Source organism: Sinohyriopsis cumingii, chromosome 12 (assembly GCF_028554795.1).
Source record: "Sinohyriopsis cumingii isolate HCF-2022 chromosome 12, ASM2855479v2, whole genome shotgun sequence".
Lineage (NCBI taxonomy): Eukaryota > Metazoa > Mollusca > Bivalvia > Unionida > Unionidae > Sinohyriopsis > Sinohyriopsis cumingii.
Genome location: NC_142972.1, coordinates 32,650,297 through 32,794,475, shown reverse-complemented (window position 1 = coordinate 32,794,475; position 144,179 = coordinate 32,650,297). Strand labels below are relative to the sequence as shown.

The 144,179-nt window shown below is 37.7% G+C and overlaps 2 protein-coding genes across 8 annotated transcripts; both read left to right on the top strand.

Annotated features, from left to right (window-relative positions):
• Nucleotides 1-26,390: 26,390 nt before the first annotated feature.
• On the top strand, nt 26,391-95,213 carry LOC149786212 (polyunsaturated fatty acid 5-lipoxygenase-like). 6 transcript variants are annotated; one of them, XM_089976587.1, is made up of 11 exons: nt 26,391-26,477; nt 34,117-34,315; nt 80,260-80,366; nt 84,618-85,012; nt 85,586-85,771; nt 86,127-86,614; nt 87,252-87,512; nt 88,730-88,846; nt 90,308-90,678; nt 91,091-92,089; nt 92,513-95,213. In XM_089976587.1, exons 3-11 carry the CDS (start codon nt 80,280-80,282, stop codon nt 92,690-92,692), a joined length of 3,084 nt encoding a protein of 1,027 aa, XP_089832713.1. In that variant the 5' UTR covers nt 26,391-26,477; nt 34,117-34,315; nt 80,260-80,279; the 3' UTR covers nt 92,693-95,213. The 6 variants fall into 6 exon arrangements, with proteins under 6 accessions (XP_089832713.1, XP_089832711.1, XP_089832710.1 ...); XM_089976588.1 differs by lacking the exons at nt 26,391-26,477; nt 34,117-34,315 and adding exons at nt 40,215-40,295; nt 72,696-72,719; XM_089976585.1 differs by lacking the exon at nt 34,117-34,315 and having other exon boundaries at nt 26,394-26,477.
• A 23,629-nt stretch (nt 95,214-118,842) lies between these two features.
• On the top strand, nt 118,843-136,655 carry LOC149786211 (polyunsaturated fatty acid 5-lipoxygenase-like). Of its 2 annotated transcripts, XM_089976582.1 has the most exons (9): nt 118,864-119,248; nt 124,669-125,063; nt 125,592-125,777; nt 127,483-127,970; nt 128,453-128,713; nt 129,150-129,266; nt 130,466-130,836; nt 131,311-132,309; nt 133,025-136,655. In XM_089976582.1, the coding sequence occupies exons 1-9, from the start codon at nt 119,147-119,149 to the stop codon at nt 133,202-133,204; spliced, it is 3,099 nt and encodes a 1,032-aa protein (XP_089832708.1). In that variant the 5' UTR covers nt 118,864-119,146; the 3' UTR covers nt 133,205-136,655. The 2 variants fall into 2 exon arrangements, with proteins under 2 accessions (XP_089832709.1, XP_089832708.1); XM_089976583.1 differs by lacking the exon at nt 131,311-132,309 and having other exon boundaries at nt 118,843-119,248.
• The last annotated feature ends 7,524 nt before the right edge of the window (nt 136,656-144,179 follow it).

The window sequence follows — 144,179 nt, the reverse complement described above, 5'->3', positions numbered from 1 at the left end:
GTCATCATCGATAGGAGCTAGTCAAGAAGTAGGCCTTGGGCGTGGCAAAAGCGTAAGGCAGTTAAAGATGATTACGTCTCGTTCCTGAGTTTGTTTTTTAAACAGCAAATACCTAACGGTCCTATTCAGAAAAGAGATAGTATTTCAGTTGCCAAAATCAATTAAAACTCGAAAGCCCTTTTTACCCATGATGTACGTGTGTACGTGAATGGGTGTGTGAGTGTTGGTCCTTATTCTAAAAAATCAAAACCAAGCGACACTTACGTTTTCTGTCTGGTCTATTCTGGAACAAATTTATACAATCCAATTCACAACACAACACAAGACTTTAAAAAGTTCATAGACTTCTTTTGTGTCTTTGTTCACTCTCTCTGTTTTTTGAATTTCTTCACTTTCACGGGTTTTTCGTCCTCTTCATCCTCACTTTCTTCCTCGTCTTCTTTTCTTCTCTTTTTTTCTCTTTCTGCACGTGTTTGGGTTCTTTCTTTGGGGAGGGTACCTCTTCTTTTTCCTGTCCTGAATCCCCCTCTTCTTCTTCTTGCTCTTGTTGTTTCTTAGGGCATTCTAAAGACCAATGTCCTTTATCTTGGCAATGATTACAGGTATCTTGACTTTTGTCTCTTTTAGCACCTGTTTTGCTTTATTGACGGTCTGGACACTCTGAAGACCAATGCCCTTTCTTCTTACAGATATAGCAAATAATTTGACTTTTATCTCGAAAGGAGGATGAATATTACGTCGGCTTGTCTGAAGAAAATTTTCTTATGATACCTCGCAAAGCTTTGATCAAAAGTTCGATCTGTGTGAGCTCTTCCATCGTTGTGCTCGGTTTGAGAGTGAAATGAATATTGGAAAGGAAGACACACGCCCTTTATATATACACTGGTTTGACATGGATATAAAGCGAGCCATGGCGTTTACAATTTAGTCATTTGGCTTTTCGCAGTTAAGATGAAACGATCGCATCATATCGTGGAGAAAGGAGAAGAAAGTAAGAGGCAGAAATATGATTTATCGCCTCGTACAGTAGTTGAAGTCTTGGCACAAATTCATGCCAGTGATTTTGAAGATGACATGAGTGAACCAGAATCCAGACCCAAAGACTGTACACCCAGCCAAAGTTCACCATTAGTAAACTCTGAAAAGTAATATCACATCTGAGAGACGGAAAAGCGCACCTCTAGAAAATTTAGAACTACGGCTTACACATACACGGTGAGGTTTAAAGATTTCAAGTCCAACGTACCACTGGAGAAAGCAGAGGGCTTCATCACCGAGGTGTGGGATTCTTTGTTAACCACTTTGAAACGACAATGTCAAGCCAAAGAAGACGATCGCTTGAGACTTTCCATTCATCACGACAGTTTAAAGTTCCCCGTTTGGATCGAGTTTAGCAGCCCAGCAGAATTCATACCTTCCAAAGTCATTGACAAGATTCAACAAATGCAACAATCCAACGACAAGTTTAAATTCACCGATGGGAAAGCGACACTCTTCATGACCCACGATTCTCTTACCCAAGGGAAAGGACGCAAAAAAGGTGTTATTGGTGGACAACCTTCGCAGCACCAAAAAGAGTCTCGTTGAAATTAACAACCCTCAAGACCAGATGTGGTGTTTAGCCCGTGCCATCGTAGTGAGAGGAACGTATGCCGACAAGAACCACACGGTAGAATGGAAAAGAGCTTGGCAAACTATTCAAAAATCGAATCGTGCCAAACAACGAAGAGAAGCAGAAGTCTTGTTACGGCAAGCGGGGCTATCCAAAGACACATTCTGTGTCATTCCTGAAATGCAAAAATTGCAAGACATCTTGGCTCCACGCTACACCTTGAAAGTACACCCTCAAGAAGTGCGCGGACCTTTGTTGTTTCGAAGCAAAGACTTCAAAGACGGAAAATACATTCACCTCTACGATACAGTTATTATTGCGAGAAATGTGACAATGGTTATAACAACCGAGAGCAACACAAGCAATGTGGATCGAAATGCTCAGGATGTTTGGCCTCTCAACCCTGTCTGGACGAAGGACAACAACGAGTGCATTGCCCTGCTTGTAAATGCACGTTTGTCAGCCCTGCCTGTTACGAACAGCATCTGAAGACGCAAGGTTCACAGCAGAAAAGTGCTTGTCAACTGCTGAGATAGTGCCCTACTTGTGGACAAGGAATACTTGCCAATAATGTCATGGCACACGTATGTTCAGGAAAGAAACGATGTCACATTTGTCACCAAATCGTGGACTTGGAACACCAAAGCTACATTCAAAAATATCAACCCAAACAAGAGGAGAAAGATGACCAGAAGAAAGGCAATTTCATCTTTTTCGATTTCGAATGCATGCAAGAGACTGGCATTCATATTCCTAATTTCTGCGTGGCTCATCGAGCGTGCGAGAAGTGCATCCAAGAGCCTATCTTTAGTCATTGCCCTCATTGCAGCAAGATTCCTGGAGGACGTGAAAAAATCTTTCGGGGACCGAACACGCTGGCCGATTTCTCCCAATGGATCTTAGATCCCTTCGACGAGACGCGGATCCAAGAGGACATCGAACGTTACGGTGATTACCATCGCCATGCCACGGTAATGGCTCACAATTTCTTGGGATACGATGGTTAATTTCTATTGAGATACTATACGGAACAAAGTACAGAACGTCCTAAAGTGACTTTGAACGGAGCCAAAATCATTTCCATGCAAGTGGGACAAGTAGAGTTTAAAGATTCAGTGACCTACTTGGCCATGCCTTTGAGTCGAATGCCTAAAACGTTTGGAATGATCAAATGGCCAAAGGTTTTTTCCTCACTTTTTCAGTACCGAAGCCAATCAACATGCCGCTCTACCCCATCTGCATGAGGCTCACGACTACGGCCCCGTAAACATGCGTACCGAACAACGAGAAGCTTTCTACGCTTGGTACCAGGCTCACGCATCGGCCCCCTTCGACTTTCAGGAAGAAATGTTAAAGTATTTTCGTTCTGACGTAGACATTTTACGACGTTACTGTGGTACATTTTGAAACTGTTCATGGAACACGGAGGGATCGATCCTTTGAAAGAAGCATGCACCATTGTCAAAGAGTGTCACCATTGCCAAGGAAAACTGATGTTTTCTTTGTGCCGTACTTGTGCCGAAACGTGCAATCAAGATCGACATTGTGAGGACACCCAGGAAGAATGCGCCTTGACGGGAACGTGGGTCAGTGTGGAATTGTTCAAAGCTCTGGACATGGGATACCAACTGTTAGAAGTGTAAGAAATTTGCCACTTTCCAAAGACAGAACAGTACCACAAGGGCGACGAGACTCGGAAAGGCATTTTCGCAGACTACGTGGATGCCTTTTTGAAACTGAAACAAGAAGCCAGCAGCTATCGTCGCTGGTGCCACACTTCCGAAGACCAAAGAAATTCAAAGATAAATACTGGGAGCAGGAAGGCATCACTTTAGACCACACCGAGAAAAACGAAGGAAGGCGATCGTTTGCCAAAGTGATGTTAAATTGTGGGGCAAAATGGCACAACGACCGTGTTTCCTCAAGACAGAGTACTTGACAGAACCTTCCCGGTACTTCCAGATGATTCACGAAAAAACCAAATACATGAAACACGTGAACGTCGTTCGTGAGGATTTGATCTTAGTCAATTTCGAAGAAGAACTGGACTATGTACAAGCCGACGAATTTGGAACTGTCATCATTGTGGCTTACGTGACAGCCCATGGTCACTTAAAATTGTTAGGTGATCGTGTGCTGTAGTTTAACATGGACAGTTGCATCTACATCGATCGCCCGGGTCAACATCACCCTGACATCGAAGGAGACCGTTTAGGAGCCTGGACTGACTAACACCCCGACGAGAAGATCTTAAGTGTTGCTAGTGGCGGTCCTAAACATTACGGCTAAGAATACCTGGACAAACAAGGAAAAGTGCACAGGGAGTATAAGTGAAAGGACTGACTCTCAATTTTCGCACCAGTCAAGTGGTGAACTTTGGCGTATTGAAAGAAGCTTTGGAGTCTGGACAGGATGGAAACTGTAAACTGACCACCTATGAACCGCACAAGATTGCACGCTGACCCACTCACCAAATCCTTTACGTCACCGGTGTTTAAACCACTGGAACATGAATGGTATAAGATGATTGATTCATTTCAAAGTGTTCAGTTCGTCAGACATTGATGATTCCAATGAGATTAATACAGTTTTGGACGCCACTCATTCTACCTAAAAGGTGATTCTAATACACCGAATTCCACCGGACGAGATAGAGGGTTACCAAAATCATTTAAACCAAGAAATCTTGGTTGAAGAGGAAATTTCTGTACGACGTGTGGTATGTGAGTTAGTGACTAAATCATTTTCGTACGGAACTAAAATAAAACAGATGCTGTTAAAAAAGTACACTTATTACCTCCAACAAAAGAGGTTTTAGTATGACATGATCATGGATAATTTAAAAGAGAACATTCGTGGTTTGCCTGTGGAGTTGAGAGAACACATTTAACGAGAGCTGGTCAAAATACAAGTGAAACGCAAAGAACAATTTCATCCGTTACGTCACCGATCTTTAAACCACTGGTAGCTGAATGCTATAAGAGGACTGATTCATTTGAAAATGTTCCAATGGTCAGACATTGTTCAAATAGACGAGGACCAGAAGACTTTGGTGTCTACTCATCCTACTTGTTACATGTAGGTCTTACTAGTTCCAGAGGAAGAGTTAGAGGATTACCAAAATCTTTTACGTTATCGAATTTTGTCTTCAGAGGAAACTTCTGTGCGATGTGTAGGGTGTGAACTAGTGACTAAACAATTTATATTCGTCACTGGATCATCTCTGAGCATACGATTATCTCTATGCAGAAAGTACACTTATTACCTCTGACAAAAGAGGGTATAAAACGGGCTACCATGCCACAACCTTTATCAGAAGCGATAAAACATGTTCCGTGGAAGGAAATCAATGAGAGTATTCAAATCGTGGAAGATTACCAACATTCATTACAAGAACTGTATCCATGGAATTTGGGTCGTCGTGTGGTGTGTGTCTTAGTGACTTGCTTTCTGGGATTTTCGTTTACCAGCCGATTCCTTGTGGATTCTTTACGAACAGTACTTACCACCAAACGAAACATGAAAGTGATCCCTTTCAATGAGCACGAGAAACTCGTTTTGTTAAAAGCCTTGCGTTTTCATCTGAATACTTCTTGAGCTCTACGGGAAAAAAGATTAGTCAAATTTTAGGTACCAAAGATGTGTATGCAGATGTGTGTGTAGCTTGTGACTTACACCCTCACTGGACAGATGTACGTGATTGGAAAAATTGGGGCTTTGAGGCTTGGACCAAAGAAGTGACCCATTGTGCTCAAGATTTGTGACTCTCCATTCAAATGTCCAAGGAAAAAAGTCACTTTTAAACCTGTGTTAGTGACAGTACCAGAAGAACCCGTCACCGAGGACAACCACTCCCTTCAGGACAGGACTGTCATGGACATTCCCGAAAGACCATTCCGCGAGGACACCTGTGTCACTGTACCCCATGTAGAGACTGTAAGAACATTACACACTGTCCCTAGGACACCTTGGTTACCAAAAACATGTTGTACACCGACTTGTTTATATTCCACTTTGATCGTTTTGATGTGTATTTTATCGTTGTACTTAACCATTTGGCTTTTATCTGTTTTTGTCTTTCATGTTGTTCCATTTTAACTTGCAATAAACGTGTCCTGAAAAGGTATAAAAAGCCTTGTTTTTTTTCTGTCAGAAGTGACATTCCTTACACTATAGCTACCTCTGATGTCTCTGCTCCTTCTTCCTCCACTTTCGAAGTCATCGACGAATACATAAATCGTGCTAGTTAGGACGCTTTGTATCTTCTCCATCCCTTTAACATGTTAATTGCCGGACCTTGCGGTTCAGAAAACCGAATTGTCAAACGTTTGATCGAACATAAACATCATTTGATCGATAGTTCACCTCAACGAATCGTGTGGTGTTACAAAGAGTGGCAATCAGCATATAGCCTCTTGCGAGAAAGTCAAGGCGATTCCACCGTGTTCGTGGAAGGCATTCATAGCGAAGACGACGGAATCGTGTCTGACCCCAGTCAAACCAATCTTGTCATTTTCGATGACATGTTAAGAGAAGACGAAGAAGAAATTAAACTATGGTTTACGCTCAAAAGGCATCATCGTAATGTCAGTGTCATTTACATTACTCAAAATTTGTTTCAACAAAGTAAAGCCCTCAGAAAACAGCTTCTATCCGCAAGAGAGACACTTCGCCAGGACGCAACCTTGCATTCGCAAACCACGACCTTCAGCGACGTTGACCACGTCTTCAGTAGGCTCAGGTTCTTCCACTTCTCAGTTGTTGGTGATGTCTGCCAAACCCAATTTGACACCAGTTCTTCCTCAGTTTATGAAACAATGGAAACCCGCGTCTCTAAAAACTTCTCCTACAGCGGCGACACCCTCCTCCTCGTTAGCTGCAGTGGCAGCTGCTCACAAAGTACCTGCTCCCAAAATCAAACTCCAAGAGAAGAGATCGAGTATGTTACAGAGTTTACTGGATTTGTCCAAGCAAGAACTGTCCCGATTCAGTCAATTGCGAACCCCTCCACGACGCGTGATGCCTGTCATCAAGTTGATACGACGTAAGGACAATCAGTTGCGAAGCATTCCAGTATAAAAAGGCCAGTGTTTTTGTGCTCCTGAACATCCAAAGATGTCACCCCACAGAAACCATTCCTCTTCTATAGCTAAAGGAAAGAAAAGGAAAGGATTGCCTCCTCGTTTAGTCAAACATGGAGACATGTTGTCCGTCCTGTCCAATGCTTCTCCACCCATGCGAAAAAAAACTCATTCAAACCACCTCCAAAGATATCATCGATACCGTGTGCGAAGGGTGTTTGAACGTCTTGAAAGGTACGCTGCCTGTGTCTAAACACCAGAAACAATGCTTAGCCAAATATCATCACGTTCTTCGCCAAATGGTTCAAAAGAAAATACCCATTTGTCGAAAGAAGAAGATGTTGGTACAATGCGTAGGAATTTGTCCTCTGTTATTAGGACCCTTCCTGAAAGGAGTATTGTGAAACATGCTGGGAGGACTCGTGGAAGAAAGATAAAACGGGATCAAGAAGATAAAAGGGACCTCTAAAATCCAAAAATCTCAGACGTGACCATTGAAATCGAATTGAAGGACGAAAACTGGCTTTAATGCCTTACAAACGATGGATGGAATACCATCGTTGGCAAGAACATCGGACCCCGCATTTGCCTCCCAATCCAAATTTGACCCAGATGTCTCAGTTACAACACGAATTGCAATCGTTGATGGATCGACACGATTTGTCCGAAACAGTAAAACGCAAAAGTATGGTCAATTCTTGCAACAACTTCTACTCTTTCACCAGAAAGCTTTAGACGAAACAGCTCTACCAACTCTGAAAGATGTTAAGGCCTTGATGAAAAGTCCATCACAACCACCACCACCACCAACACTACCACCAATGGTCAGGACAGACGCAACCCCACGAAAGCCTGAAGAAGAAGAGGTACGAGAAGTCTTTCAAACACCGCAGCAGCTCCCATTCCTAGCAAGAACGCAGCGTCCTTGTTAACCCCTTCCCCCACACCCCAACGTAAAGCAATTTCCAAACCACCCTCTCGCCCCGTCCAAAGTAGCATCAGCGAAGAGCGGGTGACTTATTAAAAAACGGAGAAGGCGTTAGCCAGCCTTTGCTATGATCCATCACATCCTGTAGGTTACGGAGGAGTTTAGAAATTGTATCATGCTGCCGCAACCCGTCTGAAAAGTCTCCGTTTACCTCAAGTGCAACGATGGTTGCAAGAACAAGCTACGTACACTTTACACAAAACCATTCGACGAAAATTTTCCAGAAGTCGCACCCGAGTGGAGGGCATCAATCATCAGTGGCAAGCTGATTTAGCCGATGTCTCTCATTTAGCCGCCTACAATCGTGACTACAAATATTTGTTTTGTGTCATCGACGTCTTTTCCAAATTTGCCTGGGTCCTGCCATTGACTTCCAAATCGAGCAGTGAATTAGTGCGAGCCCTCCAACTGGTATTGAAACAAAGTGGTCGGCAAACCGATAAAGCCATCGAATGTCTGAACCAAGCTTTCCAAAAAGAATTAAAGAAACGTGACATTAATTTATCAACACCAAGAATCCCAAAACCAAAGCCAGCATCGTGGAACGTTTTCAACGCACCTTGAAAGAACGCATGTGGAAATATGTTACGCATCTCTACACTCTCAAGTACATTGACTTCTTACTGCAGCTGGTTCAAGCGTACAACCAATCTTACCATCGAAGCATCGGACTTGCCCCACAAGAAGAGGCTCCCGGCAACGAAGTGAACGTTTTCGAGCGCCTGTTTGGTACGTCCCCGACAGTGGCTGTCCACAAGAAAAGTGGAGTGTTGGCAGTAGAGATTGGGTGCGCACTAGCAAAACGAAATGCACTTTCGGCAAAGATAACTTACCCAACTGGACCACCGAATTGTTTCGTGTCACTGAACGAGTGCGTGACCGTCATCCTACGTTCTATAAATTGGAAGACATGAACGGGGTAGTGTTAAAAGGAACGTTTTACTTGCTCGAGTTACAACGCGTCACCAAACAAGAAGACGACGTGTACGACATCGAAATCATTCTTGAACGAAGAACCCGTAAAGTGGGAAAACCACGTGTCAAAGAAGTCAAAGTACGTTGGAAAGGATATCCACCAAGTTTTGATTCTTGGATCAACCATTTGCAAGTCATCGACTATAAAAAGAAGTGATCATCATGACCTACCACACAGCCTCAGCTACCGTTACCACTGCAGTGAGCACTCTTTCACCCATTTCTTCTCTGCAAGATTTACAAAGCAACTCTTGTGGGTGTGGTGTGGAGAACGTGTACCTAAAACGCAAATCGTCTTTTTCTGTCAAATCTTTATGGTGAATTGTATCGTCGGTGCTGCCATTGCCAATTTGAGTTTGCAACAAGGAGACAAGCAATTGTGGACCATTTTATTGAACAGTTTCATCGGTTACCTTCTTCCCAATCCTTCCCTGAAATACTCCTCGAACAGGAACAACGGAGGCCTTGCGTCCAACATCAGTCACCATTCCAACAAGAACAACATTTTGGACGGAGACACTCCTGTCATTTGCAGTGACCCCTCTGACAGCAGAACTCTGGAACTATGAACAACAAGAACCAATTTTACTTAACCTTAGCCAGTGACAGTTCCATGGAGGTGTTTCCCAATAACACTTTGTGTTGTTACACGGCCAAATTACCTCAGGCCATCCAATTAGATCACGAAGCCCATTGTGAAGTGGCTTTGGTGGAAATGATTCACCCGACACAAATAAAAAAAATTCACTGAAACTCAAAACACCTTCCAGGTCGAAGTTCATGACGAGCAAGTGCAAGTGCACTTGAATAAAATCCAAACTGTAGATGGCGCTAATAAACAACCAGTGCGCGGTAGTCATACTCTGTACATCTGTAATATGAACATTTTACCAGGCTATTATTTTAGTGGTCAATATCTGGTGAACACGATTGCTGACAGGTTCAATGCAGCATTTGACATAGCCCTGAACGGAGTAAACAAAAGTGTTAAGACTGAGTACCATAAAGTAGCTCGTCGCCTGATAATGAAATTTTCGGAGAGTAAAATGTTGAGCATTACATTTTGTCCTGAATTGTTTGACATTTTGGGTGGGAACATAAAGATACTCAGGGGCAACCCGATACCACCCATTTACGACAACTTGAGTTTTGCGAAGTATTTTAATTCCCGGGTAGAACTGAACCAAGGACTGAATTTGATCTTTGTGTACTCCAATGTAGTGGAGTGCAACGTGGTGGGACACACCTCCGTGACGTTACTGCGTGACATTCCTTTCATAGTGCATTCTGTTACGAACGCTGACGAGGAAGGTTGAAACACCTATCACGTTCACCACGAATTTGTACATTCTCACTATTTGCCAGTCAGTAAGTCGTATTTTGACACTATCAACTTTGCTATAAAAGGAGATCTAGGACAAAATATTCATTCACAAATGGGAAAGTCATGGTGAAATGCCATTTTTGAAAAACGATTCTCTAACGAATTGTAAGTCATGTATCCAGTATACCGAGGCGTCGCTCCACAGCGAGGACTTGGTTTAGGAGATATGCAGAAATCAGCCTTTCGTTCAGCGGTACCCGTGTTGAAGCCGATGGTGATACGCGGACTGCACGCCTTGAAAGACACCGCATTGATGCAAGGCAAAGAATTCCTCCAAAATGACATCATCGACAAACAAAACCTTAATGAAGCTTTCTTGAGCAGGCAAAAATGTCTTGTAAAGACATTTGGGCCGACAAGAAACGCTTATAAATGCACTGGGCTCTGTCGAGTCAGGCATTCCTGCTTCTCTGACGCCATAGCATGGACAAGGCAGAAAGAGACGACAAAGAAAACACCCCTTCAGAAGTCTCCATACTCATAAAGCTAGAAAGATTTAAAAAAGAAGTCTGAGACTTAGACGTTTTTGATTAAAAACGAAACAGAGAGAAAAAAGAAAGAAAATGATGCACCGAGGGTCTTGTGCCTGTTCCAAGACGGAACTAGATCCATTTGCCATGCCGCCCACCCTGATGACGATGCTAGAATCCAGATGGGTCGAATTTCTTCCCGTTTCCTCTGTCAAGGACTCAGAACCAGTCTCAATCGAGTTTGAAATCAAAGGACTGCCCGAAGATTACTTTGATCTGAATAGCAGTTACTTGTACCTGAAAGTCAAAGTTCTCAGTCCGAAGGTAGGTTTTATAGACAAAGAGGAAATAGATTTCACGCATTCCTTGTCCAGCTCAGTGGATTTGTACTTGAATAACAAACTGATCAGTAGTAGCATGGATACTTACCATTACCGAGCGTACATTGAAATCTCTTGACATACGAAAAAGAAGCCAAGAACAACAATCTAGATTCTTGTGTGGTATGGAAACCTGACACAGCAGGAAAATTCGATGGCACCAATTTGATTACAAAAGATCATCCAGACCAAAATATGGGATTCAACGAACGACAAAAGAAAATTCCGCAAGGACGTAGTTTAGAACTCATGGATCGTTTGCATTTGGACATGTGGTTGCAAGAGAAGTATTTGCTGAACGGCGTGGATGTCCGTCTGAGACTGAATCAAAGCAGTGCCGCTTTCCATTTTATGACTGAAATTGTCGCTTTCAAAACCAAAGTCGAAGAAGCCAGACTCTACGTACAACGCGTGGAAATGTTACCTAAAGTGTGAAACGACATCAGTCACGCGTTGAGCAGAACGACTGCCAAGTATCCGATACGACCCGTAGAAGTGAAAACCTTCACCATTCCAGCTAACCAGCGATCCATGATTGAAGATCATCTGTTCCAAGGACAGTTACCCAAGAGTTTAATCCTTGGTATCGTCGAGAACAAAGCCTTCAATGGAACCCAACTAAAAATCCTTTGTTCTTTGACTTCTCTCTATCTCTCACCCTCAAATCAAACTATCCTAGCGTTTCAACACTAAACAGTGTAGGGATCTTTTCTATCGCGTCCGCGCTTGAACCATATAAAGCGAGATAGTCTCCATTCTGACCATCCATTATTGACTCATCCTCCTATGAAGATGTTCTCAAGACTAGCCAAGCTGAACGAAGCTTACGTAAATTTACATCGTGTCAGGCAAAGCTTGATTCCCAAACCTGTAGAAATAGAGAATGTCAGAATCTTGAAAGTGACTGAAGACCTGATAAAAGATCTCTTCAGAGAGGAAATCAAGTAAGAAAAGGAAGAATGGATGGAGAAGCACAGACTTCAGAAACAGCAGAGAGAGAGAGAGAGAGAGAGAGAGAGAGAGAGCAGAGAGAGAGAGAGAGAGAGAGAGAGAGAGAGAGAGCAGCAGCAGCAACAGCAAAACCAGGAACCAGACAGAGGATTTGTCGACTGTCGTGTGGACACCAAAGAGTTCTCCTTCTCTTTCCGAAGAAGGAGACCCTATCCTGTCGGAAAACCTGCCGCCAGACGGGGACGCAATCTTAGACAATAAATGATTGTCATCACTAGTCGTCCACAAAAACCTCCCTTATCAGGGCTACCCAATACTTTAGAAAGAGATACTAATTTTGTTGCCAATGGTATGTTAGTAAGTTACAAAATAGAAGCGTTTTTATAAGCACTTCGTTTGTTTGACTTTGTTCGAATTGTGTCTATAAGCACTTTGTTTCCGTAGCTTGTCAAAATATAATCTCTATGTGTTTGTGTTTGTAGTTAGTGTTTATAAGTAAAAAGTGAGTGTTTCGTTTAGGTCTGAGCGATCCATGTTTATTGGGGGTAATGATATGATCAATGTAAGTTTTTGTAACATATGATGTTTTCCTTCACGTCCGTGCTTGACAAATATAAAGGGAATGCTTCTCAGTTTGGCTACCCATCGTTGACCAGTCAACTGCGAAGAAAACGAGTAGCAGGATTTCAAAACTCTTAGAGCTCCAAATGCACCTGGAGAATGATAGGCTTATTATAGACGAGCTAACCATGGAGTACGAAGAAGAAATGAAGTTGGAAGATGAGGAAAAGAAGAAAGAAGATAAGGAGAAGGAGAAAGACATACTCCTCCTGATGAGGCCAATTTGCCATGTCCAGCCGGTAACAATAAAATAAACTACCGCCAGTGTTCGCTGTGTCTCGTACAGAGGATTGGGATTTGGAGTTGGAGCTCCAAGCACGGTTGCCACAACATCCCCGGGTGCAAGATAGGAGACGAACGATGAAACAACTAAAGTTTTATTTTTAAAAAAAAACCTTGTCAGGGCTAACTAAATCTTTAGAAAAGAGACTATTCAATTTGCCAATTTGTGTGAATGTGGAGCATTGTAATTATGAACACTCACTCCTTTACTGATGTTATTGTGTGTGTGTGTGTGTGTGTGTGTGTGTGTGGTGTTTGTGTGTGTTTGTATGAGATCACGTACGTTTATGTGGATAGTAGTGTGTTTGTATAAGTGAGCATATGCTTGTGTGGATAGTAGATTTCTGGGGTTTGTAAACGTTCGCGTACGTTTGTGCAAATAGTAGAGTGTGTTTTTTCCCTTCCCTTGTGTGGATGATATATTTGGGTTATTTTCCTTACCGTGTGTGGATGGTATATTGTGGTTGTTGATAGTATATTATGAGTTTGATTTTTTTGCTCCTTCCCGTGTGTGGATAGTATATTTGTTGTTAGTTTTGTTCTTTTTCCGTGTGTGGATAGTATATGTGTGATGTATTTTTTTGCTCCTTCCCGTGTGTGGATAGTATATTAGTGGTTAGTTTTTCTCTCCTCGTGTGTGGATAGTATAGTTTGGTTATTGATAGTATAGTAAGGGCTTGTTTTTTCTCCTTCTCGTGTGTGGATAATATATTTGTGGTTAGTTTTTTTGCTCCTCACCTCTGTGTGGATAGTAAATAATATGTGAATTGAATGTAAGGGATGTTTTCCTTCACAGCCGTGCTTGAGAAATATAAAGTCACTTACCCAGAATTCTTGATGAATACAAATCCCAATACTGACCAAACATTCGAAAACATCATAAGTTTCATTCACGAATCAAATTTAATTAAAAAAATATAAACTTAAATCAATATCGGCCATAATACAATTAAAAATCCATCAGTAGTTTAGGAAATCAGGCTTATTAACTAGAGGACCCAGATCAAGTGTCTTTGAGCGTCCACAAGACCCGAAATCTCGGCAAAGACACCAATCTGGAACAAAAATATATCTAGCCTGAATTTTCAAATATCTCAGTTTCAACAATAAATAGCAAACAAAGTAATATCAGGTAAAACAAAAATTAAATTATAATCCAATTAAAAACATACTAAATTAAAATCAAACTTAAAAATATAGTAAAAACAGTCTAATTCACTAGGGATGAACCAGAACAGGTGTCTTTGAGCGTAAGACCCGAAAGTTCGGCAATGACACCCGTCTGGAACTTAAAAACATATCTAGCCTGAAATTATAATCCAAATAAAATCACACTAAATTAAAATAAAAACTGACTAATTAAAAATAGCATCTCAAACTTAAAAATATAGTAAAAACAGTCTAATTCACTAGGGATGAGCCAGAACAGGTGTCTTTGAGCGTAAACAAGACCCAAAAGCTCGGCAAAGACACCAATCTGGAACAAAAATATATCTAGCCTGAAATTCCAAATATCTCAATTTCAACAATAAATAGCAAACAAAGTATTATCAAGTAAAACAAAAATTAAATAATAATCCAATTAAAAACATACTAAATTAAAATCAAACTTAAAAATATAGTAAAAACAGTCTAATTCACTAGGGATGAACCAGAACAGGTGTCTTTGAGCGTAAGACCCGAAAGTTCGGCAATGACACCCGTCTGGAACTTAAAAACATATCTAGCCTGAAATTCTAAATATCTGATTAATTAAAAATGGGACCTCAAACTTAAAAAAAATTAAAAAAAGTATATATATATATATATATATATATATATATATATATATATATATATATATATATATATATATATATATATATATATATATATATATATATATATATATATATATATATATATATATATAAAATAAAATTAAAAAATATTATTTTATATTTTTTCTCTCTCTTCTTAAAGAACATCTTAACATCCTGCATTCGTACTAAATCGATTCACTCACTCAACCTAGATGACAGCCATACAAATACCTGGAATTATTCACAGGACACCAAAACTAGATCATATAAGGTGGTCTTGAAACCAGACCATCAGGACCGCCCACATTAAGTGGCTCAACTCAAACAGTTTTTAGGAACAAAAGACCCCAAATTATCACAAATAAAGTGGTATCAACTCCAAAGACCATCAGGTCCAGCAGCACAAGGCTGCAAAACAAAACTCAGACTTAGGAAATATAACCCCAAATTAACAAGCATAAGGTGGTCTGAACTCCAAAGACCATCAGATCCAGCAGCACAAGGCTGCAACACAAAGAGCACTGATAGACCGCTAAGATCCCAAAACACTCATACCAACTAAGGTGGTCTCAACACTTAAGACCATCAGGGCCCGCCACACAAGGTGGCAATATCAATAACCTATTGCTGTCAACCTAGGTATCTATCTCTAACCATCTCTAAACAGGACAGAGTTACCCTATGAATTATGCAGGACGACACTTTAGACAAGATACCCTGGAGTCTGGAAACGCCTAACCGTGCCACGAAACCGCCTCCCAACCCATAAACCACTCCTCCTTTGCCACGGCCGGACATCAAAACACCATGCGTGCAGTGCACGCCCAAAATAGCAGTATACACGAGTGCGTGTTGGGTCAAATCCCACTCGTCACATTCAGCAAACATTGCAACTTAAGTGAGTGCGTGCTGGGTCCAATCCCATTCTCTACGGCCATACATTCAGATCGCTAGGAACTAATCTGTACCTCAATCTTACGGCCTAATTATGAATAATAAGTGTTCTATGAACACATAAAAGCCTGGGGGATGTGGCTCTCCTTCCTTCAACCAGGAGTAATTAACAAGCACGCCGTGCTTACATAAAACAGTCGCACATGTCCGAGAGGACCAAAACAACTTTAATCCAACTAAGTAAGTTAGTAAGTCGTTCGCGCCATTCTACGGAATAACAAAAGAAGAAGATGACAATAGCTTTATTCAACAAATTGAAGGACAGTTGGTACTGGATGGTGGATGCCGCCTATATAGCGGAAAGGCTTGAGAAGGAATGGAGGTATCCAGTTACAAAAGACTTTGTAACAAGACAAGTGACAAGCCTAAAAGTAGCCATGGATCTTGTGAAAGACATAATAGAGGAAGAACTGAAGATATTAAGAGGTTTCATTCACCCTTAGTATGTAAGAGTGGGAACACTGAAGAAGGTCATTGATAACGTGATGAAAGTTAGGTTTTTTGATATATTGAATTTCACAGATTGGTCTTTTTTAAGGTGGTGGCTGGGCCAGATAAAGAAAGCAGAAGAACTAATGAGAAAAGTGCTGGAAGAAGAAGTGAAGAAGATAAAAGAAAGGCGGTCTAAGGAAATAAAGAAAAGAGAAAACAGAAAGAAAAAGGAGGAGTTTGAGAGACTAAATGAAAAAGCTCGCGGACATAGCTGTTAGGTAGACTGACACGTTTTACGTTTAATTACAAGAGGACACGTTGCACTTATGATGATTACACTTAAAAGGAACTAAAATATAGAACTAGAACACAAATTTCAGTTAATAAAAAAATATTTCATTGGTATTTATTTATTAAAGTACTGCCTCCACTCGGCGTAAGTTATATTTTCATTGATCGAAATTTCCTTTAATATCGTTAATTACTGTGTGTTAAGAATGTTGTTTGAAAAGAAAATGTAACAAATTTTATAACTTTATGACTTTTTAAAAGTTGATATTTCATAATGTTGATTAAAATTTTCGGGTCCTATCTACCGTTTTCAACGATAAAACGAGCGATATATCATTGTTTCCGTTACCAATTTTGATCGCGATTTTCTTCAAGTTCAATGAATAGGGCAGTTTTTGGCTATTTTCTGATTTAAAAATCAGATCCACGCCTGACCCCGCGTTATAAGCGGGTTCGCGATTTATCAGGGCGCGAGTTATCGAAGGAGTGGTGTATTTTGAGACTTTTGTCACTTGTTGGGACTTCATCTTGTTGTACCACCGTCCCATCACACAGTCGTCGACCTTTCACAAGGTCATTACGGGTTAGCATACATTTGACTTTATTCACTTCCTCCATCCGCTACGGAGCTCTTAATAGTTAGATGATTAATATTATTAGCTAGTTATTAACTAATTTGCTGATCTATGCTTTGTTTTCTCTCATCTTGTGTCGTTTCAGGAGGAATGTTTACTACACGCAAGACATGCACGTGCACAAAGATCACCCTGTTCGGCATTGAAGGGAAGGAGCTAAATACGCAGTGTTTGGTCGGACAACACACGCTCTGCTGTACGTCAGAAAGCAGAAAGGGGAATGTTGTTGTTGTTGTAGGGTTTAACGCCATTTTTCAGTACACGATAGGCTATACATGGCGGCCAGTATTAATGGTGGAGGAAGAACCCTGGAAAACCCCGGAAAGAACCACCGACCCACGAGAAGCTACTGGCAAGCTTTCTCACATACCCACATTAGCCGAATCTGAGACTCGAACCCACGCAGACAGAGGTGAGATGGCAGTGATCCGTAACGAAGAGCGCTTTAGACCACTCGGCCACTCGGGGCCCCGAAAGGGGAAAGAGAGACGATCCAGATCACGACAGGATACCTCTGACATCCTTAGTCTCGACCCCAAATCAGTCTCAGTGGCAAGCCTTGTGAGGGTATTGCTGGAGACCCCCCGGCTAAATTTCTTCGCATGAATCATAGCGTTTCGTCAGGGGATGGATAGGATAAAGAATGGGAACAATCCATTGCCGGATAAGATGCATCAATCGGTACAGCAGTCGAATAATCAAGTTGGCACTCTACCTGACAATGTACTTCATGCGAACAGATTTGATTATTTTCATCTTATTTCCAAGCTAAAAGACCCAGTAATTGATGTGATGTGATGTGATTTTGATTTTTAACGTAGCTTTAACAATTTTTCAGTCATATCGCTACGATGTCTGCAATGTGGCAGTTTATAGTGATGTCTAGCACTGGGGCATCATGCCGCAGACATGTAGCATGATGTCCCACCCAGTCACATTATCCTGACACCAGGCCGACCAGTCCTAACACTAACCTCCTAATGCTGAACGCCAAGCGAGGACCCAGTAATTGGAAGCTATAAATTTCCTCTTCTTTGTCAGGTTATGAAATGAATATTGGTTCTTTACCATTCTAATGCTGACTGTGAGAAATTGTTCAGTATTGCTAACAAAAATAAAACTGAATTCAGATCCAGGCTCTGTAACCCAGCACTTAGTGCTCTATTGGTGTGCAAAACGTTCGTAGTCTCAGCTGGTACAAAGTGTTTTGAAGTGCAATATGAAAGTCTGTTGCTTTTTAAAGCTCAAAGTACTATATATGAAAACTTAAAGCAACAATTGATGTTAAAAGTCCAGAGAGATCAATAAATCATTTTGTACATATGTTTATCATGTTATATGTGGATTACTCTTTTTCTGCTCAGATTACTCTTTTTGTCCACTTGGATTACGCTTTTTCCTGGCCAGGGCTTGGCATGTGTGAGCACTCTCTTCAGTATGAGCAAAACATTAGTAGAATATTTCCTATTTATAGGCAACCCAGATGGGGTAAGCCTCCACATATATCAGCATGGCCTTCGGGCCGGTAAGTCGGGGTGCATGAGATTTACGATTGATCAGCTGGACCCATATAGTAACAACAACAACAACAACAACGACAACAACAACAACAACAACAACAATAATAATAATAATAATAATAATAATAATAATAATAATAATAATAACATCAGCAGTCCAGCCGACACCAGCAGTCACTCCGACATTACCAGTATTCCAGCTATCCCAGCAAGGAGACCTCTTGGCCGGAATGGGTCAGCTACACAATGTTTACGGGAATCTTAGAAATAGATCTGTCCATCTAGCTGGGGAGTCGGCAACACATCATTATTTCACCGGCGATTTCAATGAGAAATCTGCCGGTTCAGCTACGGCTTTGGATCGGCTGGCACAGGTGGGTGCCGAACCGATATATGTGCAGCGACAGTTGTGGAAAGACCGGCAGTCCTGGATAGGCCGATAGTGCGTAGATGCCGACAGTACGGGAAAGGCCGAAGATATCGGCAGTAATAGAAAGGCAGACAGTGAGGTGATGCCGACAGTGCAGCAAAAAGACGACAAGGCCGGCAGGCGATGCCGGATATTAGAGTACTCTTATCTTATACTCAAGGAAGTTAGAGTACTCGCAGCTTATACTCAATGGGAGAGCTCGTGTCTTGCACATATACGACAGAGCGGAATCATCAAGACCACCCAATTGACTTATGCTGAGCTTGAAGCTGATCCAGATAAACCGGTGCACAGTAAGGGTGATGAGTCATTGATACTTGGATGTTCAGTCACATCGAACCTATCATGCAATGGTACAGTGGCTGGATGAAATCGATTTGAGCTCACTGGATCTCTATGTTCCCTCAGATTGGGGTGGGGGTTGATCCCGGTCATTCGAAGGGGCTTCGTGTGCTAAGTACACGTTCTCCAAGAGTTACTCAAGACTTGATTTTGGCATGCAAACAGCAGGTGGAGGCCCATCATCGACTGTAGTCTCCTCACCATATTCAAGACGGGGAAGGTGATGTCATTTCGCCTCCCCGTCAGACGGAGAGAGTATGCCGTTAGTCTCGGTCTGACTGATGTATACTTCCACGTCCCTATCCACCCCGTCTATTGATAGTTTCCACGTTTATCGCCACACCGATATGAACTCGCCGTTCTTCCCTTCTGTCCTCACCAACCCTTGGGGTTTCACTCACACTAGAGACTCCGCCTTCTCCCGTTCCGGGAGTCGTCATCTACATCGACAGCAGCGTACCTGGGCAGCATCTTAAAGAAACATATGGCAAGTTCTATCCTACTTCAATGCGGAACAGTCTTCCTTCTTTGCTAGATCATCCATGCTTTTTCATGAACTCGGAAGTTCAGACCTCTGTACATCCCAGAATTTCGTACATTTGGGCATGGGCTTCTTAACCAACTGGAATCTTTATGCGTCCCTTGTGTTCGCACTCTCAGAATCGGCTAACTCCTCGAGTTCATTTCCATCAAGACTTGGATGTTATCGGGAGAATTCTTGCAACTCTTTGGTTATTATACGCCAGCGGACTTGACCCCGCTCGGCAGTCTCGTTATGCTAGCCTTGCCAGCAAAATGACACCTCGTTTTGCGTCCATTTAATCAAGCAGTCATGATCACACCCGAAATTCGATCATGCCTGCGTCAGTGGGGCAATCCAGGCTGGCTGACCATTGGAATCACGCTGAAGAACCCCAGGTGGAAATATGGAAATAACGTAAAGTATCGCTTAAGGTCGGTGGCAGCAACACAGATGGCCACCAGACCCAACTAGCAATGAACATAGCCATTACCTTGGCTGAATTCACCAGTAAAAATTTTGGTATATATATATATATATATATATATATATATATATATATATATATATATATATATATATATATATATATATATATATAAATATATATAAATTTATATATATATATATATATATATATATATATATATATATATATATATATATATATATATATATATATATATATATATATATATATATATATATATATATATATATATATATATATATATAATACGTTCCACTATTCCTCCGTGGCGACTTAAATGCCAGAGTAGGTGCGGACCACGAGTTATGGCCTACCTGCCTCGGACATCATGGCACTAGAAAGACCAACGAAAACGGCCAGAGACTGCTAAAGTTGTGCACCTACCATGACCTGTGTGTCATAAACACCTTATTCAAGTGTAAGCCACAACACAAAGTGTCATGGAAACACGCCAGGTCTCATCGCTGGCACCAGCTCGACTTGTCATCACCAGGCGCTCTGCCCTTAACAGCGTCCTCTCCACCAGAACCTACCACAATGCAGACTGCGACTCTGACCACGCCCTCGTGAGCAGCAGGGTGTGTCTACAGCCACACACACTACACCGCTCAAAACCAGAAGGAAGCCCGCGCATAAACACTGAGAAGATGTCGGTCGCAGCCAAAGTGGAGGAGTATGCTTCCGACCTATTTTTACCTCTGAAACTGAAACAGGACGATATAACAGTACAGAAACTTTCGTCCTGGATTAAGTGGGTTATTCCATCAGCACAACGAGCAATAACTATACTCCTTGTGTTCGTTACATTTTGCCGCGAACTCATTATTTGGATTCAAAGAATGTGGTTGGAATTTTAAACTCAAAAATCATTCATTACTAAAATTAGAAAAATGATTTACAATAGATTGTTCAGCATGTACAGAAGGAGTTAGCAGTGAATAATGATTATTCCAGACTCTTGATTTGGGGGAACATCATAAAGTATGGGACTAAAATGTTGTTTTTAGTGTGTTGTTGTCCTCATCATAAAATGCTGCATATGACCAATACAAGCCTTCACACATTTTTAGGAAGAACTGTCCAGGTTGTTCAGGACTAAATAGATTCCATTTTATTTGTAAGCAGCATGCGCAGAAAAATAATTCATGCTCAATTTCTCAAAGTTTTGTTAAAACTCCACTTCTTGCCACTAAAAGGATTATTCATTACCGTTAGTGGCATTTCATTTTCTCTACATACAACACCATATTGCTGTACACTGCAACAAATTTTGTGGACAAAAAGATATGGAATTGTTTTTGTTCTAAATTATTCTTTCACACACTCACTGCTAAATGGCTCGTATCACTTAACTGAAACAAATTGGGCATCACTGTTATTATAATATTCAGCCATTTATTCACGATCATACCCACCCACTTGTAGTGAACTGTGCGTTGTCGAAAGCCCATATGATGTAGTCCTGAATTAACTGGTGCCGAAATTGCATCCAGTATGGCCGCTAGGACGGCCAACTTGAGAATCTTACCACTGCGCTTCCTGAATTGATGGTTATATCGACAGAGGGTTTTTGCCAAAAGACGATGTTCACTCGGTCTTAAATAAAAATGATGCCCAATATGCAGCCAATATGGTCGCACCGTTGGCCATCATGAAAAGTTGATATTGCCCTAGAATATCGGAGATGGTTTCAACATTCATCAGTTATTTTTTAGAAAGGAAAGAAACGATCTTGCGTTATTTGTTCATTTCGGTCATTACATTGTCAGTTCTTTCGAGGTGCTCTTGTTCTTCTTAAAACATTTCATGTCGCGAAAAGTATTCCAACATTTACTGACTATAGTTTTTAAACTTTATCGGAAACAAATGGGAGGTTAGTAATTTAAAATGTTATTGAAAAAAAGTGGACAAGGCCAGGGTAATCGGCTTGCTTTTTCAGAATCAAGTGGGTGGATAACAAGCTAAAATTTCATTCAAGGAAGTAGCTAGGGCCAAAGTTAACCGAATGATCTTATACAAATCAAGTGGAAGGTTAATAGCTTTAAACGTATGCAAGAAGGTGGATAAGGTCTGAATGCAACGAATGTTCACACAAACCGGAAACTAGGCTCAGGTGTGTATGGCAAAAATAATTGCATGAGTTCCAAGAGGCAACCCGCGTAACAAACGCGACAAGTTCCGCTGATCGAACCCAAAAATTAGAAGTACCACGAAAATTCAAATATATTAAAAAATACTTTTAAAATACAGGGATAAAACGGAATTATGGAAATTAAAAGTAAGCGAAAGTTATGCATTGATTAGAGAAGAAATAACGAAATATATAAAATATAGAGTAGAGCAGGAAAACTGGGGGATAAACTTAATCAAGACTTGGAAAAACTGGGAAAAAATAAGATCTTTAAAAACACAAAGCATCATTTTTAAGTATCTACACAACGCCTGGTTTACAGGCGAAGAAGCAATCAAACGTCGTAAGATCAGGACAATGCCAAAATGCCCGCTATGTAAAAAGATAATTTCACCAAACTACATACGATGGCCCAATGCGACAAAAGCAAATTTAATAGGATCATGGTAATAATGGAAATTTGCAAGAAATAGAAATCCATAGAAATAATATTTTATATATAGATGTGGATTATGATAACAAAACTGTTTTAAAAATAATAGATTACATAATAACAACTATGATATCCTGCGGACAAGATTTTTAAATAAGAAAACAGGATATTCGAAAACAAGCACCCATGGCTGTAAATACTATATCTACGATTTTGAGGAGGGAGGCCGGGGAGAGATTCGGTAATACCGATAGCGATAACACAGATGCGAGCCGAATCCTGCTCCACCGCGCGCCCAATAATTCTCTGCAGCTAAGCTAAACATACTTTCAACCCAAAATTAAAATACAATTCTTACCTAACTTAGAAAACTTATAGACAAAATATACAAAGATACAGGGAATATACAGGGAACCTACATAGGGAAAGTAAAAACGATGACATCATGGGGCTAAGTCACATGGCGCTACGCGAAGTGGACAGGCCCATGAAAGAGTTTTGAAAAATACCCCATGTGGAACACAAACAGACCAAACACAGACATAAAACACAAACAGGGGCTAATTCACAGTTAATATTTTACTAACTTCTTTTTCGATCTCTAAACCATACAGCTCTTTCAAAAATAAAATATTTAGATAAATCAGTAAAAGGAGGCCTAACTCGACTCAGGAGAAACACAATGAAAATAAAGAAGTGTGGACCTTGAGTCGAGCGTAACCTATCTATTGATATTCCTAGAACTACCACGAGGAACGACACATATTAGCACTCGATTAAAACCATAGGAATTTTTTTATAAGATGAGATAGTACACCGTTCCATCGTCAAAATTCAAAAACCATAACTTTTTAATCCGAATAAAACATAATAAAATACATCGGATTCTAAATCCAGATTAGTAGAAAGGAAAACAACTGGGAAAAAGAACATTGGATCTATAATTGCTGTCTCAAACATATATCTAATATAGCATACGCATAATATAGCACCAATACATATAGCATACACTGAGACCTAGGCGACCTGTAGCAAAGGTCACAAAATTTCAAGGGAAGGAACTTCGAGCAAGGTGGAAAAAAAAACCAGGCTCGGACGAACAACCCTTTAGATAACACTAAGGAAACATAAATACCCCATCAAAAATTCTAAGACTAAATTTTTGATATAAAATTCTACTTTAAACAAAACATACTACATATCTGAGGGGGAAACACAAAAACATAACATGCTTTTTTAGTTTTTTGGAAATGGGGCGGGGGGGGGGACATCTGTCTGGTGCTCCAAACAAAGAACAGACAGAACCAGCTCGGAGAACTGACATGAGCGTTTGTTATGTATTTGTCACTAACCCGAGAGTAAGCGTGTTCCACATGGGCAACTGTTGATGTAAGTACATATGTGTGTGAAGTCCGCGTGTATAAAGTATGCTTCGTTATTCAAATGCTCATTAAAGCTCAATCGAATGGGTCATACAAATGATTTTGGGGATATAATTAAACATATTCCTTTTGTTACGGATGCTGACATGACGACTAATTTCCTTTTGTTGTGTTCGTGCCATTCGATTTGATCACCAATATGCAACGTAATGCGCATGCTGATCAATAGTACTGTGCCAACATCATTGAATAAACTAGTGATGCACTTCACTGAAATATTTAACCAAACTCCATCCACCCCCAATCGTTCCAATGATTCTCCTATGTTGTTGTTGTAGGGTTTAACGCCATTTTCAGCACAAGATAGGCGATATATGGCAGCCAGTATAAATGGTAGAGTAAGAACCCGGAAAACACCCGGGAAAATCAACCGACCCACGAGAAGCTTCTGCCAAGCTTTCTCACATACCCACATTGGCCGAACCCGATACTCGAACCCACGCAGACAGAGGTGAGATGGCAGTGATCCTTAACGGTTAGCGCTGTAGACCACTCGGCCATGATTCTCCTATACCATGCTGGAAAGTATTGAAATTTAAAGAACATCACAATCAGCTAAAGGTGTTGAGCATTTTAGGAATGTATTGATGATAAAACAGTTTCGGTCGATTTATTGGAAAGTTTGACAACTAGGTTGATCTCTTGAATAGGTTTGATTTGTATCAATCACCTTCTACCGTGACTGTGAGTCTGTCTTTATTCAGCTAAATATTTTTTATCGTCTTACTACTAGGAAATCTTTAGAAAAGAAAATACAGAATTGGAGTTTTCATTTCTTTGATGAGCCCACTCCCTAATTACGCTAAACTGCTCATTTGAATGACAAATTGCTTGAATTTTAATTTTTCTTCATTTTCTTACTTTATTTTGTTTTCGATTCCGAAATTGTAGATTTGAACAAAAAATCTGTGTAAGGTTCAAACCTTGAGATATGTTCGGAGTTTGTACTAATTTAGATAGAAATATTGTTGTATTGTAAGCCTTATAATCGCCAGCGAATTTAGAAGTTATTACTTTTCAAGAGAAACATTAATGTATTGATAAGGAATTTAGATATTGGGAGGCCTGGTACACTTGGGCATTTTTGATAATTTATGTAAATAAGGAGTACACTTATCAGCCATAGTTTAACATTGATTTTTCGCAAAACAAAAACTATGCCAGAAATGTACAGTATTTAAATGACTGAATTATAACATAAAGACATTTTGGTGAGCGAAAGACTTCATGATAAACAGATTATTTGACGTATCCAATTAATTATTTACTCCCCGTCCTTAATTATCAAAGTTGTGTTAGATGATTAATTAGCCCTTTCAACCAGATCTAAATCAAATGATTTTATCCACCGTCTTCTGTAATGATTTAAAAGTTATTTAAAAATAAGATGTAAAATTGAGTAAAATCAAATTTTAGGATAGTGTACTAAACTAATTTTTTTATAATTATGCTAAGGAAATCATGAATGACACTAAAATAGATTTCACTGTGTGAAACATATAGTTGACACTAAATGTCATATTGACCGTGGTTTCAGAAGGTATTATAATAACTTGATTTATCCAAACTGTAAAAGAATAAATTCATAATTTAGAATATTGTAATACGAAATGCCACAACAACCGCTCCGGTGGCCTATAGGTTAGGGCGTCCGCCTCGGATGTGGGAGTTCGTGGGTTCGATCCCCGGCCGAGTCATACCAAAGGCTTACAAAAATGGTACTAACAGCTGCCTCGCTTGTCGCTCAGCATTAAGAGGTTAGTGCTAGGACTAGCCGGCCTGGTGTCAGGATAATGTGACTGGATGGGACATCATGCGACATGTCTGCGGAATGATGCCCCAGTGCTAGACATCACTGCAGACAGCGTAGCGATATGACTGAAAATTTGTTAAAGCAACGTTAAAAATCCAAAACACTCACACAAACGAAATGCAACAGAATGGATCCTTTGCAAGCCCTCAAACTGTGTACGTTAAGACAAAGTTTACAGCAGGTATCTGCAACCAGCAAGTAGCGGGCTGCATCCGGATCACGTATTTTATCCGCCTGTTTGTATTGGGGCATGGATTTAACAATTGCTTATCCGGCCTGAGTCCTGGAGGAAGTTGCACATGACTTCGACAGGAAGAAAACGATCACGAGGATACATGAATCAGAGGACTTTCCACCGGGTATTAAATCTTCTATGATAAAATAGGTAATAGTACTTTCAGAGCTACTGGAAAAAATTGTTCAACTATTCATATATTGAGTTTGGATTGTGGACCTGTTAAGTAAGGGAACATTTTTTTTTAATTATGCAGCATACAGGTAAGCTTGCTTCTACCGTTATTCGGGGAACCTGCTCATACTGTTTCTTCTTGACACTTTGCTGCCACTTGGGCAAAAATAGTTGCTATGATACTGCTTGTTTAAATACTCATTGTGTTGATATTGTTACGACTATGTGGTCTATGGAGAGAAGCCAATCAACAAGTTTTGTAAAACTTAACAAATAATCTGATTATCAAAGTTATTGATGAAAATGTTGGTGGAACTTAAAGTATTATGAAGTGAATCCAAAATAATCCTGACAAAATTCTATGTAAGTCCACAAAAATTAAAAGTTCCGTATAAATTTCAAGACCGGTAATGTACTGGTCAGCCGAGAATCACGACGTTGTCAAGATGGTGTTGTTCAGAACTCTTTTGAACAATTCACAATAGTCCCAGAATAATATTATAGTCCAAATAACGAGCACTCTTTATTTCCACCGAACAGTCCAAATATGCTTTTCCTTTCGAAAAAAATATATGTGTACATTATAAAACACGCCTGCAGACTTACAACAGGAACGCAAGAAATGAGAATGACTCCAACATAGGAGTGAGTCTGATTGCTCATTTCTTTCCTCATTTTACCCTTCTATTACGACTATTGTTCACAGCAGACCCACAAATGACAGATCTTACTACTCAATTTATCTCCAACTTGCCTATTCATGTGACCTAGCCCAACAAATGGGAAGTTACTTAATTCTTCTAGAGCCGTCCAAACCCCATCAGCCAATGAGAAATTAACCCAAAGTCGTCATTAAGTCTTCTTATTAAGATTATTATTAGTAATTGTCAATACATAACGTAGGCATCTATTTATAGATCCTATGTAATTTTACGCTTTTATTATTCCTAATACAGACCCTTGTCACGAAGTCAAAATCTAACTAAAGATAATTCTGTACAACTTACAACTATGAATAAAAATTACAAAAATTAAATAATATCATGTACAAGGAATTACAAAAAAATGTATATGTAAACAGCGGGTTAACTCTTTCTTTCATTCTTTCTTGCACGTTTAAGTATGTAGGTATGCATTTATATGTATGTGGAAGTGTATGTATGCATGTATGTGTATCTATTTGTTTTTGCAAGTTTATACATACGGTGATGTATAAGGACCTGATGTTTCTTGGTGCTGTTTGTATATCATGCAATAGAAACGAAGGTTGTATTTTATATTTTTTCCTTGAAATTGAAGGAGTTTATAATATAGATATGTTAATACCACACGATCATATTCTCCTCCTCCTCTTCTCTCCCTCCTGAAATCTTCTAACATATAAAATTGAATCAGATATACCTTGTAGATTACATACATATTTGTTATAGACAGGTGTTGAGCACTTCGTTTTTGTACAGGGTGAATGCAGGGCACCCTAAACATACCACCGTAATATGGCTGGAATGATATAAAAGAATTTATAAAATATTAACATGTGGACCCAGAAGTATGGGAATTTGCCCAAACTATGACCAATTTAATTTGATATTATTAGAGTTTATAAAACATATCACATACTGTAAAGAAAGTACATAAAAATGATTTTAAATGTGACGATGTTGATAGAACGTCACGCATCACTACAGGATATTTTATGAATATGAAATATACGTTAAAAAGTGTTAAGTTATGGTAGGTCAAAGAAAATATACAAAGCAAGTGTACAAGATGACTTTGAAATAATTAGTATATATTAATTACTAAGCATATAAGGAATTGCATGGTCGGACATTAATTATCTTTAGGATTTAATTACGATTTATGTGCTTTGGTCATTACAATTAAACTAGAAACAAAAGAGACCCGCACGTGGTCTGATGTACCTTCAGAAAAGAACTTCCAGGAAGTCAAGATAGGACTATTTATTCTTTATAACTACTGAATGTTTCAGCTATGGTATTGTTGAGAGGCAAGGTTTTCAAATTAGCCGTTTTGACAGCCATATTGGATGTAAGATCGGCACAGTTTTGATTTGGGACAAACTAGACACAATTAGAATACTTTTGGTGAACATACAAAGCTAGCATGACCATTGATGCAGGAGAATTAGTGACAAGATTTTCAAAAAAGTTCATTGTGGCGGCCATGTTGGATGTCTGCTGGGTACCACATTAATTTATCATCAGCAAGATATCTTATGCATATTTTCTTGAAAACCATATTACCATCAATCTGGAGGAGTAGCTATTGCAAGATGTTCAAGATGGCGCTATGACTGCCATATTAGATGCTTGATCGGCATAATTTTAATTCATGACCAATTACGCGCCATGAGAAGTCCTCCTTTGTCGATATTACCTTCTATTTATGAGGTATAACGAGAGGAAACTTATTTAGATGGTTGCCACGGCAGCCATATTTGAAGTCATATCAGTACTATTTTCATTCAGGAGCAACTGTATATTAGGAGACTTCTATTCGTAGTTAGGCTCCGCCAGTGATTCATATTCCTTGTCTGGCTGTTCACCGGTGTCTTCACTTTTAAGTTAAATAGGGTCTAGGTTCTATCTGCGAAAGCCAGAGATGGTCAGGTGGTTGAAAATACCGACGCTTGTATGTTAACTCTAATGCCCTTGCACCCAGTGTCTCCAGTGGCAAACATGCGCAAAGCTAGCTGTAAAGCTTTCGTGTGAGACTTTAGCGGAAACTGTAGACAAGGAGTGCACAACGTTTTTTGGCCAAATGCCAGATTGCATTTTCTAAGACCACTCGAGGGCCGCAAACACTAATTTCTTTAATATAATTACTGTTCACGGGCCAGATTTCTGTGTTGTTTTAATTTGCCCTGAGGGCCGGACAGAACACGTTCGCGGACCAGATCCGGCACGCGGGCCGGGGGTTGTGCAACCCTGCTTTAGACTGATTTCTGCTGTCATAAAATGTCCATACAACCCAGTTTTTACAAACTGAATGTGTTACTCAGGTTCCTTCCCAACGATTATAAGATATGCTCGCGTTGTCATGCTAGACATAGGAAACGGAAACTGAAAGAAAAACATGAGAGCATTTTTAGCATTTTTATTATTTACTGGATGATGAAAATTAGTTTACTTTGCGCTGAACGAAATCTTTCCAACACATACACAGGCACCATGACAACTGAGGATCGCGTGTTCTTGAGCCACCGGTCTAACCAGAGGATTGGTTAGTAAGACATTCGTTTGCAATATTGGAGCTTGCAAAAAAGAGTTTAGTAGTGGCATTGCTGCAAGAATTTCGAAAACATTGCGCCGGCATGTAACTACATTTATTAGGGGAGAGGGAACATTAATGAAGCGTTGCTTAACCTCAGCGTATTTCTGCGAGAGGGAGTTTTGTTTAAAATCAACAGTTATTGGCTACTTCCTTTTCATGCCACAGGAAGTTGTGGATATTGATGAAGCAACCCAGTCAAGTTTTGGCAAATTCATTTGAACTTTGCCTTCTGCTGCGTGACTACTGTATGCGGATATTGTGTTAGCGACCATTTTCATTCACGCCAAAAATCGAAACGGCGTCATCGTGTGAAACGTAGATGTGCAGCTTTTGCCTGTTCTGTATTTACTGCCAGACGTGAATGATCCTCGACCGGATGCTTTGGAAAACATTTAACAATGCTATCAACAAGAATGCTAATGATAGTTTCTGTATGGAACATTTTTTAAAATGTGTTATGTACTTTCGTATACTTATTAGACCAACACGGTCATAGTAAAACTTTGCTACACTTCGTGCATTTAGAAAAAAAGTAAAACAACTGGATTTTAAAAGAAACAAACTATGACTATCAATTTTATCAGTGTCTTAATCAAATTGCGCGGGGTGGGAGTGGCAGTGAAATTCCTTTTCCGCCAGCCTAATTCTAATCCGAATTTTCTGCCTGTATGAGTCTAATCTTTCCTTTTCTTCCTGTCTATTTTTGACTGCAATCTCTGTTGCCTGTTTCAAACTACTTTTAATAAAAACAATTTCTAATGCCATACCCAATTACATTTCATAACCATAACAATAAGCTATTGAATGCAGCGTAAATAAGAGGTGGGCGATATTACCGGTTTACGGCGGTATTATTTCCTGTGGTTTGCACCCCCACAGTACTTTTTCGTTTAGTTTTGTAAGCAATATTTCTATTTCCTCTCTCGTTTGCACGTTTGCTTTGCATCGGCATTTATATTACATTTCTATATAGCTATTTGGGTTTAAACTAGAGCTGGGTACCTGGAAAAATTGTGTACCGCGGTCCGCAGTACGTACCACCAGGGCCGGCGCCAGACCCAGCCAGACTATTTGGCGCCCTAGGCAAGGTTAGATTCTGGCGCCCCCCCCCCCCATGAAAATATCAATTTCAAAATTTATAAATAATAAAATAATTTAAAAAAATGCGCCCCCCCCCCCCCCGAAATCAGCGCCCTAGGCGGCTGCCTAGTTTGCCTATATGGTAGCGCCGGCCCTGCGTACCACGATATACCGCATATGTATTAAAATCCAACAATTTAATGTTCTTTCTGTCAGTAGCTGAAAAAATATCTTGCTGTGATTTAGAATAACTTAAGACCATATCATATTCATTATATTAATTGATTAATAAATAAAATGATTATCTTGAGATAAAAGAGAACAAAATCTGATTTTTAAAAAAAATCGTTAACCGCTTCCCCCCGAAAATTAAATGGTCAGTGCTGATAGTAGGTGAATTTGCTATGTTAGTTGTTGTATAAGTTGTAATCCAAAACTGTTAACTAAAATGGGATGCTTAAACCTGCATTATATTGTACGGACTGAGAAAGTCATTATGCTGACACGAGAGAGCCTGTTGATGGAAATGGAATTGTTGACACCAAATCTAACAATCCACTTGGTACGTTATTGATATAATAGGCACGGAAACTGAGTGGAACGCTAATATCAGGACAAGATACTCAACAAAACGAGGAAATATTGAGTGGTATTGAGACAGTATGTAAAATTCAAACAGAAAACAATTGCTGTCCTGAAAGTCTAAGGGTTATTTACAGTCTTACAATGGAATATATTAAGATGATTAAGATGACACATTATCATACGAAGAACATAACTAAAAAAAATTACATTTTTTTCAACAACAACAAAAAGGACCGAACAATTTCCAGAATATGGATTTGGCCCAAATATAGCTCACAACATCCCATTTGACCACCAAATTTGCATACGTGACACATGACAAAAATGATTAAATGATCATAAATATATTTGTAATATTGAAAATTAAACAAGTGTTGTTTTTTATATAATAAACTCAAATAATTGATTTTTATTATTATTTTGTCATGAAAAATGGAACCCCGCTTTTAATATTATTAAATTCGTAACAAGATTACTCGGGATTTTCCGTAGATTCCTTATTGATGGAAACTACCGAAATACCGGTATGGTGAAAAAGTACCGTAGTACGTACCAAGGGAAAAAATAACCAGGTAAACCGGTATACCGCGCACCTGTTGTATTGAATACATGTTTACATACTACCGTATCACCAGTACAATCCTCATTCCAATTATGAAAAACAATCTTGGTCTGCTTTACAGGGAGAAATTGTTCATGTCCGTTCCATTAGTCCCGACTCGAAAGAACCCCCACCCTCGATTAAAATGGTCGGCTCTTGATGACCCAGCATCTGTTAACACTGTGCAACATTGATTCATGTGGACAGAAAAAATTCGGAGGAAATTCTATCATAATGGCTCATGAACTGAAACAAAGATATATATCTCGTAAATTTTCTTTCACAAATTATCATTTCCCCACCCCACCCCCACCCCTTCAGTGGATCACTGTAAATGTCCTTTCTGAATTTACTGTTGGGGCAAATCAACTTTTCGTCACAATACATCCAGTCTCCTCCTGGCATGCAAATTGACTCAGCTGTATTGATCCTCCATGGCTCTATTTTTATAATCTCTGCATATTTACAAGAAAAACTTGTACCATAGAAATTAAAGTTAAATCAGCTTCCTCTCCATCTACATAAACGCATCGTTACGAGGGAGTACCAATAAATAAGCAGTTATCATACCATCGTGATTTTTACCAATTATTTTAGCGTTTGAGAAGAAGTCTTTTCTTAACATTAAAATTATGATAACAACAAATATTTTAGGGCTACTTAACTGAATTTTTTAAATGTAATTTTCCCTGTAAACTTCCGTTTCGCATGTGAGACTGATGTTGCCCTGCCATACATTTTTCTCGCGTATCGTGTGTATAACAGTGTAACGGTGTACATTGGAAGAGGGTGAAAACAATTAACATAATTCACGAAATTTGAATATGTAATTTGGTTGTAAGCATGCCAGAACGACTGAGGAAATGTGTCATTTACATGTTATATGCATGCTTAGCTTAAATAGCTAATGTTTAAACTGAAATCAGAGTATTAGTCTGAATGGAGTATATTTATGAAAAGGAAAATGTGCGGCAAAGCGTCAATACCACCGATGGCACCAAGATGTCAGTTGAACACATAAACGGATCGTTACGAGGCAGGAACAAGGCAACAGTAGCTATGCGAAAGGTGCAATATCTGTCGAAAGTACTTTGCAAATTAATACTAAATAAAATTTGTTTTTTTTCTTCTGGAATTTAAAATGCTTCTACACACGGTGTTTTTTTGGTGTTTTGCTTCGACGAAACTGTCTCAATGGATATAGTACTGTAGGGAGTAAGAGTATGTACCATTATCGTTGACTATCTCGCCAAGGTCATACAAAATTGTTCCATATTATTAACTCAAATCCTGTATGCGCACTGTTCAGTGCTCCATAATGTCTGTCTGGCGTTGAATCGGGTAATGAACTCGGGGGAAAAATCAACCTCGAATGTAAGAATGAATTTAGTTGAATTACTTTATTTCTTTTAAAAACAACTCGACTCGATGAGCTGCTGTTTGAATTTGTCTTTGTCGTGCTCATATTTGTAATTACAATGATGCAATTTAGGTCTTCCTGCCAGTATCAATGAATTACAAAACGCATTTTATGCCGTACTCGTTTGAAGTGTTACGGCCAAAATACATGGTCTAATGACCAAGAAAGGCACATAAACCTTAATTTTATACCATGAACGAAGCGGATTACAATGCCATGTCAATGCAGTTTTTAAACTTTTTAAAAATAATTTCCCTCAATTACTTTTTCACCAGGTTCTCTAATTCTAATCCTTTTTTTTCTACTCTTGCCTATCTAATTATAATTTTTCCGTTTCGAATCGGCTATTCTCTACCGTAACCTATTTTGTTTGTTTCTAGATGCTCTTATGGCCTTTTTGTATGTGATTCTCACCCAGAACTGTTTTCTCACCCCGTGTATAATCTATACAATACCGCGTGAAAATGTAGTTACATGCAAAGGTCAATAAATACCCATGCAAACCAGGCCCATATTTCATACAAAAATCTAGGTTGAAAAAAATATATTGGAAACGAGAGAGAAGATCGAAGTATTACTTTAAAGATTATCGTGGCTTAATCAAAAGTCATACAAAGTGCACGTACATAAGAGTTTAACGACTTAGCACACTTGCTTTGTAATGGACTTCGCCATGATTGGCTATATATACATAATTCAGTATTTAATATACATTCTCAGATTACCATTTACGCTTTTTCACCAGCCCAATCCATATGCCAGTTCGGACGCCATTGTCACAAGGATAAAACAAGCTGGAGTGGGAGTGGTGCGTGGGTTTGGACTATTGAAGCGTAAAAGGTCAGACATCAGATAAACTAATAAGAAAAGCAGAAGAAAAAAATGCTGCTGTCGTGGTGTGCAGTCTAGACACGTATTTAGCTCTTCAAGGACAGTAAAGAGGGGTAGGTCGGAGGGGGTGGAATTTCTGTCGGATCACTTTCTTTTTGTGTCTTTTTTCCTCGAGATGTATTTATTTAAATTTCAACTAGTGTTGTGTATATAGCATGTGTTTGCTCTAAACATCGATGCAATAATATTAGTACAAATTGTTTGAAGGTCAGAAATTTATTGACAAAATCGCAGGCCTCCCAAGAAAAATAAGGGCCATTATGCACCGACTCTATAACTATCACTCAATATAATATAACATTGATTGAAAGGTCCATCCAGGACATCAGGACATTTTTGTATGTAAAACTTGTTTGAACGAGTTTACGAATCGGTTGGACTAAGTTTAATGGTAGTTAAATTTAGCTACGGACTGTTTTTCAAATTTCCTACATGGTCTTTCTGAATCCTTAAGCTGAACGAGGTAAAGAAATCTATTTAAGTTTAGTACACATCGGTACATTTCCCAATACAAAGGTGCACACAAATAACATGTCGTGCAGTCCTCTGAAGATAACCCAATGGAGCCTCAATGATTCACAGACAGAACAAGCTATGCATAAATAAATAATCACGTATGCATAATTTTCCCCCGGGGGCGTACACACCATTTGATTAAATCTTTGGACATAAACATATACATGTTATACTTATACACAAGTAAAGAAAACACTTTAAAAGTTGTGACTTTTTTGCCACTTGTAATTCTTTATTCGTGATTTTTTTTCTCCACACGACTTTTATTCCTTTTCCCAACTCAACAAAATACAACTAAACTTTGACCAACATGAATTGTCATGCTAATTCAGACACTAACGTTATTGTCCTGGAATAAAATGTTTGTTTGGTCGTTGGTTAGAAAATGCCAATACAGCGAGGTTTTGTTTATCCTTCAGTCATATAAAAACAAAATAAACAAATCCATTGCAACTCGGATTAGCTTCATTCCAGTCTTTACCGCTTCGGTGGCCTAGTGGTTAGAGCGTCCACCTCGGATGCGGGAGATCGTGTGTTCGAACCCCGGCCGAGTCAAACCAAAGACTTTATGAAAATGGTATTAACAGCAGCCTCGCTAGGCGCTCAGTATTAAGAGGTTAATATAAGGACTGGTCAGCCTGGTGTCAGGATAATGTGACTGGGTGGGACATCATGTTACATGTCTGTGGCATGATGCCCCAGTGTTAGACATCACTATAAACTGCCACACTGCAGACATCGTAGCGATTTGATTGAATCATTGTTAAAGCTACGTTAAAAATCCAAATCACACACACACACACACACACACACACACACACACACGTCTTCTTAGCTGGAACGCATTACCGCTAAAACTATTGAATATGAAACAGTTGTAACCTCGTGACATTGTCTTCCAGTTCTACGAGCTACATGAATCATACGTGTAATAACATAAATTTAAAAAAAAAAACAAAGTGTCAAACAATGAATCGCTTATGATGTTTGTGTGTTTTGTATTTTTAACGCGATATGACTGAAACATTGTTAAAGCTACGTTAAAAATCCAAACCACACCAAACCACACCACAACCACCCCCCCCCCACACGATGCAAAGAACAATTCAAGGTCAAGGACTTTCATATCTTTTGATGCCTTGGCGTTGTTTGTATTGTCAGTAAGCTTAAAATGGTATGCACCAACCTTATCATTCAGTATTACAAACGGTGAAGCAATGGTACATCTGTCTGAAACTCGTTATAAGAAACTTTCAAACAGTTTTGTAACTGACAACAGAGATACCAAATAGACATTCATGCCAGTCGTCTCATTGCTTCCTCTTATCCTCTCGAATCTGGCATTCCTTAGCACTTAGCATAATCCTGACTCCCCTTCCAATGCTAAACTGCAGTGTAGTGTTGGTCCAGTGACCAGACATCAACTTTGTGCATGCATGATAACGAATTCCTCTGGAAAATAAAGATCTAGGTGTACTTGATGGTAATCGTATCTATCGTGTAGATATTGAGCATTCCATATTAGTGTGTAGTTAGTTCTTCTGTTTTCTGTCGTATTCGTGTATACACCTGCTAAAGACAAGCACACGTGTGTCTATTACACACATCTATGTCAACAAGATCTGTTCATTCAGATTTAGCATCTTTCAAAGCCCAGACAACTTCTCAGAGAATAGTTTTGTTCAAATTTAGTCAATATCTTCATTATACGATGACAGATTGAACATGTTGAGAACCATTCTGCAAGGAATCAACAATACTTTTGGTGACTTATTTCCCATCGGTACGGGTAAGGAACAATGCCTTTTAAAACCTGCAGCAGACTTAATGTATTGGGGACCAATTTCTGATGACATAATCCACGTCCATTTTCAAACGTGTTTGGGTCGTCCTTAAAGAGTACCCATATTTTTTAATTTCGGACACAAGACACAAACACAACAGAACAAGATGGGGTAGCCACGTGATATGAGGCAGGAAAGTTTGGTTCTACTCCTACAGACGTCCCATGCTCTCGGGCATTTAATGCAGAAGCCCCTTGCTCTCGGGCATTTAATGCAGACGCCCCTGCTCTCGGGCATTTAATGCAGAAGTCCCCTGCTCTAGGGCATTTAAACAATGCTTTGAAAGTCGCCGTAATACCGACTTTGGCCCTGAAATTAATGTGGATGATACACATTTTGCTGTCAAGATTGCTTCAAGATACGGGACATATTCTGCTGGTAATTTGTAGGCTAAAATGTATGGTCCTGCTTTTTGATTTGTTATCCTGCTCTTTCACTTGATGGTCCAGTCCTTTCAACCTCTGTGTGAGATGTGTGATTTGGATATTTAACGTAGCTTTAACACTTTTTCAGTCATATCGCTATGATGTCTGCAGTGTGGCAGTTTATAGTGATGTCTAGCACTGGGGCATCATGCTGAAGACATGTAGTATGATGTCCCACCCAGTCACATTATCCTGACACCAGGCCGACCAGTCCTAACACTAACCTCTTAATGCTGAGCGCCAAGCAAGGCGGCTGTTAGTACCGTTTTTGTAAGTCTTTGGTATGACTCGGCCGGGATCAAACCCACGACATCCCGCATCCGAGGCGGACGCTCTAACCACTAGGCCACCAGAGCGGTCTTTTTCACCCTCTGGATGTTACTTTTAGTGATTTTGGTTTAAATGTTACTTCGATCTGACTTAGGCGTGGAATTAATTATTTTCTCACGAAAATTTCTCTTCGAATTTTGCTGATATTGCATAATAAATAATATATGTCCCCACCCTCTGTACACCATGACTAAAGTTCATAACCATTTTCAACTGTTCAGACAAATAACCTTCATTATATTCAGGGTATCACATCTGCAATTAATACAACATGTAAAGAAAATTGTGCGCCAAGATAATGTATTTATTAGCTTTGAAAACTGATACAAAAGTAATAATATACTTGTGTTGTACTTTTAATTTCAGTTTAATAATTCTTGCATACACAGGCATTTTAAAATCTGGAAAATATACCATTGTTTGAAAAACTTCCTCGCGGTAATAGAATATCCTATGAAAACATCTGATCCGTGCAAAGCATGATAAGAAATGTTTAGCACATTACGAATAGATACAAATATACACGTCATGCCTATACACAAGTAACAACAGACCAACCATTGACAATCACTCTGAGATAGGAATACTTGCATAGCGATGTATAGTAAACAAGATCGTAAATGAAATATATCTCTGGTGTAAATATTTCATCCCGTTCCCCCAGTTTTTAAGCTATTTTGTTTTGGCGCAGAATCGTATGTTCCAGATAGTACGTATCTCTCAACAACGTCAGGGATGGGCCATTTCATTTTTGTGCGGGGACGGTTGGGATTTTTACAAACATACGTTCTCTCGTAGCTAAAGAATATTTTTGTTTTGATTTATAGCCAAACAAGATACAATTATAGTCGTTACATTAGTTAAAAATATATTATTGAGGTAAAAGAAAAACACCTTCACTGGAAAGAAATCCTAACATTTGCCCCTTCCATTAAATGGTTGGCCACTTAATGACCACAACATTTGTTGACACTTTAAATTTTTTTTTTTTTTTTTTTTGGGGGGGGGGCAAACACCCATCATTATCATTTGTGAATAGAAACAATGATACATTCTATAGCAAAAAGATCCATGTCGCCAATTCTTTTCTTATTTTTTTCCTTCTTTCTAGTAAGTACCAATACAAATCCCATCTAATCAGGGGAACGGGTGGCCGAGTGGTCTAAGGCGGTCGCTTTTACCGATCGCTGCCATCTCACCTCTGTCTACGTGGAGTCTAGTATTGGGCTCGGCAAATGTGGGTATGTGAGAAAGCTTGCCAGTAGCTTCCCGTGGATAGGTGATTCTTCTTGGGTTTTCCGTGGTTCTTCTTCCTCCAGGCACCGCGTATATAGCCGACCATTCTGAAAAATGGATTTGGCTCCACAAACCACAACCACCTTACTAATTATACTTTTGAGACAATTCAACTTCCATCATCATATAAGTCCAGTTTGCTGTTAAGTATATCATAGCAACATGACTCACAACGGATATCTAATTGCGATGTGTTCTGTCTGTTTATAAAGTTTCGTGTATAGTTGTTGTGATATTCAAAGATGGTTCTTATATTATAACTGTGCACATTTACAAACAACAAAACAACAAACGAACATACTTGTACCATATACATTCGCGCCCGTTCCCTCTATATAAACGCGTGGCTTTGAGGGAGTACCAAGAAATAAGCGGGTATAACACCTTCTTCTTCAAATAAGTGTTTGGTCCATGTGCAGGTATATTAGCACTGTGGTGAAATATGTACATGTGTGAAGGAATGCTCTTTGTACAAGTTGTTCTTGTTGTTGTTGTAGGTTTAACGCCATTTTTCAGCACACGATAGGCTATACATAGCGGCCAGTATTAATGGTGGGCGAAGAAAAAAACACGATTACTCAATGATAGAAAATAAATATAGAAACGGATCGTTCTGATGGAGTACCTTGTAATGAGCCGCGTTGTAATAGTTGCAATTTAAGAACTGTCAAAAATAAATATAATCTGTTCTGTTTATGAAGTGTGATGTGGTCCAGGTCCTATCGTGACGTTTAGATGTGGCTTTCGGGTTCTCAGATAGCCACCCGAGGCCTCTTTGTCCATTTTATGAAGAATGTAGAGAAAATATTCCTAAAATTGTATTGGTCATGGCCTCTAATAGAAACAGATTAAAGCCATCACTTCCACAAATTCGGGGCCCCGAGTGGCCGAGTGGTCTAAAGCGCTCTTCGTTACGGATCACTGCCATCTCACCTCTGTCTGCAGCGGTTCGAGTCTCGGATTCAACCAATGTGGGTATGTGAGAAAGCTTGCCAGTAGCTTCTGTCGGTGGTTCTTTCCGGGGTTTTCCCGGGTTCTTCCTCCACCATTAATACTGGCCGCCATGTATAGCCTATCATGTGCTGAAACATGGCGTTAAACCCCATAACAACAACATAACAATCCACAAATTCGAAAAGAATCTTGAATACATTGTCAAGATTTATGTACTTTGCGCAACAAAATAGATGAGAGAACAATTAATATTGTACAAGTACTTGCTGATTAATCTGCATTCTAAGACTTGTCGAATAAGTACAATTTGGCCTTTACAATCCATGTCAATTTAACGCTAATAGATTTTGTTTTCATTTAATTATGATGATGCATTTTATATTTAATAATCAAAAGAACTATGGTACTTATCATCGGCAGTTTGGCGTATTCCTCGTAGTTGTAGCTCGAAATTTTCTTTTACTCGCAATAATACGGTACATGAGTTTTTATAAACACCATTACAGTTGGCTGACTACAAATATGTATATATATCTCGCCAGGGTCGTACAGGACCTTGAGTCAGTCACATTTACTGGTATGTACAATATTCAACGTGCCATAACTTTCTCTCTTTCTTGCGTTAATTCGGGTAAGAGACTCGGACAAAATCCACCTTGAAGTATAAGGTAGGTATGGATTTTGTTTAATTAAGGTGATAATAAGTATGGAATTTTTATATTGACCGCCAATCCGCAAGTATAAAACAGCTGCTTTTTGTGAACGTTTTTTGATATAAATTTTTGAAAATATATTAGGTAGGTAACAATAAAACAAATTTAGTACTGAAAAGACTAAACTGCTGCTTGCCAGTAGCTTCTCGTGGGTCGGTGGTTCTTTCCGGGTTTTTTTTCGGGTTCTTCCTCCACCATTAATACTGGCCGCCATGTATAGCCTATCGTGTGCTGAAAAATGGCGTTAAACCCTGCAACAAGAACAAGAACAACAACAACTAAACTGCGTATTTTTCCTTGTCTGCAAAAGTTTTTTTTGTGTTTTCATTCTTGCTGAACCACTAAACGAACTGCTCTTTAAATTTGCTCTTTGTCGCGTCCATCCTGGGAACATTGTTGTCAATATGTATGCAGTTGGGGACATGGTTTGCATCTGCCAATACGGACAGTAATTTTGTGTTTATAGAGGCGTCCCAAGGACTAATCCTCTTTGTAACAACGACGCAAAATACTTACAGCCATGCTTGAGCGATTTTTAAAACAAATCTTACTTATGACATACAAAGACAATACAATCTTAATTCAGGAAAGCCCGGAGATTAATGGAACGTGCAAAACATGGTATGAAATACATACCACGTTACGAGCAGATACAAACATGCATGTCATGTGTAAACTAGATTGTACATGAAATCCACCTATCTCCCATCACCCCCCCCCCCCAGGTTTTAACGCTATTTTGTTTATTTTGTTTTGACGCGGAATCATAAGTTCCAGGTGGAAGCATCTCTCCACGACCAAAGGGATTGACGATGCGGGAGGGATACGACTTGGACTGGATTTAAAAATAAAAATATTCATGTCATATATCCACCCGAGGCCCATAATTAGATTGGATTTCCAATACAAATCCTATCAAAGTTTGGGTCTCGGGTGGCCGTGTGGTTTAAAGTGATCGCTTTTACCGATCCTTGTCATCTCACCACCTCTGTCAGAGTGGGTTCAATATACTGGCCGACACGTATATCCTATCATGACGGGGCCCCGAGTGGTCTAAAGCGCTTTCCGTTACGGATCACTGCCATCTCACCTCTGTCTGCGTGAGTTCGAGTCTTGGATTCAGCCAATGTGGGTATGTGCGAAAGCTTGCCAGTAGCTTCTCGTGGGTTGGTGGTTCTTTCCGGGGTTTTCCAGGGTTCTTCCTCCACCATTAATAGGCCCTACTGGCCGCCATGTATAGCCTATCGTGTGCTGCAAAATGGCGTTAAACCCTACAACAACATATCCTATCATGGGCTGAAAAATGGCTTTAAGTCGGACAAACAGCCACCACCTTATTAATTATACTAATGGGACAAATCAACCTCGCTTTAACATACGTCCAGTTTGCTATTAAAGCATATAATAACGCATATAATAACAGCATTAATTGGAATGGATAACTGCTTCGTGTTCTCTTCATAAAGTTTGTTGTAGACCTTTTGTGATATACATAGGTGGCTGTGTTATTATAACTTGTGCATATTTACAAAAACTACATACTTTTGCCATATATTTTAAAGTTACCTTTGCTTCCTGTGTCTCGGTATAAACGGGTAGTTACGAAAGGGTACCAAGACATAAGTGTTTATATACAATCATGATTTTTTTTTCTTCAAATGAAATTCATTTAGCATTTGAGAATAAATTCTCACCATAAAATCAACATTATGATAGCAATAAAAAAAATATGTTATGACTACTTAATTATTTATCTTCTTTATGTGGTTTTCCCTTAAGTGCGTAAAACCAAGTCACGTAATACACGAATTTTGTTAATTGTCTGACCATGCATGTCCCGAAGTTGTAAGCAGTCTTATTTTCTGCCTGTTTAATTCTTTTTTATTCTTTCATGCCGTCTATTCTCTGCTGTAATCTCTGTCTGTTTCGAGCTGCTCTTGCGGAATAAATTGTTTTGTACAACTCCCATCCAAAACTGTTTCCCCACCCCAATAAAAAACAGTCTCAGCTTTCATAAAAATAAATATAGGCTGAAGGAAAAAAAATCGTTGCTTTATTACGAACAAAGAACTTAATGACTCATCATCCCACTTGTTTCGCAATTGCCTTGGTGGGTGTTAAAAAAAATGGCTCAGTATTTAATGAAGAACACATTACCATATATGTTACATCATGAATCCAATCCATATCACAGTTTGGACGCCATTGTGACAAGAATGAAACAAGCTGAGGTAGAGTGGGGGTATAGATGTGGACTAGTAAGAAATGAAAGACCAGGCATAAAACGAACTAATATCTTAATATAATAATAATAATAATAATAATAATAATAATAAATAAATAAATAAATAAATAAATAAATAAACAATAATAGTAATAATAATAATAATAATAATAGCAACAACAACACTAATAATAATATTAAATGCATCTCTACATTGAACAGTTTCGATACCGACTTCTGTATATATCAGTTTACCAAGGTACATACAACCATACTTTTCAGTTTACCAAGGTAGACGTATAGGTGTATTTCATTTTATCAAGGTACAATATAGGGAATGCAGTCTTCTGATGACGTCATCACTGACACGTAGACCGAACAGCCTATAAATAATTTATCACAAACATCATATTCCCGATTGACACACCAAGGACAAATCTAGTGAAAATCACGAAGGCGTAACTCTTTGTTCGTGATATTTTTTAATGTGACTTTCTTTCCATTTCCCTACTCGACGGACTACTCACTGTTAAATTGAACCAACATGACTGATCATGTCAGTTTAGAGCAGTGGTGGGCAAACTACGGCCCGCGGGCCGCATGTGGCCCGCCAAGGGCTTTCATGCGGCCCGCCAAGGGCTTTCATGCGGCCTAGGAACAAGTCATCATTCGCACTGACTCTGTTTATGTTACTCTGTTTATCAAATAAATGTGCTTCTTTTGAAGTTGAAGTTTTCAAATATTAACAACATATTAACAACTGAAAATTAATTAGATGTTATTTAGAAATAAACCTTTTGTTTTGCTATTTCAAATATTAATTATTTTACTTAATGAACTATGCGGCCCTCGACAAGGTATAAATTTGTGTATGCGGCACTTGTACTGGAAAGTTTGCCCACCTCTGGTTTAGAGTATAAGTGCGATTACGTTCGAAACATAGTTGTTGGATAGAAAAAGTATTGCGCAAGTCTATCATAAAGAATTTTTTTTTAATAAAGCCAGAACTCGATCTATTTCAGCTCGGGTTAGCTTGTTTCCAGTCTTAGCCGGACGGCATTGCCGCTGAAAAATTTGAATATTAAACAGTTGTAACCTCACCACACCGTCATCCATTTAATGCCGTACATGAATTTTGTTTGTCACAACGATTCAAAACTCTGTCAATAAAACCATCAAACAATGAGTCTCGTATGATCTCAAAACAGACCGCTCCGGTGGCTTAGTGGTTAGAGCATCCGCCTCGGATACGGCAGGTCGTGGGTTAGATCCCCGGCCGAGTCATACAAAAGACTTATAAAAATGGTACTAGCAGCTGCCTCGCTTGGGCTCAGCATTACGATGTTAGTGTTAGGACTGGTCGGCCTGGTGTCAGGATAATGTGATTGGGTGCGACATTATGCTGCATGTCTGTGGCATGATGACCCAGTGCTAGACATCACTATAAAACTGCCTCACTGCAGACATCTTAGCGATATGACTAAAAAATTGTTAAAGCTTCGTTATAAATCCAAATCTCTCTCTCTCTCTCTCTCTCTCTCTCTCTCACACACACACAGATCTCAAAACAAATCGTAGTGTTATATTTCATTTATTTTGTGTGCTTGACCTTTGTCCGTGATTGAGGTTAGAGTTTTGTCATACCCGACTTTTGTAATATTTTTTTTAAAAGATATTTAAATTTGAGACCTAACTTTGTTTACGAGTTTGGTATATTCAGGAAGCAAACGTGTTAAAAATATTTTGGAATTTTCCCTTAGTTTTTCATAAAATTCCGACATTAGTCAAATGGGGATGTAAATAAAGAGCATTTTTTGTAAACAAAGTCTTCATTCCTCGTTTAATATCAGCCTTAGGGAATATATGATTAGAGTTTATGGTTGTGTTCTGTTGTAATTTGATAGGAATTATTTTTTTAAATGATTATTTGGAATTACAAAGTGCTCATTAACCTTTTGGATTAAAACACTACTTTGGGATTATAGATGACTCATTCAGAGACAGTCGGGATTATATCGTTGATGTATATCAAGACGTTCATGACTTTTGGAAATCATTCTGAACATTATATACTGTGGAATTGTGATAGAACATTCAGTATTATTTGGGGTTTAATTAACAATACTGTGTCTTTTGAATCTTCACTTTGTATGCCATTGAAAGAAAATCTTAATTGAATTTTACTCAAACTTGATTATTTGTCCATACATTCAAACTCGTTGTTGTGAACAGGTTTATATTTTGCACATAGTGTTGGACATAAAACCAAGGAATGCAGGTGTTAATGCCACATCTTGAGGAAAAAATTTAGATTCGTTGTTTTACATTGGATAATGTGATTCGCTTAGAATACCTTAATAGACTTTATGTTGTTTATTAGTGATGGAATCGTAGTTTATGGGGGACTGCGTGCCTTTATTGCACATTTCCTGATAACAATGCTTGAACCATATGTTTTAGGTATGTATTTTTTTATACCCGAGTCGAGATTAAGCTTTAGACCTGTGTTGCAGATAGTCTCTACGCCCCAGCGCGTAGCTAGTGGGCATTTCTCTGCTCTATGATCTACCTTCGGTGTAGTTCTTGTTGCTATGTAAACAGTGACGTCGCTAGGGGGGTGCGGACCGCACCGAGTGACACCATCTCAGAGGGGTGACACCAAAATGAAAAATTGCAAATTTTACAGAGCACACACTGCTCGGTCTAGTCGGATTTCATAAGCGGCTAACCGATCATAGTTAAATACATGACTAGCAGGCACAGCAGTGGCGTCGCTAGGGGGATGCGGGGGGTGCGGACTGCACCGGGTGACACCATCAGAGGGGGTGACACCAAAATGACATTACTAAGGATTCTGTATGGTCTGTTACGGAAGGAGGACCATGGGGGAGACACCATGAGCTACCGCACTGGGTGACACCAACCCGAGTGACGCCACAGTATGTAAACAATGAATAAACCTTATGGGTTTTCGTCTACAACCGCGTCCATCAGATCTGCATCATTGTCAGATAATTTATCACCATGAAGTTGCAATTATGACCTATAGCCTGGTTTGTTTTGAGAAAGGAGATCCATAACAGTACGATCTGCTAAAGGTTCTTCGTTTCGTTTCTGAACAGCTCAGTTAACTGCTGTTTCAATTTGTCATTATATGAGCACAGATTATGAACATTCTTTTAATTTTGTATACAATTTGGTACATGGTTTATATACGTTAGCAGTGTTTCCATTATTGCATACGTCCGAAGGACTTATCCTAAATATAAGCATGATGTAAAATGCTATCAGACATTACTTTAGACAACATGCGTGATGTTTACACCATATATTTTAAGGTCAAAACAGCGTATTATACCTCTATATAAACGGGTTGTTACAAGGGTACCAAGGAACGATATGTTTTAATAACATCATGAATTTTCCCAATTAAATTCGTTTAGCGTTTGAGAAGAAGTTTCTCCTTAAAATCCAAATTATGAAAAGAAAAAAATGTTTTTCACTACTTAATGGGGTTCCGTTGTGTGAATTTCCCTGCAAACTTAAATTTTCCATGTGATATTGATGTTGCGTGAAAACATGTGACATAATACACGAACTTCGTGACACTATATCATCTCGCCGTAAGCATGCTAGAAGATCTAGGAAATGGTCATTTACATTTTATATGCATGCTTTTCTCAGAAAGCAAATGTTTCTTCTGAAACTGAAGTAACGACCTGAATCGAGTTTACTTTTGAAAAGGCCAATGTGCCTAAAGGCGTCCAAACCGAAGACTCCGCGATAAAACTTGAATATAGAAACTGTTCGTTACGAGGAAATACCAAGCGGATATGCAGTACGTACAATAGCTGTCGAAATAGGAAAATAATGTTTTGTTTGTTTGTCCATATTGTAAACAACTGAGAAGAAAATATACAAGACAAGTATAAGGTATGTATGAATGTAGTTGAATCACTGTGTAAGTAAGTAATTGGGTAATTAATTAATTTGAATGGTGACAGCTTATCCGCATGGATACAAATCCTTTTTTTTAAATATAGGGTAGGTAGTTAAAGAACTGAAATTTAGAGCTGAAGAGACAAAATCGCGTCCTTTTTCTAGCACCATCAACTAATGGTTCTTTCTTTTCTGAACAATTCGAAAGACTGTTGTGTGAATTTGCCCGTTGTCGTGCCCAAATTACAAACTTAGTTGTCAATACGTAGACAATTTGTTAACATGTACGGACGCAGTTTTGTTTTTAAATTGCAGACGCCTAAAGGACTTCTCGTCAATCCAATCATGATGTAAAATAACCATCAAGCCTTATCACATATTCTTGTTTGATATTTACAATGCAATCATGATGTAAAATAACCATCAAGCCATATCACACGCAGAGTTGTTTGATATTTACGATGCAATCATGATGTAAAATAACTATCTGGCGTTAACACATACAGCACTGTTTGATATTTACGATGTAACCATGATGTAAAATAACCACCAAGCCTTAACACATACAGCCCTGTATGATATTTACGATGTAACCATGATGTAAAATAACCATCAAGCCTTATCACATACAGCCTTGTTTGATATTTAAGATGCAATCATGATTTAAAATAACCATCAATCCATATCACATGCAGCCTTGTTTGATATCTAAGATGCAACCATGATGTAAATTAACTATCTGGCGTTATCGTATACAGACTTGCTTAATATTTTAGATAACGACAACGGTTACCGGCGTTGTCAAATGCTATATATGGATATATTAACATTAGCCCGGATACAAATAAATTTATCTCTGTTCGAAAATCGAGTATTTTCCATGTTAATGCAACTGTACGCCCAAACTTCTGCCCCATGTGGGAAATTATTTGGAAAACTGTATTACATAATGTTATACAATGTTACTTGGCATATGAGCAGTTGCGTACATATTACCCTTAGTGTCTGCCTAGTATCTAACTTAGAGCATTGTTATTACACATAGGTAACAATATCTAATAAACTAATAAACTGCTACAAGCAAATGGATTTGTTTTCGTTTCTAAAACGTCACCAGTAAATGACAAGTCGAAAACATTGGAAACCAATTTTGACAAAACCCCTAGAAATGTACATGACAGCACACGTCGGTCCTTCATGCACACAGGTTCTGCATCAATTGCACAAGACAATTGTAGGTCCCTTGTGCACCGATTCTGCAACTATTGTTTGAGCAATATAACATTTCTTCAGAAGTCCATTTAGGACATTAGGGACAAAAAGCTTGTTTGAACTAGTTTACAAATCAGTTGAACCGATGAAACGACTTTTATTTTTACTATTTCCTAAAGAACGTACCAAAATGTTGCAATAAACTATCAAACAATGAATCGGTTATACATTTTACGATGTTTTTCAGTGGTAGAGCTTTAGTTTATGATGGACTGCACGTCTTTAACTAATTTGCATAAAATATGTTGCGGGCACATTTCCTGCTTACAATTTCGAACTAGATGTTTGTGGGAATTGAAGTTTCTTCATGTTTCTTTTTTGATTGTTTTTTTTTTATATATTTTTTTAAAGCTAGTTTCAACATCATCTTTTAAGATCATTGGTTTTACGGTTGCTGATAGCCTTTTATCCCCAGTTCGTTGTTTGGTGGGCATTTTCTGTTCTACACTGCAATAATCAGATTTGCCTACTAATCAATAATTTACATGTGGAAGATTAATTTATTTCGTCTAATATTTGTTAACATTATTTGTGCGGTTGCCTTCGCATTCCTTTTTCAGTTGCTTAATGATTAGTCTTTATAGCAGTTTTTCTCAGGGAAAATGCATAGTCACCAGGATTCATTTTGTTGTAGTTGAACTTTTGCCTTCATAGTTTTCTGTCCACCATATTGATGATTGCTGCTGGTAGGCTGGTAGACTCAAAACTCCTGACCATCTCCTTTCCTAAAATGACAGGATGAAATTTGACCAGAAAGTCTCGAGATCATTGTGGGATATCTCGAGTGTTGTCTTTTATTTTCAGACATTTCGATAGAAGTTTACGTTTCTCATTGTTTTTTGCCCAAGTGTTTGCTTATCCTGGATGTAAACGAATGGTCGGACATCATCACTTTCCATTATTCCAACTTTCTTCGAACTATCGGTCTCCAACTCGACAATTGCATTCGTTAGATTATCGTCATTGTAAGCTAAATCACCATGACGTTGCAAACATGTAGTGACCAACTGAGATTCGAGCTGAACACACCAACATTCATGACATTAGATTCATGCCTAATGGGAAAAGGGAATTTCACCTTATTTTAATCTCTTCAACAGTATGTCATGGTTTAGATTGAAATGGAGATGTAAACCATCTTCATCGGCCATTTCTCACAAATGACTACCTTCTTTATTCAGCTTTCCTTACTTTTCTTCCTGTTTTTCAACGATTGTGGAAAAAATGTATTTTATTTTTTCGTTGCTTAACATATTGCATTGCGTGTATTTGTGTTGGTTATCACTTTGGTTATATTGAATAATTAATTGTCTTAGATAATACACAAACTATTTTTTGTCTTGTTCAACTATATTAAATTGAGAACATATTTTAGAAGTATTACAGAATATAAACAGGTACTTTTGTCGAGTGACTTTGATTTTACCGTAATTATAACATGCAGCCGGGTATGCTTATTGAAAGACCCATTTGCTCACTGCTGAATGGAATGTGAGGTGAAAATACGTCGGAGGTAGCACTTAACTTTATCTGGGCACTCACCCACTAACCGTGACCAACGCTCTAGATTACTGAAAGCCAATTTTAAAGAGGAGAAAATGAAGCAGTTGCTCCTGGGGCCTCCACCTGTCGGCGAGCCACGCTAAGCACTCACTGCAAAACTCGGAAGAGGAATTATTGTTAACACATTAACCTCAGCAGCAGAGAGGGCGATCAGACCACTTAAGGGAGTGGGCACCCTTGTGTTTGGACCAAAAAAAAACAGTGACCCTTCATAGAGGTCAATACCACGTCTACGATTATTGTTTGTCCCAAACAGAATTGTAGACGAACCCTCTCTGCTGCTATTCATGCTGCAAAAGAAATTTTTACCACCATATCAAGTTTGATGAATATTTCTCAACGCGTTCTTCTCATCTGAATCATGGGAATCTTCATCTGAATCATGGGAATCTTTTGTTTTGTTCTTCAAGTAATATTCAAGTTCTGATGGTGGTTTTTCTATTTTTGGATTTATGTTCTTTCTGTGTTTATAATATATCATCAAACTTCTGTATCGAACTCCACCGCAATTTTTGCAAATCTGATATAATCCTCTAACGCCTTTGTTACATCCAACACAACTTCGTGGACCAGCATGAGGATTTTTCTTTATAAGATAATTATGTACTTTGCAATATTCTCCACGACATTTTTTATCACGGTTCCTTGACGCAGCCACGCACAGTTGAATGATATCTTTTTAATTAAATTTATTAATTTATCCAAATATTTTATCAAGACCCACACGATTTCTTGTTCTTGGATCATGTAAATTTATTGTTATAAATCCATGTGGAATAGCTTGCGCTCGTGAGAAGAAATTTTTGAATTTAATTATATCCATGTCACCACCACACCAAGTTTGATGAATATTTCTAAGTGTGTGCGTGTGTCTACGCCATTAAACACAACTAAAATGTTGCAGTTGTCTCTGATCACTTTCGGAATTTGTGTATATCGTTGAGTAACATAGATCATGTCTGTATTTTTATGTCTACCTCGGGAAAATATTCTGGCTGGATTTGATTGTTTATCTAGCATCACATCGTCGTATACAACTAAATTATTAATAAATCCGTCTAAAACATCTACGGATGGTGCTTCATCAATATCGGTTATAAACTCTATAACATCATTACCCTCATCCAGTAATCGCGCGTTTTCATTGAAATCTTTAAGTACATCATAACATCGTTGATCATCAGCGGATGGTGCTACTAAATACAATTTATCCCATTTCAACCATCTCATTATCAGATTAAGTAATAACTGCGTCTTACCCGATCCAGATGGTCCTATGATAATCATTCTGATGGAATTTGGTAACACAGGGTGGTGTTTAACTGGCTCTCGTTTTCTTGTTACTGAGAAATCAATTATATCCATATATATATTATGTCATGAATTTATATTGCTTACGCTGTAGAGTTAAAACTCCAACTACTGATTTAGCTACGGTTACAACAAAAAATAAAAAAATAGCGTATGGTGGAAAATGTTCTGTATGTGGTAGAAAGAAATTTTCGTTTTTACCTAATAAGCGGGAAGGTGATATTGCTAATTTGATGTCAAAGTTTCCAGGTGCTCCATGGGCTAAATACAGCGGAGAAAAACATCTACCGGGATATAATTATTGCGGTCCTGGTACCAGACTTGATATCAGGCTCGATAATCAAGATCAACCAAAACCAGGCGAGGAACCAATAATCGCTATTGATCTAGCTTGTCACGCTCATGATGTAGCTTATAAAAGTAAAAATCTACAAGATAGAGATATTGCAGATGTGAAATTAATTCACGCGTTAAATTCCATAAAAAATAAAAATATTAGAGAATCATTAGCTAATTGGTTAGTAAGATCCGCGATAAAAGGTAAATTGGCGCTTGGGGCTGGTAATTAATAATGGAATCTATTTATTATTCACCAAGAGGATACTGGAGAGGCAAAGCAGCAATTGGTAAACTTGCTGATGCAGCAGCGGTTAAACATTCTACTGCTAAAACGTGGTTATCCAAACAAGCAATATGGCAAATTTATCTACCACCACCGAAACGAATTCAGTACGCGTATTTCGATGTCAGTGTTCCTAATGAAGTTCATCAAGCTGATATTCTGTTTTTACCGCATGATACTGTGCGTAGAAAAACATACAAATACGCGTTAACCGTAGTTGATGTTGCAAGTAGATATAAAGAAGCAGAGCCGCTATCAGCGAAAACATCATCTGAAGTAGCCGATGCGTTTGAACGAATTTATCAACGAGGACCATTACGATGGCCACAGATACTACAGGTTGATCCTGGTAAGGAATTTCTTGGTCCAGTATCTTCGTTGATGAAACAACATAATACCAAAATACGACGAGGTCATACTGCAATTCATCGTGATCAGGCAATTGTTGAGCGATTTAATCGAACACTCGCTGAGCGGTTATTTGGATATCAATACGCGAGGGAATTTATTCAGGATACGAGATCTCGCGAGTGGGTTGCAAGATTACCAAGCGTGATAGCTGCATTAAATAATGAGATCACACGAACAACCAACATGAAACCCATTAATGCAATTACCAAAAAAAATATACCAACACAACGAAAAAATGTTGAAAAACAGAAAATATTGGGTGATGTTACAGTTAGATATTTATATGAGCCTGGTGAACTTGAAGGTGGTAAAGCGAGAGCGACTGATCCTATTTGGAGTGTTACCACACACAAAATATCCACCGTGACAAGATCCTCAGGTAGACCTGCAATATACAGATTAGATTCGACTGCTCCTCAACGTGGATTTACACGTGAACAACTACAAATAATTACCGAGGATACACAACTACCACCGCGATCACTTAACTAGCACTAGCGCCTCTACGTCGATTACACTCAAGACAGGTCAACATGGTATTTTCTCGTGTATGACCGCGACTATTATCTTTTCTATCTACGGTAAATTGTCTTGAATCATTACTCGAATACCTCCACAGCATTATACAATTACAACTGGCGCAATGATTATTGTGCTGCTGTTTTAACTCAATAATAAATTCAACATCAAGATCAAAGTCACGTTTATTTTTTTTATCAGATTGTTTGTATCCGATTAATTTTTTTCTTATTATATCATCATCGATGATGTTAAATTTATCAACGATTTCAGGAATTATAATTCTACGTAATTGAGATATTTTTCTGACCCTTGATACCGCTAAATAAACTAAATTTGACCACTCGATGCGATCGTCTACAATCCAGACTCGTGTATCAGAAATAGTTAATCCCTGAGACGAGTGGATTGTCATGGCGTATCCCAACACCCATGGAGATTTGTCAGCGCGTAATACATCTTCGACCACACTGATATCAACGGCGACAATATCATTTAATACGAGATTCTGTTTTTCAGTCTGTCCTGGAATATCAACATTAATATTTTGTTTTCGTGTATCTGATGGTCTATAACACAACGGTATGGGTAATTCTGAGTATTTTTCTTTATGTAGTTGAAATAACTGTTGTTGTAAAGCATCTCTGATTATTTTTCTGCTTGCTACTATCAAATCGGTGGGTCTCCATAAATTTAAAAAATCACTCATTGAGGTCTCTGAGATCACTCCACGTATTATTTCACACTGAATTTTGTTTTATTGTAATCTGATTAATTTTTTAAACTCCTTTAAATTTGCATCGAGAGCTCTATGATCATCATCTATTTCTTCGTAATAATCAACGAATTTTTTTAACCAATCATGTGGATATGGTCCAACAAAAGGCGGCGGTTGACCATGATCGCCACACATCATTATAGCGGTATTTTTCGTCAACAACCAATCAAGAAACGTTTTTAATGTATCCAATGACACCGTACATATCTCGTCCCAAATAATTATTTTAGGTATATATTTTTCTCCCATTCGTTTAGGAGTCCATGTATCCCCGCGCCATCGAAAGAAACTGATACGTACACGATTGTACTTGCCGCTGTTTCATCTCGCGTGCAAGTCTATATGTGGGTGTCAGCACGATTATATCTGAATTTCTAAAAACATTAATTGCTCGAGTCGTTTTGCCGCATCCACCAGGTCCATTGAGATATACTGTCTTATATCTAGTTATTGGATCACTCAACGATGGCGCTTTCGACATTTCTGATATTTTATTACCCTTACGATAAAAATCTCTTATTGGAACATCTGCTGATTCTGTATAATTGTGTAATAATTCTTTTTTTTATTCTCCACGAACCCCATCGTTCATCATTACTTGTAAATTTCATAACAGATTCTAAATATTTACTTGAAATATAAAACGAATCTGTTGCGACTCTGACTGCGGTCTCAGGAAATCTATTAATCATCGATAATAAATTTATGGAAACATAAGCCAACATGGAAAATCTTAGATGAGGATACTGTGGGGAGACGTCATTTATGTAACTAACGATCGTACCCAATTTTGTTCCGTCGGATAAATAAACACTTTCTCGATTTACAAATATATTTCTTGCTGTTGTATCAGCGATTATAAAATCGTACTCGGCATCATCTAGAATTAATCGTGCGTGATGTCTTTTATGATCATATGCACCACCTTGAGTAAATTTACCTATAATTTTTCTACCGAGATCTTTTGCGGTTTTGAATTTATTCTCGAGAATTTTAGGAATATCATCTTCGGAAGCATCAGGATATTTTTCCTTAAACTCGCTAATAACTTCAGAATCTGACATGAGCAACCAAACTTTCGTCTGTGAATGATATGATATAATCGCCTCACTGACCACCAACGATGTCAGTATCGCACAATCTAGCATATATCGTAATAAAACTATAGGTGCCCAACATTTTTCACAAAAATGTCTACCAAACCAAACATAACAAATCTTGTGAAGATTTTCTTTAAACTCGAATGATTCAATACAGGCGAATCCAGTCAGATCAAAATCAGGTAATGGTCCATTAATTGCCACTCGCGTCATCTCGTTTGTAGGGTGACCAAATCTTTTAAAGTATACAGAACAATCTCCGTATCCTAGAAAACTTCCTGGATAACATGCAACCATATCAGCCGAAATAACATCATTGTAATTATATTTGGTATTCCATAATCCGCCATGTCCGTATTCGACGCAACTTGCGCGTACATCTTCAAGTAAATCAAATCGTGTTGGTTTCCATGAATTTTTTTCTCTAGCAAAATAAGCCGCAACAGATGGAACGGTAAAACAATTATTTAGTAATTTGTCAGTATTTTCCGCGTGCTTGCACTCTAAAAACTTCTCTGCAAGAATTTTCATCTCGTCATGGAGGGTTTCTGTTCGATATATTTCACCATTTGGTCTGACAAACTGATCAAATTCACCTTCCTCATTACTTTTAAATAACCATACCGATACAGGATCGTTTTTACTTATTTCGTTAATAAAATCAAACATACTCATATCTGAGGGGTAAAATCTAACAGTTCGATCACGTGGAAATATTGTTACTGCGCTGGTCCATGCGTGCGCGTTATGATCAATAATATTTATTGGAGCTCCTTTCGATTTATATTTCGATTCGTACAGTACCTCTCCCGTTATTGTCGCTACGGTTATTGGAAATTTTAATAGTTTTCCTAACTCAGCAACATCTTTTATTGTAGCACCGGTATCCTTAACTGAATCAGCCCACGAGTTTATTTTTTCACGCCTTAAATCAGTTAATCCATTTCCACGCATCGCGTTTGTAAAGTGTTCTATTACTCGTTCGGCTACACAATTTAACCTTGAAAATTTCATGGGTGCCAGTTTATCAACGTTGGGTTTTTTATTTATCTCATAGATTCCATAAATAACTGCTATTGCAGGATACACTCGCTCATAATACGGTTTGTCAATACCCGCCAGTAGACCCGGTCTGGAATTTTCACTTAATATGACAGTTTTATTATTGCCAAGGACAGGATCATATTTGTCACGGATAATCCAACTACCTGTTTCTGTTAATACAATAAATTTTACTCTGAAGAAATATTTTTGATTGCCCTCGTATTCAGCGATGTAGTTAATGATAGTTGCCGCTCGCTTGTCATTCATTGTGGCGTCCTTGACAGTATTGCCTATAATCTTGAACGTTGACCATGTATGAGATGCACCATCCGTGTAAAATTCTTTCTTGGCGTCTTGAATTTTCGAGATCAGACTTTTATTTTTCGGATCAACCAAATCTCGCACTGGCAAGTCTGGAGATAATCTGTCGAGGTTGAATTTATATTTAACAGGCCTAGTTTGGGATAATCTCTAACTCATTCATATAATTAAAACAAATATTTAAGTAAAGAAAATCATATATATACAATGTCTCAATGCAAATGGTTGATGATCGGCTCAGTAAATCGATGAAACAAATCCTGCAGAAAGGAATTTTGTTGGATGCACTCACAAAACATACGATGAGGAAGTCTAGGACCAATACCATGTCTGCGGTGTGGTATTGGAGTGCGAGGAAAAACAGGATTATGTGGAAAGTGCGGTGGAAAACGGTTCAGAGAACTTAAAAGATATTATGACAAAAAAAATAATAATAGTGAAAACGCTATAAAATCCGTGGATGATTATATATCAAGATTTCAGACAAACAATGATTTAAACAAATAATATTATTGTATATATGGAGCAAAATAAATTTGTCCCACATCCTGTCATTAAGAATTACGAATCAGATATTAATGGTGTCATCAGACACTGCAGGTTAAAAAAACCAGTTGGTTATATTAATAATGCTGGTTATCCAATGTTTACTGTTGGGGGGAGAAAACATTATCTGTGTCATAGATTCACGTATGAATGTCCTAATGGAATGATCAATGACGGTCTTGTTATTGATCATATTGATGGGGATCCTCAAAACAATAATTTATCCAACCTTCGTATTGTCACGCAAAGCGTGAACTCTGCATGTGGTAATGCAGGAAGATGTAAAACAATCGGAAAGCGGGCGGTAAATTCTACAAACACAGAAACTGGCGAAGTAATTATATTTCGTTCAATATGTTCTGCTGCGAAATATTTTGATATTCACCCGCATTCAGTACAAAAAGTAGCAGAAAATATATATAAAACCGCTTTCTCGAAAAAATATAAGCAGAGAATTATCTTCCGATATCAATAATTATCATTACCACCTCGAATTAATTTTTTTAATTTATGTCACAGAATTTCCCCCATACATTACTTATTTTTGACTCATGAAAGGGAGGTAATTTTATGATCCTCGTATATGATCATAATTATCTACGGTTTCTAACTGACAAAAATATGCAGTTCGTGTATTTTTCTGTTCTATTCGTGAAATATTTAGAACAACACAGCACATAGACAGCATATACATTACATCTAAACTACAGAAAACCGACATTTATATGCCAGCTTACTGAATGTAGAATCCAGCGTCTAGTATGTATCGATCGTGGCGGGTTAATTTTAGATCTACAGTACAGGGATCCTGCATGTATTTACTCGATTACAGAAATACGTGTATATAGTGTATGGAATTAAAAATCAATTGCATTTTCTTTGTTCAGAGCAAAATATATTTGTATACGTATGTGTGTGCGTATGTGTGATTATGTATTTGTGTGCGTATGTGTGGTTACTTTTTTTTATCGAGTAATATTAACAACTAAATACTCCCTTGACCATATATGTTCATGGATACAGATTTACGAGTGGGAAATCTCGTAATAGATATTTCTCCATAGAACAGATATGGAGAGGACTGAAAATCTCGTATAGTCATAGGAAGGATGAAAACATCTAACAGTTATATTATAGGAAGGATGAAAACATCTAACAGTTATATTATAGGAAGGATGAAAACATCTAACAGTTAGATGGCGTGGTATAGTAAATAGGAAATTCCTTAATCCAGCTTTTATAAATCTAACTTGTTTGGTGAAAACGTATTTCTTGAATTCAGAATTGTATTGGTTCCTTAGCTATATATTAACTTCCGAAACATATGTTTGTAACAAAGTTCGATGGCTCAATCAGTATGGTATTGGACTGTGACGCTCGCGGTCCAGGATCGAATCCCCATGGCTGACAATTTGTCGGTGGTGCGCATAATTGCGATTTTTATAATAATGGGGGAACCGCAAAACCCCCCGCTCAGCAAAATTCAACCACAATATTGACCGGTGGTTGATACATATTTTCGTATCACCCACGGGATTAATTATTGTGGGTGGGATTTTGCTGAGCGTATATGTTTGTAATGTCCTTCATTCATTGAATGTTATGTGTATATCCTCTAAACTTGGTAGATTGCGGTGGCAAGCTACGAGTTTAATGAGGATTGTGCCGTCCTCCCTTTTGGGCCTTCTAGACCGTTGTTTGGCGGGTTAGGGGCTCTCGTAGAGGGAATATTTGCCTAATGAACTTGGTAGATTGCGGTGGCAAGCTACGAGTTCTTGGTTGTGCTGTCCTTGAAACATCCCGACGAACTCGCTAAAGACTCGATAGGGGTTCTATAGGGATAATTTTTTTTTATTTTAAAGATTTATATATTACATAATGAACCATGAAAATATCAATGATGTAATTGTTGCTATTAAAAAATTGAAAAAAGATGGAATTAATATATCCGATGAACTAAATCCTGAAAAAATAGTTTCTGATTTTGAGATTTTACAAGAACGTAAAAACCAGGGAACACACACACTATCATCTGAATACAAGCTCATGAAACGGATTCAGGCGGCAATGTTTCAGTCGCTAGCTACCGTAGAAGATAATCAGGTGAAGGAATTCGTTCCTCTCTCTGCCGCAGTAGAAAGAATTAGATCGCAGTTATCCCACGAGTACGAGGAAAAGAAAACGATTAGTACTTGTATAAGACAATTAAGAAAAATTATGTTAGAGAGTAACCCCGTTACTGGTGAAACGATCCAAAGTAATAATTCTGGTGAAAATGAAAATGAAAGTTTTGGTAACTGGGGTCCCTGTCAACGCTGACCACGTGCAGATCTTTGATGGGCTAGAATTATGTAAAATGATCAAATTTTCAGAAAAAAAAATGAAAACATATTTCAGAATAATTTTTTTTGCAAGGCTGATTATTTTGTACCAAACATCATATCAGTAATAAAAAAATATTTTTTTTTGTTTTTTAAGTTGATCGAATTTGAGTCTGATCTCTGTTACAAATGTTCATCTAACTGTTAAGAAATCCTCGTGTCCGTGTTTTCAAGTGTATAAAAACACTCACGTGCTGGTACATTACATAATATTTAATATTTCACATACAGATTTATCACAAGTTCTTCTCCACGTATGTCAATTAAGCGATTAAGGTGGTCTGTGAGCTTAAAATTTATTCGTGTTAACATATTATTGTGACACCGCAGATACACAGGATTAGTTCTTGCACGATTAAACTTCCGGGGGAAACTTGTGGTGTAAATGTGTATAAAATATATCCTTGTTGAGCCTGATTTGATCTTCCGAGATCTATTTGAAAGCTGCCATCGACTACGTCACAAACCAGATTGACCACGATTGTCGATGTTATATTAACGATTCCCGGAGATACGTGTCTCCCGCCGCCATGTGGATCATTATCATATCTAAGAACGGTTGCTGGTGGTGCTAGTTTTTGCCACGCATCGAGTATTTTAGGATAATTTTCCGTGATAAGATTATTGAGCTTTTTTCTTAATTCGCCAGTTTCAAATCCTGGTAATATGAACGTTGGTATATCCGCGTCAGTTATCTTATAATGATCAGTAAATAATTTTTTAATTGTTATACGAGGTTCAATATTATAAATAACATCACCACCAATAAACGCAGACTGTCTTGGAGTGTCGATAGTAAGTGATAGAGTAATAATTTTATTAACATAATTAAGATCTGATATAACATAATTTAAATGTTGTATTGTTTCAATAATCTGTTGTCTTGTATTTTCTGAATAAAGATGTGTTATATCAAAAAATAAATTTCGTAGATTACCGAATACACGTTCATACTCGGACTTAATTATACTGGAAAATAAACCAATAAATCTTTCATTGACAAACGCTTTTTGATTACTAACATAGTACATACTACTTCCTACCATCATAGGAAGTTGTGTGGCATCAGGTGCAGTAAATACAGCTCTAGCATCACCTATATAGTAATTTAATACATTCCATGGGTGTTCTCTTTGATATTTTGGAGTTGTTATAAACTTGGCATCGTCAGTGAGAAATTCACCTAAACTTCGGTTCTGATGGTCCATGATATTCTGGCATAATATCAGGCCAACCTAGTACGGATCTGATTGAAGATTGATAAATATCAACGACGTAATCGGGAGAATGTATTTCAATCGTCGAGGACAGGGTCGGTTCATAAACATTGATATTTTTGCTTCTTTTCCGGTTATTGATTTTATTCTACGCTGAAATTCCTCGTTGATTTGTTCGATCTCATAACTGCCAGTTGGTATTTCAACAACAACCCAGTCAGGTGTTCCATCGGGTTTATTTTTATTAGCAAATACAAGCGAATTATTTGCTGGTGTACCATGAAATGATTTTGATCTGATATTTGGCCAGCTGTAATATACCCGTAATTGCGCTAGTGCTATTTCTTTTACTGGAATTGCAGTAGGAAAATTAACACTAAATTCAGGATTAGACGAACTTACCGAGATCATCGTTATCTTTGGCGGAGTTGTGTTGGTCACGATCTGCTGGAGTAATTCTGTCATTATTAATACTTGTATCTTTAATACCGATACCCTCTTCGTATATTTTAGTCATCATTGAAAACTCGAAATCAGATATAATTCCATCACTAAGACTCGCTGATAACAACGAGGATAATTTCGAGTATGCTACCGTCGCTGTATGTAATTTTATTTTGTAATCGGATAATTTTTCGTTCGTGCAAGTACATATCTTTTTTTGCGATGATATTAAGCACACCTGCAATAGTTGTTGCTGCTGAAATACAAATAGTTACAGCTGCTGGTGCCATCATTGTCACCGCTGATAATATGACACCGGTTCCAGCAACAACAGCGGATACTGAATAAACAATTACATCAACGATAACTAATCGTCGTCGATATTTTTGTACTTTTACTGTATATTGATCGACTCGATCTTTTAGCGCCGCCTGCCATTCACGCGCTTGATTGTACCTGTATTGTGCACTGTCCATATATATTTTTATGCAGTAACCAATTGAGGTGTTTCAGCTACAAATTCCAAACACCACCAGTAAGATGTTGCGGTTAATTTCTCATCAGCTGCTTCCAGAATAAATATTTCTTCGGTTCCGCTATTTAATATAACAGATACAACCCCGGAAAACCTATCGGTTGAATGACGCCATGGAAACGTTGTAAATATTTCAAATTTTGCAGCACTAAACACAGCCTGTACACGCCAGTTACTGTTGCGGTATATTTGATAGTTTTATTTTGCTGCGACCATGTTGCAAAACCCGATGATACCGTGTATACGATGTTTGTGATATGTCCGGGAGTTATTCCAGCTGCAATTTTAATCAAATTGGTTTTGTTGACGATTTCAGGAATTCCCGCTACGATGTTTTGCTGTGTTTGTTTGATCGTGTCTAGGTTAGTTTTGATATCAACGAGTTTTATATCAATGGTGTGCGGAGTGCCGAAGAATTTTGCTGCGGTTTTTTGAAAATTTCTTCGAACTCTTGCAAAAGCGCCCACGTGAACATCATACTCGGCCCGCAGCGTGGATAGTTTTCTATCCACGTCGTCGACGTATTTTTTTGTTGCTGCGTCTTCGTCAGATGTTGGATCTCTTAAAACTACTATTTTATTTCCGTTCATGCTGAGTTCACCCGTCATTATGTCGCCGGTGTTTTTCACCCGATTAGCAACGCTTCATGCAATTTCATTTCTAATTGTTGCTAATGATACACTTGAATCTCTGATTCTACCACCATCAGTAAACACGGGAATATTATCCGTAACTGCACCGAGTACTCGTCGAACTATATCATTCCATTTGATATTGCTCGTTTTTAGTTTACCATATCGATCTTGAAAAATAACAACTTCATCTGGGTCAACTCCAGCCAGGTTCATGATATCAGCGAGGTCATCTTTAGTCGCATACTTCGACAGATCAACGTCGGATTTTATTTTCTTACTGGTAGAAGATCTTCTTCCGTAAATATCAACCATTATAATAAGACCTGTTGTTTAAAACGCTTTACGCGCAACGAATCGGTTACTTGTGTAATCATGCACAACTTTATGTGGTGCTTTGGATGATTTTGATATAGCGTCGAGTACATTAATTACTTCACGGCCACATATTGGCGGATCTGTCATTGTTTGTGTGGGTAGCGTTGAATACCAAACTTTTTATGAAGTGGTGCAACATACTTGATAAATTCAACGGGTGGAGCTAACCCGTACGAATCAAAATAAACGATTCCACGTGGATCAACCGCGTATGATACCCAATGAGTACCGGGTCCTGAATTCGAGTCTAGATTAATAATACCTGTTTCGAGTTTGTTTGGTTGTTTCGGTAATTGATCTCGCATAAAAACACCTCTAAAGGCTTTTATTTTTAATTTTTTAGCAGCATCAAGTAAATCAAAATTTGATGCTCGAACGTCTAACGTGGAAGCCTTAGACCTTTCCCCCAACGAGATCCTGGCAATCTTAAGCCGCGTCCCTTTTTTTGTATCCATTTCCAGTTGCTTTCTTTAGTGCCATTCCGGCAGCTGTTCCAACGGCACCGAACGCGGCTGCTTTTGCTACGGCTGGAGCAGCAGCAGCTATTAACGCTGGAATAGCCGCAAGAAGTGGAAATATACCACCTATTTTAACCATGTCTTTGATGGCGCTCGGGGAAAGATGAAATTGAACTCCAGTTTTTGATTCCAGGGCTTTATTGAAATGTTTAATCTGATTATTTGTCAACGATAATTTGTTTGGACCACCACTAATCTGATCTCGTTTTAGTGATATTTTAGTTCCGCATTTGTTGGCGGTTTTTGATTGAAGCTTTTTGACCTGACCAGGAGTCAGAGTAACATTAACATGACTATACGACATTTTTATATAAATAATATTTTTCTGAATAATTAAAGATTTTACACTGGTGCATCAACGACTCTCATTCGACCACTACCACCTTCAAGTAACATGGCTTTATCGCTAAGTATGACCGCGATTGCTCTGTAGGTGCCTCGAATAAGAGGTGGACCAGCTATATCAGGAGGAGGGTTAGTAACACGAGCTCGAAAGTGTATATCAACGACAGATTGCTTGGATAAATCAAGATGCTCCAGCGAAAAATAATAAATCGGATATAGACCTGTAAAATCTAGTTGTGATATTTGCAAACCGGTATCTATATTTTGATCACGTCCCATGAATGACATCAAACGATGATATGCACGCGCTACATGATTTTGTTCAAAATTTAACAATATATCCTCAGCCGGTTCTTGATGTCCATTTATCCGCAAGGAAACTTCATTAACTCCAAGGTTATCAAATATCATATGTGAACGTTCTTGATTATTCGTCCGAGCATTATCTTGCAGCGCAATAAAAATATGTCGTGGCGCAGAAACGCCCTGTTGTGATGCTATATGCCATGTAAATAAACCATTAACAGAACTTTGAACAGCATCTGTGGTTACTGTTAACCATGATATCAATGATTTACCGCCTTGATCCATGAAAGATAGTTTTTGTTCTTCAGTAATAGATGGTGTCATTACTGGCATCCACAATGAGAGTTTTGATATATTTACTTTACCCTCAGCAACACCAGCACCTCGCCAGATTGCATCATTATCATTACCCTTTCTTACGAGTACAGCTGTGTGCTTAACTCCAAAGATGACCTTTCTAACATTTCTGCAAAATCCAAAGATGTGAGATAATGGAATTGCACATGAAAAATTTCTATTATCTCCCAACAACGCTGCTCGGCGTGTTGCAAATCCTAGGTTGTAAGTCGCACTAACACTTTTTATAATATCAAAAGCAACACCCGGTCTGTCTGCGTGTTCAAAATCAACCGGTTGTGGATCAGCAGCAGTATCCTGTGGGGTCCGTAACTTAATATACTGAACATGATCAGCGTTGTCAGTAATATCCTTGGCAAACATCATTGTTGGACCGGCTGATCTTGTAAAGTCGTCAGAATATCTCGCTAGACCAATTATTGTTGTAGCAACATCAACATCCTTCTAAATTGATTCAATATTTTTTCCATCAATCATGTATGTGGCGCTATCAAACAGTGCCATAATTCCGTTGTTGACAAAACCAACACGCAAATTGGCACCATATGGCGTATTAGCTACAACATTCGTTACAAGTCTACCTTCTACTTCAATAAACACCTCAGCGGGTAAAAAATATCTACTTGTATCGTGAACCTGTAATTCGATTCTCCCCCGCTGATTTGGTTGTATTGCGTCATAGGAATAAAATTGATAATCACGTACAGATTCATACTTAAGGACAGGTGCCTCCATATCAAATGCTGGGTCTGATTCGCGCTTGAACATTTTTATTATAATTACCATTTTTCAAATGGTGATCATCGTCGACGAAGACCGCTTCCTGCTATTAAATTTGCTGTTATATTTTTTTTCTGCTTCTTCAGATAATTCCGCTAGTTTTTGATTTGCAGCTTGATTTATTATTTTGCTGACATCTGCAGGCATCACCTCAGTACTTGGTAATTTTACTGGTGGTTGTCGTTTTCGTCGCAATAATCGTGCTAGTCTTTCTTTGATCGCCGAGAACGCCTTACCAGCAACATTGACAATTGCACCAGGAGCTTTATCACGAACAATATCAATGGCCTTCATCGATAATTGTTTTTCAACGGGTGCTACTTTTGGAGCTATCCTTGTAAATAATCCCTGAATAACATCACCAAGTCCATCTCCGTAAGTAACTCTGTAGATTGGTAATCGTGAGTTTACCGCTCTGACCTGTACAGGTTTGCGATGATTATTATGTATGATCATCTTATTTTTATTTACCATTTATCTAACAACTAGTCATCAACAAGTTCATCGATAAGTTCTCGGTAAACGCCAATATCCATGATACCACCTTGAAATAATCGCCGACAAATATCAGCTGCTTCATTATTTCTTTCTGGTGAATTATTTCCGGCACGTTTTCCTCCTATGAGAACCTCTAACCGTGACACATCATTAATGATATTATCAGGACAAATAAAATTATCTCCCTGACCACTGCCAGTATCTCCTTCGTCTGTTGTTTCTGTGTCTTTCTTAGATAAGGATCTTCTTGCTTTTTTAATATACTTTTTAATTTTCGACAAAGAAGACCGTCGCAGAGGTGGAGAATATTGTTGTTCTATTTGTCGCAGAAGTGGAGAAGACTGTTGTTGTTCTATTTGTTGCAGAGGTGGAGAAGACTGTTGTTGTTCTATTTGTTGCAGAGGTGGAGGAAGCTGATACTGGGAGAGTTGTTCTTGTTGTTCCAGTCTCTCTCTATAAAGTCTTCTACTTCTTTATCAAGACTTTTGTATTCTGGACCTCTAGCTTGTTTTTTGTTGTAATATACGCGATATATCCATTTAATGAAATTATCATCATTTGTTTTTTCATAACGGGGTTTTAAAAAACTAGATTTATCAAATATATTTAATATCATCTCAGGTAATTTTTTTCTTTCAATATTTCTAATATCATCAACAACACCTTCGGTAAATCTTTCAATTAATTCTAAGTTTTCTCCTGCTGGTTTGGGTTTAGATACATGTTGTTTTTGCACGTCGGCGACTTCAGTACGAAGTTTTCCAATTTCTTCAAGTATTTCCTCACCAACAGGTGGAGGCTGAGCCGCAGCTATATCAACTGGAAGATCTCGTAAAATCTTTTTTGTTTTCTTGGTTCTTTCTGCTATTTTTTCGGTCTGCGCTGCAGTTTGTTTTGATACCGGAAGAAGATCTTCTTTGATGACAGTTGTAACTTTCTCAGTAGCTGCAGTGACGGGTTTAAACAGTTTTTTAGTGTCCTCTTCGTATTCAACTTGTGCTTCTTGCTGCGCTTGCAGATTTTTTCTGAATGAGTCTCTGACAGGAAGAAATTTTTTAATTGCTTCTAATCGTTCTCGAGCTATTCTTGCAGTATGAGATTCCGAATGTACCATTATTTTTTAATATAACAATCTTTTAATTAATATCAGCAGAAGGGGTGTAAATTTAATTAAAAAGATATCATTCATATAATGAACAACTGTGCGTGGCTGCATCAAGGAACCACTAACAAATGTGATAAAAAATGCCGTGGAGAATATTGCAAAGTACATAATTATCTTATAAAGAAAAATCCTCATGCTGGTCCACGAAGTTGTGTTGGATGTAACAACGGCGTTAGAGGATTATATCAGATTTGCAAAAATTGCGGTGGAGTTCGATACAGAAGTTTGATGATATATTATAAACACAGAAAGAACATAAATCCAAAAATAGAAAAACCACCATCAGAACTTGAATATTACTTGAAGAACAAAACAAAAGATTCCCATGATTCAGATGAAGATTCCCATGATTCAGATGAGAAGAACGCGTTGAGAAATATTCATCAAACTTGATATGGTGGTAAAAATTTCTTTTGCAACATGAATAGCAGTAGAGAGGGTTCGTTTACAATTCTGTTTGGGACAAACAATAATCGTAGACGTGGTATTGACCTCTATGAAGGGTCACTGGTTTTTTTTGGTCCAAACACAAGGGTGACCACTCCCTTAAGTGGTCTGATCGCCCTTTCTGCTGCTACCTCTGGCGAAGAGTTAACGTGGCAGAAGGTAGTAGCCTACTTCCGAGCTCTGTAGAGTCAATGTCATATAAGATACACTAAAGTGGATGGTATTATAGAAAGGTAGACCGATATAGCTCTACAATGATACCAAATAATCTTGAAGTTCTAGTTGCACTACAAAATACATAGGGAAAACCTAGACATCGCTATAAACTGCCACACTGCAGACATCGTAGCGATATGACTGAAAAATTGTTCAAGCTACGTTAAAAATCCAAGTCTCACACACACACACACACACACACAGAGGACAGAAATCCCATATTGTAGAAAACATGGAATGTAATTCTGAAAGACACTGCAAAGTTTAATGACTACGAGTACAACCAGCCTGCCAGAAAAACTTCCACTAAACATGTAGGCATTACAGTATTGAAAACATGTGCAACAGCAGCTAAAAATAAAGGTTGCAGGTGGAAAATGCTGAAAATGAAAAAGGAAAAGAAGGAAAGGCTAGGCGGAAAAGGGGGATGGGGGTCAATATAGGGAGAAGAAAAAGCTTTGGCTTTTAATGATGGGGGCCCCGAGTGGGGGGCCGAGTGGTCTAAAGCGCTCTCCGTTACGGATCACTGCCATCTCACCTCTGTCTGCGTGGGTTCGAGTCTAGGATTCGGCTAATGCGGGTATATGAGAAAGCTTGTCAGTAGCTTCTCGTGGGTCGGTTGTTTTTCCCGGGGTTTTCCTGGGTTCTTCCTCCACCCTTAATACTGGCCGCCATGCATAGCCTATCGTGTGCTGAAAAATGGCGTTAAACCTCACAACAACAATAACTTTTAATGCTTAAAATAAAGCAAGAAATTTGTCCATGGTCTCGTGGATGTAAGAAACTATGGGGAACTTAAGAATATTCACAATACTATAAATGACCTTGAGGACATGTTTCTAATATATCGTGTTGTGTGGTTCTAAACGCAGTGTGCATTGACACTGTTTGTCTGCATACATGCAGCTTATGTTATTGGATATTGCAATGGGTGTTTAGTATCAGTATTTTTTGTATACATTTGTTTATTTTTAATCTTATAAAATATTTAATAGCTCAAGTTGTTAAGTCGCTGGGCCGTTCAGGGACGCCACACCAGAAAGAAATACAATACGCAAAGAAAACTGCACGTAAACTAAAGGTAATATAATTATTAGCTTTGAAAACAGGTACAACATGTAGAATATCCTTCCTTTGCACTATTCATTGTAGTTTTGTATTTCTTGCATACGCATTTATTTGAAAATTTGAAAGTTATACCAATGTCTGAAAAATATAACAAAATAAATGATTGTGTTCAAAGATAAGAAAATAAAGGACGCACTGTACCCTGGTAAAGCAAAATTATTTCTTAACGGTGCAAAGAATGATACGAAATCTTTAGCACATAACGGGCAGACACAAATACAAATGACATGTGTATGCACAGACGAAGACGTAGACCGGAAATTGAGAATCGATCTGCGATATGAATGCTGGTATAGTTTTACATGGTGAGCAAGAGCTTACCTAAAATCTACCTATATTTAATTCCGTCCTCTGTTTTGACGTGGAATCCTAAGTTCCAGATAGAACTCATCTCAATGACGTATGGAACAGACTATTCAATTATTTTGGGATGGGTGTGGGTGGGATTTAATCTTAATCTTGCTCCGATTTATAGCCAAAATAAGTTAAAGAAAATTAGTGTCTCTCTCCCGTAACGACGACATCGTTTGTTTATACTGGTCTTTATCACTTGTGAATTGAAACAAAGATACAGACAATGGCAAAAAGACCCATAACGTTAATTCTTTTTTTCTAGTCGGTAAGTTCCAATATAAATCGACCGCTCCGGTGGCAGATGGTTAGAGCGTCCGCCTCGGATGCGAGAGGTCATGGGTTCGATCCCCAGCCGATTCATAGCATTAAGAGGTTAGTGTTAGGACTGGTCGGCCTGGTGTCAGGATAATGTGACTGGGTTGGGACATCATGCTACATGTCTTAGACATCACTATAAACTGCCACACTGCAGACATCGTAGCGATATGAATGAAAAATTGATAAAGCTACGTTAAAAATCCAATTCACACACACACACCAATATAAATCCTATTCAAGTAAGGGCCTCTGTGTCCGCGTGGTCTAAGGTGGTTGCATTTACTAATCCCTGCCATCTCACCTCTGTCCGCGTGGGTTCGATATAGTGGCCGCCATTTATAGCCTTTACAAACCACAAACACCTTAGTAATTGTAACGACAGGACAAATAAACTTCCCGCCTTATTATGCGTCCAGTCTGCTATGAAGCATGTGATAGCAACATAACTCAGTTGCATGACGAAAGCATTAGAATCCTTTGGGTTTCATTAACAATTTATCAAATGGGTTTCTATATTTTATATTGATATCCTTTCGTTCGTTATCATTAATTTTCGCATATCTCAAGCGTCTCCAATTTTAAAACGAGTAAGACAAGATTGAAGTCTCTCTATACTTAATAGTGTACGAACCCTTTACCGTCAGAATACGGGCTTACAGTGATTTGACAGGCGTTCAGATTTCGGGTGCAAAAGAAGCACGTAAGATCTGGCTCTATGCGAATGAAAGTACAGGTTTCTGTTGCAGAAACAACTTCATTGAGAAATACTTATTTTGGGCAAAAACACGCGAAAAAACAATAGCAAAGAATTTTAGTAAACCGAACGGAATGTTGATGGGCAAATGACGAAGTCTCAGTGATCACCCTTTCGGCATATCATGGATTTAAGAACAAAAAGTAGTTATCCTTTTAGGCAAAAGTTGAACAAAAGACGATCACTGGAACAAATTCTCCTTAAACCTTCAAAGTATTTCTCTCAGAAAGTAGGATGTTATCCTTTGTTTCGAAATTTAAAATTGTGGAACTTTTAGCATGCGGTAACATTTGGTACACTGCAATTGTAAAAGGTTTGTCTAAACGCTATACCACCTTAATAGAAATAGATTTACATTTATCTGGAATTATAAATTTGAGCCCTCAGAATTCTGCACATTAAAAAAAAAAACTACTTAATGACAACTACTCTGCAAAATGGAAATTAGTCGTAAGATATTGGATCGGTCTACAGTTGAGAACATATAACCCCAAATTTTCGCCTAAACAAACGTACTCAAACTCTTTTATGTTCGTAAAGTCAATGATATGTGCATGATCATTTTCAAAGACTTCACACACAAAAAAAAAACAATTCACTGTTTTGGTGCAAGACATAGGAAGATTACGTAGTAATTAGATCAGAAAAAATTTGGTTTAGAACCAAAGATCTAAACATTATAAGATATTGACTACTGTAGCGTGTGGAGTATAATACACAATAAATTTATACACAATTAACTACATTTAACATGATATTTTATTCATAAAATACAATTCCTGAAAGAATTGAGATCCAAATCACGCATTTTCTCAGGAGAAATCGAAAATAAAGACCAATTATTTTCCCAATGCAAATTAAAACACCCGTTGGAACATCATGTGATCAAGAGGATCGAGAAACTTTAAGAAAATTCTACTCTTGAAATAATGCCTTCTTTCTTGGAGCCTGTACACTAATTTGTTGCTGTTTTTCTAACGAAACAGCAAGGTGCTTGCTTTCATCTGTGAAACTGAATATCTCATATTGCTAAGTTTGTCATGGACACCCACATTAAATCCATCTGTGAAAGTGAATATCTCACATTGCCAAGTTTGTCATGGACACCCACATTAAATACCATTTTGCAATGACATTATCAAATGTATCTACTATATTCAGCTGTACAATAAATGTACATCCACTTGTACGCTGTAAAATAAATGTACATCCCACTTGTACGCTGTAAAATAAATATACATCCCACTTATACGCTGTAAAATAAATGTACATCCCACTTGTACACTGTAAAATAAATGTACATTCCACTTGTACGCTGTAAAATAAATGTACACCCCACTTGTATGCTACTCTGCTACTGTCTACTCTTATCTTGCAACCGCATTGGTTATTTGTGAATTTGCACATCTCATATCACTAATTTATCCTTTGTGAAATGTATATCTCCTATTGTTCGTTTGTCATACAAATCCGCATTAAACCCCATTGTGTTAACGCATTTGCCATATCTGTTATTCGTCGGTGAAATAATGTACGTCCCACATTTTTTGTGTCATGTGTACACCGGATTTGATTTAAACCCACCTGTAATGAGTATGTTTTTGTTGTTTCCATTTCCAGAGAAGCTGTATTCCACAATGTATTTTTAATGTACGCCTGCACATGTGATAATTGTGATAAATATAAATATTAAATAAAAATATATGAAAAATAACCACTTCCTCCCTCCACCCCACAAGACCCCCTGCCCCCAAAAAAGAAAACAAAACAAAACGTGATCCACACTGGATAACTAATAGTACTAATATTAGTACCCTTACTCGTACTTCGTGGACAGGGTACTAACTTGAGCATATACGTGTTAATGGAGCAAGCCGGGTGTGATTCACACCCGGCGCTCTTTTAGCTTAATAATAACACTTTAAACATATTCCTTGCATATAATCCAATAAATTGAGTAGTCCTCTTATTTAATACAGGAAGTATCGAAAATCATTGTAGAAATAGTTGTAAAATCTCGTTTAGCTTTTTTAGCCGATATTTTCGTTTAGATCGTCCGCCATTTTATTTCATATAATGATTACTTCCGACCTCATCCTCGTTTGTTTGTGTGCCATATAAGGACATAGACGCCTTATTTGGAAATGTAAACAAATCGTAGTAAAAATTTGGCGCCGTTTGGGTCAGAAATTCTGCGCATTAAAAGTAAATACGATTTATCGGCAACTTTGAAATTCCACCAAGAAGCGATTATTCGCACTTGATTGATAATAATATAGCGTAGAATATCCAAAATATGGTCTGGCAAGCCTTACGTAGAAAAGGGGTCATGGCGAGAGTCTCGCGTTATGTCATGGCGGACAGGATAAGGTTAGAGTAACCATGCCAATTTATTTTATCGTGTAAGGGCTTAATAAATTCAAATAAGCCACACTTCTTTCACAGCATGATTATACTTGTGTAGTTGATTTCTACAATGTTTGTTTTTCTGACTTTAGTGATGATTTTTTTGGCTCCATTACATGATATGGGATCAGTTATTAGCCTCAACCACAACAAATCAAGTTGAGGCTACGACATCGTAGCTAGATAACTAACTGCTCTTTGATCCGAGTTATAAAGTTCCGTGTAGATCTGTCGCGGTGTTAAGGCTCAGTTATTATAATCTGTGCATATTTACAAAAGCAAAATTACTTGAAACATATATTTTAAAGCTGTACGTGCGTCATCTGCCTTTTTCTAAGCGGGTCGTGTATGAAGGAGTAACAAGACAAAAGCGATTATAGTACCATCGTAGTTTATTTTACCACTTAAATTCGTTTAGGCTTTGAGAAGAAATTTCCCTTTAAAATCAAAATTATGCTATCAATGAGACAGGTTTCAGCGCTACTTAATTGGGTTTCGTTATGTGTGTAAGCTTCCGTTTTCTATCTGTTATTGATGCTGCTCTGCCATATACTTCTCGCGGATCATGTGTATAACAGTGTAACGGGTAACACTACACTGGAAGTGCGTAAATACTAGTGACGTTATACACCAACTTGGCGACAAACTTGACTAAGTGTCGTCCGGCTGTAAGCATGCCACGGAGATATGAGATATTCAGATTACATTTATATGCACGTTGTATTCAAATTAGGGGTGTGTGACTAAATTTAGTATATTTTCTGAAGAGTGTGAAAACTGACTCCATGATATCAATTAAATATGGACACGGATACCTACAATGAAGAACCAAGGGACGAGCCTCCATTTAATATTATATCAGTTACAATTTGAAGGCTATCGAAACAAATGTAATGCGTTGCTTCCTTGTCCATTTTATGAGGAACTGAGAAGATAATATTTACTGCAGAAGTATTGTTCATGACCTAATATAGCCACAGATAAAAGACATTGTCCTCCAATTAAGAAACAATCTCATGTATGTCGACCGCTCCGGTGACCTAAATGGCTAATAGCGTCCGTCTCGGATGCGGGAGGTCACGGGTTCGAACCCCAGACGAATCGTACCATACTACATGTCAGCGGCCTGATGCTCCAGTGCTTGACATCACTATAAATTACCACAATGCAGACATCGTGGTTATATGACTAAAATTGTTAATGAAGATCACGATAAAAATCCAGAAACACACATAAATGAATTGTCACAATTTCTATATCTTGCTCAAAAGAATAGGTGACAGAAATAAATAATTTTGTTCAAGTATTTGTTGATTACTCTAAGTACAATATGTATATTATAGTTAATGTTCAATAGAATTAAAAATAAATATTTTATTTGACCTCTACAGTATGGCATAAGTTCGTATCGTCGTATTTGTTGCTGGAAATTGATTTATCAGTTTAATACTAAATAACGTTTGTGTTGTTTTCTTCTGAAATTTCAAAAACTTGCCTTCCTGTCGCAGTTTTGTTTTTACTTGCAGGCGTATCAGTGACTAAGTATTATTGTAAGTATAATAGAAAATGTTTTCAGACATTGTCTCAGACAACCCTGCTTGATATTTTAGCTTACGAATTCCATCTATATGCAGGAGATCTAGTCCTTATCTAGCCGAAGCACAGAGATGACGGACTTCTTTTTAACGGTAATCTGAAATAGACTTGAATAGCTTAATATGATCTCTTTTCAAAAATATTATCCCAATTTGAAAGATTTTTATTTTTCATATTAATGCCGCTGAGGGGCTAAATTTCAGCCCCAATCCAAAATATCAGTTTTGGAACATTATAATATTTAACATAATAAAATCTCAGTTGGAGTATCATCAGTTGTGTACCATGAACGAAGCTAATTTTTTTAATCACTTTCAAACTCGTGAAAACGATTTTTTTAATAAACAAAATCCGTAATGGTCTTTTGTATATTTCAGTTTACCAAGGAATACACGTACATACATTTCAGTTTACAAAGTTAGATATATCGGTACATTTCAGTTTACCAGGGTAGACACATACATACATACATATCAGATTACCAAGGTAGACATTTCGGAACATTTCATTTTACCAATGTAGACACATCCACGCATTTCAGTTTACAAAGGTGGATATATCGGTACATTTGTTTATAGAAGTACACACATTCATCAATTTCAGTTACCAATGGAGACGTATCAGTATATTTCTGTGTACCAAGATAGATACATCGGTACATTTCTGTTTATCAATGTGCACAGTTCCATACATTTTTGTTTATCAATGTACACATTTGCCTACATTTCAGTTTATCACTATACACAGTTCCATACATTTCTGTTTATCAATGTACACAGTTCCTTACATTTCAGTTTCTGTCTGCGTGGGTTCGAGTCTCGGATTCGGCCAATGTGGGTATGTGAGAAAGTTTGCCAGGAGCTTCTCGTGGGTCGGTTGTTTTTCCCGGGGTTTTTCCGGGTTCTTACTCTACCATTTATACTGGCTACCATATATCGCCCATCTTGTGCTAAAAATGGCGTTAAACCCTACAACAACAACATAAGAGAATCACTGGAACGATTGGGGGGTGGATGGGGTTTGGTTAAATATTTGAATGAAGTGTATCACCAGTTTATTCAAGCTTACCAGTAGCTTCTCGTGGGTCGGCGGTTCTTTTCGGGGTTTTCCCGGATTCTTCATCCACCATTAATACCGGCCGCCATGTATAGCCTATCGTGTGCTGAAAAATGGCGTTAAATCCCACAACAACGACAACAACATTTCAGTTTAGCAAGATAGACATTTTGGTATATTTATCAATGTACACAGTTCCATACATTTCAGTTTATCAATGTACACAGTCCATACATTTCAGTTTAAATGAACACAGTCCATACATTTCAGTTTATCAATATTCACATACATTTCAGTTTATCAATGTACACAGTTCCATACATTTCAGTTTATCAATGTACACATTACATTTCAGTTCAGCAAGGTACACATCTCGGTAGATTTGTTTATTCAAGTACAACAGTGTTTCCAAACTTATAACATTCGCCGTACCCTTTTTGGGACATCGTTCTGATCGGCTTATTCCTTCCCCCTTTGCCGTTATTTTTTTTATATAGTGCGAATTTAAGTGGTTTATTTTCTGCCACTTACCCCTTCAAACCCTTTCGTGTACCACCGGTGGTAGGAGTACCACACTTGGGAAACACTGAAGTACAATATAATGAGTAACATCCTATGCAGCCTTCTGAGGATATCCCAATGGAGCCTCAATGATGCGTACACCAAACAAGCTACCTATAAATAATCATGTAATACATCATTTTCCCGCATGACACACCAAGGACAAATTAGTTGAAAATCAGTGAAGCGTCCAAAACATTAGACCTATATGAAATCTTTTAACATTAACATGTACATTTGACGTGTATATACGAGTAAAGAAATACACTGAAAGTTATTTTTCCCCCAAAGCGACGATGCAACACTATTCGTGTTTTTTTTTTCCCTTTATGTGACCGTCTTTCTGTTTGCTTACCCAACAAACTAATCAACGCTCAACTGGACCTTCATGACTGATCATGTAAATTTAAAATATAATGTTAATTATCTTCGAATACAAGGTATATTTGTTTGGGGGTTATTTATCGTGCAACTCTATTACAAAGGGAAAAAATCCTAGTTAAATATATTGCTACTCAGGTTAGCCTGATTTCAGTCGAATAAAGCAGTTCCTCCAGGGCCTCAGCCTGGGAAAGGGGGGGGGGGGGGGAGGCGGCACCGCAACGCAATAAAATGGTACGTTTTTTTTTTTTTTTTTTTAGGTTTTAGGGGGGAGGTTTGTTAAGGCTAGGGGTGTCCTGTTTCTGGCAATAATTCCCTTGCCTGCTACCATCTTAATCCGGCTTTTACAATTTATATAACTGTAATGGTATTTTTTATGTTTTCATAAAATGATGTGTTTATTATATTTACTTATTCGATATATTTTTTTATCCTCTGCAGTATAACACGCATTTGCGTCCTCACGTTTGTAGCTTTGTAAATATAATACTAAATTAAGTTTTGTATTTTTTTTCTGAAATTTTGGAGGCTTCTGCATACAGTTCAATTTTGTCACCTGGAAGAAAAGCTGCCTAGTGTAATGTTGCAGTGAAAAGCAGGTCAAAATTACTGTTGTGGTTGACAGAGTGTATTTGTCTTAGATCATACAATGCTGCGTGTAATTTTTTAAATTGTATCCTGTTCACGTACACCGTTACGTCCGCCATAATTATGTCTCTCTTGCCTTAAATCGGAAAAGAGACTTGGCAAAATCAACCTCGATTACAAGGAACCTATCGGGCAATTTAGCTTAATTTTTGTACGTGAAAGTAAGTATGAATATTTAATGGTGACAGCTGACAAGGATACGAATGCTTTATTATGAACGATGTTTTTTTTTTATATAGAAGAGATTGCTAGTGAACAAATTGAAGCTTGTAGAGAACAAATTGCGTCCTTATTTCCTCGTATGACCGCTCTCATGACCTAGGTGGTTGCCTCGCTCGGCGCTCGGTATTAAGTGGTTGATTTAATGGTCGGCCTGGTGTTATGGATAATGTGACTGGATGGGAAATGATGCTACATGTTATCGGCATGATGCCCCAACGCTAGACATCACTCTAAACTTTCTCACTGCAAACATCGTAGCGATATGTCAAAATTGTTAAAGCTCTTAAAAATCCAAAACCACGCACGTTTCCTAGTATGACCTGCTAATTGCTCTTTGTTCCCTTTCTGAATAACTCGCTGAAATGCTTTTTCAATTTGCTCTTTTTCCAGCCCATATTTGGCATTTGATTTATATATGTTGACAAAGTGTTTTTTTTTAAAAAATTATTTTTAAATACCAGCTTTATCTGAGTACATTAGTTTTATCATACCAGCTTTATCTGAGTACATTATAGTCCTCATCATACCGACGTTTTCAGGGTACATTGCAGTCTTCATCATTCCAGCGTTGTCTGAGTTCATGACAGTCCTAATACCAGCTTTATCGGAGTACATTAGTTTTATCATATCAGCTTTATCTGAGTACATTATAGTCCTCATCATACCGACGTTTTCAGGGTACATTGCAGTCTTCATCATTCCAGCGTTGTCTGAGTTCATGATAGTCCTAACAACAGCTTTATCTGAGTACATCAGTTTTATCATACCAGCTTTATCTGAGTACATTATAGTCCTCATCATACCGACGTTTTCAGGGTACATTGCAGTCTTCATCATTCCAGCGTTGTCTGAGTTCATGACAGTCCTAATACCAGAGTGTCCTGAGCACAATAGTTCTTATCTTAACAGCGTTTTCTCAGTACATCAGTCCTCGTCGTACCAATTTTTCCTTTTCGTGGCAGTTCTCTTTTCTTTGACTCTTATTAGTGATATACTTGCAGCATGTCAATATTAATTCCTTTCTTTGCCTCTTGAAAGGGGAACATTACACACCGGTATAAATAATCCTTGTTTTACATTAATGCATTTCGAAACAAAGCGGCCTAGTCTCTTTTCCAAATGTATCTTTTACGAAGAGATTTGCTTCGTAAACTCTGTCAATCTGTTTCCCAAATCAGAGAGAGAGAGAGAGAGAGAGAGAGAGAGAGAGAGAGAGAGAGAGAAAAGAAAAGAAAGGAAGTTCAATCCTCTTGAAAGAGGTGTCACTTGATGATGATGAAAATACAGCTACATGTTGGGGAAGCTTGGCGTGAGAGAGCACACGGGTCGAGCTGCAAAGACAAAGCTGTTTGAGCTTCTGGCCAGCAAAACTTTATTGAAATACTCAACATATAAACTTACATTTCAATATCAAACTACAACAAGCTCAATTTTCGGATATAAGAAATACATATAAAACTACGATATTCTTTCGCTTACCAACATCATACTTGTATAATAACTGCCATTTGTAATTTAATACAGATAATTAAATATCGAATAAATTCACGGTAGCAAAAGAATCTAAAATTCAATATTTCAATGGCAAACTTCGTTATAATTGTTCAGACCGCTATATCACTGATATTGGCATATCTCTAATGACTCCTAGGAACTCGTCAATATAGCGTTCTAGAAAATATGATCCCTTCTACAAGGTTGGTAATGTTAGGACTAGCCGGCCTGGTGTCGGGATAATGTGACTGGGTGGGACATCAAGGTGCATGTCTGTGACATGATGCCCCAGTGCTAGACATCACTATAAACTGCCACACAGCAGACATCGTAGCGATATGACTGAAAAATTGTTAAAGCTACGCGAAAAATCCAAATCACACAAATCAGTTAGAATCTGTTACAAATGCATAATTTCCTCTGTGCTCGTTTGAAGTCCTATGGCCAAATTACGCGGGGTAATGACCAACTTAGATACATACACATTAACCTAGGGCATCTTTTTCGGCCTTCTCAAATTACCAGATGAAAACATTACAAAAACTAATTTAAACCGGAGACACGTACGATTGTTTTATTTTTTATTTGTATGAATATTACAGCGCTTGGGCACCTCCGCGGTCAAGATGGAGCTTGTTCTGTGCATTTGATAATGCTGTTCAGCCGTGACAATTTGTTTAAAATTGCAAACCCGTGGTTTCACGAGGGTGCCCGTCTTAATCTTAAACCGCGAAGACACGGAGACCATTAATGATGAAATTTATAAAGCTGTTACAAAGATTCTCGACACGTTAGAAAAATATACCATGACAAGATCAGGTTGGACTTCGGCTAGATGTGTGGAAGGATTGTAAATTTTCCCAGTTAAAGCCTTTCATCAAGTCATATATTATCCAAACGACAGCGTGTATTCTGTGGCGAGCAGTGATCAAGGTAATGAATAAGGATAATCAATTCGAATGTGCGATTTTGTCTGCATTACATCATGCTAGCGGTAATACAGAGCAGCCGGAGATTTATCGAAAGTACATGTGTGAACTTAAAGTTTTAAAACATAGAATTACCACCGTTAATATGTTCGCTTGGAACAATGTACAAAGCAATGAGGCTGAGGTTGATTTGTTATTGTTGAAGAACATAGACGCCTCAGTGGCGCGGTTTCATTACGTGTGGATAAAATGTTTTCCTCAAATGGTGTACAGGTACAGTAAATAGGAAGGGAGAAAAGTTTAATGCAGAAGTTTTATGCGTGTTTGTGGCACTCAACAGTTGCTAGACGATTATGATTTCTGCTGTAGTGGAATCTGTGAAAAATCGCCCCTTACGACCATGTCCGAAACTAGCAAAAACATGTTAAGTTGGTTTGACTTCGCTTGCGAAGATTTTGGAAGTGGCATATTGATATCTATTGTACGCGCACTGGTGACTGACGATCCCAGTACGTGACATGCACGTCCATCCAAAGGCTGCAGGGGAATGTCTGGGTTGTGGTGGGTGCTGACGATGGTTCCAGGCTTTTTCCTCGCCATCGTGTTTCTTCCAAGATGGCTCGTCTGTTTTGTTAAAAAGTGGCAGTGGCCCGATGAACTGTACGTCGTCAGCTTTCACGGTCAGCAGCTTGTGATGCCCATCGGCGGTGATCGATGCCACAGGTGGTGAGGGTCTTTTTCAAGGGGTTTTATATCTCGTTTGAGGTGCTTCTCTAACACGGTGGCCAGTGGACAGCTCGCCATACAATGCGATCTTTGGCAGGCGGTGATCCTCCATCCTGGACACGTGCCCTTCCTAGCGTAGCTGTATCTTCATGAGCGTGGCCTCAACGCTGGTGATCCCTGCCTGTTTGAGGACTTCAGTGTTGGTGACGAAGTCACTCCAATGGACGTTGAGGATGGTGCAGAGGCAGCACTGAAGGAAGCGTTCAAGGTGGTGGAGGTTGCGGCTGTAGGTGACCCAGGATTCGGCGCCATACAGAAGGGTGGTCAGTACGACATCTCTGTAGACGCTGATCTTTGTATCTCTCTTGCGACTGACTTTGTGCCACATTCATTTAGAGAGTCTACCGATGGCGCTGTTTCCCTTGGCCAGTCTGTTTATTTCTTTGTCGATATTGACATCAGAAGATATCACATAGCCCAGGTAGGTGAACTAGCTCTGTCTGGTCAATGAAGATGCTTGGTGGCCGGTGCTCTTCCTTGGGAGCATGCTGGTGAATTACATCAGTTTTCTTTAGGCTGACCTCATGACCAAAGAGCTGGCAAGCTTCGGCAAAACAGGATGTTACGCGCTGTAAGGCGCCTTCGACGAGGGCAACAAGGGCGTCGTCGTCTGTAAAGAGAAATTCTCATTTCATTTAGCTGAATAGGGACATATAGGTAGAGGAATACATTGTTTATGGAGTAAGGGCTATTTAATTTAGCTGAATAGGGGCATATATGTAGAGGAATGCATTGTTTATGGAGTAAGGGATAATTAATTTAGCTAAATAGGGGCATGTAGGTAGAGGAATACATTGTTTATGGAGTAAGGGCTATTTAATTTAACTGAATAGGGACATGTAGGTAGAGGAATACATTGTTTATGGAGTAAGGGCTATTTAATTTAGCTGAATAGGGGCATATATGTAGAGAAATACATTGTTTATCTGAGGAATCAAACGAAGTGCATCAGCTATTTTCCCTTACCGTAATAACTAAAAACGACTGTTTTATATATCTTCTAAAATAATAATGCAGAGATACATGTTATAATAGCGGAGGTAGAACAGGCGGAACAAAGTAAAAAAATTTAAAAGGTTGTCATTGGTGACATTGATGGATGAACTGTAGATTGACACTAATGGAAAAGTGCACAGATACTGTGACTCGTGTATCTACGTTAGATTAAAAACCGGCCCAGACTTGACATTAATGTAAACTATATAACTAAACGAAATATAAATACATTTAAGTTTGATACTGTTCGTGCCCAGCGTTACTTATTATCTGCTTATTATGGCAGTTCCCACGATTATGCACATCACCTTAAGTCACAATGCATCGCGCAGATTTTGCAACATATGGACTGGTCCCTATAGGATGTTCTGTACATAATTTTTGCTCCTGATTTCTTTCCATTGCACATTTTCCCCCCCAGATATCAAGCAAGAACAAAGAATGCAGAATACGTGGAGGAACAATGCTCACGAGTATTTTGAGAAGGAAACTGGAAGAAAGGTAGAAGAGTTCCAAGAACGAGGAGAGGTAACAACCACTATTTTTCAGATTAGCAATACTCTAGTCTCTCAAATTTTTTCTTTCTGTGAAGCCATCATGATCATGCTGAGTGAAAATGGTACCTAAAAAGTTGGACAATATTAAAACTCACCAGTTTCCCGTGGAATTTGATACTGCATGTACATTGTATACAGTTGTCAAAACATCAAAATATTTATATCAACAAAGTATGGAGTCATCGGGGATGAGGTGGACAGTTAAATAAATGCCAAATTTTGCACGGCTTATGCACGTGCAGAAATGTACTAAACGATAGAATCACTTATATATTGCAGGTTCATGTAAGAGTTTAACGTTGTTTTTTTCTGATTTTATCGTGATATAAACTGTCATTTGCCGATTCACACAGCAAATAACGCACCTGCTTCATAGAGGCAATCTAAAGTCTGCATACAAGAATTCGTTATTGTTACATTTCACAAATGACGTCACAGAATGACGCATTAAATAAGCTAATGTACAGCTGGTAATGGCAACACGTCATAATTGAAATTTTAATTATTTGTTATGTTATTTTGTTTGCATCATTAAATAAAACAGAAATCTTAATTGAGCGTAGTAATACATGTTTGTGGTTTTTCTGTTACGTAGCTATTTATTGCATTTGGGATGTACAGCTTGATCGCAGTAAGGTCATCCTAATACCAGTCCTTCAACCAATGGTAACCAAATTTATTCAATTATTTTTTTTTAAAAATGTAAGAGTGTTGTTTTCCTTTAATGCTTACTTCGTGTCTGCCTTCACTGGCAGTGTTTATCTTATGCTGTGCACGTGACCCTATTTATAGAAGTGGAAAAGTAGTTCTCCTTCAGTTCATACAGAAATGAACGCAATTCATTTTGATCACGTTGTAACATTGTGACCAATGGAAATGTTACTTTCCTGTATCAGCTACTGCCATTGCAATTATTTGCCTGTGGATCGGGGGTATTTCTCGGTGCCTTTTTGGGGCTCTTCCGCCACCAAATATACTGGCCGCCATGTGCTGAAAGATGTCATTAAACCCATAGAACCCAAAAGGTCATAGACTGAAGTAGATTTCATAATACATAGCCTGTTAGGTGGCTGACTTCGTGCATACATGTACATTCTTGGTCAGGTTTTTCTGTGATACTCTGGTTTCTTGTATACTGTATCGGTATTGCTATACCTAGAATCACAAGTCTTGACGAGTACTACATACACACCACAAAGGTAGGTTCCTGTGACTCATATTTCAAGCTTAAATGACGTTAAAAGGTTAGTTTTAAGTTTTAAGTCCTGTTCACGTAAGAATCATCAACTAGATGACTGTAGTCATCTCTGTTTAGGATCACACCCATTACAAGAAAATCATAGCATTACAAGAAAAGGTTATCATGAGCTATGTTTAAAAATTTACATTTTACTGGCTTAGGCCATGTGTTTGCATTGAGCCCATGACCACAGTGTTTCGTTTTTGCACTATATATATGTTCAGTTTTATGATTTTACCTTTCGTAATTGAAACATTTATGTAGGTGATTTTACATACCTCTTAATGTACCATATCCATGCAAAGAAAGTTCTTCTGGTCGACATTTCACATTGTACTGGCTTGCGTTAAGGTTTTACACTTTTTATGTACCTAATATTATATATAAAGTCACGAAACTTGGGTATGAAATTTGTTGAGCACTACTCCTTGCTATCATTAGCAGATCATTATGGCACACATTTTTGTACTTCATTGGCATGGTCTACATATTGTTTCATGTTCATCTCTAATGTAGAGAATGGCGAAATTCATGATATACATTCTTTATGTATATTTAATTTGTATTGTGTGATTGGCATTTATCAATTTAGGGTTGGAGTTTGGGTCTATCTAACAACAGATTATATTGTAATTCGTGTCTATGACTTTAGATTATATATTAAGATCATCATTACTTGGAGGTAAACATGTTTATGTGGCCTGTTGACCTTGGTAGTTTTTAGAAGGGATCATCCTATGTGAATTTGATGGGAAAATGATGCGGTAGGTCGTGGGTTCGGCTGAGTCATACCAACAACTTATAAAAATGCTACCAACGGCTGCCTCGCTTGGCTTTCAGCATTACGAGGTTAGTGTTAGGACTGGCTGGCCTGGTGTCACGATAATGTGACTGGGTGGGACATAGTGTTACATGTCTGCGGCATGATGCCCCAGTATTAGACATCACTATAAACTGCCATTCTGCAGACATCGTAGCAATATGACTGAAAAATTGTTAAAGCTACGTTAAAAATCCAACACACATACACACACACAATTTTGGGATTATTGTGAATTCAGTTTAGAGATATTTAGGATAATATCATTGTGATACATGAAGATTATTAGGACGTCAGCACCATTCGAGGCTCTTGGTTTATCAGCACATTCAGTATTGGCATTCTTTCAGAACACCGTTAGAATTCGTTTGTAATACGTATACTTTTGGACTTGAGAGAATTTTCAGGACAATTTATAATTTAATTACAATACTGTAGGTTCTTTTTAAATTTTCATTTTGTATTCTAAGAAATAAATTGTTTATTGAATTTAACAAAACTTGTTGGTTTTCGTTCCTTTCTGTTGCTTAGTTTAGTACCATATATTCGTAATATCTGTGATATTAACACATTCTTTCAATAAGAGAAACTCATTGTGACCTATATATCCTCTCTTACTGACTTTGGTAAAGTGTTTGTACTTAGCTCATATCCACGCAAAATTTGACGTGCTATATAGATATTATCCTACCTAGGGTCACACAATTTGGTGAATGGATGCATCTTGATAATTTCTACATCCTTATTGCTAAAAGAGGTTTGTGTCCTGTATTTCATGGCTCAGTGACTTTTTAAAATTTTGTCTCACAGTTGATTTCTTTGGGGTACTGTGTAAGTTCCAGTCCTGAAAGATAATGGAATGGGATTCATCTCTGTTTATACTATATCATTACAACCAAAGATGGCGGTATAGCTATATTCCAGCACAATGCAGGCTAACAAGTTATAATTTAAAAGTTAAAAATATTTTAAAAAACAAATTGAATTAGTAAAGGGCTAACGTATCCTTGTCGCAATGACTTTAGTCTGATATTGATTGCTATATATAATTAATGTTTTATAATATATAGTTAATATTTATAATATATAATTAATGTTTATAATATATAATTAATGTTTATAATATATAATTAATGTTTATATATGCAACTGAAGACTACAATCCGCGTTGTAGAGTTGAGCTATGTTATTTTAGCTTTGATCGCCTTTCATGATGTACACATTGACACATACATGTATCAAGGCAGTGGAACATCAGACCTGTGTAAGCCTATATTGGCATATTTTATAATGTAGTAACATTTGTAGAGTAGCGATAAATATTGTTTAATGTATTTGAAGCAAATACTGGTTCAGTTATTAGCACTGCACATGTTCGAAATGTCAAGAGATTGACTTCTTATTTATACATTAATATTTGGAGGATGAAGAAATAGTTAATATAAATATGTTTCCATGGTTAACTTTGCAAGTCCGTTATATATGCGTTGGCATCTTTCAAGCATGTGACTACAGTGTGTAAAATAGAACCTCAAATGCGGTGGTATTTATTATGAAAAAACGTGTATATTTATCATCCAACTGTAGGGTTAACATCCATGTGTCCGTAATCGTGTGCGTATGTAAAAAGTAGTTTGATTTGTCAGCGTGATTTTCATGCAAAATCATTTGCCATAAATGGCCACTTGTTTAACGGTCTGATGTAACTGAGGTTGTATCAGTTATTATTGGAAAAATAATAAGAATTTGACTTATCTGAAAATGCTAAAATGGTCTTGTTTATCTTTTCGACTACAAATCGCAAAGGCAAACGACGCCATCTTTCCAAGAGCATAGGTGGAGAAACCGCGTAGCAATGTTTACACTCGTTAGCGCGAGATACGCATGTCCACCATGAAAAATGTCGGACCTGCATTTGTTGCGATCGTGTGTTACTAGTATATATGCAAGTATAATATACAACTCGTTATCAGGGTAATAATGTTTTCTTTTACATTTTTATGAACTTATCTGAAACTGAGGAAACAGTGAGAAACATGTTACTTTTTTCCCCTACAATTTAAGTCATGAAGGGTAATTGAGATATTTCGTTTGGATAGACACAGAAATACAACGCTAGAATATACCAATAGAGTAAAATCCAATATCAATATTTCCAACAGAAACCAAGTCTGGTCAAAAGAGCCACCCTCCAGCTTTTTAAATGGAAGCATCAACTCGTTGCATCAGGTGATAATACATGGGGCAATGAGGTCCAAGGATATGCTGATTTTGAGGCTGATTCCCCGATTCCGGATTTTGGAATATTCGCAGCAAACAGTACAAAGGAGATCAGAATCAGATTTTTTAATTTAACCAAAAGTGAAGACAGTGCCGCAGACTTTAGATGCTCGTTCCTAAAATTTGGAGACTCTGAGGAAGCTGGGCCATTGGATATGGCCTTCATGACGGGGTCTGCTTCTCCATTCAACGACGTTGAGACTTTGCAGGAATTTCTGACTGGTCTGCAAGCTGGACCAGCGTCTCTGAAAGCATGGGCGTTGCGGCATCCGTCAAAGTAGGTATACACACCTCGCATAAAACAGTTATGGTCATGGATTACAAGGCATCTAGTCGTTTGGTCAAATTTCTTAGGGCCTCTTAGCTGTCAGATTTGTTGTACGTGTTATACAGGTACTTGTCTTTTTTGTATTTTCTTTTGAATGAAGAACGAAGTACGAATATCTCAATTTATTTTTTGTGTTCGCTTTGAAATGTGTAAAGTTGATAATTGACAGAACCCGTCCGATGCTATCGCAAAAATGTATCAGGATATAGGGCTACTGTAATTAGAGATTTTTACATTTGAAGACCATTGCCACACAATAGTCAGTCGAAGACAAGAAATAGCAAATTTTAAGGGAGCAATTCGATATTCCGTAGAAGTAAATTTGTGATTCAGAAGAAATATCAACCAAATTTTCAACCATTTGAGTCGGCTGTCTGAATGTATATTACATGACTCGTACGTTTATCATGCAAGACTTGTATCAATGAATAATATAACGATCATGAATGATGTTTTCTGATAATTTACTGATCATTTTCGTGAAAAGAAGGTGAATTAAATCGATTTTTTTGTGTGTTTTAGTTATTATAGTTTGGTCGATGGTCTAAGGAGAGAGCCAAAGGAATGGACATCACTAGATTATCACAACTATGTGACTTATTCATGCACGACGAAAGAAAACGTCACACGTCTGTTCCGATTCCGGTTGATAGGATTGGGGAACGTGGATGAATCAAAACTGTCGACAGATGAACAAAAACATCCATGGTAATTGTATTAGTATTTGCATTCCCATGTGAATTCATACCATATAATCATCTTAATTGCCACACGCTACACCCTTTTCCGTCGTGAAGGAAGCCACGAGTTGGACTAACCGTCGTACGTAACTAAAGTTTACCACTAAGCATCATTATCACAATGTTTTTTCAGGTAGTCCAAAAGGCTGGATTTCTTGGAATGTGCATGATCAGGTAAAAACATCTTCCGTTATCTTCCAAAGCATGAATTATCAGTAACTTACATCGCTCAGTAAACCATAATACTTATCAGTCAAACGATTTGTAAACTTAAAGAGTCTCTACAAATACATTTTAAAACAAATACTTGTCATATTCTCCAGGGATTTGGTACGGACAGACTCCAAAGAAAAGAGTGCACAAGGAACATCCCTATCAGAGAGCCTTCGACGAGTTTCTGAAACGTATCCAACCATGATGCTTCAGGTCCAGTTCCGGGATATAATGTCCGTATCCGCCCCTGACAATGTCGTAGACCCGTCTGTAGTTTGGGATGAAAAAGAGTGTCCATGGCGAAATGTGGCTACCATTGTTCTGACATACAATGTTTCGAATCTCCCGGAGGAGAGAGCAAAGTATAGTTTTGAAAAACTTCCAGAAGGAGTTCGGCTGCAGACGCTCTCGAACTCAGTCTCGTACCCAGAATTAATACTTTACCGAGAGAGGGCGCTTTTCTCATCAACCAGAGGAAGAATGGTGACTGAAGAATCTGCTTCAAAGAAACCAAAAATGACAACATATCTTATTCATGTGGAGACTGGATTCTACTTGTTCTCTGGAACGAATGCAACAGTATCAATAGCTATCTTTGGTAAGTATTATGTTACAGTATCTTGCAAACTAATCGTAAATTGGTCAAACAGAAAAGTGAAAATTCAGCATTGACTTGCAATGATTTCTGTCCGCTTAGAATACTCTTTGATAACGTGCGTGTTTTGTTTCTGCCACCAGAGTTCCACGAAACAATGCCACGAGATACCCATTAGAAGTGTCTAAGCATCCGTCCAGAGGATTATTAGTTGTAAAGACTGTCATGTCGATAATATCCAATATAAAATGTTCTCTTACTGGAATTGAAAACAATCTTCATTAAAGTATTCAATTATGTAATTATATAACACATCAGAAAACTTCGAATGCATATCAACAACATATTGAAACGACATACTGAAACATATTGAAACGACATGTTAAGTTTCCTTTTATTTATGAAGGCTTTTACAGATTGCGAAAAATAACTCTGTATCTTTGCTCAGATTGCCATCGGAATATAATTTGAAGTAGTTTCTTTTAAAATGGACATCAAGAAAGGAGCAAAAACATCAACCGATTAAATGAAGAATCAGGAAAACAGCCATCAGACCAACTGAGTTAAATAAATTTAGTTTCAAACAATGGTAGGTAAAATGAACTATCTTTCTCTTCTTAAAATCTTCTTCTTTATGTAGGCACCAAAGATCGGACTAAAAGACTTGTCCTTGACAAAAGTTTCCAAAACGACTTCGAAAGAGGAAGCAAAGATGCTTACTATATAACAGCGCCAACTGTCGGCGAGGTCAAATTCATCAAACTCTACCTAGTGGGCGGATCAATCGGTCGAGAATGGTACCTCCGGAGCGTAATGATCTTTGATCTGGAGAGCAGGATATCGTATGACTTTCCTTGTTTCCGATGGATAACCAGCACCATCACGCTTCCAAGAGGAAACGGTACATAGACTAGATATAGGTTTAGTGGCATGGCTCCATATTTTTGTAAAATCTTCTTTGTTGTTGTATTGACTTTTTTTATTTTTGTTTGTGTAAGGTCCTAATGAAGTGGCATGTATTGTGTTATGATATCCGTTCCCATATGTTGCCAATTTCTTTTCCGCTCAATGTCTCGATCTGTCCACCCTCTGCTGTTACGAAACTTTATGGATGGCTTGTTCTTAGGATAAAGTAGAAATTTATCGATCTCGAGCTTTAAGGCTGAAAAAATAAAACACGGTTTCTGTATAATAACTCCAGTTGCCTACCATCTATAGTTACGAATCACTGAGTGAGACTAGTACATATGACAAAAAATAACCTTACGGGTTCAGGGTCAATACGTCAAGGCTAAAGGCAACCTGACTGAAAGAAGAAAAATGGTTTCTGCACAAAACTCTTTAACTCGAAGTCTCCAGCATCTACAGTTATCAAACTTTGCGGATGGCAATAACTTGGGGTAAAGAAGAACTTTATTGGTCTTGAAGTCAAAGGTAAATATAGTCAGATGATTCAGATCAAAATTAAAAATTTGCTGCACTTGGGAAGGAAGATTCCGATCCCTTTTGGGAGTCAGAAGACAAGGTCACAGTAGCTAAAAGTAAAAATGGTTCCCGCACAATTATTCAAGTCTTCCAGTATATGCAGTTACTAAAATTTGTTGATAGCTGAAAACCCTTTCGGTTTTGGAGTAAAAAATTGTCTAAGGTCAAGGTCATTTTGACTGAAAGAAACAAAGGGGTTTCTTTATAATAAAATTAATTATACATTTTGTGGTGGGTCATATTTCAAGGTCATTACGACTATATAATGGATTTTGTAGGGGATTTTGTAGGATATCTTTTATTATATGGTACATTCCTTGAACAGTTATTGGATGTCTTGCATTTAGGGTAATAAAGAAACCCTTTGGTTTCCTGGATGAAAAGTACAGAAACCAAGGCTGTGGTAGATCTTAAAGAAAATAATGGTTTCTGCACATTCACAAATATTGGGAAGTTAATAGAATAGATGGATGCCTCAAAATGAATTAATCAACAGCAAAAAGGGTTATTATATTATACGCCCGCCCAGTGTTTACTAGTCCTCGATATACGCACATAACACACTCTGATTTTATATAATTTTCTTGCAATTCCAAAATAACCTTTACATACCTATGTATTTTTATTTTTCAGCTGTATTGCCACAGAAGGAAACAGATCCGGTTTTGCAGCGTGTTCGGAGAATGTGGTTGGCAGATGAACAGATGGTTGTTCGTTGGAAAACACAGACTGGTTTACCAAGCATCATAGGTATGAATTTGACATGACACCACCTTAACGCTTCGTAGAGAAAGCCTGCGACCTAGGAATTTTTATTGTTCGAATTGGAAATGTGTACGATGAACTATCAATATTTGAACAATCAATATTTGCAGGTGAAGCTTCTTTTTGAAATCAGAAAATGACCTTTCGACTAGTGTTTTTGATTAGGCAATTGTTTTAGAACCTTTTGTCAAAAACGGAAAAATATCAGCCTTTTAAACGGTTATTCCGTAGTGTCTCGTGTAATCCGTAGTGTCTCGTGTAATAAGAAAGCGTTTTTGTTGTATATTACGTCAGTCTAATATGGCCGATTCAGATATCACATGGATGGTACATTGACTCCCAAACACTCGTACATTTAGGGACTTTCACAATATTCTTCAAATGCACATTAAACTTGATTTTGGATTTAAAGGAAGGGGATGAATCCTAGAAAACATTGACTTGAGAATCACCAAACCGTCGCCCAACTACTAAAATGCTCTCAGAAATCGTTGTTTATTCATAATTCGGATGGGCTACTCGCCAGTCGTCCTGGGCAACGGGCTGTAAGCCGGTCTTGTCCTGGGAAATGATCTGTTAACCGGTCTTGTCCTGGGAAATGGGCTGCTAACCAGTTCTGCCCTGGGCAAAGAGCTGCTAACCAGTCTTGTCATGAGCAATGGGCTGCTTAGCAGTTTTGTCATGGGCAATGGGCTGCTAACCAGCCTCGCCAAGGCAATGAGCGATCCGTTAAATAATGACACATGCTGTTCTTAGCTTGTCAGAATCAGAGAACATGGGCTGCCATACGAGTTAGACACTTGGACACATTATATTATGTAAAATATATACATTCAACATTTTATAACATCATAATTTTTATACAGCGTTCGAAAGACTTTCAGTATCAACCAAACGTATATCTCCAGTAAAGTGATTTTAAAAAAATTCCAAGAAAAAATGGTTTAAAAGAAAATTGTATGCTAATGAGATTGTGTCATTCGTTGGTAGTTACATAATATACAACGTAGAAACAAATCTGATCCATGATCACTTAGGATTTATAATGACAAAACGTTTATAAAGAAGGGAATATGTTTCTACACTGATTGAAGGAAATAACAACCGAAAAATATTCCATATAATAGAATCTTTCCATGGTAGTCGTTGAAGCTAAAATTTAGAAGAAAACACGTTCCTTGACCACCATGGATAGTGTCACGAAGAGACCTGTATAAAGAGGTGTCTTATATGGATTGAAGGGAAAATATGAAATGACTTAAAATATTTAATGGAACGCACCTTTATAGTATATGCGACCATTCATAATAGGTAAAATAAAACTGCAGGCATGTATAAACCGCACAGAAACACATTAAAGAGTTCATTGATTAAGGTAAAGTTTGAACTTTCATCCCTTATCAATTTGAAATGAATTTCGCTAAGGTTCATGGGATATCGTTGTAGACTATTCCGCATACAAGGACTTGCCAAGAGATCTAAAATATGCTACCGAACGGGAATGGGAAAAGAAAGAGGTTATTGGATTCTATGCAATCAAGCTGAAAATCCACAACTTTTTGTCTGCCCTCGAAGCTTTTGATGATTTTGAAGATTTTAAGGCACTGACAGACGTGTTGACTAAATCAGAAGTAGCAAAGGCTATCACAGCCAACGACAACTGGAAACGAGACGAGGAATTTGGGAGAATGACCCTGAATGGAGTCAATCCAGTCATGATCAAGAGATGCCAGGCACCTCTAGACAATTTTCCAGTGACAAACGATATGCTGCAGGGATTTCTGCAAAGAAATTTGAGTCTTGAACAAGAAATGGAGGTATCTTTGTGAAATGATATTTACATTCCAATGAAAATTTGAAGTACATTTGATGAGTGAATTGTTACTTTTCAGCAAAGTTTTACGTCGTAAAAATGTAGGATAATCACAGCTTAGTACAACACAAGATTGTTTCTGAAATTGTGGACCAAAGATCTATGTACGTCTGTTTAAAAACAATACATATGAAAACATTTATCACTGCACCACACAGTGATACTAAGTTGTTATAGAAGTAAAACATAAATATACTTCAAAACTTATTTTTGTAGAAGAATGTCCCGTGGTAATTTTCATCCTCTTTTGGAGAATATCTTTCAGACTTGCTAATCAAGTTTAAAATTGTTTTACATAGATATGGTATCGATGTCATGAGATGAGGAACTTAAGGATTTAAACATTTATATTTTAGGCAGGGCACATTTACTTACTGGATTACAAAGTGCTACAAGGAGTTCCAAGGAGAAATGATCGGTATCTTCCGATCCCCCTCTGCATGCTGTATGTACGACCCGATGGCGCCTTGGTTCCCATAGCCATACAATTAGGACAGTCTCCCGAAGAATCAAATCTAATTTGGACCCCACATGACGATGAACTAGATTGGCTGTTCGCCAAGACATGGGTTAAAACAGCAGACATACATGTGCATGCCCTGAACACCCACTACCATCGAGCTCATAGAGTTTCGGAGGTGTTTGCTGTGGCAACGATAAGAAATCTTCCACCGGCTCATCCTGTCTTCAAGCTACTGGTTCCGCATTTAAAATATACAATTGCCGTGAATGCAGTTGCTTTAGAGGTCCTTCTTGGAGGCGAAGCTGCCGTCTTCTACAAAATGCTGGCCATCGGGGGTCATGAGGTGAAGATGCTTGAGAATGGATATAAAGAATTCCACTGGGATCTTCTCAACATACCGAAAGAGTTTGCCATGAGAGGTGTGGACGAGCCAGCCCTTCTTCCTAATTATCATTACAGGGATGATGCACTCAGCATGTGGAATTGTATTGGGGAGTTTGCCTCGAAGGTAGTTAATCTCTATTACAGCTCAGACGCAGATGTCAAAAAGGACCACGAGTTGCAGTCCTGGATGAGGGAAATCAAGGAGAAAGGATTGGTCTCCTGGAATGAGGATAATGGTGTGCCAAGAAGCGTTGAGTCGGTGTCTCACCTCAAGGAAATCCTGACCATGATTATCTTTAACGTGTCATGCTATCATGCAGCTGTCAACTTTGGACAAGGAGATTACTACATATTTGGTCCAAATTATCCGAGCGCGATGCGAACGCCACCACCCACGAAGAAAGGAAGTACAACGATGGCTTCAATGATGGCGGCGCTGCCCGTAAAAGCAGACCAAGCTTTGGCAGTTGCATTTGCCAATTACCTTAGCGCCTACTCTGAAGACGAGGTATGTAAACTTATTCATGCAACATGTTGCAGTTCGTTGATATCACGAGTCTACTGTGGTGTTTACTTCGCTTGACTATTTCTTTTCGCAATCTCACGTATGCCTCTTAAATTCGGCCTTTTCAGTCTTGCTTTATTAATAGAACATTCTCGTGTATAAGAATTTTAAGTTGTTTTCTTTGTCAAAGTAGGCGATTAGAATAAACTGTGAAGGATGCTTTAAACTCTAATAATCCATATCAGTTTACATCAGTGATTGTGTAAATTTAAGAAACAAAATTGGAACATAACTACCTATCAGTTTATCAGTCCCGTTTTAATCAAGTTTTGTTAAGTGTATATGTGTGTGGTTTTATCTTTTATAAAATCCCAGAAGATAACCATCAATTATTTTCGAAGCGTAACATTTCTTTTGGATTGCTAGGTGTATCTCGGTCAGTACCCAGACGCCTATTTCGCTGAGGCAGCAATGCGGAGGGTAAAGGATGAATTCCAACAGAGCCTGAAAAAAATTTCCGAACAGATGAAAACCCGAAATCGGAAAATGGATGTTCCATATTACTATCTACTTCCGGAACGGGTGCCTAATTCTGTCGCTGTGTAGTTACAATAGGTTGTCGAATATATATAAAATATTCATATAAGAACTATCTATAGTCAAGGTTATTTCTCTAATGAGCATGTGTACAGCTTACAATAAGAAAAAGTAGTGAATGTGACATTGTTTTCTGCAAAGTATATAATTCCATCTCTAATTATCAGCACAGGGACAATTTTAAGATATTCATACATCATAATCAAGAACACTTTTTCAAAGTTCACCCTGGTTGAACGATGTATACTTTCGGGTAAGTTCCACAAAAGCCTGCCCTATAATCCTAATTAGGAAAGCTAAAGACTTACCCTTTAATCTTAAGTAGGAAAGCTCCATAAAGACTTGCCCTTTAATATTAAGTAGGAAAGCTCCAGTAAGACTTGCCCTTTAATCTTAAGTAGGAAAGCTCCATAGAGACTCATCCTTTAATCTTGGGTAGACTTGACCTTTAATCTAAAGTAGGCAAGTTCCAGTAAGACTTGCCCTTTAATCTTTAAGTAGGCAAATTCCAGTAAGACTTGCACTGTAATCTTTAGTAGGAAAGTTCCAGTAAGACTTGCCCTTTAATCTTTAAGTAGGCAAACTCCAGTAAGACTTGCCCTTTAATCTTGAAGTAGGAAAGCTCCATAATGAATTGATATTTTGTCCCAATTAAGAAAAGACAAATGAGTGTCTTAAACAGTTGAACCCCCCCCCCCCCCATTTTCACAAGCAAATGGCGGCGATCTTTACAAACGCTGAAGAGACAGGCAAATTGCAATGGGTCATGACCAAGAAGAGTTTAACATGTTGAACTTTATATGGTATATATTTTATGTTAAAAACCCCCCAGTTTAAATGTAATGAAATATAATTCAGTGTTCTGGCAAATTTTGCAACAAAATTCAATAAAGTTCCATCTACGTTTGCAATCGGTTCTTATTACAAAGACTATTTTCCTTTATAACCATTTTGTCATAGTAATGAAACCGTAGTTGTAAAGATCGTTCGTTTAATTTAGAGGAGTTATTGCCCTTGTCTTTTCCTTGTCAAACCATCACATATATAGTAGAATAATACGTAGGAAATATAAATCTATACTTCATATCTAATATTATCGTAATAATTGTAATCTAGACTTCCTATGTAATATTATAGTAATTATTTGTAATCTAGACTTCCTATGTAATATTATAGTAATTATTTGTAATCTAGACTTCCTATGTAATATTATAGTGATTATTTGTAATCTAGACTTCCTATGTAATATTATCGTACTTATTTGTAATCTAGACTTCCTATGTAATATTATAGTAATTATTTGTAATCTAGACTTCCTATGTAATATTATAGTAATTATTTGTAATCTAACTTAAGATCTAACATTATCGTAATTATTTGTAATCTATATTATCGTAATTATTTGTTCAAGTCTGATACAGGGCTTAGATGGCCGAGTGGTCTAAAGCTCTCGCCTTTACTGATCACTGTCATCTCACCTGTCCGCGTGAGATCGAGGTTATGGCACGGCCAATGGGGTTATGTGAAAAAGCTTTATAGTATCTTCACGGGTATCGGTGTTTTCCTGGATTCTTCCTCCACTTGTTATATTGGCCGCCATATACCGCCTACATTGGGCTGAAAAAATGCCGTTAAATCTAAAACATCAACAAATTGGATACATATTTTCTGCATTCAAAAGTGATTATTCTATAGATGTTTATATACTATCCTTCTATATATTCCAGGCAAAAGTAAAATTCTAAGAAATACGAGTGTCATTATGCAGGATAATAAAAGAAATTTGTGTTAGCTGGAAACTGCTGTTACCGGGAAACGTATGTTGGTGTCGGAAACTGAATCTTGCTATAATGATAAAATGTACCATTGAACACTTTTTTCCGTAAATTTTTTTATCGGAACTAGAACATTCTGTTGCAATGAATATCGTTAAACGAGAGTAGACTACCTTAAAATTTGCAATACTGACAGTATCTTAATGAAATGACACTGTGATGCAGACATATTTCGTTTTAGATCTGAAAGAAATACCACTTTTTATTTGGACCATGATATATCCCGTCAATAATTAAAGCTAGAGACATTTTGCCATCAATACCTTCTACACGAGTCTGGAAACAGTGACGTGCAATCTCGTCTCATTATATATTGCAAGTTCTTCACATATAATCTTTCTACTTGACTGTAGTTGTTGTTGTTGTTATAGGGTTTAAGGCCATTTTTCAGCACAAGACAGGCTATACACGGCGGCCAGTATAATTGGTGGAGGAAGAACCACGGGAAGAACCACCGACCCACGAGAAGCTACTGGCAGGCTTTCTCACGTACCAACGTTAGCCGAGACTGAGACTCGAACTGACGCAGACAGAGGTGAGATGGCAGTGATCCGTAACGGTGAGCGCTTTAGAACACTCGGCCACTCGGGGCACCCTACTTGACTGTAGAAAAGCCTGCCTATATGCTGGCTCAATACAAGACCTGAAAAATTTGCCATTTTTTGAGTTTGAGTAAACATAATTATATACCTAAATATTTTCCTGGTGTTCTTTACGTCCAAGCACAACTATTTTCAGGGAAGAAATAGGTTGATTACCGAAGTAACTAGGTACAGATACACCAAGAGAAACCCATATGCATAGAGACATACGAGACATTAAATAAATGAGAGGAGCAATTTTAATTAGAAGCACGAATATGTGTAGAAAGAAGAACATATTACACTGGGATAGAGGTGGACCTTGCACATAATAATGCCTCTGCCGGAATGACTAGAATATACACCAAGGATAGAAGCAATGAACAGACAAGGAAGAAGACAGTATATATCAACAGGGTTGGCCGAGGACGATTCAAAGCCTGCTCATTACTTAAAGACAAATTCAAAAGGTCAGAGGTATTCGGTGTGACAAAATTACAGCCAATTGTATTGTACAACCCCATCACGTGAGTACAAAGAGCATTATGTTGATCGTGTGATAAAATTACAGCCGATTGTATCGTTGTACTACCCCATCACGTGGGGGCAAAAACCGTTCACATTTGCAAGAAACGATGGATCTAGATAAGTCGGTAAAAAGTCACAAGTTCCGTTATTGTCTGTCCTTGGGTGAATATGATTTGCACCAACTGCCGTGTGTGTGTGTGTGTGTGTGTGTGTGTGTGTGTGTGTGTGTACACATATGGGCTCCGAAAACTGATTGATTTCCTACAGACCGCAATGTTTATGCTTGGCCAAATGATATATTTAATATCAGCGTCACAAGTTCAGAGAGAACGCATCTCTCGTTAGCTTAAGGGACCAACCATTTGTGGGGAAGCGGAGGGATGAGGCGGTGGTAGCGGGGCCTAGGAAAAACAACCGGTTCTAAATTAGGTTAGCTTGAAGAAGAAAAAAAAAACATTTTGCGCAGATTTATAATCCAAAACCGTATTAGTTTAAAAAAACCGATTTGTCTTGTGGTAAAAGAAAAACAAATATCCCGGTACTAATGAAGATCCAAGCCCCTCCTCCCCCTTCCCACCCATAGGAATACCTAAAAGCAAGGGGTTGCAACGCGATCGTGATATTTCCAGTTTGATTCTTTTAGCACTTGAGAAGAAATCTTAAAATCAAAATTACGATAATGTTAAGAAATGTTTAAGGAATACTTAATTAGGTTTCTTTGTGTTAGTTTCCTTGAATACGTACATTTCTTTGTGTCCATGGGCGCCCGTAGCATAGGTCAAGGGAGGTCACGTGACTCCCCCTGGAAATCATACTGCAAATACATATGTATACATTCCGACAAGTTTAATCATGTAAATGAAGCTGAAAATAAGTCACACGATTCTGTTTAAAACGCTAGTAAATATTAGCTTTAGTTTCAGACTGCTTACGCACGGAATTACGCAACTAACTCTCACGGCTGTGACTGACTGACCCGCCCCACCCGCAAAAATATCCTGCAGGCGCCCATGTGTGTGCCCTGAAAACTTGCGTCTGTCTGTGCTTTTGATGTTTGTTCTGCCGTGGGGGGTTTTCGCGGGTGATATATATAAAATTGTTTTGGGTAGAAGTGTATTCATGGGAAGTGTGAGAACAAGTGACGCAATGCATACACTGCCCGAGTAGTCCACAAGACAGTCCAAGTACGTTTAGTATACAACATTTTGCATGAAAAATGCAAAGTAACTGGCTTGTTTTCTTTTACAAATATTATAAATATAATCAAGTATGTACTCTTGATTGCAGGGACCATAACTGTGGTTTTGACCATGAACAAAATGAGAACAAGATCATATTACATAATTTGCTACTGCAGAAATTTTTGACCGAATGAAGTTAATAAATTATAGCGTCTTTGATAGTTGTTGTCAGTGTTGAAGCCTCCGGTTGGTATTACATATTGTATACCTCATCTCTAATACTAAACTGATCCCTTCATTGGACTACGCTGTATTGATAGTTCCAGAATAAAGTCAGAAGCAGCCATATTTGTGATATGCTGGCATATTTACCGTTTATATTTGGTTTGGAAGTTGTAATAAATTAATTGAATGTCAAGATACTGTTTCAAAACATGCATACATAAAGTTAATCTTGCTTCAGTGTGCCCTGTTCAAAATGGTCCGTTTTGGTGGTCGCATATATAGGAGAAACTGCCAGGTTGCCCATCGTCCATGTAAAATGGGCAGAATATCGTCTGCTAGTGACCTCATATGAAAGCATCTAATATCCAACATTAAGGCTTCACCCCTTCCTCACACTACATGACCCATAGGAAAGAATATAAAATCTGTCACATATGTGATGGTGTTCTCATAATAATACTCATGTGAAAATGGCTACTAAATACATGCAGATGGGACTTTTAATTGGAGCTTGGTACATTTTAGCCATGGACCAATCATACTGATCAAAGGGGCAATAGTCGAGAATGATACCCCTATAATAGCTACTTGTCATTGATGGAAGATAACTAAATTCATGAATATTCTTTCGGCAGATTTGTTGGAGAAGTTGCGACAGAAAGATAGTATCAGATATCCAGGCCCTAAAGCATGAATATAACTTGAGCTGCATGATAATTTTTGGGTGTGATGCCTGGAGTGTTCTCCCTTTGTCAATAAGTTATACCATAAAAAGGACATGTTGTAGAGTTTTTTAAAACCGGAATGTCCTGCCTGTGATAAATGTAAATCAAATGAAGTTGTCTGCATTTCATCCACTAGATGATGATCTATTGCATTTGTATTTTCGTTGGCTGTTCAGTTTGTATATTCACAGGTTTTCTTGCATCTCCTTTATCACGCCAAGCATAACTTTCGTATTGGCTCCAGTGGTCATAAATCAAGAGCTTATGCAATGGCCTGTTGTCCGTCGTCCATCGTCAGTGTGTCCGTTAGCACGCCATTAGCATCTCTACTTCCCCCGAACTACTGTGAGGACTGCTTTGAAAAGAATGCATTCATCCCAAGGCGGCCATATTGAAAACATGTTCTCGCTATCCTTGAATGTAAAGTCGTCTTAGCATGGGGATTTTAACTGAAAGACTTACTATAATGTCTAGTGGGTACGACATGAAAATGACACCGATCTGACACTCAACACAGCCGATATGAGGGCAATATTGAAATCTGTTATTATCGCTAATCCTACTATAGTTAATCGTATCAAAATTGGATTATTACTAAAAGGCTATTTATGATGTATACTTAGTCCTAGATATAAAAGAAAGTACCGAAGTACCGATTAAACTATCTTAAATTCGCCAGATATTCCGCCGCCACATACAGCCTATCTTGCGCTGAGAAATGGCTTTAACTCTCAAAAGAACAACAACAACAACAAAGCAATACAAGCCAATCAATATTCTGACAGCACAGTTGACTCTTGTGTAAGGACGTGGTAAGTTCTGTCCTTCGCTTGCCGCTCAGTTCTAGGAAGGAAAATAGGACTTAATCAACACATGTATTTTCAAGGCGTGTTTAATCATTATCTAACAGTTGGGATTCTACATGTCTTATTCCTATACAAGAGTTTGTTCGTTATTGCCATTTCGGTAGGATACAGAGTTTGACGATGTAAAGTTGATGTCAATTACAAATTATGGAGGCACGCCTAATTCTTTCAGAAGATATTTTGTGGTCTACGACAACCTCGGGGATTTCTAGTATGACGTTGGGAACGTTAGGTGATCATCTGGGGTGGCATTCAGAACGCGGTAATTGATATGAACTAGACACATCAGACTGACCATCACAACGTAATGTGCAATAGCTTTGAATCCATAGCGTGCCTATACTCTGAAATATACCAATCCACAAAACAAAACTTGAGCAAAAATTACATATTTAAAATCCAAAAGATTTACAGATCAATGTACAGGGTATTTAGAAGGAATTTATGCACTTGTCCAATGATGGAATTATATTACCAAACCAAAGAAGTGTTTTTAGCATTACAATAAAGATTAAATCGCTATTTCGCGTCAATGCATATACTGATTTATCAAAGAAGCCACAATGATGAGTTTTGAAATAACGTAAATATATAAAATCGACCTAGGAATTATCTTAGAGAGCAGCGAATTAAACGTAGCGAATGTAGCAAAGATCATAAATAAAAACCACCTAAAGTAGTAATATAATAATATCATCGACACTCACTAGCCAATGGGCGATCATTTATGAACCGCTTTCTAAATCCAAGGAAACAAAAATCATAGCTGAGATACTTAAACAATCTACAAAGAATTACTGGATTTGACGCTGATAACGGCAGTATCATGGTAAGTGCAGTCCTCAGTGATGGATAATTTAAGCTCATTTTGGCTTACATCAACTTACGGTGCATGTTAGATAAGTTTATTGATTTTGTTATTACTGATTATTCAGACTAAGCGCTTGTGTATTTACAAGACCATAGTGCAGTTTACCAGAAATGAAGAACTCACTTTGTACCGTGAGTTTGCCCAATTATATAACAACTGCATGGATGTATAAAAATCAGTGGCATTTGGACGTAATAAAAGCAAAGGTATATGCCTTGGAAAACGTGAACTCAGCGGTAAAACATGTCATTACGAATGCTGCAAATCACATTTACTTGGAATGCGTGTTGGTATTTGCACTCGAACATTACTTGTATGTGGTATCGGAGTCTCTTGGCGTGATCAGCTTTTCCGACCATGCGGATCTGTACGAGAGTATTATCACGCCGCAGGCGAAGACTAGCTGAACCACCCGACGATATGATTGCTGAAACACCCAACACCAGGATTGAGGCAACTGTAGTTACTGATCTTGATAAAATGAAAATGTTCGACAAATATATTGATGAAATTTGCAATTATACACTGACTTCTCTTTATATGGTATGTCTACCATCAATCGGTTAACAAATCGAGCGAGAGCTTTGGATACGAATACCGAACTGTATCAGAATAGCTGACATACTTGCGATTTTAGGACTTTCCCCTAGGCAGCGCATTTAATTGTAAAACAACTTCGTGAAATAGCAGCTCATTATTATATCAAGATTCCTACACGTGCAACTCAGGCTGAACTAGCAGAGAGTTGACGGTGAACAAGAGTGTCGCTGCTGTATCGCATTTAGTTCAGCTGCATATTTCCCCATTTAACCCTGTCCCTGGGTCAAGTTACATTCCATGCCGCCATGCATCCTACAGGGCGCTGTATATAATGGAAAGAATGCTGCAATTCAATGTTTTCAATGGGCACCCTTGTCTACATATCATCCTGTAGGTGACGATACGGACTAATCCAGGATATACATACAACTATTGGGCAAACTTAGGCTTGGTAGATTAGAATTTGTCGTACAAGTCAGTGATATCAGCAAGTTTAGGCAACTTAATACTAGTATCATTTTTAATGTATTTGTTTGGAATAAAGGCCTGCAGCCTATGTGGCAATCGATACATACAATCAATCAGTTTAATACTGATTTGTTATTGTTACACATTACATAGTCGGTCAATAATTATGTCTGGATAAAAAACAACCTTCAGCGAATAATAAATCGTCTTTGTTAGTACGAAGGTAATAAATTTCAATGCAGTCGTTGCATCATATATTTACGACCCAACAGTTACTTGATGAGCATAACGTTTACTGAAGTAGAATCCGTAAAAAAGTTCAGTGCATTATGTCAGAACCTGGCAACACATTCTAAAATTTACTGCAGTGCAGCCAAAAATGAATGTACCTTTATCAACTACGCGGACTTCGAAAGGTTGAATATTCCTGTGGGAAACCCGTTCGCGTCCGCAACCGAATATCAGAACAACCCAGTCGTTTACCTGTCTGATCATGCGGAAGAATAAAAAGATCAGCATGATAACCTTAGGTGTCAACATATCAAACCATCAATGGGATATATCTTCTGAGGCGGGTCGGTAAATATTTAACTGTGCTTGCATGGCTAACTACTCCCGAACAGCCAGTACGGGACCAGTGCCTACCTGAGCTGATGACGTGAATCTACGTTTTCCACCAAAGCGGATTTGGCTGAATTTACCAGCCTGTTATTACTGATGTTGACCCAGACCGGAATGTTATTTTCCATGATCAAACTGGAAAACTTATAACATCGAACGTGGACATTTAGTATATTGTTCTGAGACTGCGATGCGTCGATATCAGTGAAACAGAGGGAATGAGACACGGTGGTAAGTCGATTGTGATTATCAAAGACTCTTTTAGCTGGTGCTACAACAAAACAATACTTGGATAAACAGATCGCAGATGTATCGTTGCCACCGCGCGTAATAACTTCATTTACGCTATACCAAAAAATTGCTGACAAACGAAAGAGATAAAACCCCACCCTAATAATATAATAACAAATGGTCTAATTGGTATTCTATGTGAATGATTTTGATATACCGAAATCTCAGATACACGTATTTATGTATCATATCCAGTTTTTATAGTGGGTGGTTGATAGACAATCAGCCTAGTCTGTACGTTTTAATTCGATGAAATTGCATAATCTTTTACATAAATAATATCAGCATCATTAGTCGCCAAAAATAAAATTGAGTTTGAAACGTTACACATTTATCCATATGTGTACTTAACCATCTTCAGTGTTCGTGTTTAAATTTAAATGACATATATTGATGGATTCTGACTGCAGTGATAAGGTTGCAAAATTTACAGACGGGGTGTTGGCCAGTTATGCTAACAGTGATGATAATTTTGTTCCACATGTCGATGCATATCTGCGTGAGAGTAATGTTTACGAACTCTTGCACACACTAGAATAAAATCTTGTTAAGGGACGAATGGAAATAAACACTTGGAACCACCCTGATTTGCCAATAGCACAGCTCTACGTAAAATACTCAGTGACTGTTTCTATAGCAACACTGTGATATTCACTGACAAGCCCATAGTGATAACATTCTCCCGTAATCTGATCTAGCCGCCATTAAAAAGATTGGCGGAAAAAAAACCTGACGGATATTCAAAATAGTGTTTTTTCGCGAACGCTTCTGGGACATAAATAAGAAACATTGGCTGACCAGAACGAGGATGAGGGTAGTTCAAGGTAAGCCGGGAAGCATGCCAACAGTCACAGTAGACGCAGATATTCATCGGGACCATATTTCCATGATTGCATGGTACTGATACCAGTGAAAACAAATAGGTTAGAAGTACATGTGTATGTTGAACCTGGGCGTGATGATTCTTGACCAGGTCTGCCTGCCAAGCAATTATATTATGCGATTATATTTTTAATAATTGCATTATTAATAGAAGAACTATGACAGGCACTCCATGTTACGGAAGTAAGAAAATAATTGAAGTGGAGCAACTACGGAGATATGAAATTGCGCATGTGTTTGGTTATTGATACGATTTGCGGAATGATCGATGCGACTACTGTAGGCCTTGGTGTTGATGGAATTGCGACCACAGCAACTATCATAGGTACACCAGTCGGATTTGTTGTCGGAGGTATATGTACATAAACAGATGCCGCATGCAGTGCATGTAAAATCTCACTGACGCATTCGTGAATATCTATATTCAGAATTTCTTGCAGTCTAAATACAAATACTTAACTGTACTCGAATGTTCTCGAAGATAAAATGATTAGAACTGCGGAGTTCGATACCGTGCTGGCGGCAATGCAAAACTTCCGACATCTCCATGCATAGATACGGAACCAGGAGGTAATGGGTTTACGGGCGGTGAAAGCAAGCAAATGCTTATATATTTTGCATCATTCGTATATTTCGCAGTGAGGGGAATTGACAATAGTAGATAAATGATAGCGGTTTTTGTTACTGATATTGGCTGAAGACTCCTAACCCATATGACTATCTTCATGCAACTCTGCGTGTTGGCAACGTTCTCAATTTTAAAAACACAGGTTCGAGTGTGGGCTTGGATGCGTGTAGTCACGATAAAGCACACAGTTATGTGGGATAGAAGGTTTTAACCCGTATCATTAACGAAAATTTAAAACTGTTAATTAACAATCTGCTAAAAATCTTTTATATGTCAGACTGCAACGTGTCTAGATAATGATCAGTTTAACTCTTTAGTTTTTTATAATAATTTAAACCATTAGGATTTGCAAAGTAAGCAAAGTCGCTATCGTTTATATATTTTAACACACCATATTCATCTGGTTGAATAAGGACGTCTACACAGAGCATGTGTTATTCTAGTTATACGGGTAAAAAATAACCTCAACAAAGGTAAACCATTTTTGGGGGATAGCGGTATTAGCTGAAACATGGTTCCATACCTAAAGAAACAGAAATATAAAGCACATTTAAAATGCCATTCATGGAGGATTGAGTGTAATAATTTGTTTTCATAAATTCAGATGCTTGTATAGAATTTATATCTGGCACATTTAAAGACAAGTAATTAAACATATGTATATGTTCAGCAATAACTGTTTGCAGTGTTTCCTGTTTCTATTCTTAGGGTCGCTGTATTTCCTGAAGCTGTTGTTGTTGTCATCGTACTTTTTTTTATAGCTACGCCAGAACGGAATGGCTTATTAATTCTATAAGCCTGTCTGTCAGTCTGACCGTCTGCCAGTCTATCATTTAACTTTCCTTATCAGCACGATGGGTTCAGTTCTGCAGTATGTATCTCCAACCAACTTTCTAGATATCTTGCATCTAGAGCAGTGGTTCCCAAACTTTTTCGGGCCACAGCCCCCTTGGTTATCCTCAACGCCCCTTACCTTACCCCGTAAAAAGCATTATTCAGCATTAGCGCCCCTAGGTAATTCTACCGCACCCAAAGGGACATTACCTTCCATTTTGGGAACCACTGATTTAGAGTAACGAATTTAGAGATACTGGATCAAAGATCAGGGTCAAGGTCAATGTCACTGAAAGAGGAAAATACTTCCGCAAAATATCTTGAGTTCTCGGTCTTCGAGTTAATTCTTTTTGATCGCTTGCACTTCGGATGGGGAAAAAGCCTTTCGATTTCGGAATCAAAAGGTTAGTGGTCAAGGTCAATGTGACTGAAAAAAGACGAATTAATTCATCACAATAACATTATTTCTACATCACAGATTTGGACCAAGCCTTTGGATGACTTACACTTGGGTTAAGACAGAGGGCTATCGATTGTTCGGTGAAATGGTAAATGTGTAGCATCTTTGACTGTGTCTATGCACTGTAAAATTAGTTTTACATACCGAGACTGTGGCCCCGAGTGGCCGAGTGGTCTAAAGCGCTCTCCGTTACGGATTATTGCCATCTCACCTCTGTCGGCGTGGGTTCGAGTCTCTGATTCAGCCAATGTGGGTATGTGAGAAAGCTTGTCAGTAGCTTGTCGTGGGTCGGTGGTTCTTTCCGGGGTTTTCCCGGGTTCTTCCTCTACCATTAATACTGGCCGCCATGTATAGCCTATCGTGTGCTGAAAAATGGCGTTAAACTCTACAACAAGAACAACAACAACAACAACAACATACCGAGACTAAATATTGTGATAGCATGCACTTTGAGTATGGATACAGTTTCTCAAATTGGTGCTCAAAAGATCAAAGTCAAGGTCACTGTAGCTGAAAGAAATAAAATGTTCAGCATATGGACAGTAGTTCTATATCATAGACCTGGACGAATGTCAAGGTCAATGAGAGACTAAAAAGGCCCCCCCCCCAAATGTTTATGCACAATAACACAGCATTGACGTTTAAAGCAGAAGCGTTAGTAATGAAACTTATCTTCCATAACGCAGCACATCATTAATGGATCTAAACGTTTTTTTTTTTTATTATTTAGCCAAACCATATTTTTGAACTTGGACGACATCTTGATTTTTACCCTCTTGATTCGACCCCCTCCGAGTTAGTATAAACAAAATACGAAAACAACTTTGTCGAGGAATCAGCGCTGATTTCATTACCGTTTACCTAACTCGGGGACCTATAATAATGGAAATCATCATAGTCGTCAAACAAAAAAGGGTTGGCTCAGAAACAATCCCTTTTATATCCACTACTGCGGTTTTCATTTTATATTTCACACAACATTTTCCTATCCCTATAGTTTACTATAATAGCCAATCTGAAACATCCACCTTGCTAAAGTCAGCATTATATATTTTATATCTTAACTCGACTGAAATGATCCCTTTTAGCAATATCGCTTATCAAAATTACACAGACCAGATTTTATGATAACATCAGTCTCAATTTATTTAATGACAATTTGATCCAATTATCGTCATCTCAACATAACCACTAAACCCATCTATCGCAGCCTTATAATTATCGAATCCCATCACATTACCTACTACATTTCTTTGATGCCTTTTGCTAGTTTTTTTTTTAAAACTTAATTATCTGGCAGTTTGAAACAGTACATTTTACTCCGGAATCCGATAAACTCAGTGATAGGAACAAAGTGTTTTTTTTTTATCCTTAAACTTTCCTATAACTTTTTCAATCGTCACAGTAAAACCCGCTGTTGTTTAAAATCTGAAAGGTAGAATAATTCTTGGTTATGGTAAAACTCTTCATAAGTATCACCAGATTCTATCTTGTACTTTAGCGATTCAGTGTCTGCAAATAACAGTTCTGGATCAGTCCACTTAACCTTAACAAATCGTAGTGGAACCAGTCCATTAACTTCTTTGATATCTCAAGTACTGCCATACCGACATAAATTGGATAGTCAAACTTCAAGTTTGTCCTTCGTTGAATCGCTACCATATTTTAGTAAAGTACGACGGTCCATGTTATTAAGGATATTAATTTTGACTCTGATATTTTCTAAAGTCTTGCCGAAGACTCTGTTGTTTATGAGCTTGACATTTTTTTCTTCGAATTCCGTTGTTGTAAGTGCTCTTCTGCTTGTATTAACGTCGAAATAATCTTTCATCCAACATGGCTGATTAAAATTTGGCACACGATGAACTTTTCTTAACATCGGACCATGTTCAAGTGCCTGTTTTATATTTTTGTAATGCAAAACATATCTTGACTTGTTAGCGGAATGCTCAATCAAATTATCAAACTTACCGTAGCCTTTTACAAGCTCATCCAATGATTTAGCTATAAACTGCAAACTATGAATAAATCTTACCTTGACAAGTATCACAGACATGTACTTTTCAGCGTTATTAGGGATGCACTTTATTTTATCGTTTTATAAATTTTAGGCGGTTTATTATATTCATATTGCCAAACGCTTCAACTATAATATGAGAATCATAACCACGAAAATTGTGAACGACAACAGGAAATAAATCTGGTGCGGTATATATTAAATTACATTATCATGAGCTGGATCGTGATACTTTCCTGTTATATGACAGTGATCTTTTACTCGTTGTTGAAGAGCAAAATGTCTGCTCACAGGTATAACATATTTCTGCTGCATCAGAATCGGCTTCTTGTTTTATTGTCAGCTGTTTCATCACTGCTGTCTTGGCGAGTAACATCAGGATTAAATGAATCTCGCTGATAAAATGATTCAGAAACCAAGCAGCAGGATTTGCTCCACGATACATGTTTATTAATTTTGATAAACTTTTATCAAAAGCACATATAATTTTATATACTATTCCACAAGGAAAATGTTCTTGAATTTTTCTTGTCGAAGATTTATCAGGATTATTTCTGCTCCTAGCACTGGAAGTAAAATAGACTCGAAATCAGCTTAAATAACAAAATACACTTTCATCTTGTGTCTGTAGTTTGAAAATTGTAATATCTTTTCATCTTCGCTAGCCATATATATCTGCTGTACGTCAGAGCAATATTCGAGATGTAGATCAAGTACCTGCTGAGACTTACAGCCGTGCAAGCATCTGACACATAAATATTTTCTTTTTGCTTGTTGTACTGACCTCCGATTAATCCAGTAAAGTTTTTTGTATCCACTCGTAATGAATTTTTTATAAAACAATACCTTTACTATTTTATAAAACAATACATTTATTGTTGATTATGATGCTTGATCGCTGATATACCTTGCATATATTTTTTTGTGTTTCATCATCGACACCAAGAGCGTTAATATCTACTGTTAACAGGAGATCGTTTTGTTTTTCACATTTTGGAATTTGATTATCAGCAACAGGAAAGTAAATTCCGCTAAAGTTTAGATTGTTAACATGACAAATATAATGCAAATTTTGATAAGGAGGATGATCTCGTGCTGGTAATAACGGTGATAATATAGCCCACTGAAAACATTTGTTGTCGCTATTCTTGATATGTATGTAGCGTTTTGAGAATTTTTAATTTTAGTTGGCACCTCAACATACCAGTTACGTCGCAATGGACTATATTTCATAGTGTGAAATAATATTTCTGTTATTTTATCCAATCTTCAACCTGATCCTGATGCTGTGTACTCGCCTATTTTTTCCAATATTTTCTGAAATATAATATCTGACCATGACATCAAATATATCCCACTTAAAATTCGACGAGATTTTGATGTGATATAAGGTCGTCAAAATTATTCGTGTTGTTGTTGTTGGGATTCTTGTGTCAGAACAGCTTGCTGCTGGGAGTTTTGAATCCCCGAAGAGATATTTAGCTTAGAAAGCGAACATATAATCTTTAGACTCTTGTGCGCGGCAAGCTCAGATTTAACTGTTGGCAGAAGCAGATGATAAAAGTTTGTGGCAAAGAAGTTTGTTAGAACAAGTTGATTATCAAATCTCTAGCTATTTTCGAACTTAGCAAATGCAGTTGCAATTTCAGCATCGCTACATTTATAGTTTTTACATTTTACTGATTAAGTTTGTTATGAAAATGTCAATTAGAGATTTAAAATTGTTATTACTCTAAGATGAGCAAAATTATGTTTATTGGACTTAAACTAGCGGTTACTGAGCAGGAGATATTTTACGTTCACCAGAAGTACAACTGCGCAGCTGAAAATATTCAGGGAGTAGTGATAATACTTAAAACTAAAGCTTCGTTTGGGATTAGAACTCCAGTGGTTTATAAGATAGATGTGAAAGGTGTTGATGATACCGAGTACACTGAGATGTTCTTACACGATGTTATTTATACGTCGTTCTATGAAGTGATTCCAACTGGGATGCGAATTTGTCATGTGAATGATCAGGTAACTGATAATAATATCGCCCACTTGTCATTGCAAAACGAGTTTCAATCACACCCTGTTCATGACCTGTACCAGGCCAACTATAGAGGAATTATCATAAATATTAAAACAAAAACTTTGTTGGAAATTTAAATAATTGTGGTTACTTAACGGTAAGGACCAATGGAACAACAACTAATCAAACTACTTATTATTTTCACATATTCATTTACGAAGTGTTTCATGGTTTGATTCTTTGTGACTGAGTTATTGACCACATCAACGGTATTCGAACTGATAACCGACTCGAAAATATTGATCTTGTAACACAGAAAGAAAACACTAGGAGAGGTAAAGCATATGATAGTGGCAACTTTAAAGCTGTTAAATCTGTTATAGCAACTACTTCTGTTAAAGATGAAGAAATATCCTTTTCATCAATCTCAGCAGCATCAATATATTCTAACACTGATCTGAGATCAATCAAATTTGTCGCTGATGGTATTACAAAATCCGCCTTCTCAGAAACAAATGGGGATATAATCTGCTTTCAATACGAATCACTTGCTATTTAAAATCTGTGCAACATCACTGTTTGTCAGACAACAATTGACGTATTTGTTTAAAGTTTCCTTATCATATTCGACTAGGATCGTCCCGTATCGATCTTAACATTGCTAAGCAAGATAAAAAAATCCCGTTTTACTATAACGTTGCTGTTATATAGGTGATAAGGATTTACCACATTAGCTCGAGTAACAAATATATCAATTATCTTAACAATCAGCACAAAATTACTGTTCAGAGATCAATTTTCAGAAAGTTTCTGAGATCTTTCTTTGTCAAACAACAGTGGGCCCACATCATAAAAGTCTCCCTTTCATATCAAACACATATTTTTTGGTATTTCTCACGTTACGATACCTCAGAATCTGTCAGTAACACGGTAAACGTTGAGTAAGGATCATATTTAACTATAAAATGCACATACGTATACTCTGTGTTTTCGTTGCTTTAAATTCTTGACAGCGTCGAGTAGCAGGTTCATATATAAGATTTTAGCTCTGACGATGCTTCTTGTTTCATCTCACATTGTATAAAAGTAATTAGTCAAAAGTATTATATATAAGAGATGTCTCTGATGAAAACATTGTAAGATTTTCACGTTGATCTCGATCCTGATACTGCCGAGTGCAAGCACTCCGAGCGTGAGTTATATCAGGATTCGACGAATCTCAATATTGTTAAAAGTCAAAATGCAAAACATCTCAATACTACTAGCAGTATCAAGTTCCACCTAGAAACGTATCTATTTCCTGTCTTCGAGAATAAATTTGCTGATGAACAAGGCATAGTACCTCAAGATGAACAAGTTTATGACGCAGCAAAATCACGGTACAATGTGAAATGTCATCTTGCTAAAAAGGTAAACAAAAAGTTTAGTTTTACTATCTCTGAGCACCATATATTCTGGGAAATGTTATAGCCGTGTATGAATCGTGGACAGACGGAAGTTTATGGTCGTCAAAAAATATAAAATTTGATTTTATGTTTGTTAAGATTTTTAACCTCAAGCAGAGTGCTTTGCACTCCACGCGAAGACAACATTTGATATCATTTTGCAGGCCAGTGAAATGCAAGCCTGTCCTTTTGAAATACGAAACGATTTATAGTGACTGGATTAAAGATTTTTGATTTTACTAGTTGGCATCCAGCTATTAAAACTGTCACCGTAACCTCTCCATTTAACCAAACTTCGCTTACCTTTTCCTACGCTATTACTCGCTCGATGAGACGAATATATCTTTTGTAATTCTTTTTTGAAGAAACTACCAATAATTTCTTCTCGGGATTGTTGTCCCGGGCTAGATCTTTCAGATTATACGCTCCAGGTATTGTTGTTAAAAGTTTATCCACAACAATTACAACAAATATTTACTCTGACCCATACGGAGTGAATCCTTGTAGGATGTTTCTTTACTAACGAAATTCGAACCCGATCACCGACTTTAAACTTGTGCCTTCGGTGCATGTTTTCTTTCGCCATTATTGATTATTAACAGCTTCGTTGGGCGACATTCCAATTGTTTTATGTTTAGTTTTATTGTAATCCGATGCAATCTTTGGCAGATCATCTGTTAGTGTTTTTAGCTATGAGTTGGCTTTAGATTTTTTGTTTAGATTTTTTCTTTTAACGTGCGATAAAATTTCTCAACAATGACACTCTTTTCTTCATTTCCAGTGATATATTTGATAATGATATTATGTTCCAGAAACCGCTCGAATTGCATTTTTAAAAAAAACCGCCCTGTGATCAGTCCAAATTTTGTTTGATTTTCTTTTTTGTGTTAATAATAATATCTCATAACGCGTTAGTTATAGTTTTTCCTGTTTCGTCTGCAACAGGTACACTAAACGCGTATTTACTAAAAATATCAACACGATCATCAGTTACCTTTTGTTGTCTTTATACTGTGCAATGTTTGACATATCAGCAAGATCTAAAGCCGAAATGTCCTCAAATGCATTTGCGACGACCTTTCGTCAAGGAAACTTTTCTTCGGTTTGTGAAGTTTACGTGAAAGTACATCTCTGAGCAGGGACGGAGGCGCATGCGCCTTACCAAGTCCAAGTTTATATTTTGTTCCAACAATACCTTGCACTAGCTTACGACCAAATTGCTCTCGTAATCAGTTTGGTTTCATATCTCTTTGCTCGTCATGCATAACACGATCACAACCAGGTTTATCGTTTTCGTTGTCACGGTTACATATGTCATTGCAAATGAATCGACGTGCTTAAACGGTTCTTGCTCTGGAATTGGGTTGTCATTTTCATCAAGTTGTTTATCGAACGGGTTCCAAGGTCCTGTGTACTTGTGAAATGTCAATGTCCATCCACCTTTGGGTTTCGGTAGTTTGCCAATTAACTTGTGAATGTCTAAGCCGGATCCGATTACAACTCGCTGATTACAACACTGACAGTAAGTTATTTTTTTTATCCTGATCTATTCACATTTTGTTGTCAGTTTTACATTTGCATGAACGCTTTTCATTATTGTTATAATTTAATCATCGACTAAAATAACATTAGGAATTCTAACATTCCTTGATCTCCAGGTTGTGAGCCACTCAGTTTAGCTTGTTGTAGAAACATGCTTCTTCTCTGCAGCAGGTAGCACAAACACTTGTTAGCATTAGTCTGTTATTTGTAGTTTCCATAGTTTCGATTATGTTTTCTGTTTTACTTCTGCACTTGCGTCAATTCGTAGTCATTTTTATATTTGCTTGTAAGATAAAATTTGTAAAATCTATATGCAATATAAATTTTAGAAAATCACCGATGGACGCTTGCGTCCCAGACATTTGTTTGATAAACATAACACAGTAATATCCACAAGCTGAAGTTCCAACTGGCTGAAGTTAGTTAGAAGAGTAATTGACTTTTTGTGTACTTTTTCGATGATAGCTCGATGATAGCACGTACTGATAACATCGATCGGCGGTAGACCAGTAGCTGTTGTCACAAAGCGCTACCCTATGTGTACCTTATCCATCGTTGAAATTTTGAATATTTATTACACAACTCTGATTTGTCAGTAGAGAGCGAAGCTCTCCAGGTTTTGATGATAACCTGGAGAACATCGTTGTTTTTTGATTTGAGCTATTTGTAAATTTTCGTCGTTTAGTGTATCCCTCATTTTATGATCGATTTCTAATAACAGTATTATTTGTAATACGATTTGCTACTGCTAACATTGCAGTTCCATCATCTGCGGCTCCATGAGGAATAATTTCAAGAAAATTACAAGCTGCTATCAGCGAAGTCCTTGCATCATCTGCATTTGCATCTGCAGCTGGTTCAGTAATTTCAAATGTAGTGGCGTTTGTATAAGAAAATATCTTACTATAACTGCTCTGGTGGCAGCATCAGCTCCAGCACCAAGTGCATTCAAATGAACAAACTCATTTGAAACAGCGTCTCCTATCTTTGAACCATAGCGTATTTGTTGCAACAGATCGTGAGTAGTCGTCGCTGAACTGCAAACGTATATAAATATCTTCTACGGTTTGATTAGCTAGTTGATATCTTGCGCTTTTGAACAAACTCCAACCCCTATTCACGAGTGATACTTGATTAACAGCAGCAATATTACCACCTGCTGATGTTCTTATACTTACTTGTATTTCAAGTACGAGCGGGAGCATGTGGGTTCGATCCCCGGTGGAGTCATACCAAAGACTTACAAAAATGGTACTAACAGCTGCCTTGCTTGGCGCTCAGCATTAAGAGGTCAGTGTTAGGACTGGTCGGCCTGGTGTCAGCATAATGTGACTGGGTGGGACATCATGCTACATGTCTGCGGCATCATGACCTAGTGCTAGACATCACTATAAACTGCCACACTGCAGACATCGTAGCGATATGACTGCAAAATTGTTAAAGCTACGTTAAAAATCCTAATCTCTCTCTCTCTCTCTCTCTCTCTCTCTCTCTCTCTCACACACACACAAACACACACACACAACTTCAAGTACGGCTTTATGTGGTAATAGAAACACATCTTCATCGCGTGTATTAAACGTCCTGATGCCCTGCTTATCAGGTTCATTTGAATTTTCATCGAGATACTCAACATACTCAAATTCTGTTGTTTAGGTGTCTGTAGTTATTTCCTCGGTCAGGTCAAGGTAACTTTTGATGGACATATTTGTTATTGTTAGACAAATTCGCGAGCGTTTTACACTAAAACGTAGCAAAATCAACGGACCGCTCCGCGGTTTGAGGTCGTGTTTTAGTTACCAATTTTGTGGTAATTTCCTCGCCTGACGAAGATAGCAGGTTTTTTGTCGTTTTTGTCAACGCCATAGCTGTTTCTGATGTTAATGATATTTCTGAAATTGTTTGTTTTATATCTGCTGCACTCGGAAGAGTGCCACGCATTCTGCCCTTGACTGATCAGTTAGCGTCATCGTGATAGAAGAGATTTTATTTTCGACACTAACAGGATAGTAATAGATTCATCAGCGGCTTAGTTTTACGAGATCCAGTTCGTCCCACTATTAGATAATGGTAATATGGTATGTCGTGGTTGTGTTGATGTTTGTTTAATAGCTCCGTCTCAAAGTGAATTATGAAAATTCTATTTTATAAATTTTATAAAACTGAATTTTATCAGGCGGTGAAAGTTAAATGTTATCGCACAGTAATAATAAGAATGAGCTATTACACAAACTTTGGTACGTTAATCGGAAGCTCAAGAGAAGAAACAAAAACAGCAGCCACTACAACCGCTGCGTCTGGCACATACTTAACCAATTATCTAAACAAATATGGAGATACCATGACAGGTACCTTAAGTATGTCAGGTCAGCGAGTGCTAGACCTTGAAACAACATATCCATCTATTAACGTAGATAACACACAAGCTGTAAGTTTTGCTGAACTGAATACGATCGATAATATTATGTTACTGTAGGTGGAAAAACGACTAGAAATATCAGTATGAGTGGAAAAAATAAAAAGATCTGTGAATCGAGTACACACCTGCTAACGTAAATAACACACAAGCAGTTAGTTATTCACAACTTAGCGTGGTCTATAACAAGTTGTCTTTAGCTGGTGGAACAATGGCTGGAAATACAGATATGGGCGGAAAATTAATATTTAATGCTCAACTTTATAATACAAAGTTGACCAGCAACGATATTGTAACAAATGCAAAGTTTGTCAAAGACAACTTTATGATGAAATCTGGTGATAAAATGACTGGCGCGTTAACAGAATTACATAATTGGAAAACGCAATTGCCGCATCGGATCATGCAAATAAATAATACGTGGACGATGAGATATGTGCAGCATCTGCAAGTACAATTACTGCAACAAATGCAATTTACGTTAAAATAAATCCGGAGATACGATAACATGTGCGATCGACATCGGCGATAACAATATAACTTCTACGTATATACCTGCTGCTGCATTTGATCTTGTAAATAAACAGTAAGTGGATAGTGTTGCAGCTCGTTGCAGAACAAAATGAGATAATAAAAGAAATTTCGGTCACATCCCACATCTCGCTGATGCTAGTGACAATCGTTGGGGTTTATTGCATCTGCGTCAAGTTATTATTTGGAAAATAATCCAAGTTATGCTTTTGCGTTTGACAGCCCTATACCTGGCGGGTTATAACATACCACAAACGGAGAAACAAGTAACGTTTGGATCAAAATACAGCGTCAGAAGCCGTAGCAATATGGAAATTTCAACTACGAGGTATACTAAATGCTATTGTCGGACGAATTTATAATTGGCGATTAGAATGATCTAAAGATAATACAACAAGGGCAGAATTATATAGCGCTACAAACGTTTATATATCAACTAGTCAGCAATTTACACTTGATCACGAGTCAACTGTCAACAAATGCTTTAATTCCTGATTTACATTTTAAGAACTAAAAGTCCTTACCCATGTTCGATGATGTTTCAGATATATACATGTGAGGTTCTGTCGTATTGGGGTGGGGTTCTCCCAATATAATTTAATTAAATTAAATTGAAAGTTCCACCCTGGCTCGTTAGGTTAGAAAGTTAAATTAGTGATGATGTAGATCTACAGCTCTGAGCCCCCAGTCAGCAATGCCGACGGTTAAATTATAGAGAACACGAAGATGAAATTCAATCAATAACAATTTAATAAATGTGATAATTTAAAAACGATAACTTCCAATCACTCGTCTTTCCCTCGACCAAGTGACAGCCTAATTCATCCCGTGATTTACAGTGTGAGTTCGATTTTCCCCTGTCCTTGCATCTACTCATCTATTTCTTCCCGCTGATTCTTCCTTCTTTCCGTTCCTCTAACTCCTTCTTTGTCTCTGTTTCCTCTCTACTATCTCCTCCAGCTTCGCTCCAGATTTCAACTTCTCCTTTCTTCTCCTTTCCCTCTCTATTATCTCCTCCTCCAATTCCGCTCCCAGACTTCAACTCCACCCTCTTCTCCTTCCCTCCTTTCCTCCGTCTCTCTATCCGAGACAACGGGACCAAACTTTAACTGGTCTGTCCCTCAAAGCTTCCTGTGAAAAACCACAAGGCGTTAACAAATGTTTTATCGAACCTCACCTCACACTATAACGACAATTAACCATCAGATAGCTGTCACTGTTTCGGCCACGCATGCATACACATCGAAATTCCCACACACTTCTTGCTGGGTAAACAATGGCGTAATAACACAGTATCAGCGAATTGTTATACAGACATCAATACATTGCGTCAGTATATACACATATATATTTAATCTCATCGTACTACAATCTGACAAAATCAGGCGCATGTCTGTACATTACAAATATTCAACAATGGCAAAATCTATAATCATATGAACATATGTGTTAGTCTACTATAAAATACCCACATAGTAAATTACAATATTAACTCTTACGACGGCTGGCAAGCTATATAATTCTTTACAAATATCAACTCATTTCTTCAAAATATGCAAACATATTAACAAAACAAAGTAATTCTTCGTACTACGATTCTAGTAATAATAAAGTATACATACGACCTACAATTAAAATGCAGTCGCATTCCACAAAGACCGAACAAATATCTACTGACCTTTTGAAGCTTTCTGTACTTAGAATTTCCCGCTCTAAGATTTTCCCGCCAATAACGAATGGCTCTTCGGAGTTACGCTAACCTCTTCTCTGGGTAATTTCTCTCAGCGAACTAACTTTTGCCGGAAAACGCAGGGATATCATTCTACCCAAATCAAGGTCTCCCCCCATCTCGATTCTGATATGGTGGCGCTGTGCCCCCTGTCCAATCGTCTTAGCGGCCAGTTCAACCTGTCTGTCTGTTTGCAGGGGAAAGAAGTTAGGACACTCCCACTTCTTCATGCAATTTCTTTTGATCTTGGAAACATTTCGACACCTAGGTGATAACTGGCTGTCTGTGACTTCGCAACTCCGATGTCCGGTCCTTCGATTCTAGCCACAACAATCTTACGTAACGGATTAGTGCTAGCCTTCGGCAATGTTCGACATCAAACAATGACCCGTCAGAATTACCTTGATTATACATGTTTCAAACTGGGCTACTCTGGGTCGGGGTAAACATGACAATACAGTTGACGATTATATTTGGTTTTAATATATAATGTCTGTTGATCCTCCATCGATCAGAGTTGCAAAATAGTTTTATAATGTTATGCTAAACCCGAAAACAGAGATCAGAGTAGCTGATGTTGATCAGCTAGACCCAGAAAATGTTAAGGAAGCAAGAGAGATAAATATAATTGCTCGAATGAAAAAAAATTAAATTCACCCATTTCAAATGAGAACAGTGACAACTTTGTTAGAGTTGCAGGAATGAGGGGCCCTCAAATGAAATACGCAATCAGAGACTTTGATATAATTAGCAAATTCTATCCTGTGAGTGACTGTGAGGAACGACGATTAAAAGTTGAAACATTACTGCTAAATACGTTGCTTGAGCTAAATAAAGAAAATCTTTTGACGATCGACAAACCTAACCTTATAGAAACGAAATATCATGGTGGCAAGAAACCAGAGCAAGAGCGACTGAAAAAGATTCACGATGAGCTTGATAAGCTTTCTGAAATAATGAAACAGAAGGTGTTTTTTTTAAATCCTAAGCTCAAAGACAGATTTTCTAAACGTCATGTATTTCGCGTAATCGGAATGGACTAGTATGATAAAAGACGTTGTTGGAAATGATAGATAATAGTACTGATGCTAACATGCTAACAACAGCATATCTAGTTCTAATAGACTCTCTCACCAGTGGTAGAAATGTATAACGTATATCACATTAATGTTTCACTAAACGCAGTATCAGATACTGAGTATAGGATTAAGTCATATGATGATGTTTAACGAGACATATTTTATCAGGAGCTTGACGATATTATATCTGTAAAACCTAGTATTGACAAAGCGTATGAAATACATAATAGTTCTAAAAAAGAGTTACGTTGAAAAACTGTTAAAAAGAAGAAGCTGGAAAGTTACTGATAGCACTAAAAACAGAAATATCAACGAGTTGATGATTGCTGGATACCTAAACCTACCCGTCGATGACATAACTATAGAAGAAGCAGATATTCGCGGTCTTTTCAATTTTGCAACAGCATATTGAATTCTGCAGCAATATCTGGTACTTAAATATTTTAATCTGGGACAGTTATATTACGTTGTTAGTTATATTGATCAAAATAAGATATTTATCGTGACTGAGTCAATGATATTACTGAAATACCAACATGGTTTGATCCTCCATTTTCATCCTCGTATCGTAAAGTTTGAACAGATAGTAGATATAATGATATCTCATCATTAGTGTACGATAAGTACAGCGATTTTCTTCCTTATCCTTTAAATAGTAAATTTAGTGCTCTGGTTCATAAAGCTGTTGCTGCAAACACCTTTACTACGTTAATTGACATAATAACTGAAACAGTTTCATAATGACTAAAAAAAAGAAGAAACTTTTGTTTTTAGTCATATCTCATCAGGTCTCTCCGACAACGACAGGGGTGAGCTGATCAAATGCTATAAATACTATCATAAAATACTTTACTGCGTCAGACGGGCCTGAACATACTACAGCAGAATAATGGGCGTGCTAAACTACATTCCAGTGATATTCACAACAATTGGGGTAGCATCAGTAGGATTAACGTTAAATCCATTATTGTTGATAGTGTCATGGGTAGATGTTGTACTATCAGCAATAAAAAAAAAGATTGAGCCAAAATTCGAGATCAAAATTATGTCTAGTAAAATAGCAACTGCTACCTACAACAAAATTTTTAATCAGCTTCGAGCTTATCACAGAGGGGTCGAAGATAATTTGCTCGTTGATATGATAACGAGCAGAGGTGTAAAATATAAAAACAGTACTCCGTAAATTTTGTGTGAAAGAATTATTTTCCATGGTAAGCATATGATATTTATGCTTGATAATGATAAATACAGTACATATTTCAAAGCAGAAACAAGATAAAGTTGTCTCTGGTTCTCAAGGAGAATTCAGATTGTTTTAGTAAGCTTACTCAGGTTACAGACTCATTTTCTGATGCTATTGATAATCTTTACGATCCAATATCACATTACTGATACGCAAATATCATCGTCGATGACGAACTAAAAAACTTAAGTCGATAAAACAGTATTCCCTCGTGCACTTTTTATCAAGAAGTTTGAACCTGGTTCTTTATCAGTGGCTGTGTAAAATTTTGTGTGAATGTCAAACATAGGAATAGTAAACTTTTGAGTGAAATATAAAATAAAAACCACAGTAGTTTTGTTAAAGGGGATTCTTTCTGAGCCAGCCCTATTTTGTTTGACGACTATGATACTTATCCTTGATAGGTCCTCGAATTAGGTAATCGATAACGAAATCGGCGCTGTTGCCTCAAAAAAGTTGTTTTCGTATTTTGTTTAGATTAACTCAGGGGTATCACGGGGGCAAAAATCATGCTTTCGTCCAAGTTCAAAAATATGGTTTCGCTAAGAAACCCCCCTTTAGATCCACTACTCGCATCCTAACACTTTATATTTCATATGGCCTATCTTAATAGTTGTCTTCCTGTTTTTCAGCTAAGCTTATATCTGGCTTGGGATCACATGACTTCTTAAAATCATCAGTAGTCAATTTAATTTGAATGGAGATTGACAACACTTTAGTTTGTTTAACATCTGTCTGTAGTGACAGTATGTAATATCAGTTTAGTTATTATACCCGTGCACAGTACCAAACGCCGTAACGCATCATGTACTTTTGAAACGGATTGACAAACTGGATGCATCTGACTATGCTATTCCGTACATCATTTTGCACATGATTATACAATATTGATTATTTCTGCTCCAGATGTCATGCAAGGACAAAGAATGCAGAAGATTTGGAAGAATAAGGCTTACAAGTACTTTGAAAAGGGAACTGGAAGAAAGGTCGAGGACTTCAAAAAACGAGAAGAGGTAAGAAAAAGTCCCAACCCTGTTCTTTCACTCCGTCATAATCTTTTTGGCTGTCATATTTTCTGTGAATCTACCCAGGATACCACTCTTGGCTGAAAGTGGTCTGAGCTAATCATAACAATGTATTAGAGTGCATGTTTAGTTTCTGAGACTCAAACATGGGTTACGTCTATACAGTTATGATTACATGTCCACGTTCTGTTAAGGCATACATATTTATTTAAACAAACATTAATTCGTTAGAAAAAAAGGTATTCATTGCCGACACAAAGCACGCTAGAATATTATTATAGTACGTATTTCATTGAAATCAATTGTAGAAAAAAAGGAGTAAATTCCTGTTGATATTTTTTGGTCGCCAAAAACATTGTCATATCAATGTTCAAGACAGTGGCTCATCAGACCTGTGTAGACCTAAAAGGGCATATATTTTGATGGACTGATATGTTTAAAGTACTTGTGTAAATGGTTTTGAGATATTAATACAAATAGGATACCTGTAATTAGCAGTTAAATGTTCTAAATGATAAAATAAGTCGCCATATGACTTCTGAAAAAGTCTAATAATGCTCATATATATATATATATATATATATATATATATATATATATATATATATATATATATATATATATATATATATATATATATATATATATATATATATATATATATATATATATATATATATATATATATATATATATATATATGTGTGTGTGTGTGTGTGTGTGTGTTTAAGCCACATGACCGTACTTTCTTAATATGCCGGCAAACGTTCTTTAGAGCCGTTAAATATATGACCCACCCACTCTTCCCCTCTTAATCGCCTTGCCGGTTGACACATTGGGAGGATGCTTGTTTCCTGTATACAGTTGAGATGAAGATTATTATGTGTAGATTGTGGTTAATACCGTTTCCTTTCTGGGATACTTATCTATATGAGCTACTATTATATTTATGCCGGAGGTTCTTGGCCTTCATCTTGCCTCTTAAAATGCAAATAATTTGAATCCTGAAACATATCAGAACTTCCCGTTGTAATCTTCCTGAAATAAGACTTTCCGTTGATTTAGGGTGCAAAGATATCAGATTTTAGGACTCGAGTAGTCGATGTGGTAGTCTACTATATGTTATGTTTTCAGCTGATAGAGCATGCATACTGCCGCCACCCCCAATTTCCGTAAATAATTTGAATACATTATTAGTGCATTTTCCTTCAGTAAGAAGCTCATGCTTGCAGTATAAAAACACGATAAATCCACATCAAACAGAAAAATGGCCATGACAATTGTTATGGTGCAGTCTTTCGGTTAATCATCGTAATCAGTGTATTGCATCATTAATGCCAGTTGGAACGACTATATCAGCAGGCCCCTGACACACTGGAATCACTGCCTTATTACAACCACAGCTGGCCAGTATCATTTGTAAAACGGCACATCGTATACCGTATATACAACATTACCGTATATAGTGGCCTACAAGTAGATCCAACTACAAACCGTACAGATCCACATAAACCATAGTTCAAATACCATATTAAGATTTATACCTCATTCCCTTTCACCAGTCCCGTAAGTGTTCTTAATTGGAAGGTTTAATAGCGATTCTACCCAGCCTGCATCTGTAGAAAGTCTCGTTTCTGTATTTTACAATCTGATTCTAAATTGTTTGGGGTGCAGATGATCGATTTCCATCTATGTTCTCTTTATTCTCAGTCTTGTATATAAATCTGTCTTCTTCACTTTTTTTTTTACCTCTTTCTTTCATCGTCCTCGTGATCGGCGTAAGTTTTACAATATCATTACACTGGACAACAAATTTTTACAAAAGTCATGTTACTGAAATAAAATTAGTCAATTCTTATCAATTTTTATGTGCTGAACACGAATATGACAGTCAAATTGCAAAATTGGCTCTAGTTTTTTTGTAATCTGCAAGAAATTAATGTTTACATAACGAAATGCATTCCAATAGTAAAAGGTCAACTGTAATAGCCTACCTATAAAAAATCAAGTCATTGACTACATCTTAGATTTCTTCGCCTGTGTTCGGGAGCATCTCTGAGGAGTGTCCAGCAGTAGTCAGCCAGCATTGTAGTGGACCATTTTCCCTGGTATCTTTGTTCCATTGTTGCGATATCTTGATGAAAACGTTCGCCGTGTTCATCACTAACAATACCACAGTTGCTAGGAAAGAAATCCAAATGGGAATGAAGGAAGTGAATCTTTAGAGACATATTGCAGCCAAGTTTCTTATACTTCATCAACATGTCTTCTACTAGTTCCTTATAGTTTTCTGCCCTAACATTTCCGAGGAAGTTTGTAGAAACTAGGCGAAAAGCATTCCATGCTTGTTTCGCGTCACCTTCCAGCAAGTTGTTGAACCGGTCATCTTTGAAAAGCTCTCGAATCTGAGGACCCACAAAAACTCCCTCTTTAATCTTTGCTTCGCTGAGTCGAGGGAATTTTTCATGCAGGTATCGGAATGCTGGCAAAGTCCGGTCAATGGCTTTCACGAAGTTCTTCATCAAACCTAGTTTGATGTGAAGGGGTGGTAGCAAGATTTTCTGAGCCTCAACCAGAGCTGGGTGTTGGATATTCTTCTCTCCAGTGGCTACATTCTGCCTGTGAGTCCATTCCTTCCTCATGTAGTGCATTTCCCTTGCTCGGCTATCCCACTCGCATAAGAAACACATGTATTTTGTATATCCTTGCTGCAGTCCCATTAAAAGGGCAACTACCTTCAAATCACCACAGAGGTGCCAGCTGTACTTGTTATACTCAATGGAATTCAGTAGCTGCCTTAAGTTATCGTATGTCTCTTTCATGTGGACAGAATACGCTACTGGAATAGATGGAAGAATGTTTCCATTGTGCAAAAGCACAGCCTTGAGACTCAGTTTCGAAGAGTCCACAAATAGTCTCCATACTTGTGGGTCATGAGTGATTTTTAAAGCATTCATGAGGCCCTCAATATCGGAACAGAATATCAGATTACTTTCCTTTCTGAAGAAAGGCTCCAATTGCTGGTGGCGCTTTCGATATGCAGTAATTGTGACATCTTCTTCTAGAAGATTCCATTGTTGGAGTCTTGATCCTAGCAATTCTGCCTTGTTCTTTGATAAGTCCAAATCACGAATCAGGTCATTTAGTTCTTCCTGTGTTATTCTGTGTGGGGTTGATGATGCACCACAGTGAAAATCTGGATCACTGCATGCTGATGGACCAGGAGAAGAACAGGTCGACTCACCTTTGTCTTCGTCAGATGAATCAAGAGAATATTCTGCTGGAGGTTCTGGAATAGGAAGTCCCTCACCATGTGGAACTGGTCTCAATGCAGACGGAATGTTTGGGTAGACTATTCTCGACTTCTTTCGCTTCGTTATTCCGCCGGAAAGAGGAGGAACCAAGCAGAAGTAACAGTCATTTAGGTGGTTGCTTGGCTCTCTCCACACCATTGGGACTGCAAACGGCATTGATGACCTTTTGCAATTCAACCACTGTGAAAGCTGTGTTGTACATGTAGCACAGCATATATGCGGAGCCCAAGGCTTGTCTTGGTCACCAACCTTGCATCCGAAGTAAAGATGATATGCCTTCTTCACTTGAGAATTGATACTTTTCTTCTGGTTGGCAAATGTCACTTCCCCACAAATATAGCAAAAATTGTCCGCGGTATTAACACACTTTCGAGGCATTACTGTTCTTTATTGTACGTAAATGGATAAAATAATAAGTTTTATGTAACAGTAGCTTGAACTGTCTCGCACAACGTCTAAAATATTTTAAATGCTGAACCTATCTGATTGGGCTTTATATAGTACACTGCTTACGTCAGCTTCAGCAGCCGCCTGGCATTAGTATAATAGGCCTACATATGTATAGTACACTGCTGACGTCAACTTACTTCAGCAGCCGCATGGCATTAGTATTGCATTGCATCAGAAAATGATGCAATCAACTGTGGATGATGTGAGCATGATGGTATTATGCAATGTTACATCATTATTCCGGATGTTGCTGCAGTCCTACTGGAGAAATTTACACAGTGAAACATAGAAAATGAGGTATATGAATATCTTCAAAACGAGAGCCAATACAAATTTTTCACGGTTATATTCGTGTTCGGCACACCAAAATACTACAGATTAGGGCCTTTTCAAGTCAGTAATGATTTCACTGTTGACCAGTGTTATCAGATACAGTCCTTTTTCTTAGTATGAGCAATCTGATTAACACAAAAATATATTTAACACACACACACACACACACACACACATACGCACGCACGCTTACATTTTATACTTTTTATTGGCATTATTAGGTTTAATTTCTATAATTTAGAGTGCAAACTCTAAATTTGATGTTATAAGATAAGCAAATCTGGCATTAATTTACTTTAATTTATGTTGGGTTATGGTTATTGTTAGTGTGAAAAATCATTTTAATATTAAAATACCCCGACATTGATATATAATTTAACCTCTCTATAACGAACTGTTTTACAAGAGATAGGATATCAACCATCGTGAGCAATTTGTCAGCATTGTTTGAAGAATTTGTAAATGTAATTACAACCAACAAGGACATATATGGGTATATAAATCTATGATCATAAAAGCAATATAGACGCATGCCACTGTCCATCGTCTTTATATTATTTCATTATTGATATACTGCATTTTTCAGAATAAAAACGCTCAATAAAGTTTATTTACAAACATTAGCCACTTTCTTCTTGATGTATTTTCCTATTTGTTCGTACGTCCCATATAACTTGGTGAAGCAAATTCACTGTTTTTGATACAATAAAATGTTTAAACTTTAAAAGCATCCAGTCCTCATTTCTCCCCACCCCATCCCCGAAATCCAAATTGTCGCTGCTTAAAGCCGAGGTCCACTACAGAATTAAGAGGGTTACTCTTTTCTTCAGTTTTCAGTCTACATTTAGCTGTCATCGGGAAAGTTGCTTCTTACCGATGTCTCTTTGGCTGTTGTGAATTGAAAACTAGTTGAAACAGTGATTGACGGGTGAAGTTTAACGTATAAATGTAACGACTGTCATTGTTAGCTGGATATAGAGGGAGGCTAATTAACTTACTATGCACAGCACACATGACTGACCCATGGGGGTTTGTTATTCACATCCAATTTAAAACTTCCAGTATCTTATTCATCCTACTCAACCAGTTACAGTCCATTGGTATAATAGAGGCTTCCAAATTCTTTCTAACGATACTCCTCGACCTTAAAAAAATTACAACCAGCCGTTACTTTACCAACATAAGTCTTCAAGTTAATTACAGATGGTAAATATTCTAAAGTTCAGACTATAGCTAGAAAACACAGTGATTCTTTTGGACAGATGTTGAAATAAACGGTCAGAATTTATCAAATTTCATAATTTCATGCAGAAATCAGGTCTCGGCAGAAGGGCGTCACTCCAACTTTTTAAATGGAAGCATCAACTCTTGGCATCAATTGATAATACATGGGGCAACGAGGTCCAAGGATATGCAGACTTTGTGGCGGATCCTCCGATTCCGGAATTCGGAATATTTACAGCGAACTCTACGAAAGAGATCAGAATAAGATTTTTCAATCTGATTGGATTTAAAGATGCCGCTGCCGACTTTAGATGTGCGTTCCTAAAATTCGGAGACACCTTAGACGCTGGGCCCATGGATATGGCATTCATGACAGGGACTGCTTCTCCATTCAACGATCTAGAGACGCTTCAGGACTTTTTGACTGGTCTGCAAGACGGACCAGCGGCTCTCAAATCATGGGCCTTGCGGCATCCATCGAAGTAAGTACCCACAGATTATCCTTGCTTCCAAGGTAGGTAGTCAAATTTATCCTAGGGCCTTTAGCTTTCGAATGATTCGTTGCATCTCTCATCTAAGTGCTTGGCATTTGCATTTCTTGTTAAGTGTAGTACAACGCCTGTATCGGTCTTTCTAACAATTATGAACAAAGATATCAGGCAGACCTTTCTCTGATGCTATAGCAGAACAATATAACAAGATCTCCTTTCTTGTAAGTGTAGAGATTTGTAAACTTGCAGACCACTAACACCCAATTGTTAATGAAAGAAAAGAAAATCGAAGAAATGAAATAGCAAAAGTTCAGAGCACAATTATATAATACTTTGAAAAATTTGAAAATCATAAGAATCAACTAGATTTGGAACCAGCCGTCTGAATGTAGTTTCCATGATTCTTAGACAAGGGGTATATCTTGTAGTAACGAAGCATTAAAAATTATGAAGTTTCGGAATTGGTTTGCTATTTTATGAAATAAAACTTGCATTCATTCGAATGTTGTTTTGTTTCAGTTACTATAATTTGGTTGACGGTTTAAGGAGAGCGCCAGAAGAATGGACATCACTGGATTATCATAACTACATGACTTATTCGTGCCTGACGAAAGGAAACGTTCTGCATCTCTTCCGATTCCGGTTGATAGGAACGGGTAACATGGCTGAATCAAAACTATCGTCAGTAGACCAGCAACATCCCTGGTAATTGTGTTTCTAGTTTGGGTCACATTGATTCGTAAGTGAATTCTTGGCAGGCAAACACCTTTATTTCCCACGCCCCTACCAAACTTGCTGCTTGTCTCTTGTGGATTAAGGTAATGAGTTTGGCTAATAATCTTACGGAAAAGGAACTTTTCTGAATAATGTTCCTAGGGTAGGGATTATTTTGTTTTCATTATATGGGGACTAGAGTTCGTATAGGTCGGCGGAGATAAGAATGTCTTCAGTCAGCAATAAGGTTACACTAGTCTTCTATAAAAGAAAGCATAATCATTTCATTGAATCCAAGAACACACGAACAGAGAAGGTGCAGAATTTAAACTAGACGTTTCCAAGTGTCAGCCACAAAGCTCCACCTCTACGCAAGGGTTTGAAATGTTAAATACGTGTCCACTTCTACAGAACATCCCCAATGATACCCAAACGTATCAGGTGCCTATCAGGAAAGGTTCAGGGGGATTTGTGTAACATTATGTACTCATGAAATCGCTCCATATTTTCCATATAATTACATATATATGCCTAAGTTGCCACACCCCTAAACAAAAACCCTCAGAATTAGTCGAAATTATGGGAGCTTTGTGAGCATCAACAGAACACCGCAATCATGCCACACAAACTAAAGTATCGATCCAAAACTATACAGTAGGATTCACTCGAAGGCACGCAACAAAGTGTGTGTGTGTATGTGTGTCTGTGTATATTGTTAGAGGCAAAATTGCACGGCAGCTCCTAATTTCCTACATTTATGAGCTTAAATCTCACGGAGATCGTGTTCAAAGGTTGCAGCATTGTACACTCGGGTTTGCAGAATCTATTGGACTGTTGTTTCGTATTCTATATGGCGACAGGCGAAAGTTTCGTTTTACAGGTACCAAATTCAAGTGATATATATATATATATATATATATATATATATATATATATATATATATATATATATATATATATATATATATATATATATATATATATATATATATATATATATATATATATATAAGATACGGTCAACTACATATGCCAAATATATTCTATGATAGGTTTGATGTCTGACGGAAATATGAGTCTTCAATCTAGGTAGCACCAGAGATTGTAGCATATTGAAGAATGCCTCAGTGCGAAGTGTGAACCTCATATCTCTACATTTTCCCCTGTAACTGTGTTAGTGATTATTATATGCATGTGTATGTGTGTTTCTATGTGTGTGTGATTTAGATGTTTAACGTAGCTTTAAAAAAATTCCAGTCATGTCGCTACAATGTCTGCAGTATGGCAGTTTATGGTGATGTCTAGCACTGGGGTATCATGCCGCAGGCATATATATGGATGTCCCACCCAGTCCCATCCTAACACCAGACCAACCAGTCCTAACACTAACCTCTTAATGCTGAGCGCCTAGCGAGGCAGCTGTTAGTACCATTTTTAGAAGTCTTTGGTATGACTCGGCCGGGGTTCCAACGCGCAACCTTCGGCATCTGAGGCGGACGCTCTAACCACTAGATCACCGGAGCGGTCTCTTTTTTGACGTTAGAACTATTATAAACTTACATGACTGAGAACATTTTAATACGCATCTATTTAACCTTAAGTACGTACAATTCTATTTAATGCCGTTTAAATGACTATTTCAAACGGGATATATTCAGCGTGCTGTTTAAGAACAAATGATTAACCTTTTCGACAGGGATTTGGTGCAGTCAGACTCAAAAGAAAGAAGGGCACAAGGGACCTCCTTGCCAGATAGCCTTAAACGAATTAACGAAACATATCCAACCATGAAGCTTCAGGTCCAGTCTCGAGGCACAGTGTCCAAATCCGCTCAAGACAGTATCATAGATCCCTCTGTAGTTTGGGACGAGAAAGAATGCCCATGGCGAGACTTAGCCAGCATTGTTTTTACATACAATATTTCAAACCTCCCGGAAGAGAGAGCAAAGTATGGTTTTGACAAATTTCCAAAAGGAGTTCAGTTGAACACGTCCTCAAAATTAGAGTCGTACACAGAGTTAATACTTTTCCAAGAGAGGGAGCTTTTGTCATCAACCAGAGAAAGAAAGGTGGCTGAAGAATCTGCTTCAAAGAAACAGAAAATGACAACATATATTATTCAAGTGGAGACTGGATTCTACATGTTCTCTGGAACCAATGCCACTGTATCGATATGTATATTTGGTAAGTGTTTATGCTACTATTTATTTATATTTTTTGATTATACCCATCAGAGTTGTCCATGCATCCTTCAAGAAGATTTTATTTAAGTTATATATTAACTGTGACGCTAAAAATCAAATTAAAACATTTTTTTTCATGGAATGAAAATGACTTTCTTTAATTAATTGCATAATGTTATTAGACCGTTTATAGATATCATCAGCGAACATCTGATGCACATGAACAAGACACAAATACGGTTTTCATTTTTAAAGTCTTCAGATGGTTGGTGAGAAACGCCTTCCTTTCTATTCGACTCTGCATCTAATTTGAATTTAGTTACTACAGAAACAAACGTAGCAAAAAGAGGGACGAAAGCAACAACCAGTTAAGTAAGGAGCCACGCAACTAACCACATGACCAATTTAGATAGATAAGGAGATATACTTTCAGATAAACTTAAGTAGAGTTTACTCTCTGTGCCTTCTTTAAATCTTCATTAGGCACCACAGATCGGACAAAAAGACTTCTCCTTGACAAATGTTTCCAAAATGACTTTGAAAGAGGACACAAAGATGCCTACTTTGTATCAGCGCCATCTGTCGGTGACATCAAATACATCAAGCTTTACGTCGAGGGCGGTTCAATCGATCGTGAATGGTACCTCCGGAGCATACTTATCTTTGACCTTGAGAGCAGGAAATCGTATGACTTTCCTTGTTTCCGATGGTTAACCAGCACCATCACGCTTCCCAGAGGAACTGGTAACATTTATAGAGTTGTTATTTTAGTAGCAGAGCTCATCGCTCTTGTAAAAGCCGAAATCTATGTAGGCTTTTGTTGTTGTTGTTGTCATAAAATTACTTTTGAACTATCCATCGATTGTATCAATTTTCTCAATAGTTATACTTGTATTTGCAAATTCCCATGCAAATTCGTCTCTCGAATAATGTTTAATTTGTTTCATTGATCTATCGGTAGAATGTTTCTATGCTCGATTCTTTCTTTCGGTGTATTAGGTGTGTCGAACTGTCTGGCTGTGTGATAGACCTTACGTCAATTTATTTTAACCAAAAATATTCATGCATAAAACCAGTATGACATGGACGTACGAAAAACCAACCACGACTTCTCAATCACTAGTGAAAGTGTTTATATAGTCTTCTTACAATTCTAAAAGAACCATTCTGTGTTTTTCAGCTGTCTTGCCACAAGAGGAGACGGATCCAGCTTTGCAACGTGTTCGGCTAATGTGGTTGGCAGATGAACAGATGATGGTTCGTTGGCAAACACAGACTGGTTTGCCAGGCAACGTAGGTATGAATTTGACATATTACACTAACGTAATGCTTCATAACGAACGACAGAGACTTAGCAATTTGTAACATTCAATTCAGAATTGGGTATGATGAACTAGAGAAAGTAATATGTCTCCGTGAGGCTATGGCATAAATTAGTGAACTCCCCAAATTACCATCTCGTTAATATTTTTGATGAGTCTTTATTAGATTAAATTCTCTGCCAAAAAAGAAAGAGAGGTTGCATTTCTATTTTTAAAATCATACCTCCATATTGTACCATGTAGTACAAAAGTGAATTTGTTTGTATGTTATGTCGCACTAAAATATACTATTCTGATTTAGCCTGTATGATGAAAATCGTTTGAAGCTCAGATTTTCTTTCCTGTACATGTATAATACACTTCATAGGCGTATTGAAATTTAGAGTGGATTTAGAGAAACGGGACGAACCCAGGAAACAGCGACTCGACGAATCGCCATATTCCACACATCTGCCGCAAAACTGAATAAGTGCTTTGTCATCGAAATTCCGATGGGCGGATAGTTAATCTTGTCCAGGTCAATGCTCGATTTGTTAAATAATGCCACATATTATAGGTAGTGTGTGGATTAAGAGGACATCTACCGCCGTAATGGTTAGACACTTCGACAAACTGAATTTTATAACATGCATACTTTCAATATTTAATAGCATAATTATTTCAAGCCCAATTCAGTGTGATTTTCAGTACCACGCGAAACTATATCTCCACTAAAGTGATTAAAAAGAAATCCCACAGAAAGTTTTGGTTCTAAAGAAAATGATATGATAAGATGAGTTTCAAATTAGATTGGATCATCAAATACATAGTCTTTCGATGCAAGTTGTTGAATCCACAATGAAAAAGAAAACACATTCCTTGACCACCATAGGCGTTCTGATGACCATATATATAATGAAGGAAAAGGCTGCCTTACAAGGATTGAAATATAACAAATAACTGAACATATTCCACGTAATGCATCCATATATTGTGAGCTATACGGCCAATCGAAATAGGTATAAGAAAATAATATTACGCATATATATATATATATATATATATATATATATATATATATATATATATATATATATATATATATATATATATATATATATATATATATATATATATATATGCATATAAACCTTCCTTATCAAGAGGAAATTAATATTATTGGATATTATTGTAGACTATCCAACATACAAGAACTTGCCAAGAAATTTAAGATTTGCTACAGATCGGGAATGGGAAAAGAAAGTGATTCTCGGAAGCTTTGCGATCAAAATGAAAATCCACAGCTTTTTGACTGCCTTTGAAGCTTTCGATGATTTTGAAGATTTCAAGGCATTGGCAGAGGTTTTGGATCAGTCAGAGATCTCCAAGCATATCATAGCAAACGACAACTGGAAAAGAGATGAGGAATTTGGGAGAATGGTCCTCGATGGAGTCAACTCAGTTATGATCAAAAGATGCAAGGCACCTCTGGACCATTTTCCTGTCACAGACGATATGTTGCAGGGAATTCTGGAAAGAGATTTGAGTCTGAAAGATGAAATGGAGGTAAATTTGATGAGATAATATTTATATTACTCGTTTAAAGTGAGATGAAAATTTGAAGGAAAAATGTGAATGGCGTTTTGTCACTGAAGGTGTACATGATAAATGTATACAATAATCATTGCCTAGACACAAGTCAAGGAGAAACTCATAAAACTAGAGTATATATAAAACAGTGGACCAATGTCCCAAGTACATCCGTTTAAGATCAATACATACGAAAGCAACGATCTCCGCACCACGCTAATAGCTGACGTTAAATTGTTATAAAGATCAGATATATACTTCAAAGGTTTTGACAGAATAATATCCTGTAATCACTTTCATTCTCTTTTGGTATCACCCTCGAATACAAACTCACGTCGTCATGCTGTTACTCCAATTGTATCACATTCCCCACTTACTAACCAATTATTAAGAAATTTATATTGTCACTGTACCTATGTCGCGAGATGAACTTCAACATTGGTATTTCAGGCAGGGCATGTGTACTTACTGGATTACAAGGTGCTGCAAGATGTCCCAAGGAAAAACCATAGCTATCTTCCGACCCCACTTTGCATGTTGTATCTACGGCCCAACAGTGCATTGGTTCCCATAGCCATACAGTTGGGACAGTGTCCCGAAGAAGCAAATCTAATTTGGACCCCACATGACACCGAACTAGACTGGCTGTTCGCCAAGACATGGGTTAAAACAGCAGACATACATGTGCATGCCCTGAATACCCACTACTATCGAGCTCATCGAGTTTCAGAGGTGTTTGCTGTTGCAACGTTCAGAAATCTACCGCTGGCTCATCCCGTCTTCAAACTATTGGTTCCGCATTTAAAATATACTATTGCTGTGAATGCCACTGCTGGAGAAGTCCTTCTCGGAGGTGAAGACTCCATTTTCTTCAAAATGCTAGCCATCGGGGGTCATGAGGCGAGGTTGATTGAAAATGGATATAAAGAATTCCACTGGGATCTTCTCAACATACCGAAAGAGTTTGCCATGAGAGGCGTAGACGACCCAGTGCTTCTTCCTAATTACCATTACAGGGATGATGCACTCATCATGTGGAAATGCATCGGGGAATTTGTCTCGAAGGTAGTAAACGTCTATTACAGATCTGACTCAGATGTCAACAATGACCACGAGTTGCAGTCCTGGATGCGAGAAATCAAGGAGAAAGGATTGGTCTCCTGGAATGAAGATAATGGTGTACCTAGAAGCGTTGAGTCGGTGTCTCACCTCGAGGAAATCCTAACCATGATTATCTTCAACGCGTCTTGCTATCATGCAGCTGTCAACTTTGGACAAGCAGATTACTACACATTTGGTCCAAATTATCCGAGCGCGATGCGAACGCCACCACCCACGAAGAAAGGAAGTACAACGATGGCTTCAATGATGGCGGCGCTGCCCGTAAAAGCGGATCAAGCCTTAGCAGTTGCATTTGCCAATTATCTTAGCACCTACTCTGAAGACGAGGTTTGTAAACTTATTCATTTAACTGAATGTTAAACAAATTTTTAACATGGGTTCAGGATCTTTTAATATCGTGTCCACTGTGCTATTTATTTCACAAGGTATCAGTTATATCAGTGATTGTGTAAATTTAACATGAGACTGACACATACATACATATATACATACATACATGCACACACAGATATATATATATATATATATATATATATATATATATATATATATATATATATATATATATATATATATATATATATATATATATATTCCTGCATTAAACTGCAACAGTAAAGGAGATTTCACATCGGAATAAGAATGTCTGTCATTCGCATTTTTATTACGTTTCCTTAATTCTGTCGGGGCACCGAGTGGCCGAGTGGTCTAAAGCGCTCTCCGTTACGGATCACTGCCATCTCACCTCTGTCTACGTGGGTTCGAGTCTAGGATTCGGCCAATGTGGGTATGTGAGAAAGCTTGCCAGTAGCTTCTCGTGGGTTGGTGGCTTTTTCCGGAGGTTTCCTGTGTTCTTCCTCCACCATTAATGCTGGCCGCCATGCATGGCCTATCGTGTGCTGAAAAATGGCGTTAAACCCCACAACAACAAGAACAATAATTCTGTCTATAACAACTCGTTTTTATTTTTTTTTACAGATTCCCGGAATAATAACCTTTGACATTTTGCTTTTTGAAGTGAATAATTTTTTATGATTGATAGGTATATCTTGGCGAGTTCCCAGACGTACATTTCGCGGAGACAGCAGTACTGAAAGCACAAGAGGAATTCCGACAGGAACTGAAGAAAATTTCTGAACAAATGAAAACGCGGAACCGGAAAATGGATATTCCTTACTACTATCTACTTCCGGAACGGGTACCTAATTCAGTTGATGCGTAGTTCCAATAAGTTTTCAATCCGTGGATCGAACTTTCATTAATAACTATTTAAAGTCATGAATGTGTCTGAAATGTGCTTCTGAGGCGGTAACAAAAGTAGATGGTGTGACATTATTTGGCCAAGTGCAGAATAGCATAACGGCATAAAGACTAATGTCCGAAATAGATGTAATTTAGAATAAACTTTGATAAAATTGTATATTGAATATTTTTAATTCGGTAATGAAATCAATACTGTAACAGCGAAACACGTGCAGTGCACAACTACGCAGTACTGTTCAAGATTTCATTGATGATGAAGTCAACCATCGTGAATAATTCAACTTTTTCTTGCGTTCTTCAATATCTTTCATAGAAGGGATGTTCTCATTTTGTATGTTTTCAGATGCTATCGTGTATTTAGTATTCAACAGTGGAACATTGTTTTTGTGTGTTAAGTATCAGATAATGGACATGAAGAAGGAAAAAAAACAACATTAATGTGAAGGCCCATCTTTACCGACACTATCAGGTTTACCAACCGTCATTTGAAGCCAATCGATGAAACATATAATACTGTCTGCATCGTACCTAATTGAATGTTTCGTCCTAAAATCCATGTAATATTCGTATCCTCATGTTGTTAATTAATTCCAGACTTTCGTAATGTAGTATTTTTGTCTCTTATATTCAGTGATGTTATCTATTTTCCTCATTCCATTTGCTGCTTTTCGGTATTCTTTGTTTTCATCTCGATTTACTCTTGTATTCATTTTGGCAAAATGTAAATTCGTTTCAATTTCTCTGAACTCAGTTATGTATTTGTTATTATGTATTTAACGTCTGGACATATTACATATATCTTGAAATCCGGTTTTTGTTCAAAATATTATTTTCTTCAGAAATTAACACTGTTTGGTCGTGTCTGCACACGTTACCTTCATCACCGGCTCTGAGAAATGGCGTTAAACCCCAAAGCAACAACTATTCATATCTTCCACTTGATGAGAACATTAATGCGTGAAATATAGGAGATACAAGGAAAGGAAACACTTCAGCACATGAGAAATAGCAAAATTAAGCGAAGACGTTCGTCAAGCATTTGCACGTGCACCTTTGGTCTAGCACATAGTGATGTGCATTTGCACGTATATCCTTTGTTTTTCATATAGTGACTTATATTTACACTAATATCATTTGTATTGTATATAGTGGCCTGCATTTGGACGTATAGCCTTTGTCTTATATAGTTGATTGTATTATGGATAAAGGGAAAATAAAGGGACTGTATCATGCACAAAGGGACTGTATTATCGATAAATTGACTGTATTATGGATAAAGGGACTATATTATAAAGGGACTGTATTATGGATAAAGGGACTTAATCATGCTCAAATGGGACTGTATTATGGATAAAGGGACTGTATTATGGACAATGGGACTTTATAATGGATAAAGTGACTGTATTATTGATAAAGTGACTTTATTATGGGTAATATATAAATGAATCATGCATAAAGGTGAGTACACAGTGCTACAGGACTCAAGAACAATTAATTCTATAAGGAACGGACATTTTAATTTTCGCGGGTGGAGCCTTGTCCGGGGATTTAATTGACAACAAATGTCCGGCCCAGAATAGCTTGCTCATAAAAGAACTATTTTATTGCGAATACCTGGCGACAGTTTAGAGAAAAACACTAGAGGGACTCACTGCCGGCATTGATTGCTTTTTGTACTTAGGCAAGGAAGAAGTTAGGGATACTATTAATACTAGTATTACTGAGAAATGTGGCGGGCAGTGATGAATTAAAAACAGTACTTCCAAAACTGAACCACTTTTCACATTTTTGTTTTCAAACAATATCATATTGCCAATAAGAATATTTGATAAAAATTTCAGTAACATAGATAATCTAAAAATTTTGTTAAATTTGATAAATTTGAGCGTTTTTGATCAAAATGAAACATTTTATTGTTATGTATATTTGATTTAATTATATCTATTTCAATTTAATTGTTTGTCAGCTTTAAAACTGTATTATTTTTCATTACCTGATATTGTAATGTAAATTTATTCACTACAGACGATACTTTTTTTTAGAAAATAATTTGACCTTGACTGTTAGTTTATAAATACCAGGTGTTGATCTAAATCCTGACCTTGTTTCACAATTTGTAGCAACTTTCGTAAACAAGTTCTATTTTATTTTAAAATGGTTGTTTCCAAGGTCATGATATGACTTTGTCTTTAAGGTGTAAACACTTTTTTATTTCTTAGAGTGAAAATGATTGGTTTTCGTCAGATCACACTGGGTAAAGGTGATCTGTAACAAGTACTTCCTTCTGTACCCTACCAAAAGATGATCACGTGACCCCTTGATTACGTTTTAGAAAGACCATATAACCCATGGTTTGGGGAATTAATCTAAGTAGAAGCTGGTCTTTTAAACTGTTAATTTTATGTTGTGCTGTTTGGAGTTTTTTAAAATTACTTGGTTTGAAGTTATTTCAAATTATTTGGATCCAAAAGGATTAATTCTGTTATTTTTCTGGAAAATACGTGTGCTCATGTAATATTGTGGAACAAGAACAGTTTTAAAAAAAAATATTCAGCTATCAGAAACCGGAGTGATAATTCTTGTTTCTACAAGGAACTGTATACTTCAACACTACATATTGCAGCTTACGTCATCGTCTTCCATCTTGGATTCTTCTTCGGGATTCGAACGTGAAATCAATAGAACATTTTGTTCTTAGGACTACTAAAACTGTTATTCTTGGATTATTCTTGGATTATTTTTGGATTTGATTCTATAAAACTGTAAGTTCATATTTTTTCATTTTTGCAGAATTTTTCCAGTGAAATAACTTATTGTATTTTTAAAAGCTTGTTTTCACTATTTCTTGAGTTACTGTTTATTCGAGCCTAAACACGTGACATCAGATTATAGAAACGTTGACACGAAATCCCAGGGATACTAGAACGTGACAGGGCCTAGTCAAAGGTGAGCAGCATTTTGAGTAAAGAAAGTTGCCGTCATTTATCGAATCATAATTTCAAATGGTCACTGCTTGAATACGATTTACTAGGCTTGATTGTATTTTGTGAGCTAATGAACATCTTGACATTTTGACTATATTGTCGAACTGTAAATTTGTGGCAGTACTATTGTTGACCTTCCTGGTGATGTAAATGAAACATGACGCCTCACCGTAAAAAAGTGACAGACGGTCAGAAGCAGATGATAATTCAGCTAGCCTATAAAAAAAATTAGTGGTAGAAAAAAATATCTGAAATTATTGGAATATCACATTACACAATTTGTAAATATTAATTAAATGTTTCTCAAACGAGTTTCCTAGAGGGGACCAACAAAAGGGAACATATTGTACTTTCCCGTCGTGTTTATCGCACGTTTTGACAATTGTAAACACTCCTTGCAGGACCTGAATAAAAATTTTAATTAAACGGTAATTGTTCATGTTTATGAATGCAATTGCAGCAGACGATTAAGGAGGTGACGATTCACTTACTAAGCAAACCACAGCTTTTCAGCAAAGGCTGGTTTCTGTGGCAACCAGGTGGAATTGTCAAGCAATGACTGGTACAAACATTGTGTTGTTTGAGAAAAGTTTCATAGATATCTTTCTTTTAATCCCAGTTCAGAAAGGATTTATGTGTGTTACAAACGTGCAAGCCACAGTCGATCCTACAATGAGAACTAGGTTTACACAAAAATGCATACATTTACAAACAATGGCTGGAACCTTACATATAACTGAGGAGAATCTGACAGCTCAAACCATAAAGAATATTTTTTTTAAAACAAATACATTGTATATTAAATGTAATAAAACAGAAAAATGATTCCACGGATTCAAAAATAAAATGTAATAAATAAGATTCCATCCACTTGTGCAATCAACTCTCGTTACAACCACAAACTTCGTTTCCAATCACGTTGTCATGATATATAATAAGACATTCCGAAGATCGTGCATTGAATGTAGCTGAGTTATCGTCCTTGAATATTCGTTGTCAGAAAAGCATATACTAAAAATGAGTCAAAATATAAATCATGCGTCGTATCTAATATTATCATAATTATCTTTAACTTCTAGCAAAGTTCCTACATTTACAACTGGTGCTTCTACAGACTAAATTTGCGTATACATGCTTCTGACATATTCCCAGTAAATTTGCATATGCATGCTTTGGACATATTTCAGATAAATGTATATGTATACTTCTGACATATTCCCGGTAAATTTGCATATGCATACTTCTGACATATTCCAGGTAAATGTATATGTATACTTCTGACATATACATATTCCCGGTAAATTTACATATGCATGCTTTGGACATACTGCCAGTAAATTTGCATATACATACCTCAGACGTATTTCCCGTACACACACACACACACACACACACGTGTGTGTGTGTTTGTGTGTGCGTGCTTCTAACCTATTTCCGGTAAATTCTAATGAATGACAATGTTATTGTAATGAACAATGTGCAAAATAAATATACATACTTGTTAATAGGATATTGTCCTTGGAGTCGGAACTAAATATCCTGTTATAAATGTCAAATTTTACGATTGAAAACCTGTTTCAATGAGCTTTCTGTCATGGCAGAAATATTCCGTTGTAATGAATGACGCTGAACTAGTGTATACTGCGGAACGATCATGGCTGTTATTTTGAACACGGACGTTTGTAGTCAATAGGTAACGTTAGGGATATTTTGACACGGAAACATCAGGATTCATACAAAGTCTTAAAAGATGTGCTTTTACCGAACCTGGAAAAATATGCAAAATAAAACTTTTGCTCTAAAGATCTGAAAAAATAGTTTCTGTTTTGTTGTTGCTTGAACAAATTCATGTGTTACGCGGACGTATTAATGGGACGACAGCTGATATATACCCGTTCAGTGCAGTTTGCGAAACATATAAGATCTGTCACTAGACTGGTCATCTGTAATAAGTATAAATATGGGCAGCAGCTATATGGAGACCGGGAACCAGGCTAGACCTCTCATCAACTCGTGGTTAGTTTATACTATTTTGGTGCAGGGGCCAGGTTTTATGTACAAATTTAATGCTGCAATCAGGGACCTTGTATAAAAAAAATATATACAAGTGAGGTCAAAAAGGTCCATATTTCTGGATACCTATATTAAAACAAAGCATAAGAATAATATCCACTTGACCAGAGAAGTCAATGGCAGTTCATAGCAGAAGAAGTTTATGCACCCCAACCCCCCAAAAAGTATGCCTGCAATGTACATGTCCGAAGATCATATTCGACACCATGTGATGCTTACAGTGCAAACACAAACCCTTTTTCTAGATGACACTTCTGCAAAACAGTGTGTACTAAACAGGCTGATGCAATTGATAATAGTTGTCATCCAAGCCGTTTTTAAGATATTCTACTTGCCCCAAACCCATGTGTTTACTGCTATGCCAGGCTATCTCTTCTTCCTAGCCGACCATTGGTATTTCACTATCAACATACTGCACAGTAACTATGGAAGGTGTACATGCCTGACATCAATTTCAAGAACAACACAAGTCCGTACCACCTATTTCAAAAATATATCCATATCTTTAAATAGTAAACAATAATAGCTGAAAAAGTCACACCATAGCTTTAAGTTAAGAAATTTGCCAGGGGCTAATTTACGAAACTGGACACTGTCACCTTTAGATCACAGGGAGACAGACTTATAATATATGCGCCAATGGGTTTGAACAATTACAAAGCCAGTCTGGAAAAATCAAGGGAAAAGTCAGGCCTGTAATGATTTTTCCAAGAGCTGTATGAACCCTTATTCTGCATCATAATTAAAACCAAATGCAAAAATTCGACACTTATACATGACTGTATAGAGCTACTCCCGTCTATGATATGAAAATGTCATCCTTCTTTAACGTATAAACATTAACTATTTACTTAGATTTTGTCTCCTGTTGTTCTCTGGTTCAAACACAAATATTGTCAGCGATAAATTAATTTACTAACTGACACACAGAGAAAACCCCATTGAAACAGAGCATCAATTAAATTATTGGACGGAGGAGGACCTCGCACAAAAGGTTAGTACATTAATAACATATAAAGACGAATGTTAGAATCACTGACAGACAACGAAGGAGAAAACATTGGCAGGGAACTCTAGAGCGAAACACATAAGTAGACACTTAGACCGTCATTATGACCAAAGCTGCTCTTTGTGTATTGAAGAGTTTCAAAGTCCAGGGGTCATTAGGGGTAAAATAGTCAATGTTTTGAAGCTATTATGGCAAATATACGCTAAAAGAAAGTAGAAAATTTTGTTATGATGTGTAACAATTTATTCATACAGTGACGTCAGACATCAATATCGCATATTATGTGTATTTAGAGAATCTTTCTGACGATTTCGAATAAATACATTATCCAGCAATTAATTTTGCATTGGATGACCTTTGATCTATTATATAGGTCACAATTCCTGCCTTATTGGAGGATGTGCATATTAGTCTGTTAGGGAGATGTATATTAAGATTAAGGAAAAGGGCGTGTAATTGTAACGACAACGATCGTTTTATAAAATGTGTATTCTACCGCTAATAATGCAAACGTAGATTACAACAGATGAACAAGATTAGTCTCGATGATATCATAGACTCCTCTACTTCAAAATCAATTATTGTATTTATTTATTTTATTTATTTGTTGCACTACAAACAATGAAACATTCAAAATTTAACAACGAAAAAGCGTTTGCAAAGAGCTACCTTCTTAACTTGACCAAGGATATATTTAAAGTTAGGCAAGTAATTTTAGATTAAGAAGTCCAGGTATCTTTTAAACTTTTAGAAGAATATGAGTGTCATTTGCAGAAACTTATCCTGTAATAGTGAATAAGGAGCAAGGCATCCTTCCGGCTTCTTTCAGCATAGTCACAGGAGAACATTTACACACATCAACAGTGCAGGTTCCTAAAGTACAACGACACATTTTGAAGCGAAGCTAGATGCAGAAAAAGGCAAGCTAAAGACATGTGTCAATCATTCTTTGCAAAGGATCGGAATAGAGGAGTTTAAAGACAGGAAATGCATTGTCTTGGGCTGTTTACCATGCTTCTTTCTAACCGTTTTCCGTTAACCCATCTCCTATAACGCCATCCTTCCTCTTTTTTGTGAGAAGGACGACTTTCCAGCAATGGTAAATCATGCCATAGATGTCCAATACTCACTTTCTCAACTGATCATGTTCCTTTTCTGACGTGTGATTGTCAATATTTGTTTTAACTCAAAATAAATCCAGTGGATATGGCTTGTAAATTATGGGCAGTGCAGCTTTGTCATCATGTGTGGTGGGCTCCATGTTGTGAAAATGCTATGGAGTGCTCTCAAGGATTTCCTGAAGTGCAGTAGCTGGACTATTGCCCTCGCAGAAGCTGGCGTGGCTACATCTGGAACTGTTGATTCATTCCTCAAACCATTCAGTTCACACGGACAAGACACACTAAGTCACTGTGGTGACTTTGTCGAAACTACTGCATAACGTGTCTGCCAGTCAGTCATCAGGTTCCAATAACCTTGATGACTATGAGGCCTTGAGACAGAATATGATAAAGATGAGCCCCACATTTAAGTACTGGGTTATAGTACTCCGGACAGAAATCTTGATTCTCCTCTTCATTATGAAGCACTAATGTTCCTCTTCTTGCACTCAGCTACTACAGTTGTTGTTGCTGTGTTCCTAAGGTAGGCTGTCTCAATGTTTGCATATTTAACAAAACAATGAACAGGTTCTTAGCTCTTCCATGATCAAGAAAAGGCATACGTAAAGGGCATTGGGGGTGTACTACTCCAATCGGAAAATCAAAATGGTCTACTGAGATGGATGTATTCCGGTCACGAATAAACCCGGCTGCTAAGGGATTTGGAAAGTGATTACCTCCAGAAGGATGATTCTTAAGTCAATTATGAGTACCACGAAGATTTTTAATCGTCAAGAGAATTGTTTAAGCGCCATACAACAACCTCATTCAGGCTATTTCTCAGTGCCACTGTTTTTGCATACACGAGACTGTATGGATGACTGCTGTGAGTACATGTCCAAACTTTGAAACTTAAGAGCAAAATAGTATATCAAATTTCAGAAGTAGGTACTGTACGATAGAACAAAATCGATTAATGACCCAAATAAAGAAAACCCCTCTACCTCTCCCCAAGTCAACCAAACACAAGGATAGGCCCAAAGAAAAGCAAAAATCTTTAATGGAGCAGCCCAGAGGCGGCGTTAGGAGTACGCGGGGCCTAGGGCCGACCATGACCGCGTATCGGTATCTCAATTGGCATACTACTGCAAACGCTGATTATGTCTAGACTAGATCAACTTTCGCGATTTGCGTGTATTACGCGCGGCCTGTATCAGCGTTTCCAATTTACCGGAGAATATAGCTTGACAAACTCATAAGGACGACCTTAGGCCTGAAGCGCGGGGCCCCTTCAAGGGCGGGGCTTGGGCGGCCGCCCCAATTGCCACCCCAAACGTCGGTCCTGGAGCAGCCGTTGGACACAGATTTTATACACCGCCTGACTCCAGCTTTAAGAATTATACAGGGAAGATATGTCTGCCCTTCATGCGCCGGGAAGTATAGAGCGATCAGAGACTGGATTTGATCTTAGGTATTTCCAAAGCAGTATCAAAGAATCAACTTTAGAGAAAAGGAGCTGTAGTTTGCGGAGGAAGGTGACATCTTAAACTAAGATGCCCGCTTACTGGGAAGACTTCCTTTCGGATTCTGCCAACTAAGATTATGTTCCATCCTGTCTCAACTAATGCAAATGGAACAGTGTCCTTCAGTTAAGGAGATATACATTAATCCAAGTATCTAATTTCTGTATATTTGAGAAACATAAATTTGTTATTGTATACAAGTGACCTATGTTATCTCCAAACGTAGCATTTAGCCAATGTGGAAATGACGTCCAGAATATTTGTTGCGAGCTTATAATTTTCCTGAATATTTGATACCGTGCGATTTTTTGTGTTAAAAATCCTGCGTTTTTGTCCGGCTGTGTTTTTGTCCGGCTGCGTTTTTGTCCGGCTGTGTTTTTGTCCGGCTAGTTCGGGTCATTTTAACTCAACTAACCAGCAGACTAAGCTCAAGTCGCACAACGCCAGGAAGAAACAAATAATGCAAGAAATGTTCATTCATTTCATTATAAAGTCTAACTTGCGTGTCGCCGGGGACCCCAAACACTGTCATTTTTGATAAGTCGATTTTTTAGTGAAGGGGTGAGAGCATTGGAATATATATATATATATATATATATATATATATATATATATATATATATATATATATATATATATATATATATATATATATATATATATATATATATATATATATATATAAGGTAGACATTGTGTCATCTGCATATTTGCAATGTCTAGTTTTAATATTTCTTTTAAAAACTAATTTTTAAAATGTGAACAAAGTACAAAGGGAACATGGAGTAAAATTCTTTCGTACAAGCGTTCGAAGGGACATAACTCTTAATGTTACTGAAGTTATGGAAATGTTTGGAGTTCACTCTTGTATTCAAAAAGCATTGACTAGCCCACGCAGGTATACAGTTAGTAAAAAGACTGCCTTGATCCTAAACTAGTGAATTCTTGACGTTCAAAATATTAACAATGTGCGTACTTTCCAATACTCTGAGGATTTTACATAAATACAGTCAAACGTGGTCTTTATTGGCAGATCGGCTTGAATATATAGCTAAAGCTCATTAATTTATGTATAAATAGGACACTTGGAAATAAGGTCTTCAGATACAAGTAGTCCTTATATGCAGATGGTCCCTACAAATAGGATTAACTGAATACGCATATTGTATCCGTATTATTGTTTCAACTCTCTCTGGTTGGCTTTTTCACTAAATCTCCTGCTAACATATTAGTGGAACTTAACCAAACTTGATAACTTAACTTTAATTGTCTTTATAATATCATTGTGCAAAAAGAGAAAAGAAATAGCTTTTAGCCCTCCTCCTTTTCGTGGACTCCAATGGCGGACGTAAAATACAGTGTAATGAGGTGTGCAGGGACTTGGGATGGCAAATACTGAGTTACTTACGTATGTGGGGAACTTGAGATGCCATGGTACTGAATAATGTGGGGAATTGGGATGCTAAGATAGTGAAGTGTGTGGAAACTTGAGATGCCATGGTACTGAATAACGTGGGGGAAGTGGGATGCTAAAATAGTGAAGTGTGTGGGAACTTGAGATGCCATGGTACTGAATAATGTGGGGAAGTGGGATGCTAAGATAGTGAAGTGTGTGGGAACTTGAGATACCATGGTACTGAATAATGTGGGGAAGTGGGATGCTAAGATAGTGAAGTGTGTGGGAACTTGAGATGCCATGGTACTGAATAATGTGGGGGAAGTGGGATGCTGAAATAGTGAACTGTGTGGGAACTTGAGATGCCATGGTACTGAATAATGTGGGGAAGTGGGATGCTAAGATAGTGAAGTGTGTGGGAACTTGAGATGCCATGGTACTGAATAATGTGGGGAAGTGGGATGCTAAGATAGTGAAGTGTGTGGGAACTTGAGATGCCATGGTACTGAATAATGTGGGGAAGTGGGATGCTAAGATAGTGAAGTGTGTGGGAATTTGATATGCCATGGTACTGAATAATGTTCGGAAGTGAGATGCTAAGATAGTGAGTGTGTGGGAACTTGACATGCCAAGATACTGAAGTGTGTGCGGACTTCAGACAGCAATATATTGAAGTTGCTGAGTTCTAATGATTTTACTAAAATAATTTCTGATTATAAATTAAATGTTGCAAAATGAGGAAAACTCTTGTTGATCATTTCTTGGGATTTATAGTGAGGACTTATCATCAAGCATGGGATTGACAATGGATAAGGGCAAAACATCAAGAGTGGGATTTACAATGGGCAA

What these genes read in the sequence shown, in the direction of transcription:
- LOC149786212 (XM_089976584.1), top strand. Translation starts at nt 40,150, where the DNA reads ATGTATATATATCTCGCCAGGGTCGTACAGGACCTTGAGTCAGTCACA. An exon ending in AGTTCCAAGAACGAGGAGAG is followed by an intron (nt 80,367 to 84,617) that starts GTAACAACCACT and finishes TATTTCCAACAG; the next exon opens with AAACCAAGTCTGGTCAAAAG. An exon ending in AGTATCAATAGCTATCTTTG is followed by an intron (nt 86,615 to 87,251) that starts GTAAGTATTATG and finishes TTCTTTATGTAG; the next exon opens with GCACCAAAGATCGGACTAAA.
- LOC149786211 (XM_089976582.1), top strand. Translation starts at nt 119,147, where the DNA reads ATGCAAGGACAAAGAATGCAGAAGATTTGGAAGAATAAGGCTTACAAG. An exon ending in GCCTTGCGGCATCCATCGAA is followed by an intron (nt 125,064 to 125,591) that starts GTAAGTACCCAC and finishes GTTTTGTTTCAG; the next exon opens with TTACTATAATTTGGTTGACG. An exon ending in CACGCTTCCCAGAGGAACTG is followed by an intron (nt 128,714 to 129,149) that starts GTAACATTTATA and finishes TGTGTTTTTCAG; the next exon opens with CTGTCTTGCCACAAGAGGAG.